This window comes from Sander lucioperca, chromosome 22 (genome assembly GCF_008315115.2).
Source record: "Sander lucioperca isolate FBNREF2018 chromosome 22, SLUC_FBN_1.2, whole genome shotgun sequence".
NCBI classification, from domain to species: Eukaryota; Metazoa; Chordata; class Actinopteri; order Perciformes; family Percidae; genus Sander; species Sander lucioperca.
This window is the reverse complement of record NC_050194.1, coordinates 28,658,197-28,768,862: the sequence shown is the minus strand read 5'-3', so window position 1 is coordinate 28,768,862 and position 110,666 is coordinate 28,658,197. Positions and strand designations below refer to the sequence as shown.

The 110,666-nt window shown below is 40.7% G+C and overlaps 4 protein-coding genes across 5 annotated transcripts in view; 1 reads left to right on the top strand and 3 right to left on the bottom strand.

Moving 5' to 3' along the window:
• Window positions 1–2,012, top strand: part of ipmkb (inositol polyphosphate multikinase b) — a 28,038-nt gene extending 26,026 nt beyond the window's left edge. For both annotated transcript variants that reach the window (XM_031323949.2, XM_031323948.2), the window contains exon 6: window positions 1–2,012. This exon is cut by the window's left edge and continues 1,646 nt beyond it. The gene's annotated coding sequence lies outside the window, so the exon portion shown is untranslated.
• A 9,658-nt stretch (window positions 2,013–11,670) lies between these two features.
• naglu (N-acetylglucosaminidase, alpha) lies at window positions 11,671–23,618 on the bottom strand. Its single transcript, XM_031323945.2, has 6 exons — window positions 23,074–23,618; window positions 19,445–19,592; window positions 18,093–18,239; window positions 17,230–17,315; window positions 14,740–14,996; window positions 11,671–14,513 (listed from the first exon to the last, which is right to left on the bottom strand). Exons 1-6 carry the CDS (start codon window positions 23,484–23,486, stop codon window positions 13,309–13,311), a joined length of 2,256 nt encoding a protein of 751 aa, XP_031179805.1. The 5' UTR covers window positions 23,487–23,618; the 3' UTR covers window positions 11,671–13,308.
• Window positions 23,619–25,781: 2,163 nt separating this feature from the next.
• LOC116067487 (signal transducer and activator of transcription 5B-like) lies at window positions 25,782–70,672 on the bottom strand. Its single transcript, XM_031323944.2, has 19 exons — window positions 70,490–70,672; window positions 69,277–69,411; window positions 64,587–64,743; window positions 63,643–63,732; window positions 63,035–63,212; window positions 62,491–62,621; window positions 57,829–57,980; window positions 57,386–57,541; window positions 54,665–54,844; window positions 54,048–54,135; window positions 53,269–53,391; window positions 51,837–51,929; window positions 47,774–47,980; window positions 47,107–47,201; window positions 43,668–43,810; window positions 43,179–43,334; window positions 43,013–43,064; window positions 41,893–41,994; window positions 25,782–28,826 (listed from the first exon to the last, which is right to left on the bottom strand). The coding sequence occupies exons 2-19, from the start codon at window positions 69,402–69,404 to the stop codon at window positions 28,697–28,699; spliced, it is 2,361 nt and encodes a 786-aa protein (XP_031179804.1). The 5' UTR covers window positions 69,405–69,411; window positions 70,490–70,672; the 3' UTR covers window positions 25,782–28,696.
• Window positions 70,673–75,236: 4,564 nt separating this feature from the next.
• Window positions 75,237–107,573, bottom strand: cavin1b (caveolae associated protein 1b). The gene is made up of 3 exons (XM_035997455.1): window positions 107,317–107,573; window positions 106,673–107,277; window positions 75,237–76,449 (listed from the first exon to the last, which is right to left on the bottom strand). Exons 2-3 carry the CDS (start codon window positions 107,201–107,203, stop codon window positions 75,610–75,612), a joined length of 1,371 nt encoding a protein of 456 aa, XP_035853348.1. The 5' UTR covers window positions 107,204–107,277; window positions 107,317–107,573; the 3' UTR covers window positions 75,237–75,609.
• Window positions 107,574–110,666: the final 3,093 nt, after the last annotated feature.

Below are 110,666 nucleotides of genomic sequence, written 5' to 3'. Positions count from 1 at the left end.
AAGATTATGATTACTTACGCTGTAATAAAAGATTTTATCACCCTTAATCCCAACTCAAGGTCCACTCACCAGCTTTTTCCAGAGATTTCGGCAGTGTCACACATTTTACATCAGTTGTGATGGTGATTGACCTGTTGACATGGAAGCTTAGTAGCTGTTATGATTTCACCCTTAGCCATCCAATGCTTCTACTAAAACAAAGGAGCGTTATGACGACTGAAATTATAAGCACAAATTCCTAATGGATCAGGCTTCATATGGCTGATACAGCCATTCACAAATTCCTGGATCAGGCCCACTCCCGATCCTGTGGATTGGATTCCATTCTCCTGCACAAATGGGGTTCATCAGCAGATGGAGTTTGCTCATTTGTCATGGAGTTGTCGATGTACAACATCAGTAGCTGTTCTGATTTCATCAGTTGCCCTGTGGATTGGGATTGGGTCCTCAGGATTCCACAGGATTTGGGCCGGTACCACTGGTTTTGAAAAATTATATATGATAAAAATTGATTTTAGGTTTTCTGTGAACTTAAAAAAATCAGCGATAAAGAGTTTGGTGTGCGTTTTGGTTAAGATGAGGTGTACTCTACTGCAGTAACCGTTGGACATGTTAGCACGATTAAACTTCATTCTGCTACTTATTCGCATCCTGGGCATCCACTGCCCTAAACTGGATTTGGACCATTTAAGTTTACAGTACACTTTTAAATTACAAACAAACCAGGGCTGGGAAACAGAAGTCTGAAGAAGAAGTTTTTTTTGTTGGTCTCCATTGAAACCAACAACTGAACATTTCAGAATGGCCTCTGGAAGTGTGTGAGCATTGGCTAAAACTAGAAGTCTGGTGAATGTTGAGGTTTAAGTCGGGTCGTCCTTTTGTTTTTGTTTAAATCCCTGTCTACAGGTATCTAACTCAGGTAAATTTACTGTAAGGAAAAAAAAAAGACTTAATATTGCTACTATTACCCTGTCAGCAAGATGATCCTCATGCTGTCTGGTTGTTTAGTTCTAAACGATTGTTTTATTGAGTCTTATGCAATGTTTAGTTTATCTCATGATTGTCCTTATCTCATTAATGTTGACCTTCGAGTCATGTTCCTTGCGTGTTGTATTATCTTTTACCATGGCTGTTGTAATCGTTGTACATGTTCGGGCCCCCGTTCTGAGAGCCTGTGCTCTCTGCTGTGTTTATTCCAGTTATTTGGTGTCCCCTCTCTTTCTGCTCTTATATTGCTGATATCATACATTGTGCTCACAATTCTATTTATGTTTTAAAACCTACTTATATCAAAAGGTAACATTGCTAATGGTTTAGATGTCAGTGCCATGGGCTAGTATTAACCATGAGCTATTCTATGATTTAGTTATTGATGATAAGTTATTATAATGTAATTCATTGAGTTATGGGCCACAATAGTGAAATCAACCATTTCCCTTCCCAAATTCTGGAAAGATGATTGTTTGGAAGTGTTTTTTTTGTGGGGTGTAACACTGTATGACACATGATGTGTTGTGATTGGTTATCATATTACCAAGCATGATAAAACCTCCCTAAGGATTTTAAGATTGTAGTAAAAAGATATTTGAAACATGCTGCTTAAATGCGAGTCGACTGACAGACTCACCAGAGAGGGACAGGATGCTAAAGAGAGGAAGACTCACCAGAGAGGGACAGGATGCTAAAGAGAGGAAGACTCACCAGAGAGGGACAGGATGCTAAAGAGAGGAAGACTCACCAGAGAGGGACAGGATGCTAAAGAGAGGAAGACTCACCAGAGAGGGACAGGATGCTAAAGAGAGGAAGACTGACCAGAGAGGGACAGGATGCTAAAGAGAGGAAGACTGACCAGAGAGGGACAGGATGCTAAAGAGAGGAAGACTGACCAGAGAGGGACAGGATGCTAAAGAGAGGAAGACTGACCAGAGAGGGACAGGATGCTAAAGAGAGGAAGACTCACCAGAGAGGGACAGGATGCTAAAGAGAGGAAGACTCACCAGAGAGGGACAGGATGCTAAAGAGAGGAAGACAGCAAGCGAATGGTTTCATGTTTTTTTTCTGTTTTGTTTCGGCTTGGCGCAAATGGGCAGAAATGTCAGAGTACTGGTTGCTAGCAAAACAGAAGTCGGCAGGTCCTTTTTACACTTATCTCAGCTTGAGACAGTACAACTGATTATTTTCAGCTTTTGGGGGTTTGTCATATTTGGTAGGGTTGACTAATGTGGGTTTTTAGGCTGATCCACAGACTGATGCTGTAGCTATTCTGAATACATTTGATGAAGGTTTAGTGAAACTGTATTAAGACCAAAGCTTTCCATTGAAACCAATGATTGATTAATCTGTGATGAACTCACAAAGGCCCATAGCAGCCTTGGTTGCTACAATATTTTTTGTATTTTCTTGAGATAACGTCATCTTTTCTTGCAATCATGACTTCATTATCTCCTTTACTCCAGGCAACACAAAAAAATGGCCTTCATTAGCAGATTTGGTTATGCATATAAAGTATGCAAGCCAGTCTCCCTGAGCAAAGCAGAAGTACCATTTAGTAGTCATTTTATGGATTTCAAGTCAGTTCACTAACTTATTTCATACCAGGCAGGGGAATTTAAAGGGGCTGTACTCGACATTCAGAACATGTAATAGTAAGCAGTAAACAAATGTTTGCTATGTAAAGATATAGTGGAGTAAAGGCGTTCTGAGCAGAGAATGAATCCACACTCCCTCTCTGTGTTGTAATCCAACTTTCTCTGCTCTTTGATTTTATAGGCGGTCCGGCGGGAAAAAAACGTTGGTTCACAAAATGTGAGATTGAATTCACAGCCCGCTGTTTTTTTTCTCCACTATTTCGAGTACAGCCCCCTTTAAAGCTTTAGTGCATAACTTTTTGATATTAATAAACGTCTGTTACATTCAAGCCATTGCCAGATGAGTTGCTACAAAGCTAATTAAGAATATCAGCTCCACACAACTCTCTCTGGATTTCTCAGTGTGACTATGTTCAGAAGATTGTGGCGTCCGGTGACTTTCCCGCGCAGAAACTCAAGTGAAGATAATGACCTCTTCTGAAGAGTCCATCATGTTTTTTTAATCCTCCGTGTCCTCCTTGGCTACTAGCAACTGTGTGGAGGAGGGGGGGGGGGGCCGTGGGGCATGTGGACGCGCCGACAGTGTTGTTGTCATTACTTAGAATTCCTCATGGGGGAGACAGAAACTACGCACTATAGCTTTAAAGAGTCCATATACAGTATATTTGGTAATATGCAGCTCTAAAACATAATAGAAACTGAAAGTTCGACTGCATCTTTTATAGCAAGTGTTACAGATGGACACCACTAAAGACGTTAAATAACTTTAGAACCTCACCTGATCTGCAGTCTGTCCTATACATTAATCTAACCCTACTTTCCAATGTGATGACAGCAAATAAACTGTTGTATCACACCCTAGGGCAAGACTTTTTATTGATTTCATTATTTACCTTCTGAGAATCAACCGTGTGTTTTTAAGATCATTTGCTGTAAATTGTTTTCACTTCATCATCCTTCAGTGCTCAGCAGTTGTTTTGTGTGTGTCTGCTCTCTACACTGACATTGGAGCTGTCCCTGCTCCAGTAAGGCACAACCCCACTTTGATTTGAACTAATAATATGCACAGGTCTCTTCTGTTTATGTAGCTTGTAATATATGAATATAATGAACAATATGAAAATCCTGATCTTTTGTAAATGAACTTGATTAAATTGTATTATTATTTTTAATCTGAAACAAAACAGACTGCTAACTACTAGATTATAATATTTTCTCTGATGTTTTTCATAAAATTGATCATTTGTTTGAAGTAATCAACGTGAAGGAGTCTTTTAAAGGATGTTTACAGGAGTTAGAGAATTGATGTTTTATCACTGCCTTATTTTCTGTTGATGTCTCCTCATCGTCTCTGTGTTTTGAATATTGATTATTGATCATTTGGGCAGCTTTGTGAATCTCCTCTGTGTTTCTAGCCTGTTGTGTCACGGCTAACTAACAAAAACCATATCATGCATTTGTGTACAGGGCATTGTTAATGGAACTGGTTTAATGACTGACTCATAGTGATGAAACCTTTGACTTTATCTCCATTAATATCAGTGTAAACATCAGAAAATCAGCCAACGTTACTGAGATATTGTATTTCAGTGTAGGTGGGCAGATATCCCATCAGCACATCCACTATGTTCCTCACATTATACTTAATATTTAGGACCACAGAAGGGTTTTTATTACATATACGGTAATTCCTTCTTTACATTACAGCTGAAGCAGAACATAGTGTGTTATATTGCTGAATATGTTTTTTCCATTGTATCTGCCTTTTACTGTATTACAGTTGTGTTTAAATGCAGACTGATTTGGAAAAAGTCTGGATCACTGAATTACCACACGACAGTCACATTACCAAAATAAAAGCAGACAAGCTGTTACTGTGGAGCCCGGAGTGTGCCATCGGTAGAATGAAAGGCTTTTACAGTGTATGTAATAATTATTGTTCTATCAGTTGGTCAAATTATCAATTAAAAATGTATTACAAACCAATTAATTTAAATGATTCTGAATTATTTGACCTTATTCTGTCTTTAAATGTAATATTTGTTGGATTTTAAAATGGAATTGCAACATTTATTTTAAAGGGCTTTTACATTTTACATGTGTTAAGCCATTTATTTATTTGTCTGCCTATCATATTCATGCTGACATCCATTGATAGTTTTCAATGAATTTTTTCGCCAATTGAAATGAAACTTACTGAGCAGCAGAAAGAGCTCTGATTGGCCCATTATGTGTTGGCAGGAATCGGACCAATCAGAGCTCCCGCTTAGTTGCTTAGTGGCTCATTTTACAATACAGTGATGAAATGAAAACTCAGTGTTACAGCAGGAAACAAATGCATTGTGGAATAAACAATTTTTTTTTTTCTTTCTCAAAACAGAAAAAAAAATCAACATTTTAAAATGTTATTTTGTAATTCCATTTTACATTCATCATTTGGAGACAGAATAAGGACATTGTATTATAAATTGGCAATGTATAGTTTTTGGAAAGGGTACATTAATTAATTAGTGATTATAATTAAACACTGCAAAGGTCTATCATTGTCTCAGTGGCACAGTCCAGGCTCACTGGACCTTCTTCACAGCAGACATGTTGACTTGTCATAGTAGGAAAAGCACAGCTGAGATTGATCACCTTAACGATGGCTCAGTTCCATCTAGTGTCCCAGCAAGATATTTCAGTGAGTCAGCATGAACATTACCAGGACCTCTCCTAAGTGGAATACAGCCATCATTACTGGTCTGAACACACCTGTGCTGTTCCTACTCTGACATGTCAACATGTCTGCTGTGAAAAAGGTCCATCCATCTAAAGGACTGTTTCAGTCTGCACTTGATTTTCATACCACAGCGAAGTGAACAGATACCAATGGCTGCCTGGAAGGTAGAAGAGGACAAAATAATGATACAAAGTATATGCAATTTGTATTAAATTGGTTAAAAAAATGCATAAATACTAATATGGTCATTTATACCCTTATTAACATCTGTACGTATTAGGGATCGACCCATACTGGTTTTTCAAGGCCGATACCGATTATTAGTCGTTAATGAAACTGATAACCGATATTTGGAACCAATATGCATTTACAGTGAAAATTAAAATCTTTAAGTCAAAATTAAGATTTTGGAATGTTACAAACTCCAACACAAAACTTTGTTTAAATGATTTAAGCAATTATTTAATAAATGAGAAACTTTCACCATAATCCCTAGTAACAGAGTCAGAAACACTCTGATATGATTGTTTATTAAGAAGTGAGGGTTTGGTATGGGTTTAACATCTATTGATTCTCCAAACAGTGTATCTAAACCTAAATAAAGAAGTTGATTTTAGAAGTTTATTTTGGGCGCCTGGGTAGCTCAGTTGGTAGAGCGCGCGCCCATATATAGAGGTTCACTCCTCGACGCAGCGGCTGAGGGTTCGACTCTGACCCGTGGCCCTTTGCTGCATGTCATTCCCCTCTCCTTTCATGTCTTCAGCTGTCCTATAAAAAAGGCCTGAAATTCCCAAAAAATGATCTTATCTCTATACAGACATATACAACATGAGTATGCAGTATCAGTGCAGATGTGTTCTGACTTTTCACCACTGATGATTAGGATGTAAAGTGTGAGACTGATTAGATGAGAGGTCAGAGTGGAGCTGTTAGGGCTGACTGCACGCTGCTCTCTCCGCTCTACTCGTCTGTTTACATGTGAACTGCTAGTTAAAGGTCTCTTACTCCTGGTTGTTGGTACTGGGCCAAACTTATTTTTCCTCTTTTGCTTTTATTTGTCTCTCATGCACTGCAGACAATGGAATAGCCAATTCATGGCATCTGTTTTACAAATGTTTTTCTCATGTAAACAAAATCTCTAACAGTAGGGTCGGGCATCGTTTGGATTTGAACAATTCTGATTCCAATTCTAATTCTTCCTTTTGATTCTGGTTCTTATCGATTCTTGATTCTGATTCTTTGAAGGGTGGAGTTGAAACGGGTCACATGCTTAATTCACAGATAAGAGGAACATTTTACCAGGCTTTTTCAACGTAAAATAAAGGCACACTTTAGAGCACCGCTTACTGTGCTCCATCGCTGCAACACCACAGGCGCCTGGAAGATCGCTGGCTGCTACGGAAACCAAAACTTACGCGTGTGAAATTTGGAACTGATGATCCGATTCAAAACGATTCCAAGAAAAGAACCGGTTCTCGATGCCCCATCCTACTAACCAGTTTCTCTCCATTAAAGGACCCTAAAGGTGGTTTGACGTGTTTTAAAACCATGAGCCACAAATCATGTGTACTGTACATTAGTGCCAGCCATTTTCAAAGCATACTGTTCACAGTACTGTAAAATCTCATAACCACTTATATTAAATAATCTCTTCTTTTGGCATGATTCCTGTTATGAGATCCATCAGCCAGTATCAGATCAGTTCAACCTAAGTACAGTAATGTAGTTTATGTAACTTGAAATGATGAGTGGACTAAATGTCCCACTGATTCACTTAATTTGTCACATTTATTATCAATTGTTTTAGAAACATTGCTAACTTACTTTTGTTATACTTCCTGAATTGTATTTGCTTTAAAAATCCCCCAGAAAGTAGTTTTTTTAATCATTTGGAGGAAGTTACATGATGGAGGCTGCTGTGCCAAATGAAATCAAGCTCAGTTAGAAGCTGCATATTCCAAACCAGATAGAGTAAATTAACTGAGGTGAATATTCAAAGCTGTGACAATAAATGATTTCAAAAACAACAAAAAAAGCTATAGATTACTCTAATTTGGAGGAACTCAACGAGAGAAACCCTGAGAGTCTTATCTTGAGTATCTTAGAACTTACAGAACTTTGTTACCTTGAAAGAAGTGACTGTCCCATCACTTTTTCATTTGTTTTAGATTGATATCTTTACTTCATTTCAGTACATTTTAAAAATCATTACAGAGACTTGCTGCAGATACTTTCGGTAAATATTTTGTCCCTTTTACGTTTCATCAGTTAACTTTTGTAGGTGCAGCAACTTTAAAGTGACTGCTGGTGAGTGTTGATAGCACACGGCCACGGCATGAAGGTCAGCCGTCAGTCTAACACCTGATGGGACGCTCTGAACAATGGACAGCAGTACTAAAACACACCATCTGAGGAAATGGGGTAAAACATGCCAAACCAGCATTATGCTTCCTTAATGGGGTCCAGGAAGAAAAACAAAGTGAAGAGGGGGGGAATGGAAGACAAGTGTCTTCTAGGCCAATCAGCCATTAGACTTTGCTTGTTTGAGCTTTGAGCTGGGTTATTAATGCTGCGTTTATGTCACATGGGAAGAACCATCTCAAAAGTTCACATAAGCAATGATCATATCTTTCACTAGATTCAGTGTTGTAATGTAACGAATACTTCGCTATTGTACTTTAATAGAATTTTCACGTATCTGAAACTTTTCCTCCACTACATTTCCCCTGAGCATCTTAGTTACTCATTATTACAAAATAAAATCAGAAGAAATTTATTACACTGGAAAAAAGCAGTTTGGCGAATCATTGCACCTAAATCGCCAAGATAATGCTCCATTCCTGTTGGTTTGTTGCCAAGCCAAAACATAGGCCAAAACTAGAGCAGAAGAAGAGGAAGCATAATGACTGATAGTGTCATGGAAGCACCTGGTGCAGGCTCTGTCGCCATGGTAACAGACGATGATCACCCCGACGACAATGGTGATGAAGATAACGTTACACACCTATGGCCATAAAGTTCATAATCAAAGTTTTTTTTTACTTTTACTTCTACAGTAATACTTAAGTACATTTAATATCTGAAAATTACTTTTACAGTAAATATCGCATACTTTAAGACTTTTACTCAAGTAATATTCTAAAAGGAGACTTTAACTTCTACCAAAGTCATTTTCTGGTAAGATACTTGTACTTTTACTGAAGTATGGCTTTCCAGTACTTTATACAAGACTGCAGTTATCAGAGTTGTTTACTAACCTAAGCTGCAGTCACCAGTTCAAAGCTGAGATGAACTGCATTTTCTAAATATATATATATATATATATATATATATATATATATATATATATATATATATATATATATATATACACTGTCTTACCCGTCTGACAGAAATGCAGCATTGGGGAAAGAAAAGAGTTTCATGCACACATTTGACTGAAAAAGCAAAAGTACACATTCAAAAATGGGAATGAACTTGAATCATCTGCTGACAGAAAGACGTCCAACACATGGAGCTTCTAGAGGAACTGAACCTGATCTGCCCTGTTGGGCCCTGTAATGTAAAGTCAGCTCTTACTTAAATCCTCATTGTGGATTTTACCCAGTGTTTGTATTTTGATAGGCTATACTGGATTTAACATGTCTTACAAATGAGCCTAAAGCAGAACAGGAAATATCAGTGTACATAAGGAGAGGAACTCAACAATTTAAGTCTCTCTAGACTCTACAACTACAAATCTGATACTCATTATTTTTTCAACAATAAAAATATGAATCAAACTGTTTGATGACCTGCCTCATTTCTGTCCTTTTGTATTTTGGATCGTTTTGGTTTGTGTTTCTGCGTTCTTTGAGTGCTTTCTATGTCAGATTTCCAACCATTGTGACACATCAGTGTCTCTGTGGTGAGTCCCTGATATCACTGCTTCAGTCCAACGGGACAAACTGCTCCTTTGGCTTCCAACCCTAATAGGTGCCAGATAGGGGAACTATGTTGGATGTTGACCTGTATGCGGATTCTTTTTACAACTTAACATTTACCTTAACCTTTAATAAGCATGTGAATGTGCCGACCGGCCAGTAGTTATCTGTCCCTGAATCTGGGGGGTGGAGCTTCTGAAGGGGGGGTTGTATTTGTTTGGCAGATGAGTTCAAATATCAACTATCAGCATCAGCATTGCTACTGCACCTTTACTGGTCATAAACCACAATTTTTATTTCAGTCTACAAAGACACTTACTAAATATGATTCTAAGCATATTACTTTTTGTATCTTGCTATATTGAATTTATTCACCTTAAATATTCTAGCATCAGCATTCTACCTGGCTGACCTCTCATCAGTTTGTGTTCCCTGTCCTCTCGTTAACTATATCCTAGTATACATGTTTGTAGATTATATTCTGTGAATCTGCTGCTGACTCCAACTGGAGTCCAACACATGGACTTTATAAAGGAACTAAACCTGTTCTGCTCTGAGGGGGGCCGGGGGGAAGAGAGATGTTTCCCCTCTGAACTTCTCTCATAGTTGGATTTAATTACTCTGTATGGCCCAAAGAGGAAAATGTATCAAATATTTCACAAAAAAAACAAAGATTACAGAAAAGTATGAAAAATGAAAACTGACATCTGTAGAACTTTTTCCCCCTCTCTTCCATTTATCATCTCACGGCCCTTCAGATTTATCTGGTGACCCTTTGGAGGGGCCTGACCCCAGTTTGGGAACTGTTTAGACTAAACTAGCTTACTGTATATAAAGTAGTTTAAACTAGCTCTACCTCGAGCAGCTACAACACTAAAATACTGCATTGATGCATCCGAATGAGCAACTTAACAAGGGGGGCATTTTTTGAGTACTTTTACTTGTGGTACTTTAAATACATTTTTCTAATAAACTACTAATAGTTCTTTCAGGTGCTCCAGTTTCCTTCCACAGTCCAAACCAGGATCAGACCTTTACCCTGACACTTTAGAAGTCTCAGTCATAACGACCAGTTTGACACAATGTTCTAACATTCAGCAATTTTAGTTGCTTCGGTTTCATTTGGGTTCTAATCTGCGCCATGAAATGACCAACTTCTTCTCTGGGGACTACTAACGTTAAACTACACAACCGCACCAACTGCTCTCCCTCAAAGCATGCTGGGATAGTCTTCAGCCCTATCCTGCACTGCACAGTCCAGAGGACAGATGGATATATAAATTACAGTCAGGTTAACGTGTGGAGTTAATATAATCACTGAGCACACAGACGGAAGAATGAAATCATTGTATTATTAGTCACATAGCCTTAAGACTTTTATGACATGCCTGAGTTGAAGAATCACAACAGCTTAATTCATCACAATACAAAAATAGCATTTATACAATAAAGAAACTAATACTGTACAATGTAATGTTTCTTGGCACATTATGAATGTAAGCTGTGTTAATGTAGTGATTGCTAAAATACTGCTAAATAATAACAATTTATCAAAAAGAAAAATCTCAAAACTAAATGTGACTCATAAAAATAGACAATTGTTTTCAGAAAGTGATTGTTGTACATGTCAAATGTCTTAGTTTAACACCTATACTTTTCATATAAAAATAAAAATATATTCTTTAAAAAGGAAAAATACTGCACCATGAGCCAATTTCTCATCACAATTACTCAGCATTAAAGTGCCCATATTATGAAAAAATCACTTTTTCTGGGATTTGGGGTGTTATGTTGTGTCTCTGGTGCTTCCACACACATACAAACTTTGAAAAAAATCCATCCATGCTGTTTAGAGTGAGATACAGTTTCTGAATGTGTCCTGCCTTCAGTCTCTGGGTGAGCTGTTCAAAATCGGCACGGCTTGTGACGTCACAAGCCGAAACGAGCAGGCTAACCGCAACCATTAGCTCGTTAGCATGCTAATGCTAATGCTAACGCTAGCATGCTACCTCGTTCTCAATAGCAAAGCACTGCTACAACACACACAAGTTCACCATAATCTACAAAAGAACTACTTACATGTGCGCCCTCATTTAGAAGTCTCCCAGCTAATCCTGCCTTGTACCTGACCAAAGTTGTAGAAACAGCCTTTCTTTTACTGTCTATGGAGCTAGCTAGCTGACATGATCTACATCTGAGCTACTGGGCATGTGCAGTGCAATCAAAGATAGTACAGAAGAAGAAGAAGAAAAGAGGTCTCACTCTGTAGCTAAAACAGAGACCAGCTGAAAAGAGGAGCTGCAGCAGTGAGAGAGAGCACTGCAGTACAACAAAAATATGGTGTTTTTTGAAAATTAAACCATGTAAATCTATTCTGGTACAACCTTAAAATACAATTATGAACCTGAAAATGAGCATAATATGGCTGCTTTAAACTAATCCCTCTGTTGATAAACCTGTACAGAAACTCACTGGTTAATGGTCCAATCTCATTGACCATATAAGCATGAAATTGTAAATTAAGTGGAAAATTGTTATGCAAGTTCAAAGTCATCCACATTGTTTGGTAACTATGCGAGACCACTTGTCCTGATGCTCATTAGTGCAATGGCTATGAAGCACACAGCCAGCAGTCACTTCGCTCAGAATAAGGCACAATATACAGATTGACTTCAAACTGATCGACATGATAGTGTCAGTGTCTGAAAATGTCATCTCATTAATTGCTAAAGGTTTCCTGCAGGTCAAACATTTCAACATCCATCTGCAGTTCTAGTGTAGTGCCTCGGATCTAAAGGACTAGTCAAACATGTTGTTTTGTGCTTTCTTAATGCGAGGGAGGTGTTCCGCTGGATATCAATCTCATGTCTGTGTATTAACTACAGAATAAAGCCCTATTCACACAGGACTAGTATTACCTGGTGACCTCTAGTCATTTGTGATAATTACAGAGGTTTTCTGTGATCTTAATCCCGATGAGGTATGCGCCTCTGGTAACCCCTATCAGGCCTGGCCCAAAAAGATCCGGAACCCCGACCTAAGTGCGGTGCAGCGGCCTCGCCCTGGCCGTCCTCCGGGTACCTCCAGGTACCCAACTCTCAGGGTACATGTCAGTAAATCAAAGTAAAAGCAGGCTTCGCTTATCCCAAGCGAATGCGACACACGAAACTCAGATGTTGGGGGGGGGGGGTGATTTCTAAATCACACAAGGTCCCCAGATGATAATAATCCCGTGCGAGTAGAGTCAGGATGTGGTTAGCCTAGCTTAGCATAAAGACCGGAAGCAGAGGGAACAGCTAGTCTGACTGTCCAAAGTATTACAAAATACATCTACCCTACCAACACCTCTCAAACTGTGTTTACCTGTACATGAACTGAACTGTAAAAAAGTATTTTAATGTTTAATGCTGGATCTATTTTTCTGTGAACAGCCTTGTTGTTATGTTTACCGTCGTGTCTGTTCACTGACTGTATCTGGAAACCCGGCTATAGTAAGAGATGCAACACAGAAGTACACTGTTGTTCGTTAAGAAATAGTTCCAACACGTAAACATACAATATACACTGTGTAAATAACACAGCTTTAGTCTTGTTTGTACCTTGGACAGAGCCAGGCTATGCCATTTCCCCCTGCTTCCAGTCTTTATGCTAAGCTAGGCTAACCACATCCTGATTCCATCTCCATACATAACGAACAGGCATGGGATTTAAATCCATCTTTTCTTTTTACTCTGGGAAAGTGAATATGTGTATTTCCAAAAATTTTGAACTAGCTCTTTAAGAGCAGTGGAATCAAAAACAGTACCCAGAGATCAGACATGAAAGACATCTCATGAAAACTCTAACTCTCTAAACTCTCTATAAGTGATGCGTGAAAATCCTTTTTCCCTGCAACATGCATAACTATCCATTACTGATTTTACTGCATGTGCAAACAGATTGTTCTGTAGATTCAGGCTGTTAGATGTTCTATATAACAAAATGTTTTGGGATAGCCATGGAAATTGGAGGTGGAGGAAGACATTCTTCTTGCTGTGACTTGAGACAAGTTTTTTCAAAATGTAGTCTCTGCTCACTATAGTCTCTTCAAGGCCTGTGGGTAGTACTTGAGGAAGATTCTGTGGGCGATCTCGTACATGTCTCCCTGAGGCTTGGTCGGGTACCTTCGGCCGTTGTAAATGAATCCCTTTTCTACCTGGAAAACTGCCTGGTTGAAGGTGTCCTGCTTGAATGGTCGACCGCTGTCCAGGCACTCCACCAGGGTGTGAACAAAAAGGCCCCATCGCTGGGCATAGTAGTCCTCCATAAGGCCTCCCCACTCTTTGCTGGCGTAGTCCAGGATCTCACCACTGGGACCCCATAGAGTGAGCTGGTTTCTGGCGTTCATGTCATAGAGCTGTGCCTCCTTCTCATCTAGGGCTAAAGACCGGGCCCGCTCCAGCCATGTCCCCAACAGGAAGTTGCGGTCACTACTGAGCAAACGATTGAGTTCAGGCAAGAGATCATAGACCAGCACCCCACCTGCAGTCAGCAGCTCCGGCAGCTTTTGGTTTTGGAAGGCATCTGCGATATCCTGGTAAAAGATAGTTGTCAGGACTTGTAGGACCTGCCGAGTCACATCCACAAGATCGTACCGGAAAGTCTCCTTGGACATGAGAGATGGAGCTGCCTCAATAATCAGTTTCCAGGCTTTGTACAAATCAGCCGGGTCATACCAAAGGTCAGTATTCATGCGAAAGGAAGGCCGGCGCACCAGTGGGCTATGGTTGTGGTTTCGGTAATGTGGCACTGTGCAGTTGTAGACGCTGGCGAACAGGAGCCTCCATGCAGTGGTCAGGTTCTCTTGTGTGCTGCCGTAGCGGCGTACTGCATATAGCGACGCCCACTTTGACAAGTTGACCGGCTCCTTGCGCCAAGCCAGCTCGCTCATCAACTCGTACGTCACAGGATTCTGCTCAATGCCCTCAGGTGTCATGCCGATGCCCACCAGGGTGGAGTTCGGGAAATGTAAGGCTTTGAAGGGCCCTGAATTGATGCTCTCCACTGTGCCAAAGAATCCACTGTTGCCCCCAAAGTTCTGCAGCATACACCAGATGAAGGGCTGTCCATAGAAAGACTCTGTGTAGGAGAAAATTGGCTCGGTCTCTGCAAACAGGTCCAGCACGATCATTCTTCCGAGGGGCACTCCGTGTAGTAGGGCCTGAATCTGGGCCGGCTTCCAGAACGCTGCGTCACTGAAGAACAGCCAGCCTTGCATCAGCCAAATTGCCTGAGGATCAACTGGGGAGAAAGAAAAAAAATAGATTTGGATAAGGGACAAGAAAGGGAAAGTTCTCTGTGCTTCAATGGGGGCTGTCTGTGTAGGAGAATTACACCAACAACAGATCATACATGGGTCATCAAACTAGGGAAATTATTGTTATCGTTACCGATAATATCAGCATTCTGACAGGCACAGATTTAAAACTCGCAATGTGGACAGGATATTAGTTACCCAGACACTCACCTGCGGTCATTGAGGCAAAGACAGAACGACTGACTGCAGACAGGTAGGTGGGGTCAGAGGAGGGGGGAGTCATCTCATTGAAGGTGTCAGTGTTGTAGATGTGATCTGTACCAAACTGCTTCACCACCTGGGACAGATAGAGGGAACCCATCTGGAGGAAAAGTGGGTCACGAGGGTCTAAGATATAGGAGCATGAGAAGCTGCAGTTGAAGTGAGCCCAAGGCCCCAACCTGGTTACATTGGCTTCTGGATACAACCTGAAATACAATTTAAATATATATATATAAAACACGTGATTCTAAATAATTGCTGGACACTGATATTATTATATTCTATACATTATTACATTCAAATTAAATGCTTTTTTTTTTTTTTTTTTAAATAGATGAAAACCAATGGAACTACCTGAGTGAAGACGGACGAAGGACAGTGGTGGAAAGTAACTAAGTACAGTACATTTACTTAAGTAGTGTACAAATTTGATGTACTTATACATTACTTGAGTATTTCCACATCATGTTACTTTATACTTCTACTCCCCTACAGTTCAGAGAGAAATATTGTGCTTTTTATACAACATAACATTTATTAACATTTTACATACATAACGTGATAAGTTTATAAAATATGATGCACTGTTGTAGATTAAACTACGCAACAGTCTAAAAAAGTTAAAACCAGCTCGACCTCAATCGACTGCAACAGTAAAATGCTACACATGAATGCATCAGTAATAAGAATCCAATAATATAATCCATAATAGTATAACACACATTTGTTTGGGTATTTTTACTTTTGATACATTATGCTATATATTTGAACTTTTATCACAGATACAGTATATCAGTATCAGCATAAATGTCAGCTGATAAATAAGATGTATCAGTCGAGAAATGACTAAAAGATGTTTGACAGAAGCAGTGACTCTAATAGAAAGTTTATTTCTACACTGTAAAATGTCGCACTCACGAAATAGCTTGGTCACAATATCTCATTAACCAAATTTATCACAAATAATTGTTTTGAAACCAATTTTTAATGTCCCAAGCTGATTCTAAGGATTGGTGTTGGGGCCTATTCGGGATATTTTAACAGATTAGTATCAGCTAAAACAGTGGTTCCCAACCTGGGGTCCGGGGACCCCTAAGGGGGGCGGCAAAGATCACAGGGGGGGCGCAAGTCTTTATCTGGTTTAAGGTTGAGGTAAAAAAAAAGAAATTTTGCACATATTAAAGAAATTATGATAATACACTAGAATATATAATGTATACAAAAGTCTGTATAAAAACTATATATTTTTGTTCTTGCTTAAACTTGTAGGCAGGCTACTTAGTAGGCCAAACCTCCGGGACCTCTTAACCTGGGACCCTTGCTGTCATCAGGTCAGCTGCTAGCTGCTATCATCCTCGTTTTTCCTGCCGCCACAGCATCACTATTTTATGAATGAAACATGGCGGAGAAACGTGAAAGTGCTGATAACTCCTCTGTATCAAAAAAGAAAGTAAGGGAAAGTTACCTCAACTTCGGTTTCGGAGGGGGGGCTCAGCTTTTCTTAGACATAAGTAGGGGGGGCGCCAAGGAAAAAAGGTTGGGAACCACTGAGCTAAAACAAAAGGCAATCAAAATATACACCTCCACTGTTGCAGCGCTGCTCTCCTTTGTGGCAGTATTCCACTGCGTATCTGAGTGAAATTAGAGGGTGAATGTTAAAACGTATTTTGTGGAATGAAGCATTCAGGTAACGTTATCTGCTTCTTATTATTACGCAACCGTCAATTTCACTGGTTAAAATGAGGAACGATGCTTGCAGCAGGATATATATCAGCTGTCAATTATTAAAGCTTTAGTGCGTAACTTTGATATTAATAAACGCCTGTTACATTCCAGCCATTGCCAGATGAGTTGCTACAAAGCTAATTAAGACTATCAGCTCCACACAACTCTCTCTGGATTTCTCAGTGTGACTATGTTCAGAAGATTGGGGCATCCGGAGACTTTCCCGCTCAGAAGATCAAGTGAAGATAATGACCTCATCTGAAGAGTCCATCATGTTTTTTACGGCGGTGTGCGATCACAGAAGGCTTGTATCATGTGGACGCGCCAATAGTTTTGTTGTCATTACTTAGAATTCCTCATGGGGGAGACAGAAACTACGCACTATAGCTTTAACATTAATTCAGTGAGTACTTTGATAATTAGACGACATTATATTTCTCTGGTGCTGCCTACAAGCCAGTGGCTGTACTCAGTCAAAGATCCTTTGTGAGGGAAGAACTGGAGATCCAACACCTTCGACAGAGTGAGACATCTTCTCTAGGTAAGCAAGCGGAATACATTATGCCAATTTCAGAAGTCGCATTCTCTTGTTGAACCTTCATTCATATCAGACATCAATTCATCATCCTTATAACCCTTTGAACCAGGACCTTCAGGACTTTCAGCTTAGAGATAAGGTGTGTCAGATTTAGATTTAGATTTAGCATGAGTCACCTGAGGATTCCCTTGGGAATGTTCCCAGAGAAGGCTGGCAGCACAGGAATCATGCCAAAGGATCTCATTCGCTCTAAGATTTTAAACTGCAAAAAAAGAGCAAATGCCATGTGAGAAGATGCATTCCAGGGCAGCTGGTAAGCTGAAATTCATCAGCGAACATTTTAAATATATACAGACAATTTCACCCACAAAAATGGATGGCTTTTAAAAAGGATAAAATGCCTTTAAAGCAACATGATGTAACTATTTGACCTTATACATAACAGCCTTATTTTGGACATTGCTTGAAAACAACCCCCCAGATCAGTCAGATACCTGGAATAAAAAAACAAAGGCAACAGTAAAACTAGGACCTAAACACTCTGCACACATCATCACAGTTGGCACCAACTTCCTGCTTCAATATTGAGCTACTGTACTTAGTGTAGTTGTGTGCAACGAGGGATTATTAGCAACATTTCTGATGTGTTCACTTTTGATTTGACCTCCAAATAAAGAGGTTCTGATAAACTGGCCGACCTGGGGGTTTGTTGTCACTATGTCTTCGAGATCTCAACTATTACTTTTGTGAGTACAATGTTTTCATAAACAATGGGAATGACCTCTAAAACCTAAATTGAAGCCACTATATGTAAAATACGATGTGATAAAATAAATCTTTCCATTTTTCTGATGGCCAAAGTTTTTGTTTATTGAATAATAGGAGAGGCCAGGTGAAAGCTGCTTTCAGCCCGTTCATTTTCAGTCTGGACGTGGCCTCAGTGTTTGATGCTACCACTCGGTGGTGCCAAAGTCAAACGTGTCATGATTCTACACATAGTGGCTTCCAACTGTGTTGACAAGCATGGAGGTGGCAGTACTTGGAGGTAGAGCTGGTTCACATGCCAGGACTGTGGCAGAGGCCCACCAAGCTTGAAAACGTTTCCCATTCGGTTCCAGGCCAGAAACGCCGGGCCAGAGAAGAACTCTTCAATCTCCGACTGGTTTAACCCAAGAGCTCGGTAGACCTATAAAAAGGTACACAGCAAGTTAATGTGATGTTCACATGGTGCTGCACATATCAGTCAAGGTATGTATCATGGATCTGCTTCTTAGAGATTATTCCTGCTCTTCCTGCTCGTCTTCTTGAATCTCCCTTCTCTCAGAATCTCCCTTCCTTTCCAGTGTTTTCTCTAGGTTTGTGGAAGACTTAGGTGCACGTATTTTGCGGAGGGTTTAGGGGTCCTACCTGAAGAAAATGTTATGTTTTTCAATTAAACCAAAAAATGCAATTTCACATCATTTTGCACCATTAATTGTTACCATATCTGTCTAAAATGTCTGAAAAAGCTAGAACAGATAATACAAAAGCTTAAAGACTTGGGGACCCTACTACAACCATTAGAGCTTAAAAAAAGTGTTTTGTTATTTTTGATGCTCACATTGATTTTACATTCATTCAGCTTAGGGGGGGGCCCAAAACGGCGTGGGTGCTGCACGTTAGCCAAAAATCCATGCATTTGATCTTATTTCGCTTGTTGCTCTGAGAATAATGCATCTATGAACTTAATACAAAACAAAAGTATGTAGCTTATCCACTTAACCCCTAATTCGATATCTAGCACTTTTCTACCAACCAAATGAGATTTTAAAAGCACAGAAGTGTTTGAGGTTACATCTGTTCCAGAAATCAGGCTTAGGAGGAGCCAATAATGGTACAGTACATTGATACTAAGAGCTGTTTTATCAGCGTCCCAGTGGTTAAATGTACCTTTTGTAAGGAATATCATCACTAAAGCATGATTTATACTCCTGCGTAAAATCTGAGGCGAGGCTAAGTATGTAGGTACGTGGAGACACAAACCTACGGCAGACCCTACGCTGTAGCCTGACGTGCACCTCTCCAAAAATGTAACTACACGTCATGGCGACACACGTGGCTCGGCCGTGGCTTGGTAATGTTGCATCCCCCCCCCCCGACTCATTTCCTGGTCAGAAAGAACAGAGGAGACACTTTGTTTCCCTCACTATGACTCTAGAGTCCCTACTCACTCTGAAGATAATCACCATCACTGTCTCTCTCTCTACCACACTCCCCCAACACACACATGCCGGCTCGACGCACACACCAACGCACAAGTATAAACTTCAGGCTGCTTAAGTAGGCTACGGAGAAAGCTCTGCGTGGAGCCTCCACACAACCATAAATCACACCTAACTGGTTTGCTCTTACCTCTTGCCACAGGGCTTCTTGTCCTGTGAAAGCCAGCGGCAGATTGATTCCATTGAGTGCCATCCAGTCGATCTCTCTCTCCCACCTTGGCCAGTCCCACCACACAGAGGAATAGCTAAAAGTGCAGACGTTCTGGTAATACCGGAACCTAGATACAAACAGACAAATACATAGTTTATCATAAAAGTGACGAGTCTTAAACATGAAATGTTCAAATGAGATAAAATGCAGAGACGCAAAGAATAAATAATAATCCTAAAATCTAAATAAAAGAAATCAAGCTATAAGTCAACAAAGAGAAACAAAATGACAAAAGTTAGCATTAGGCAAGACGATGCAGTCTGTAATTCAAGCAGCTATGAAAAGTCAAATATACCACTTAAGAGCAAAATGGTATTCTTTATATTTTGTCACTGTAGCACACGTGTGAAACTCAAGGCCCGCGGGCCAAATTTAGGTTCAAAATAAATTTTGGCCCGTCTAGTTGTGCGCCAAACCAGTAAGACGGGAAAATGTTTGCAAACCGCACTCAGCAATTCCCAGACAACCAGAGAGATTGCATATTCAGGCCTGTGAAACAGGTTGCTGTAAGACGGCTGTGTGGTAGCCTACTTTTGAAAATATAATCAGAATGCATTGTTTTGCTAAATTCTATGATGACTTTTTTAGGGCGTTATGTGGACCAAATTGTAAGTGAAATGGCTATATGAGAAGTTTTTAATTAATTTTTCTGATTAAATAAAATCATGTCAATAAACTCATTTTCCAGTGTGGCCCTTTGACACCTGTGCTGTAGCACCTAGCCCATATGTACAAGATTTGAGTCACCGAGCAAAGCATCTAAATTGCCGGTGACATTTTAAAAGACCAATCTAACAAATTAATCAACAGATTAATCAACAATCAAAATCATCCCTAGTTGCAGCCCCTAGTTTTTTTTAAGATTCATTCAAACCAATGTTAAGTATTGTTAAAAGACCTTGTGGGTTTTTGAAAGATAACGACTCGCATGTAACAATACATGAGAGGAACAAACCAGCTACATTAATAAAACAAATTGTTACTGCTTCAGCTGGATTCTTGGTCTCATTTTATCTGTATGAGCAGCAAGCTATTGCTAGATATAATACCAAACTGATATAAGATATAATACCAAACTGATATAAGATATAATACCAAACTGCAACCTTTGTGACACACCTGAGACCACCCTGCTGTGTAATGGTACTTTCCATCAGAGCACAGACATCACTGGCTTGCTCTTTCCTGCCATTATCCTCGACGGTATACAGGCCTAAGCAAATTAACAACATGCACTCCTAGAATAAAGTGCCTGAATGCTCCTGCCCCACTGTCTATGTGTTTTCACTTCACAGGATTCTCCCTGCCAGTATTTGCAATTTCTACACCTATTTACAATACTAGCATGATGACTCCACTTTGCTTGAGATTCAAGAAAAAGTACTGAAATAACAGATATTTTACTGTCATTTTCTATAAGTAGTTGTCAAATAGCATTGCTAAAATAACATATCACCAGTTAAAAATCACATAAGTTGTTTTTTTAAACCAGTGTAATTTAAGCCTTAGTTTTCTGCAGCTGGTAAATGACTCCCGCTTCCTTCCCGCTAAGAGTTGCTCTTTGCCACCAAGATATAGTCATGGGAAAACTAAAGTGTGCCATGCTTGCCATGGCTTTTTCAATCTAACTACTGTGCACATAACATAACTGGGGTGAGCTGATGCGGGTCTAATGCACAATAGATAATTGAAAGGAAGGGTCCTTAAAAGGCCGCAGTACAAGTGTCCATAGTGCTCACAGTAAACAATGAAAAATAATGTGTGACAACGCTCCATTTGTCACGCAGCCATGGGTTTTGATGTGTGTGTTGTGAGTGGTGGGGGCTGGGGTTACATTGCACCCAAATACTGCCACCGTAGCATTCAAACACAGACATATCACGGCATCCTCTTTTGTAAAGTTTGATATCAGAAGTTCTCATGTATATACTTTGTGTGCTGCGAAGCTAGATGTTCTTAGCTGCTGATCATTTTTTTTAGAGCTATCACAGCATTTCTATGACTCTCATGGCAACTGGTCATTCAGTAACTGGGATTTTGACAGGAATGGCTCCTCTATCTGATAAGGTCTTGTGGCTGCCACTGAGGGGAGTTGACACATGTGATGTACAGCAGTGTGAAGTGGATTTGGTGGGAAAACCACATTTTCAAAGGTCTTTTAGTGATGTCAGCAAGTATACACACAGGCCATTCAAACGGAGGAGTTTTTACAAATGCAATCCACACTAGGCCTGCACGATATGAGGAAAATATGCAATATGCTATATCGTCGTTGAATTTTGCTATAACGATATTATTTGCGATAAATAAAAAGATATTAGAGGGTACACAGTTCTGCATTTCTGCTGCTTTCAGTATTCTGCTAAAATACAACAAATTTCTTATTGAATTCAAAACAAAATGAAAGGAAATCATTTCCAACTTTCGTACCACAAAAAAAAAAAAAAAGAAGAATGAGTTACATTTTAACGTGCAGTTTTCTGCTGAAATTTCCTTTCAACTAACACAAACAAACAATCTCTGAGTGCCTTTCGTGATGTGTTTATTGGGCCAGTTGATATCACGATTAAAAACAACGATATATTGTGCAGCCCTAAGCCACACCACTCTTTGTCTGCCTTTGATTACATAAAACATACAGCCATACGGACCATGAGGGGGATATTTTTTAATAATGCATGTGACATAAAGTGCATTGTTCTTTCATTTGTTTTATGGCAGGTTTGAATTTAGAGGAACATATGAGTCTGCATGTTATGTTTTTAGAGCTCATAGCTGATACTTTAAAAGCTCAATACTCTCTCTCTTCCAAAAGGGAACAATATTAAAAAAAAATGATAGTGCAAAAAGTTTTGAGATCCTTTACTTTGAGAATTTCCCCCTGGGAATAAACACATTATGTATCCATCCATCTATCTACGTATTGTTATATTATTAAATCACTGTAGCATAAGCAGCATTCTAATGTTATATCTGGTCGAAATGAAGCTCCTTTTTAACTGCTTTACATACTGTTGGATAGTTTCATCTATAGCATGATCATTTGTTTTATGTGACCTGAAAAGTAACTAGTAACTAAGAGAAAAATACACGACAGCGTCTAATGGAAATACTCAAGTAACGTTAGCCTACCTCAAAATTGTAGCTACTGTAGCTTAAGAGGTTACACAATAAAATACCTTACACTACTAAAAGTAAATTACTTACTTTTCACCCCTGATAATACAATTATTGTTAAAATTGCCTTTAGGCTACTCTTGTAGAATAAGACTTAAGACATTAAAAGAGTAATTAAGCGTCTTTTGGTGAAGTCGACATGAACGCAGTAACGTCAGTAATTTAGTAACGTTAGCCTAGTAATGAGTAATGAGGCTCGACTAATAACTCGACACCCACATAGTAGTCCTTGTGGAAACAAACAATGTGACAAGTTGAAAATGTCCGCAGAATTTCAATAAAATAAGGTCTGCTTGGTGTACTTGGTGTATGCCGAATTAAAGTACTGCTAACAAAGACAATGTAAAGCGTTGAGCGTGTGGCTCACTGACCTATGCTGGGTGTTGATGCGCAGGACGCCGGTGAGCCTCGGCAGAGGACGGGGCACATCCAGCTGGTCACCAGACCAGGAAACATGGCAGTTGCAGAAATATTTCAAATAGTTGTAAATGCCAGTAGCCACTGCCACTCCGGTGCTGCCTGTAGCGACTATCTTGTTGTTTTTAGTGGACCTGAGCTCACACACATCTAGGCTGTCGTTGGAAAGGCTCCTGTTGACTGCCACTAGGAACTCCGTAGATCTGGTCCCGAGCAGGCGTCTCAGCAGCTCGACCACTGCTCTCCCCTGTGCCTTGTCGCTGGCTTTCGGTTTGATGTGCTCTAGGGTAGGAAACTTACAATAGGCAGTTACAAAAAGACAGAACACGACGGGCAGAACCAGGCTCCAGGCGCTTCTGGGCGACATGTTGTTCCCCAGTTAAATGAAGCCAGAGTTTCCCACCGTAGCACAGGTTTAAAAACAAGTTTATTTGTCCATTTGCAGATGACCAGGAAGCTGAGGGTTTACTGAAGTGCTGCTGGCCAATCAGAGAGAGAGAGCTGCTGCATCGATCATAACGCACAGCCAATCAGGATGCAGTTCCCATAAAACCACGGGATCAATCTGTCATATGATGGTTACAGAAGCGCTCGGATTTCAGATACAAGCTTGATGTCATGTGATCATGAAATAAAAAGCACAAGGTGTAAATGCTCACTGCTGAAACACAGCCAGGGCGAATGGTTAACAGGTTTGCTTGTAAAGGGTTCTAACAAGCAAACACGTTGACCTTTATCATAACTAAACATTATTTTGCATCAGTGAAGTTTTCAGCTCATTGTCCTTGTTATCTAGAAGCCACACTAACCTGACAAACAGGAGATACAGTATGTGGGCCGACATGATGTGAAAGTAACACACACTGCTCCCACTATTTGAAATCAGATCATTGTTAACTTTACCAATACACTGTGAGTGTTCAACTGAATGTGTTACCATGTGTTTAGAAAGTGTAACTGTAAATCCTCTCATATTGTGGTGTGGAAGCAGCATGTGATGCATGCAGGTCTAGGTTCATTTCCCGAGCTATTAAACACATAGTCCTGCCTGATTCTCATGTGCTGCTGTTGGTGGAACAGATATGGGACACTCCATCCACCAGGTTGAAATAGCCTAAAGTAAACAGCCAATCCGGGCCCCGAGGCTGCAACCTGTGTGGTTGAGGATAGGTTCAGAACCCTTCAAGTCTGTCCCAAAACATTTGTAAGGTGTCAATATGATCATTGAAACAGGTATTGATTGTTGTAATTGCTCATATAGGCCAATACGAGGTCCCTATCCTTCCTAGCATTGTTGCAGTGTTGGGGGATAAAATCCAGTCTGTGTAAAATGTATATTCCAAAATTAATCTGAAAGTAATATGAGAGCTCATCAGTCGGATTTAGACAAATCAAGTGGATATTTCAAGAAGTTATTTTTTGCAAAATTCTAATAAGTCAACCTTTATAAAGGTTTGTATACAAATTGTAATTAATAGCTAATGAATGGCTAAGAAATATTTACTAATGCTTGGATCCTTTAATGAGAAACACTTTTGGGTTGCCAAGTTGTAAAAAAAAATAAATAAATAAAACCTTTACTTTGTGTTAAAGAGCATCTGAACCAAAATCCATTTATAAACAATTTACTAACGTAACTGTAGACTCAGGTTGGCAGAACCTTAATAAATAATAACTACTAATATGCTACCGTGATGTTCTGTGCACTAAACATGGGGTTACTAATACCCTTACATTATCAGAAAAGATACTGAGAACATCACCAGAGTCCTCCATGGTAGCGATGGCTCTGCTCGTAAAGCAGACAGAACACACTGTAACATTACTGCATTGCAAGTAAAAGTTCTACTTTAAAATCTTAATGAACTCAAAGTACAGAAGTATTACAAGCTAACAAAAAGTTTTAAACATACTGGTTATGCAGACTACATATTATTACATATGACAGAGGCACCATAAAAATAATTTTGAAGCCGTTATTATAAAAGGTGAAAATAGTTACATAATGCAAGCAAGTTTCCCCTCAAACAACAAAAAAGAAGGGTCTCTGGAGATGTTTAACTCAAACAATGCATGCTGATGCAGATCATGTTTGTTTAGAGACTTCATTTGATGAGTTGAGTGAACTCTCAGCTCCACATTCACTCAACTCATTATTTCAATTAAACAGACTTAAGGCTCTGAACAACCACACAAGTGTTTTCAGTTAATTACACCTTCATCATTCTTATTGGTAGATGAACATTTGTGACCTAATAAATTCCCATCAAAGCTCCGGTCCACTTTAACCTGAGCAGAGGTCTAATCAGACAGAAAAACTGAAATCACCTGTGTGGGTGGTCAGAGGCTTTAAAGCCAGGTGAACGCAGGTTTATAAGTTCTGCAATAGTCCAAAACTGAAGTTATTTTAAGTTGCATTAGCTTGAAATAATATTTATAAATATTAATAAAACACGTTTATTTAATGAATGAATGTAATAAGTTCCACCACTGCAGATGACTTCTTCTCACACAGGTGTAAAATACAGTATATGTGCAAAGTAGTGGGCAGCGGTGTTATGTAGCAAAACATATGTCATTAATGTCATATTGGACTCTGAAGAGACAATAAAATGGAACAGGGGACAAATAGAAATCAATAACAATAAACCACAGTGGGGAATGATTTACAAAAACTTTTTTTTTTATTTTCAAGTCCCCAATCCCAACATCAAACCAGAAAAAAGTGGCACAATGTGGAAGTAAATACAAAGTTCCCAAACAGGCCACAGGCTGCACAGAAGCCAGCAAACACACGGCAGCAGCAAGCTAGACAAGTGAATCACACTGAAGACAAACATACATGAAGTTGCTTCAAAGACAAGCAGAAGTACTGCATTAGCATAAACATCAAATAACTGTTGGTGTGAGCAACAAAGTGCTTTTTCGCTTTTGTTGAGTTAATACGTTTGCGTTTCAGCTTTTATTTATTAAGAGGCAAAAGTAGCATGATAGTTAGAAAGGTATCTCCTATACACTCAAGTCATCAGGTATTATTTGATTGATTTTGACTCCTCTACATTTATTTCACAGTGAGTTTTCTTGAGGTTTACTGTGTTAACTTTCATTCTGGGTGAGTCTTGTTTTCTACAAGGGATTAGACATTCCTTGGTTGAGGCTAGTTATAGTGCAGAGTTAATGGCAATGGCTTTAAAATGTCCTGTATGGACAGTGCTGTCCCTTAAAAATCCACAAGGCACAGACAGATCTACAGAGCCTCTGTATCTCCACACAAAAGCTTCACAGAAACAAAACTGATATACTGAAGATTAATACTAAGACTCTTGAAAAGCTTTATATGCAGAGCCAGATTCAGGCTACAGCTACACGACTACGTTTTGGTTTAAAAACGAATATCTTTTGCGTTTACGCCTCATGTTCTCATACAACTAACAGCGTTTTCTAGACCCCAAAACTGAGACATTTGGAACTGACCAGTGTATGCAAATGGTCATGAGATATGCGTTTTCAGACATGTTGTATGGACGGAGATTAGTTCTGCTACGGAGCTAAAACACTTGTGTGGATGGAGATCATTTTTGTTTCAAAACACCGTTTAAAAATGAAAACGTAGTAGTGTAGATGTAGCCTCAGCCTGGTCATGACTTCATCCATCATGAGGGTGCAGATCTAATACAATGATTGTTCTCAGGCACTTTCAGAAGCAGTGTTGGAACACTTGGTCAAACTCTTCTGACTGAAAAAAGTATTACAAAGTATGAGGTATGAGCATTCTCCCAAAGAAATCCACTGACAGATAAGTAAGCTTAGACAGCATACACAAAGGCGTTAGGGTTCCATTTTGAAAACGTATGGTCATGTCTCTGTTTCGGAGCATCAGAGGCAAGCGCAGGCATTTAAGTGTCACCAAAATGAGGCACCTAAATCTGCGTCACTATAAATGGACCGGAGTTGTAGAGTTTGAAAGATATGTGCATGCCGGAGAGAGAGATGCCACTGAGTTGCATTATCCATTGTTTTCGGAGCTTGATCTACACAACGGACTTAAGTCGGGAAATTCTGGCAATCAATGGTAAATTGATTTTCACAACTTTAAAAAAAGATCTTCCTCTCCTGAATCTCCCAACTTTATGAAAGTGAAACACTAAATCACTGGAGTACACCTTCAACACAAATAAAATGAATCAGTACTTTCTAAGTACTTTGGGTAAACAAATGCCAGTAAAAACTGGTGACCGTCAGGGATTTTTTCAATATTTCCACGCTTAAAATTTAAATGACCAAAACATATCTCTAAAATGTTGGACAAACATTCTAGCCAGACTAATAAGCAAATGCGTATTATTCTAGAACCTCTCACTTCATTTTCGATTGTCAAGGGGCATTATCAACGAAGCAAACCAAAATGCCTCTAGATGCGACTGAATAGACCTACAACCAAATCAACATTGCTCTGAGCGAGACATGAAAGTTAGGGCAGTGCTTGGTCTGTTTTGGACGGAGAATGCTGGTTACGTTCTGTAACTGCGTTCAAGCATGACGTCTTAAACCCGCCCCATGTGAGATAAATGGTTGTGATTGGTCCGTCCAGTTGCTCTTCAAAAATCTGTTTGAATGGGTGGGGGACCCGACGAATCTGGCAGAGCAAATGACACGAGCTGGTATATTGGTCTGGTTTCCAGGCTAAGCGTTCACCAAGGCACCGAGCATTCACTAGACTACAACATCTGTATTTAGTAAATTCAGTTATCTGATCTGACATTGGTAAGTGATGAGAAAGATTTTGCCATTTTAATGTGCCAATATTTACTGCCCCTAGGACGCATTCCATGTTCTCATGGATATTAGGATATTATGTAAAGTAAAAAATAATGACAAAATATCACTTAAAATGATCATATTATACCAGAAAATGTATTTTAAACTAAATCTGACAAAAAAACTAATTTGTGGAAGTGTAAAATCAATAAGCAGTTATCGGCTTTATGACACCAAATATGGCATTTATGACATTTGAACATTTTGCTTTAAATCAGAGTAGAACAATGACATTGGCGGTTATATAAAATATTATACAAAAAGCACCACCACGAACGCAACAATAGCAAAGACAGACTTATAATTCAATTTTCAGTACATAAAACCAGACTACGTAACATTTAAAAGAATAAATCAAATAATTCTCTTACAACTTTAAAAGTAATAAACTCATCCTTGTTCAAATAATTTTTAAGATAAGCAAGTTTGTCTACTCTGTTTTTATACAAATGCAAAAGTCTCCTATTGCCAGCTAAAAGCTCATTAGGCATATATAAATTGCAAAGCTTACCTAAAACCTGAGAAACGGGGAGAGAACATCAACAGCCTGCCTCTGTCAAATGTGGGTAACATTGACTTTTGATGGTAGGTTTACTTTCTCTACAGGGACACTATGGCAAGTAGACGGCTATAAAACTGAATTGTGATGTGGATCTGACAGAGTGACTGATTAACTGATTAACACAGGAGATGTTTTGCCTTGGGTGTTTCTGTTAAATAAGATGGAGGAGACCTGAAGGTGTGCAGTAGGTTCAGGTTTCAGGTTCCTGACGGCGGACTGGTCCACTGGTTGACCATAGGCCTGCGGAGCAGCTCCTCCACGTGGCGAGCCACGTCCATCGTGTCCTCCAGGTCGAAGTCTCCATCTGCATCCAACATGGTGTCACTCCTGACAGGACAACAGCAGAGACACAGGCCACACTTTCATGAAGGAGGTTCATGGGAAAATTATTGTTTTTTTGTTGATGGATGTTCTACAACCTACTTCACTAATATCAGCTAGGACATAGTGAATGTAGTTGGTCAAAGTACATTCAAAATAACAAAAACATTCTTATAAACCCAGAAATATTACCTCAAATCAACATTAGTCAAATATAGTTGTCTTTAAAGAAATGGATAAATACAGGGGATTTTCCTTGCAGGTTTCAACTTGCTCATATATATATATATATATATATATATATATATATATATATATATATATATATATATATATATATATATATATATATACACACATATATATATATATACACACATATATATATATATACACATACACACACAACATTACATAACATGTAATATCTACAACATTTACCCTCTTCCTAAGTCTTTTAACTGACTTCCTGTTGCATATAGTATTCCAGTACAACTTCGCAATCTCACTTACAAAGCCTTGCACAATCAGGTCTGCATATGTGGCCGAGACACTTCGCCCATATTCATCAGCTTGCTGTTTTATGTTTACACTGTTACATTAACTGTCTGTAGCACAGAACCACCTTAAGACCTGTAGTGACCATCTTTTGAGTCTGTGGCATCAAGACTTTGGACTTGTTCTGCCTCCAACTTTACAGTATGCTCTATCTGTGGAGTCTTATAGACTTAATTAGGAAGGCTCTGTGGTGGACATTCCATGTTACAAACTCATGCTATATCAGGTGACGATGCTAGCTCTGGTCTTAATCCAAAACAGTGTCCAACATAACTTGTCTCAGGCAACTAACAGCTGTGATAAAACAGTACTAGAGATGCACCGATAGACCGGCTGGTGACCGGAATTGGCCGGTTTTCACGTGCTCGGCCATGACCGGCGACCGGCAGGTCAGTCTGACAAATGCCGATTTCATGCCGGTCAACGCTCCAATTAACTGACAACATAAGTTATACCAGTTACAGTTCTCAAGGACGCACGCACACACGGACGCCACAGCACAATCTCTTTTTCCTTTCTCTCAACTTTTCCGCTGTGTGTCGCACGTACCCGCTCGTGGTGGTAAGCGCGTGTCCGTGCTATTCTCGCACACATAGGAACCTGGTGAATTAACCTGCAACATGTCAGCTGTTTGGAAATTCTTCAGCGTGTGTGCAGAAAATAACAAGTTTGCAATATGCAACACCTGCAAGGACAAAGTAGGGTGTTGGATATTGGATGTGAAAAGAAGGAAATGGTTCTAACATTGCACTTTAGATGTGTGTGAATATCCCACACCAGGAGTAATTTATATAGTTCTATTTTATAGTGATCCATTATCTGTTCAAAACATGTTCTATGTTCTGTGCAAAATGTTCTATGTTCTGTGCAAAATGTTCTATTAAAGAAAAGATAGAAAATAAATATTTGTGTGTGCTGTAAAGTGGTTAGAAAAAATGAAATCGGAATCGGCTAAAATCGGTATCGGCTGGCCTAACGCAAAGAAAATCGGAATCGGCCTAGAAAGTTGTAATCGGTGCATCTCTAAACAGTACTGCCGAAATTGCTCACATCCTGCCAAATTCAAGGGAGGAAGTTAACACATACTTACATTCATACACAAACACCTGCTGTACCCTGCTGCAGTATGCGCATACTGACATTGTTTTTGTGCTGAGGTGTGGGTTAATGTTTTAGGTAAGCATATATGTTTACATTGAAAATCAGTTAAACATAACACCTCCAGCATGACTTTAAATACTCCCTCAGTAAGACAGAAACTTCAGAATTACTACATTACTGTGTAATCTTATAATCATCTCCATCAAAATTACTAAATGTAATGCTACAATGTAAGTAATCAAAGTCTCCCAACTTTTCCATACATGAAAATGACTTGTCCTGGGTTTTTCAACAACTGTTCCTGCATCCTTGCATTTCTGTGACTGCCAGACACTGCATGCAAAAGTTTTCACACCTGAAAGTCCGAACCAAGGTCCGTACCAGGACCTTGACATCATGTTTTAATATTTGATCCCGTAAGTTTTGGTTTCACACTGCAGTTATGCAAGCGCCCTAAAGACCTATACATGACAAAACTACGGCCTGTTGTCATCACATACGTGAGCTGTGTCTCCTGACAGTTGTAACTGATTGGTTTGTAGACGGGCTTCCCCGTCCTCTCCTATCCTCTCTCTGTGTCGGTTATTTTCCAGCTGACTGCTGCTCTCCCCGTGCTGCTGCAGCTCTTTTTGTTTTGTTGCGTTGTTGAGAAGCGAGACACGGGAACTTTACTTGGGGTTTGAGGAGCTGCAGCATTTATTCAGAGACAAACTGAAACCTACACTGTACATTTTCTACCACTTAACAAGTAAACTGCTGATATATTCTCTGCTCTGATAGCAGACAGCTGTCTGCTCTGAGCGCTGACACCGTTACCCTCTCTCACGTACACACTAAACACTGAGCTGTTCTAACACAAATATAGCCTGCCAGAGCTTCCAGTATTTGGTCCGGAAGTCCGAACCATACCAGAAATGCTTTCACAGTAGAAACAAACCGGACCGTGGTTCGGTTTGATCCGGACCGAGACCACCTCTTTTGGTCAGACCAAATTTCCGCCGCTTGGTCCGGACCGTGGTACGGGGGAGGTTTCACACCTTTTGGTTCGGATCAAACCGAAAAGTCCACAAGTCCAGACCAAACAAGGTAGGTGTGAAAGCCCCCTGAATTCCCTTCATAAAGTGCATAACATTTACCATGTACCACTTTCTGTGTCCACTATGTGGTCCTAGAGAACACACACTATACAGCATGTTGCTGTAGATGTATTAACCACATTAGGGAAGTTCAGATAAACCTTCATCACACTTCTATGACGCTATGACTAGAACTCATTATTGACTTACTGATGTCCTCAGGCCTGGTCTCTAACAAAGCATAACAAAGTTTTGCCCAGATTGGACAATGTACACTTGAGTTACACACAACTACATATTTTGCCGCATTACATGGTCACATTGCTTATTCACACTGTTGCACAAACAGCCAAATGCTTCACAATTTAGCTTTAGCAAGATCATGGATTGTTCGTACATAATTTGTAGTCCATCAGGTTACATCAATAGGAGAAGTAAGTTTCAGAAGCAAGCAAATGCTCAAAATCATACATCATTAGGGCCCGAGCGCCGACAGCGGTGAAGGCCCTATTGAAACTGAAGGAATTATTTTCTGCAAATGAATTGGCTTTTTGAGGGGCTTAACATATTCAAAAACTCACCAAATTTGGCGGTCGCATCAAGTCTGGTGAAAATTCACGTATTTTAAGGGTTTCGGGAATAGGCGCACAAAAATGGCTCACTAGCGCCCCCTACAAAGTTAAAAAAATTGAGCCCCTGCAGTGCGTTTAACGTAGACTCATGAGACTTGGTACACATATGTATCATGTCAAGATGTACAAAAAACGTCATTAGAACCATACCCTAAACCCAACAGGAAGTCCGCCATTTTGATTTCAAAGTTTGAAATCAGTGTAATTTTGGCAATTTCTACATGTCGTACTTTAACAAACTCCTCCTAGAGATTTCATCCGATCAACTTCAAATTCGGTCTGTGCCATCTTAAGACATTAAAGATGAAAAGCTGGTAACCCCCGATGTGCGCAGAGGAGCGAGGGCCCGTCCAACGCTGCTTGCAGCTTTAATTTACACATGAATTTTATAGCTAATTTCCTGTTGGGTATAGGATTTGTCTCCTGGAGCCTTTTTTACAAGTCTGACATGATACATATGCAGACAAAACCTTATACATATAGGTGAAACGCTCTGCAGTGGCTACTTCTTTGAAATTTTGTAGGTGGCGCTATTGAACCACTTTACATTAATCACGCTGGAAACCCATGTGATTCACTTCGAGCCTGGACTAACATGTCTGAATGAGTTGGAGTAGATCGAACATTTACGTTACAACAACTATCTATTTCAAGATGTAACGTCAAAGTTCGCTGTGCCGCCACGGCGACGCCCTACGACAAAAAATCACAATCTTCAAACAGAAGCATCATCAAGGTCTTTGAGGTGGATCTAGTAAACCCATTAAGTAGAGAACATCAAAGTGTACCGACTTTAACTTCATGTTGCCAATAGCGGGCGCCAGGGCATGAAATTGGCACCCGCCAAATGCGGGTAACTTTTGTGACTGGCGGGTGAAACTGTCAATCTACCTGCCACGTTGGCGGGTAGCCAATGAGAATTGAGTGATTCAGACACCTAACTATCGGTAAGCAGGGTACGCCGTTGCTTACGGGCCTGGTCCAATCAGGGGCCGCATCACTGGAAGACACTGTGTCCCACGTGCAGCCAATGACCAAGCGGGAGTGAGAACGGGTAAAGTTAATTTCCTAGTTTCTGATATGAAGACGAGACGTGTGTGTGACTCGAACATCTCACATTTACCAACAAAACGTACAGCGAAAGACCGTGCAAAACATTTCAGACCGTCCTGCCAACCTGTATACATTTTAACATTAATGTACGCTGTAACGTTTTTTCACTCTAAAGTCAGCGGCTGCTGTTTCAATCTGTCGGCTGTCTGCAGCGGGTGGGGCTGCTCCGTTTCCCCAGCGACTGACGCGCACACACAATCACACACAAACAATCACACACAAACACATGCACAGACACACACACAATCACACACAAACGCACACGGTGGATGCAGGAAAAAACGCAGATGAGACGTTCAGGATGACCTAAATTGAGGACAGCTACTCTCGTTATTGTAAGTGCAATGATAAGTTAAAGTCCAATAAGTACTTTATCAAACCGTATGAATGTGTGTCCCAGGCCAGGATAGGAAATTAACTAACAATGTAAAGATTAACAAGACAACGACATATGTTCATATTTGATTCATTCGATACATTATTATTTTGTGTCTTAAATCCACCAGCCATTTTCATATTTTACCAACATTTGCAGCATCCTAAGCCTTTTTGGTAAGGTTCCTAATCTCAGCCCAGAGTAATATTAATAAGTATTATTCTCCCCAAAACAAGTTTCCTTTTTATTTATTTTTTTATTTTTAAGAACTATACAAAAATAATTCTTGTGTTATGGTGTGCATTCACCAGTGTTTTGTTGTTGTTGTGGTGCACATAGGCTACTCCTGATTTTGTCAGTCATCTCATCTCTTATATGCAGTGGCGTAACGAGCCAACACCGGGCCCTGCAGGATTATCAAGGCGGGCCCCCATACTACAGCACGTATTGACGGCGCAATGTCCACGAGTAGCCTACCATCAGTAGGACAGGATAGGATCATAGAGACACAGCAATTCCTGTTTTTTACCTTTATGACGCAAAAAAAACTGGCTGGTAAAAAGTCCCTGTGGCAGGTGGATTTAAAAATCCACCTGCCACAGTGGCTGGTGGTCAAAAAAGTTAACTTCATGCCCTGGCGGGCGCTATACCATTATAACTCAACATTGATATTGATATGTACATGTCTTCAGGCCAGGACCATTATGAAGCCTAAGCAGTTTAGAGCAGATTGGACAATGTACAGTGTAGTTACAAACTAGTTCCTATTTGGCGAGTGAACATCAAAATTCGCCACCCTGCTATGCCAACACTGTATAATACAAATTAAAAACCTTCTCAATTTAGCTTTGGCAAGGCCTTTAGATTGTACTGACCAATTTAAAAGTCTATCAGTTTAAATCTCTAGGAGGAGTTTGTTAAAGTAGCCTGCAAATGGTCAAAATCATCCATAATTTGCAGATTAATACAGCTGACCTCCTGTTGGGTTTAAGGTATGGCTCCAAGAGGCTTTTTTGTAATTTTGGACATGATACATATGCATACCAAATCTCATACATCTAGGTGAAATGCACTGCAGGGGCTACTTCTTTTTTTGGCAATTGTGTAGAGGGTGCTATTGAGCCAATTTACCATGATCCAGTAAGTTTTGGTTTCACACTGCAGTTATGTAAGCGCACTAAAGACCTATATGTGACAAAACTACGTCCTGTTGTCATCACATAATCAGGCCTGACACCCGTGTGATTCATTCCAGGCCTGGACTAACATAATGTATGATAGATTTGGGGCAGATCAGACAATGTATGTTGAAGATACAACAGCTTTTTGTTTCGTGATGTAACATTGAAGTTCACCATGCAGCCACGGCGACGCCCTTCAACAAAAAATGACAGTTCTAAAAGAAGCATCATCAAGGTCTTAAGGCTTTCCTGAACACATTTGAGGTGGATCTGGTACACGCATTAGGTAGAGGACATGACAGTGTAACGACTGTAACTTCCTGTTGCCATTAGGGGGCGCTATGATAATATCTTAATATTGACATGTATATGTCTTCAGGCCAGGACCCTTATACAGTTTGGAGCAAATTGGACAATGTTAAGTCTAGTTACTAACCCCTTCCTGTTTCATGGCGAAACATGAAAAATCAACAATGCCCTGTTTGGCATGCACTAAAAACCATTGCAATTTAGCTTCGCCAAGGTCTTTAGATCATACTCACTAATTTTGATGTCAATCGGGTTAAATCTCTAGGAGGAGTTTGTTAAAGTACAACCCCTAAAAATGGTCAAACTCGTCCATATTTTGCAAATTTATTTCAATACAACAGGCCTCCTGTTGGGTTTAGGGGGTGGGACCACGAGGCTTTTTTGTATGTCTGAATAAGCTTCATATGCCTACCAAATTTCATGTTTCTACGTGAAAGTTAAAGCAGCCATATTATGCTCATTTTCAGGTTCATAATTGTATTTTAAGGTTGTACCAGAATAGGTTTACATGGTTTAATTTTCAAAAAACACCATATTTTTGTTGTACTGCACCACTCTCTCTCACTGCTGCAGATCCTCTTTTCAGCTGGTCTCTGTTTTAGCTACAGAGTGAGACCTCTTTTCTTCTTCTTCTTCTTCTGTACTATCTTTGATTGCACTCGCACATGCCCAGTAGCTCAGATGTAGATCATGTCAGCTAGCTAGCTCCATAGACAGTAAAAGAAAGGCTGTTTCTACAACTTCGGTCAGTTACAAGGCAGGATTAGCTGGGAGACTTCTAAATGAGGGCGCACATGTAAGTAGTTCTTTTGTAGATTATGGTGAACTTGTGTGTGTTGTAGCAGTGCTTTGCTATTGAGAACGAGGTAGCATGCTAGCGTTAGCCTGCTAGCGTTAGCATTAGCGTTAGCATGCTAACGCTACGAGCTAATGGTTGCGGTTAGCCTGCTCGTTTCGGTTTGTGACGTCACAAGTCGTGCCGATTTTGAACAGCTCACCCAGAGACTGAAGGCAGCACACATTCAGAAACCGTATCTCACTCTAAATAGCATGGGTGGATTTTTTTCAAAGTTTGTATGTGTGTGGAAGCACCAGAGACACAACATAACACCCCAAATCCCAGAAAAAGTGATTTCATAATATGGGCACTTTAAAGGAGGGGGCTTTAACTTTGAAAACTGATAGGGGGCGCTATAGAGCCAAATTGCCTCAGGGACAGTCACCTAGCTGGAGGTGGTTCTATACTGATCCACACCAGAATCTGTATGGCATACTAATGTGGGACGTCCTATCCAGCATCAAACCTGACACGCTCCTTGTTACACACATTTTCTGATAGATGGAGCAGGAGCTATATGCTCCACTATTTTCACCAGCTAGTCTCTAAAGCACGCTTCATACTTTACACGTATCGCCGTTCCCCGCGTTTATATAATTCGTCTTTAAAGACATGGTGCTTTTTGGATGCTTTTATATAGACCTTAGTGGTCCCCTAATACTGTATCTGAAGTCTCTTTTATATAGACCTTAGTGGTCCCCTAATACTGTATCTGAAGTCTCTTTTATATAGACCTTAGTGGTCCCCTAATACTGTATCTGAAGTCTCTTTTATATAGACCTTAGTGGTCCTCTAATACTGTATCTGAAGTCTCTTTTATATAGACCTTAGTGGTCCCCTAATACTGTATCTGAAGTCTCTTTTATATAGACCTTAGTGGTCCCCTAATACTGTATCTGAAGTCTCTTTTATATAGACCTTAGTGGTCCCATAATACTGTATCTGAAGTCTCTTTTATATAGGTCTTAGTGGTCCCCTAATACTGTATCTGAAGTCTCTTTTATATAGGCCTCAGTGGTCCCCTAATACTGTATCTGAAGTCTCTTTTATATAGACCTTAGTGGTCCCCTAATACTGTATCTGAAGTCTCTTTTATATAGACCTTAGTGGTCCCCTAATACTGTATCTGAAGTCTCTTTTATATAGGTCTTAGTGGTCCCCTAATACTGTATCTGAAGTCTCTTTTATATAGGCCTCAGTGGTCCCCTAATACTGTATCTGAAGTCTCTTTTATATAGACCTTAGTGGTCCCCTAATACTGTATCTGAAGTCTCTTTTATATAGACCTTAGTGGTCCCCTAATACTGTATCTGAAGTCTCTTTTATATAGACCTTAGTGGTCCTCTAATACTGTATCTGAAGTCTCTTTTATATAGACCTTAGTGGTCCCCTAATACTGTATCTGAAGTCTCTTTTATATAGACCTTAGTGGTCCCCTAATACTGTATCTGAAGTCTCTTTTATATAGACCTTAGTGGTCCCATAATACTGTATCTGAAGTCTCTTTTATATAGGTCTTAGTGGTCCCCTAATACTGTATCTGAAGTCTCTTTTATATAGGCCTCAGTGGTCCCCTAATACTGTATCTGAAGTCTCTTTTATATAGACCTTAGTGGTCCCCTAATACTGTATCTGAAGTCTCTTTTATATAGACCTTAGTGGTCCCCTAATACTGTATCTGAAGTCTCTTTTATATAGGTCTTAGTGGTCCCCTAATACTGTATCTGAAGTCTCTTTTATATAGGCCTCAGTGGTCCCCTAATACTGTATCTGAAGTCTCTTTTATATAGACCTTAGTGGTCCCCTAATACTGTATCTGAAGTCTCTTTTATATAGACCTTAGTGGTCCCCTAATACTGTATCTGAAGTCTCTTTTATATAGGTCTTAGTGGTCCCCTAATACTGTATCTGAAGTCTCTTTTATATAGACCTTAGTGGTCCCCTAATACTGTATCTGAAGTCTCTTTTATATAGACCTTAGTGGTCCCCTAATACTGTATCTGAAGTCTCTTTCCCTAAATTCAGCCTTGGTGCAGAATTACAGCCACTAGAGCCAGTCCCACAATGAGCTTTCCTTAGGATGTGCCATTTCTGTGTCTGTAGCTATTGAGGAGGAGAGAGGGGGGGGTCAAGGTGGAGGGTGGGGGTGTGGCCTTGACCAACTTCCACTTTCCTCGTTTGAAAGCCATGATCTCTCTCTCTCATGGGTGGGCCAAATTCTCTGGGCAGGCAAAGCAGAGAAAGGGGAGGTAACCTTTCCCCTTATGACATCATAAAGGGAAGATTCCAGATCGGCCCATCTGAGCTTTCATTTTCTCAAAGGCAGAGCAGGATACCCAGGGCTCGGTTTACATCTATTCCCATTTCTAGCCACTGGGGGACCATAGGCAGGCTGGGGAACTCATATTAATGTTAAAAAACCTCATAAAAGTGAAATTTTCATGCCATGGGACCTTTAAAGAAATACAAAGACAGCAAAATAGGGTAGAACTCCTGGTGCCACCAACTGAAATGGAGTGTGGATCAGGAAATGTGCACGCCTGGAATGTCAGAACGACGCAGACCCTCAATTGTAGTATGAATGAAACAGCAGATCCACACGATACAAGTCCGTAGCTGACACGGAATGCTGATGGTATGTCCGAGCCTTAACCCTCTGGGGTCGACTATTATGTTGTATACGACACACTAGTCTGGATCAACAACAGTATATTTCCAGGATAATTGCCTGATACAAAAACATTATTGTCCCTCACCTTCCGCTCTGTGTGTTGCCGTTCTCAAAATCCCTTTGCTTCGGGAAACAACAACAAACTTTGAGCTAGCAAGCTACATGCAAGTTTTTTGGCATTTTCTTTTGCGGGGTACAAATGTTCCACCAAAACAAGTTCCTTAGGTCTGGCAATGTGAGACTTATGACACACATGCACGCACAAACTGCATACACTGAGAGGTTGACAGCTGTGTGTCTGCCTGGCATGCTCTGTGTGTGCGATGGCCGATTTAACCCGCCAGTCCTCATCGATTTAGTAGCATGTGTCACGTAGCTCTCCACTGTGTGTCCAGCAGAGAGCCACAAAACGTAGAAGAAAAAAAGAGCGGCTTAAAACGCTACTAAGATAACTAGCCGTTAAGAAATAGATCGTACAGCCTATTTTTCTTTTACAATGAAAAACATTGTTTTTAATAACTTTTATTTTTGTTTTAATAACTATTTGATCATACTAATCGGTCAAAATTCTTATTGTCAGTTAACGGTTAATCATTGACATCCCTACTCCAGATCAATACAGTGTAGAGACTTACTTAGGTACTTACGTAGCGGCTTCCTTTTTGTGTGCCTTGAAGCATTTGTCGGCATGAAAACGTCTCAATTTGTTGTTTGTCACCATTTTGACTCCCAGAATTCAGTGGAGTGTGTCGCCCAATCAAGGCCGTCTTCCTGACTATAGATCTCCAAATGCACTAGCAGTGATAGTCTATGGATGTGACCCAGCGCCATTGCTGACATCACCATTTCCTGTCAGATTTATGCCTACTATTATATAAGGTACCACCCGAAATGTGTTTCTTTCGCTACTACATACTAAATGTGGAACGAACAAGCCAAAATAACGATATATAAGCGTAAATGTAATAAATAATCGGTAGTATCTCATTCAAACATTTGGATAGTATTAAAAAGGCGTTCACCCAGGGCTTATTGAGCATGGATGTATCGTTTGTTTTGGGTTTTTACTAGGGCTGTCAACGCTAACGCGTTAATGCATGTGATCTAAAAAAAAACAAAAACATTACACGTTATTATTTCATTAAACTAAAAAAATTAACGCGTTATTTTTTTTAGCGCAAAGTAACCTTCTTTTTCAAGTTTGACCCCAACCTCTTCCTGTTATCGCAGTGGTCACGCTTCTGTCGTATCAGTGGCAGTTAGCAGATGTGTTTAGCCGCTACAGAGTTCTGCGACACCGACTATGGTGCTCCGCATGGTGCTCCGCATGGTGCTCCTCTGTATCAGCAGTAGTTGGTGGTTCCGTTACCTGAGAATAGGTGACACAGCACCGCGAGCTGCCAATCGTTTCCGCAGACATTATGGTTAAGTTTAGGCGACTAAAAGTGGCCGTTATGCGGCAACGAAAGTTAGGTTTAGGCACCGAAACGACTAGTTAAGTTTAGGAAAAAGATGGTGGTTTGGATTAAAACATTCCCTAGGTTCACGCATTTCCCCGTGAAGCGAACTCCGCTCCCTGGCTTAAAAGAAAAAGATGGCCCTGATGATGAGGTACTGTCCATGTAGCTCAGAGGGTCGCCGGTTTAAGTCCCCGTGTGGACCAAAGTAAAAAGTGTGGACGGGTCATGCTGTAGAGACTGTTCCCTCTGTCTCTTCACATACATTATGGCATTCTATTTCTAAAACAGGCCTACTTATTGTTGCATTCATTTGAGTTTATGGTACTATGCACAAAAATTACAGGTAAGTGTTTTTGTGACTTTATAGCAGACGTTACTTTGTAACAGTTGTTGGTTACTGCTAAATATGTCTGCACTTCATATGGATGCCTCAACAAATTAAGATTGTTACTGAACACTTGTTTATTAAATGTTAAATGATTGAGATAATAAAACTGAAGAATTTGTTTCTTTAAACCAGTTTGTCATGCATTTATTTATTTCAACACTGCACATTTACAAGTAAATCCTAGTATTTTAAATTTGTGATTAATCACAGCTCATTACTGTGATTAACTTAATTAAATTTTATAATCGATTGACAGCAGTTTTTACATATTTTATGTGACTTATTGACAGGGAAGTGAACAGGAAGTGATGTCAGCAGAAAGGCAGGTCACTCAGCCAATAGATAACAAACCTGATACAAGCAGGTGGGCCTTGTATGTACTCTAGTGTGTGTGTGTGTGTGTGTGTGTGTGTGTGTGTGTGTGTGTGTGTGTGTGTGTGTGTGTGTGTGTGTGTGTGTGTTGCCGGTCATTCAGGCAGCCCTGGATGTGTAGATGAGAGCACAACTAACTTTTTGGATAAGATAAGTGTATGTTTTTTTTGTTTGTCAGTCACAGTGTTTATTTTTGTTTCCCCAATTGCCAAGACGTGGGAGAACAATTTTCAAAAGCCAAAAATCTTGTTCATTATTGTTCTCTGTGTGATGACAATACATTTCTGAGATTCAATTTCCATTTTGTTTTGTCTTTATGGTCACATAACAATTTATACATTTCATGTGACATCCCTGCAGCATACATATCCTAATTACAGGGTTGAGGTTATACAAGCAATATTACACAAGGAAACCAGGCGAGCCAAAGACCCCAGAGGGTTAACTGTGTCTGTCTGCTGTTTGCTGCTGAGCAGGTAGTATACAGTAGGGTTTTAGAGTTAGCTTTTTCTGTCAAAACAGCTGCCCGCTGTAGCTGAAAGCAACGCTAAAAAAGCGGTAAGAGTGAACCAAAACAGTGAAGTTAAAGGCAGCGCAGCTAAACAATGAGCTGAAAGTCACAATAAAGCTCTGTAAAGTCGAGAGCTGCAGATTTGGGTGTTACTTTTCTGTAGGTTCATCACTACGAGACACCTTTCACATTGTCTTCCCAGTGTCATTTAATACATCATCATAAAAATATAGATTATAGCCATTGTAAGTAGCAGCAGCAATACCACAACAAAACAAATATACTCCCTACAAGTAAAAGCCTTGCATTTAGAACTTAACTTCAGCAAAAGTACTAAGTATTGTCATCAAAATGTACTTTAAGTATCAAAAGTACTCTTTTTGAAGGAATAATGTCCCCTTTCAGTATAGTGTTTACAGGGTCTTATCTTTGGTAAATATATGATATATATATTAATATATATAATATAAAAACGAGTGGGCTTACATAGAAGGGTAGACACCAAAGTTGTTGGGGTGGCTCACAGAGGGAGAAGCTGTTTGGTCCATGAACGTAGGAGTTCCTCCACTGGGTTCAGGGTTCGTGAATCTACCAGAGACATATGCCACACATTATTTCAGCAATTGATATGTCCATGATCTCATGTCTAGCCCTGCTGACTGACCACATCTTATAATAATGACATATTATACTAAGAAAAACTAATTTCTGATTGGCTTGCAGGTGTCGGTCAAAAATGTATATTGGGACACCTTTAATACATACATTAAATTACATTTAACCATAACAACAATACTTGTAGTATTATTCACACCATCCTACGAGTTGACTCTTACAGGTTCTACAGACCTAATTATGGGTTCAACTGACTACAAACAACCATCTAAAAATAATTACTCAAAGCTACAGGACAGTCAAAATCACAAATTAGTAACTAGTGTTAACCGTGCTGTTGGTCTTTTCTTCAGCTCATAGCAACACAATCAATTCCTGTTAATTGGCCCCATGTTTTTTTATATTCTTTATAAATATAATTCATCAAAACTTTTGGAAACAATGTGCAGTTACCCAAACCCAAATTAAAATGACATGTATACAGTGCATGCAGCAAAGGAGCACGGGTCGGACTCAAACCGGCGGCCGCTGCCAAGGACTCAGCCTACATGGGGCGCACACTCTACTGGGTGAGCTAGAGGTCGCCCTAGCATGAATGTTTTTGTAGCCTTCCCCAGATCTATGTCTCCGCACACTGTCTCTGAGCTCTGCAGGGAGTTCCTTCCACCTCATGGCTTGGTTTTGGCTCTGATATACATTGTCATCTGTGAGAATGTATATACAGTAGACAGGTGTGTGTCCAAATCACATCCAATCAATTGAATTCATAACAGTTGGACTCCAATCAGGGTGTAGAAACATCTCAAAGATGATCAAGAGAAGTTAGTAGTTTCTGAATGCACTGTTTATCGGCCCTCAGTGATTGAGATGGATGTGTGCTGCATCGTCTTTTTGGGATTCAAATGCCGAATCCACATTAGACTTCAGAAACGTCAGTTTGAAGTGATTTAGGTTTCCTGTGGCAGTTTTAGAAAATAGAAAAATTACTTACTCTGGCACAACTTGTTTGATCTGTGGTTTGACATATCCATCCACTGCTTTTGCTGCAAGAGAGAAACACTGCATTTAAAAAAAAAAAAAAAAAAAACACATTGCGGAATCATTTCAACTTCAATTTAGTGTTGATCTGAATACAAACAAATGTTTCAGATACATACAGAGTGGAGGGGTGTAGTACTTGGCGAAGACCTCGCCTTTGGGCCGGTCAGGGTAGAGAAACAGAAGGTGGTTCAGGTCACTGATGCGGTCAGCCAGGGAACGAATGGAGAAGTCCTTGGTTGTATAAGGCAACAGATTCCAGACCAGCCTCTCACCTAGCCAAAGACAGAAACAACCAAAAATTACAGTCACTGTATTTACCAAGGCGTAACATAATACTGTAGCAGAGATTAAGATGACTTATATACAACCTTTGTCACATATAAGCACACAAGTGGAATTAAGGGCCAATATTTACAGTATAAAATTGAACTTGGAGCTAAAAAAATGAATGCTGCATTTCAGCAGAACAAAACATTTTCGAAGCGTTTCATTCAGTTAGATGTTGAAGGAAGGATGAAGGAATAATTACTTAGAAGGAATTACCCTCAGAGTCACACTAACCCTAACCCGTGTAAGAGAGCCTTAAAAGTACAGAAGTTTGGTACCTGCTTTGTTGGGGTTCTCAGCCACCCAGGCGATGGTGATGCCTCCGATCTCAGAGTCGCTGAATCGCAGCAGGAAGGTGCCGTTGGGTTTGGACAGCAGCATGTCCTGTGCCTGCTGCTTGTTTACAAAGCCCAGGATGGCCCTAGAAACACACATATTCACACACAAACATAAAGTTGAACTTTTTTGTGTTAAGAACCAATTCCTTAAAGTTGATAAAAACATGAGACTTCCTCCATCCATCTTCGTCCGCTTATCCGGTATCGGGTCGCGGGGGTAGCAGCTCCAGCAGGGGACCCCAAACTTCCCTTTCCCGAGCCACATTAACCTGCTCCGACTGGGGGATCCCGAGGCGTTCCCAGGCCAGGTTGGAGATATAATCCCTCCACCTAGTCCTGGGTCTTCCCCGAGGCCTCCTCCCCGCAGGACGTGCCTTGAACACCTCCCTAGGGAGGCTCCCAGGGGGCATCCTTACCAGATGCCCGAACCACCTCAATTGGCTCCTTTCGACGCAAAGGAGCAGCGGCTCTACTCCGAGCTCCTCATGGATGACTGAGCTTCTCACCCTATCTCTAAGGGAGACACCAGCCACCCTCCTGAGGAAACCCATTTCGGCCGCTTGTACCCTGGATCTCGTTCTTTCGGTCATGACCCAGTTTTCATGACCATAGGTGAGGGTAGGAACGAAAGCTCACTGGTAGATTGAGAGCTTTGCCTTCTGGCTCAGCTCTCTTTTCGTCACAACGGTGCGATAAATTGAATGTAATACCGCACCCGCTGCGCCGATTCTCCGACCAATCTCCTGCTCCATTGTCCCCTCACTCGCGAACAAGACCCCAAGGTACGTGAACTCCTTCACTTGGGGTAAGGACTCATTCCCTACCTGGAGAAGGCACTCCATCGGTTTCCTGCTGAGAACCATGGCCTCAGATTTAGAAGTGCTGATCCTCATCCCAGCCGCTTCACACTCGGCTGCGAACCGATCCAGTGAGTGCTGAAGGTCACAGGCCGATGATGCCATCAGGACCACATCATCCGCAAAAAGCAGCGATGAGATCCCCAGCCAACCGAACTGCAACCCCTCCCCACCCCGACTACGCCTCGATATCCTGTCCATAAATACTACAAACAGGATTGGTGACAAAGCGCAGCCCTGGCAGAGGCCAACTCTCACCTGAAACGAGTCCGACTTACCAGCACCTTGGAGTAGACTTTACCGGGGAGGCTGAGAAGTGTGATACCCCTGTAATTGGCACACACCCTCTGCTCCCCCTTTTTGGACAGGTGAACCACCACCCCGGTCTGCCACTCCTTAGGCAACGTCCCAGACTTGCACGCAATGTTGAAGAGGCGTGTCAACCAAGACAACCCCTGCACACCCAGAGCTTTAAGCATTTCTGGACGGATCTCATCAATCCCTGGGGCTTTGCCACTGTAGAGTTGTTTAACTACCTCAGCGACTTCCACCAGGGAAATTGACGACAATCCCCCATCATCCTCCAGCTCTGCCTCTACCATAGAGGGCGTATTAGTTGGATTTAGGAGTTCCTCCAAGTGCTCCTTCCACCGCCCTATTACCTCCTCAGTTGAGGTCAACAGCGTCCCATCTTTACTGTACACAGCTTGGATGGTTCCCCGCTTCCCCCTCCTGAGGTGGCGAACGGTTTTCTAGAAGCACCTTGGTGCCGACCGAAAGTCCTTCTCCATGTCTTCTCCGAACTTCTCCCACACCCGCTGCTTTGCCTCTTTCACGGCAAAGGCTGCAGCACTTCGGGTCCTTCGGTACCTTGCAACTGCCTCCAGAGTCCTCTGGGATAACATATCCCGGAAAGACTCCTTCTTCAGTCAGATGGCTTCCCTGACCACCGGTGTTCACCACGGTGTTCGAGGGTTACCGCCCCTTGAGGCACCTAAGACCCTAAGACCACAGCTCCCCGCCGCAGCTTCAGCAATGGAAACTTTGAACATTGTCCACTCGGGTTCAATGCCCCCAGCCTCCACAGGGATGCACGAAAAGCTCTGCTCCAGCAGAGCTGAGACTTCCTGTTTAATAAATTCAAATAGTTTTACTAATAAGCCTCCTTTTTCTAACCAGAGAAACATCAAATATATAGTCTTCTGTTGAAAGAGGCGGTAACATTTAAGAATAATTCCAACTATTGCTTTATAGTAAAATTTGTTTTTATTTCAGCATTTGTTTATTTGATTTGATTTATTTGAATTAAAGGGGAACTGCACCAATTTCACACATCAAAGTGTGTTTACAGTTCTTTGGGAGTACTACTGCATCTAACTATAAATCTAACTATAAATTGGGGGATCTCTGTATGTGCATGTGTGTGTCCGTTGCCTGTCAAATATCTCATGAACCATTCATCTGATCTACTTCACACTTGGTTTCCTGGGTATCCTATTAACCTGGCATTTGGAATTCGGAGCAGTTTGGACAACGTTGGATATTGAATATTAATAAACTGTAAATAAAAGTTAATGACTGCACTTCAATAAAGGTAGAGGATAAAAAGGGCTGCAATAACGCTAGATATCAAACAAAAGAGGCACTACTTCATATTAACTGTGAGCTGTAAATTCACCACATTTAAGCACACCGCAGAAGACGTCATCTCGGAGCGTGATTGGGCGTAAGCGTCGTGTATAGCCGCGTAGCGAAGCTATTTTTAATTCAGCGCCCATGTTATTCAATCTGTCCGTTCATACCGGGCGCGTAGCGTCCGCCCGTGCGCTGCAGCTATCATTTCGGCGTCTCCTCCATTTCTTGCGCGAGACACCAGCAAATGTGTCAAGCCAGGCAGGTAATCACATACAGGAAGACCACAGAGCAGCCGGAAACTTTACAAAAAATAAAACATTTCAAATCAGGCACACGGAGGGAGAGACCGAAAGACGGACGGACAGACGGATGCACGCACCCACGACCATTTGCCTCATGCAGTGTGACACATCTCCTTTGCATAGATTGATCAGGTGTTGATTGTGGCCTGTGGAATGTTGGCCCACTCCTCTTGAATGGCTGTGTGAAGTTACTCCATATTGGCAGGAATTGGAACACGCTGTCGTATACGCAGATCAAGAGCATCCCAAACATGCTCAATGGGTGACATGTATTGTGAGTATGCATGCAATGCAGGAATTGGGATTTGTTTTAGCTTCCAGGAATAGAGTACAGATCCTTGCAAAATGGAACTTTGGTTTGGTGGCAGGTGAATGGCATGACAATGGATCTCAGGATCTTGTCACGGTGTCTCTGTGCATTCAAATTGCCATCAATAAAATGCATCTGTGTTCAATGTCCAGCCCATACCATAACCCCACCGCCACTGTGAGGCACATTAACCGATCTTATCTGGATCAGACATTGCTGTCTTAGCTATCAACATTAAACAGTTCCACGCAAAAAAATTCAGCTTAAGTCATTACCCATCATTCCAGTGAGGCTTGAGATGTTTCTTCATGAGCTCTACGACTCCATCAAACCACTGCCAGAAGGTAAAGTTGCGTCCAGGTAAGCTCTCCTACAAATTAAACATATTCCATCAGTATGTTAACATGCACACAAGACGCTACGGTTACTCTAGTTGATAACTAACGCCTTTTCTGTGTTTATGTGTGTAATAACCTGATTCACACCACTCATTGTGTATTTCCAGTTATGGTGTATTTTTCTCTTATCTTAAATATGTGGGTTATTGATAAGATGCATAACTTTTATTTGGTTTATGTCAATGTGCATTAGACTTATTGGAATGACTTGTGCATCTATAATAAGATGTATCATTCAACTAATCTGTTCAGACAATTATTTACAGTTAATATTATATATACTTTTGTATTTATATTATACAATGAGATGTCTCTTTCACCACTTTACCAAGTATTGGAGTTTAAAGGGGTGTAACACTTTAATTACTGCACTGCAAGTGTTTTTTCATATTACGTTATGGTGAGAGGGTTACATGTGTGTGTGTATCAGAGCATGTGGAATGAGAAGGACATGCTCTGTAAGAGCACATCTTTTTCTTATAGTGCAAATGTGTCCGAATTTTACATTCAGCTGTTGAGCTGTGAAAAAACGAGCTGGCCTCACCCGGTTGAACTGGGCCCAGGATATAGTCATGTTGCGAAAGTCCTCAGGGTTGTTGCTGCTGCTTGTGAAAGCTTTCTGTGCCAGGAAGACCATGTTATCCTCTGAGAGGCCACGCCCACTGTGCATCTCTGCCTTGTACTTCATGTCAAGGGCCTCACACAGCTGGGGCCACTGCACCTTGTCTGGCACGATGAACGGCACCCTGCCCTAAGGAGACAAGGAAGAGTGGAAAACATAGGGGGTGGGGGGGGTCCTCTCACCAGAATTACATTGTTGTTTTGACAAAATATGGGGAAATTACACTGACCAGCTCATTGAGAGTAATGGAATATGTTCAATATAGTAAAGGAAAACGAAGTCAAAATGCAGACATGTGGCACTACACTTATAACAGAGTGTATCTTTAAAGAATAAGTGTGATGTTAGGGGTGTTGAAATTAAAGGTGCTCTAAGCGATGTTGGGTGACGTTATTCCTTGTTGACGTTCAAAGTATTTTCAAACAAAACGAAGACTAGCTCGCTCCTCCCTCCTCCTCATCCCGTCCCCTCCCTTCTGTGCTTCAGCGCACTACCCCCCCCCCCCAAAATCCTTCTTCTCCGTTATTGGCTGAACACTGGAACACGGTTTGTGTATGTTTGCATGGTCCAGGTTGGACCACTTTGTTTTTGTTGGTGTGTGTGTGGACCCTGGGCTGTCTACAGAGACCGCGTTTTTTTACAGTGTGTTCAGGGCACTGGCAGCTCGCGGATAGTGAGGAGATGTTTGCTGTATGTGACAAAAAATGTTGTAGCCTAAAAAATTCTTGACATCGTTTAGAGTACCTTTAATCATTTCATCGATGCATCGCGATGTGGACGTGGACGATTCTGCATCGATGGAGTGACAGACCATAATCGATTATTGCCTATTGATGTTACTTGTTGACTTTTTTAGTTTTTGCCTTTGTCGGTTGTCTGGTGTGTTTAGACACCGCTACATTCAGGAAATGTCTTTTTTTAAGAGCAGATCCAAAAAAGGGGGAGTTCATATATATCTGACTGCTTGAAAACCATGTGTAGCAATAAATAATAATATTGAGGAGGTGACGCATCGTGATATTGAATTGGACCGAATCGTTGACAGGATAATTGTAATCAAATCAAAAGACCAGTGAAGATTCACACCCCTACATTATGTTACTCTATGTTTCTTATTGTCAACAAATCCCATGAAAAGACCAAAACCAACAATATGTTACTCACACTCGCTATGATTAACACTAGAACTGCCAAACCCAACGCCTCAGAGAGAGAGATCAATACACAGCCCACACAAACCATACACAGCCAGGTAGCTTATCCACCATTAGAAAGGGAATCCGGCTACAATCGTCATGATTGGTGTGTTGATAGCCAATGGTCGTTCTACTTCAGCTGTGAAGAGACATTGCGCATTGGCCTTCCACACTGGGAGACCTTGCTGTACTTCATAGGCTGTCCCAGGACTTAAAACTAAACAGAAAAAGGCCGTTTACCGTTTGATGAACAAAGTCACAGTCAGCAATGGACTCAACAGGACAATATTTGCAACTTAGTTGACTTTTTATGAAAAACTGAATGGACCCATGTTCGCCGTTTTCGGACAGCTCAAAAGGTAGGGAATTGCGAGCTCTCGTCTCTTTTGATTATTATTCCGGGAATTTGAATAAATCATGCTTTAGTGCAAAGGACTTCCGTAAAATGCACTGAACGATTAAATCGTGGAGAATCTAAACAATCTAACGATGTGTAGCATGTCCATATTGACTAAAGTTTTAAACATTTGTATTTTAATGCACAATGCAAAGCCGATACAAACCTGCTTATCCGGGTCGCCAGGGACCTGATTTTTAACAGTATTTATAGGTGATTATAAGTGCATGTGAATTAATATTGGCATGAAAATTTGTTCATGTGTCCCATTCAGCGCCGCTGAGGGGGGGGGGCAGCTGTTGCAGCAGCTCTTGCTCACCTGTAAGCTTTTCGTTCTGTTTTCTTTTTAACTTTTTGTAACTGTATTTAGTACTGATAAACCGTGCAATAATATATATATATATTAGGGCTGCAACAACGAATTGATAAAATCGATAAAATTAGATTATTAAAAAAGTTGGCAATGAATTTCATTATCGATTCGTTGTGTCGCGTGACACGCCACTCAGTCACGGAGATAAAAGCAATTGAGTTGAGTGCTGTGCGGAGCGAAAGAAAAAAAAAAAAAAAAAAGAGCAGAGCGGGGGTAGAGGAAATACGGAGAGAGACCGGAGAGACCCGTAACGTTGTTCTGAAACACATGGCGGAGACAGAGAAATCAGTACGACCTAAGTCATCCAAGGTGTGGGAGCATTTCACACTAAATAAATCGAAACCGTGTTCATTGCAAGATAAGCAAAAGCGACACGGCATGGCACGGGCGCACCACGGTGATGATTCAGCACCTAAAACATAAACATGTTGGAGTCCTTGATGAGGAGGAAGGGAGTTCAACAGCAGGGTAAAGTCACTACACAATCCTACTTTTGTTCCGTTTTGAAGTGAGGAACGTAACGTCCCTCCAGTAGCTCTTCTGGTGCTGGTGTGGTGTTTACTCGTTATCCAGCTGACTAGCATGACAAGCTAGCGTTAGCTCGTTAATAACAGGAGTAAAGCAGGACTAAAGACACGATTTTATTCACTCGCCTTTTTTGGCCCATTCATTTTTCAATCTGCTATCATGTATATATTCTGTGCTTTGTCCCGTATCAGTTATTGTTGACCCTATATATTTGTGTGTGTTGTACTTCTTAGCACTTGGTCATCTTAAGCTGTGTTTAAATGTGGTGAACAAATTAACTTAACTTGCACTTACTACAATGATGGTAATAATTTAATGAATAAGCTTCAAGTGTGTGTGTGTGTGTGTGTGTGTGTGTGTGTGTGTGTGTGTGTGTGTGTGTGTGTGTGTGTGTGTGTTGTCTGTATCTGCTCTTTGGGTTACTTACCTTTAACACAACTATTAACTAAAGCAACAAATATGTATGTAAGTATGTATTGAGTTGATGTAAATTAATGCTTTTTTGTTTTTTTATCCGATTCATTGAAAAAATAATCGACAGATTAATCAATTATTAAAATAATCGTTAGTTGCAGCCCTTATATTATATATATATATATATATATATATATATATATATATATATATATATATATATACATACACACACATACATACATATATATATATACATACACACACACTGTATATATATATATATATATACTGTATATGTGACTGTGCAATACTGTAAATAAACTTTTCTATTTTACTATTTATTCTTTTTATTTACATGAAATTATTGTTTGTTTCAGTGTTTTGTGTCCGTGCCATTGTGGGATTAATAAAGGATTTTGAATCTTGAATTCATTGTCTCAATGGACCATCATGCAAATGCATCAATTATGCTGCTAAAATGAGGCGGAGGAAAGTAGCAACGTTAATCGGCTTTTCTCCTGGTAACAAAAGGGTTTTTTGTGTGAAAAATAACACCAAAACCCATCTGTAGCCATTATTATGACAATATAGGCATTTGCAGAACAGGTACAGTATTAAGTCAGGAGGGAAACATATTTTACACAAAGAGGGAATAATTCAAATTTCTTAACCACAATGTTAAATGGTGTGGGCTATGGCAGCTCTACTGTTAATCAGTCGACAGAAAATTAATCAACAACTATTTTGATAATCAAATAATCATTTTAGTAATTTTTTTTTTTTTTTAAGAGAAAAAGTTTCCAAACCTTTGCAGAGATCAGTGGCAGATTAATTGACATATGTTCTAGTGAGTATTTGGGGAAGCAGGACGGTTTGTGTGGGATTGAATCAAAATAAACTATATATAGAATACGACAAGATTGCCCTTCAAATGTATATTATGCTAACTAAAACCTGACAGGCTGACACTGTGTATGATGTTATGGGGAACTGCTACTTGGTACAGTCACCTGACATGGTAAAGTATAAAAAGGCCATTTTGGAAAACAGGCCGTCCATGAGCAGCCAACTCACCGGCTCAGCAAAGGCGTTGTCCCACAGGACAGTGGCTGTGGCGTTGTTGTCCTGACTGCCGTGGACGATCACTACCACAGGCAGTGATAAGGTCTGCAGGTTACAGACACGACAAGAGGTTAAAGTCTTCTGGATTTATTCAAACTAATCAATACACGCTTAATGTTTAATATCAGGCTTGGAGAAGTCTTAGACAAAGCCACTAAAACTCTAGTTGGCATTCAATCAAAAGGAGACCCAAGACAGTGGAAATGAATTCAGTAGCAGATGGCCGAGGAGTAACAATAATAATAATACTTTTTATCTAACACACTAAAAATATATAACATAAAATTGATCAAACATTAACAGCAGTTCTAAAAAGGTGAGGAGAGAAAGTTGAGCTGCCACGGAGCACCTAGCTGCTGATATGGGGGTTGTACATAGAAAATTATAAGGGGGTTGGCTGTTTGTGTGGCTTTTTTGCCTTTAAATGGTCGCTATGCAGTTTTGGCAATTTCTTCGCTGTTTTCTCGCTTTTTGCTCGCTTTTTGCTCGCAGGTTTCTCTATAGAGCTCCCCCTACAGCTTCAGAATAGATATCTGGCAACACTGTGTAAAAACTCGCTCGGTCAGTCTGCCGTTTCCCCTTTTCTGTTCCTCCGACAATGCTTTCCTAGCTTTCTGCTTATTTTTTGCCGGTTCAGCCATGACGATAGTGTGAAAAACTCCATCACTACCTTGTTCTTATAGCTAGCCGGTTCCTGTATGTGTGCAGTGCCGTGAAGCAATTTGTTACATCGCAAGACCTGATATCACGCCATACTTCCTGACGCTGAGGCCGGCGGCTCACCGGCCGAAATGTGCAAGGGTGGTTTTTCCGCTCACAGGCGCTAGGGGGGAGCAAGACGACCACCATTCAACACCAAAAAAAGTCATATAACCATTCCAATGACTCCGAAGCTGTTCAGTTAAGGTAAATTAAGCTAAAAAAAACAAAAAACTGCATAGTTCCCCTTTAATTGATGGGACTAGAGCTGTAGACAGGAAAGGGGGTAGAGAGGGGGGGGGGATGACTTGCAGCAAAGGGCCACGGGTTGGGGCGCCAGGGTAGCTCACCTGGTAGAGCGTGCACCCTATGTACAGACGCTCAGTTGTCGCCACAGCGACTGCAGGTTCAATTCTGACCAGTGGCCGTTTGCTGCATGTCATTCCACCTCTCTTTCCCCTTTCACGTCTAAGTTGTCCTATCAAATAAAGGCCTAAAATTATAAAAAAAATATATATCTTTAAAATAAATAAAAAAGGGCCATGGTGGTAAAGACTAAGCCTTGGTACATGGGGCGCACACTCAACCAGGTGAGCTACCAGGGCCTTTAAGCTTTGACCATTTGAGAACCAGTGCTTTTTAGGTGCTATTTACACATAAAAAGGTCAAATGTTCTATCTCTTACTTTGACATGGAAGACCAGCTCGTTGCCCCCGACGCTGAACTGTGATTCAAACAGAACTGTGAACTTTTCCTCCGTCACTGACTCTGCACCTCGACGGTCCGAACGCTTGATCCGCTTCAGTGACTGTATGAAGACATGGGAAGAGATTAGAGGCATATTCCCTCATGTTTTACCTTTACATCTTATAATCAGGGTTGCCAAATATTCGGGCCAATACTGTAGATTTCATCTCTGTGCGATAACTCAATCTGGAACAGAGTATATTACATGACTACTCGATCTATGAAAAACATGAGAATCAATATCCCTAGGCTAAAGCCTGCCAAAGGCTGTTTGATTGAGGCAGGGAAATATAAAATTGGAGTAATCAAACTGAGCAAAAGTCTAATCTTTCCAATATTATTAATTTGATAAGATTAAGCAAGATTAAACTACCTTAGTCATGGGGTGATTAAAATCAAAGTTGGGATAGAACATTTCTTCCACAAGATAGAAATCTTTGATTTGGCAATACCTGTTCAGTAATATGTTGAGGGCCAACAATAAAATTTTGACTGAAGAAAATAATTTGCCATCCAGTTTTTAGCATCAACTGAGGATAGTCTGGTTATTGGACCAATAGCTCAAGTTTTACCTCAAAAAACTACATGGGGTTTCCAACCAAATAATGTAAAAATATTGTTGCATGTAAAACAATTATACAATTACTATACACAAAATGTTATTTTTTTTTCTTAAACAGCAATGTATAAGTCTTACACTTAAACAGTAGAGCTTACCATGTTTCTGAAGTGTGCACTGAGGGTGCCAGTGGCCTGGTGATACTCCATTACACAGTTGTTGTTCAGGATTTCTCCACTGCTTTCACTACCAAGGCAGAAGAAAAGCAGTTAAAAAGGATTAACACATTCTTAGTGGGCGGCTGTGGCTCAGGTGGTAGAGCGGTGGCCTACCAATCGGAAGGTTGGTGGTTCGATACCTGACCCTGCAGTGTCAGGTGAAGTGTCCTTTGGCAAGACACTGAACCCCGAATTGCCCCCAATGCTGTGCCATTGGAGTGTAAATGTGTGTGTGAATGTTTATCTTGAACGGCAGCCTCGGCCACCAGTGTGTGAATGGTTCCTGTACTATGTAAAAGACGTTAAGACTAGAAAAGCTTTATGTAAATACAGTCCATTACATTACATAGTGACTGTAGCTGTCAACTGTTAATCTCACATTATTACTTAACCACCATGAAACTATTTCTATTTGTTTGGTAACTGAAATGTAATGAATGAACATGTTCCTGCTTTATCAACCTGCTTTAACCATTATTTTAGCTTTGTATCAGCCAAGAGTCCATAATGTGCATTCATCATTATTACAAGTATGCATGCTAGCATGTGCCCCTCACCTGTGTGTGCTCTTATTCTTCAGCAGAGCTTTGGCCTGCTGCTCGCTTACAATGACAGCCTTGACCTGAGGTGGATTCATGTGGACGTTGAGCTTCCCGCCCACCAGAAGGCGCACTGTGGCTGCAAACTTGGTCTGGGTCTTTAACACCTGGGGCGGCTGCTTTTCAATTATGAAGGTACTGAAGAGAAGAGGGGACAATGACATGATGGGTTGGTCAACATTTTGTTGATTCGTGTTATCCAAAGTAGGGATACACTGATCCAACTTTATCAGTCCTGATACCAATACCTGGGCTTTGGGTATCCAATATCAGCGTTAATTGATAAGCTGTATGCCTCACTGTGTGGAAGTAACTGAGATCATTCTTTTATGTGTAAGGCTGTGGTGGAATTTCCAGCTTACGAACTCATGCTATGTAAGTTGAGACATGGTACCCAAGTCTCATTCAGGCCAGTGGCCAACATAACCTCATAACCTTTCCAGGCAGAGAAGTACTTCAACTCTGTGTAGGCCTGCAGCGACGCGTCGATGACGTCGACGCATCGACGTCAAAATTACGTCGACGTCGTATTTTTGCGTCGACGCTTCGCCACACACACATGTGGGAGACCAAAACATTGCAGGAAACAGCAACCTCCTCAGAATTCCCAACAAAGCCCTGCAAAAAGCCCCATGAAAAGAAAAAGTCCTAAAAAAACAGCTCGCCCTTAATCATCGAAGGTATGGGAATACTTAAAATATAGTCCCAAGTACTAACGTTAGCTAAATTAATTTCATGTTTGTGTAGTGTGTTGTGTAGCCTGTGCACTTAGGTGGTGCTAGCTAACTATCTTAGCTCTCCGTGCAGTTTGTTCGTGCTAGGTTAGTAGCTAACGTTAACGTTAGCTAGCTACTGGCGCCTAGACAGCTGTGTTTAGCTAACGTTAGTTATCATCTAATGTTGGCTTGAATGGTAGCTAGCTTACGGCTGCAGAACACAGCTATCTATAGTAGCTAACGTTAGCTAACGTGAACGTTAGCTACTAACCTAGCACGAACAAACTGCACAGAGAGCTAAGATGCGTTGGTTAGCCTAGCACCACCAAAGTGCACAGCTGCATTAGCATGTAAACCTACAGAAAAGCAGTTAAGAGAGTGAGTTTGATTATGCATCAGGTTTTATGTTGGGACTGTTATGTTGTGTTAAACAATCCAAGGAATGTCTGTACTGTTCACTGCACAGTGTTTTTCTTTTTTGCACTACAACTTGATTTTTTTGAACAAGAGAGTTATGTTGGTACTGTAAAAGAGTAAACAGGCTGGCCTTTCATTTTGTATAACAGTAAAATAATTATTTTATTTTGTGTAAAGCAGAAGATTTTTTGCTGTGCAAAATTGTTTAATAAAATATATTAAGAATTTTTTGGTATTTATTTGAGATACATTATGGTTTTTATTAATCGAGCAACAGAAAAATAATCGTTATATTAATCGTCCAATTAGTCGTTAGATTAGTCGACTAATCGATAAAATAATCGCCCGATTAATCGTTTAATAAATAATCGTTTACCCCCAGCTCTAACTCTGTGTCTCTACAGATTCAGGAAATCAATGCGGCTGCATGATGAGGGGATGTTTTGTTTCAGACTGTCTCCTTTTGGAAGTCAGTGGCCTGCCACACTTTGCATACTTATCAAAAAGAGAAGTAGGCTGAACTAGGTATCTATGTTGACGGCACCTGCAATAACTTTGTTTACCTTAAAGGTTCAGCTAAACTTAACACCTCCAGCATGAGTTTGAATACACCTTCAGGAGGACAGGAACTTTAGAAGTTTGGATGACACTTAGACTGTACTGTGTAATCCTAAACTCTCCTCAATTAAGTGTTCATTTAATGCTTCTGTGTAATTCATCAATGTCTCCCGAACTTTCTTCACATATGTGAAATGAGATGTGCTGCTCCGGAGTTTTTCCTTAACAAAGGCAACATCCTTACAAGGTGCACCTGGTGCATTACCTGGTCCACAAGTGTAACCGTTCTGTGTTTGTTTACATTCTGTAACTCCCAGGGAAGGCAAAATGTTGCAACGCTGGTGACTTCAGGGAAGCAAGAGGATTTTCCAGTTCTGTTCTGCAGACTACAACGGACAGTTAGGATTTGCACACGTCAGACCTGGCAAAAACTACAACGATTCCAAAAATTACACATATCATATAGCGCTATAGCAGAAAAAACGTGTTTGACCCTATAACTCCCAAACCGTACATCGCACATTCAAAACCCATATATCCTCGTATTCCCTGGATTCAACTGAATCTCCTGATATTACAAATTACGCACAAACAAATTTGTGTAGCTAACTATAAAAACACCAACTTTGCCATATCTGGACCAAAATTAAGACTATCAACGCGAAACTTTAGATTCTTGTTTGCTGTGATCCTCTGGAGGTCCCCCACACATTTTACGAACATTGGCCACTAGGGGGCGCTACAAGTACAAAACGTTTATCTCTCATGAACGGCTCATCAGATTTTTACAAAATTTGGATCCCCTCCCATAACCACCAAGAGTAAAGACCTAGTCACTGTTCCACAATCAGGACAGATTCTGCATCGCGTCTCCTGAATCAATTGGATGGAGTCTCCTTTTCAGAACCGTTTCTTTTGTGGGCGTGGGAACCAGCAAACTTATCTGCCAGCCCACAGGCACTGTTGACAACATCCACACATTTCTCACCTGGTAACTAGGGCGGAGATGATATCAGTGATGTCAGCGTTAAGTTTGCTCAGCAGCTCTTCCATTGGACCCGGCAGAGGAAGCTGCTGGGTTAGATGTTCACAGCGTCGGATCTGCTGCCGGTTCTGCCAGATCAGGTCAGCCAGCTTCTCACACCTGGCAGACAGGGACAGGAGGTGGAGATACCACCACAGTGTGGAAATAAAAGGGAAGAGAAGTTCCTCTATGTGAGTGCATACACATCCTGTTTATATATTTATGATTTTTATAGATGTATGTGAATTATAATGTTTTATAGTCCTCAAGTGAAAGAAAACAATTCAAACTTTCCTCTACATGACAAAACATTCTATATTTGCTTAGTAGGTGAAAACCATTTAATAAAATCTCCACCCTATAATATAATATGCCAATTAAAATAATTGTATTAGTCCAGTATATACCAAGACTGGAGGACATCCAGCCCCCCCTCATGAGGACCCCCGTTGCCAGCCAGCTGCTGCCTTCTCTTCCATTGGATGAGTTCCTCATCCAGGATCAGAGTCTGCTGCTTCCTCAGTAGGGACAGGGTCTTCTGGTGTTGCTCTGACAGGTCCTGCAAACACACCACCAGCCTTATGCTGAGAAATATTTGCATATGTGACAGTATATTAACATACAAAAAAGAAACACAGGGAGAAATGAGCTTAGCAAGATATTGGACATCATGTTTACATACACTGTAGTAACTCAATTACTGTAAAATCCACATTTACATGCTACTGTGTTTACTGTTGAGCTGTGGAAACTGATTTATTAAAGCTCAAAAAGGGGATATCTACTTACTATGCCTGCTCCAAAATTGTGCAGGCTTTTTTGACACATGTTGCACATGTCTGGAAAGTAATGAAGCGCAAATGAAAGTGTGTTCTTCTGCTGGAATTGGAATATTGGTTAAAGACACTTTTTGAACTCCAAGAGTGCACTCATCTAGCAAGGGGAAGGCTGATATGTGAGATAGGATTAGTCAAACAGCCAAATGTCACCAGCTCAACAAAAGACCAGTGACCAGTGAATAGGTTACGAAAATTCAATGCTGGTAGACTTTTAAACACCTTTGAGAAGATTAGTTCTGTAAAAAAAAAAAAGATTTAGGCCACAGCCACGATTAGTGTTGTTTTCATCAACAAAAATTATGACTAAATATCGTCTTCAACGAACCTTTATCACGTGACGAAAACGAGACAAGACGCAACGTAAATGCTGGTCATGCGACGAGGACTATAATTAAATGTATAATGCAATATTACATAACATAACATAAAAGTTGTTATATTATTGCTTCAGTATTAGTGTTTAGTAGCCTATTCAGTTTCTGAACAGTGCACAAGCCAACAGTTTGGTGACGCCGTCTGAGCCTTACGTCAGGGTTTCCCGCAGCACTTTGCAGCTTGGGCGGCCGCCTAAGCTGGGGAACCCTACCGCCTTAACTAGGTCGTCAAGTCCGCTGCACAAAAGGCCGTCAAGTGCATCTCGGACAATAGCGCGGACGCGCTTCACATCGCTAGCGGGCACGCGCGCCACGGCCGAAATGAGAGAAAGAAAAAGAGACGTCCGTCGCTGTCTGGAGGATAACTAGCCAGTTGATATCGCGTGTGTGTCCATGAGAACAATCGCCATTTCACCGTCGCGTGTGCGTCGGAGTTTGTCAACAAATGTGGTCAGCTGGGGCATGCCCGGGCAGAGACTGGGTGAGTGGACTTACCGGAGCGTTGGCATACGGTGGGCAGAGAACATATATGTATCTCTGTCCTGTTCTTCACATCAGTGAGGCTTTCTTCTCTTGTTTCAACGAAGTGAATACATGACGAAGTGACTGGAACTATCCATCACCTCTACGTGCTGGCTGTTGCCAGGTCTTTGAGACACAGCTGTTTGTTTTTTTTTAATCACTACACGCGGTTCACAATACACGGTTAGCGTAGTTACACACAGTGAAATGACGTGTCCTGTTTTTATTTCAGGCATACTATCTGCTGGAGTGAGTGAAGCTGTGGGCTGAGCTCTGTTATCTCAGCGCAGTTTTGGAGAAGAGTTGTCGGGCAAAGTGGAAGAGAGCGTGTCATGGAGGATAATGGGAGCAATGCCAGTGAAACTGTTACAGCACTTTTTTTGAAAATAGTTTAATGAGCTTAAAGTTGCACATTGCAACTGTTATTTTGAAAAGCTGTTATTTATTAATTATTTAAATGTAATATTTAGTGTAGTGTGTAGTACAGAGTCTGCACTACAGAGATGTATTAATTATATATTTACATTTGATATTTAGTGTAGTGTGTACTACACTAATACATAAAAACAGGTCCGTATATTTGTTTGTTTGTGTGAGAGTGTGTGTGGGTTCTTAGTTACTAAGCATCCCTTGTTGGCCAACATTTTGGTTTTGTCTATACTACTAGGTACTATATTGACTGGATTAAATAGAATTGCATTACTAAAAAGAGACTAAAATACAATTTTCGTTGACTAACACTTTACTAAATGTCATCAGTTTTCGTCGACTAAAACTAGACTAAAATAGTCATGGATACTTCTGACTAAAATAAGACTAAAATGCTCAGACTTTCAGTCGACTGAAACTTGACTAGACTAAAAAGAGTATGAACTAGGGCTGAACGATTAATTGCATTTGCGATAATATCGCAATATGTTAAAACGCGATTTCCTAATCGCAAAGGCTGCGATTTGGTCACATGACTCGCGAGAGCAAATCAGTCTACACTCCGCAGAGAAAGCATCAACTAGCACGCTAACGCTACATCGTACCTTGAGCAGATTTCTGTCATTCAAACAACTCTGAGTTGTAGTTTAAAACTTTTACAGCCATTTTAATAAAATAAAGGGTTTTATTCGGGCTTGAGTCTATACATGCAGTTAATGGATACAGGCACACAGAACTCAAGGCTCGGTTGGCAACAATTAGCTCTGATTAGTGGTTAGCTCCGGTTAGCTCCGTTATAAAGATATGGAGTGGAGGAGCTGCCACTGAGAGGGGTAACAACCAGACTCTGATAAATGATGTTCGGGGAGCTTTCACAGCAGCGTGGCCGCGGGGTTTCAACAGTTTTATTAGTACAATTAATCCCACGGCAAGAACACCAGCAGCTAGCTAACGCAACGATAGCCTCTCTGAACAAGTGCACACAGCAGCACGCAACTTCACGAGGGGGAGGGGCTGGAGGCAGCTCCTCTCTGTGCACTGTAAAAAATGAGTTTTTGTGTGTGTGTGTGGATATATACTATATTTTTACTTATTTAACTGTCTATTGTGTAATTGTGTGTTCATACTATAAATTATTATATTATTATTCTTGAATAATACAGAAGACAAAGAGCTTAAAAAAATAATCGAATCGCAATCGCAATATTTGGGAAAAAAATCGCAATTAGATTATTTTCAAAAATCGTTCAGCCCTAGTATGAACGTGACTAAAACTAATAAAAACTAAAATGACAGCTTGACACAAAGACTAGACTAAAATTAAAATTAAAACAGGCCGCCAAAAACAACACTAGCCACAATACTTGGTTGTGTAATATCTTTTGCTACGCTTACACCTCGCGCACACACTTCTGGTGTTTCTGGTCCACTAAAAGGGAGACATTTGCTAACCCCTTTTCTTTCTTTTTTAAATCTCTGGGGTTGCGTTGTAGTTTGGAGAAGCATAAACCGAGACCTTTGGAAACGCCGATGCCAACATTCGGCTCCTGATTGGGTCTGGTCAGTCATGACGTGTCTTTTCCGGATTCGTCACACCCGTCACGTGATCCCGCTCGGAAAAAACAAGCTACAGCCTGGACTGGCTATTTCAACATGGATAACGAATTACAGGTGCTTCTGACCTTGTTGTCAATGCTAGCAGCTGTTGTGCAGTTAAATTCTGCATTTAATAATGCTACTACTGCCTACATGCGCAGAGGCAAGCTATTATTCAAATGATTTTCGAATATTATCGTGTCCGACGGCCTTATGTGTGGAGAGCCGGTTTTGGGTGAGGTCAGGGAGATCCAGTGCCTGCTGGGATTATTTTATCAATGAAGTTGTGGTTCCTGAGGAATGGCGAGAACTTTCAAATGTCCAGATCGGCCCTGATCAACCTCAGCGAAAGACTACATACGTCCGCGTGTGGGAGGAGACAACACAAATGAGGGCGCCTGTGAATATACTAATAAAAATAGCATCCATGTTATATTATCTCAGTGAAGACGGAAAATAGGGAAGATATTTGGACTATCCCGACAAGTGGTTTCCGTCATCATTGACAAGTCTGCAAGGCCATCACCATCTTCCTGGCTCCAGACTATATTATTACATGTTATTTAAATGTCAGTAGTTGTTCCAAATGTACAGTTTTTGCACATCATCTTTTTTTTGTTACGGTGCTGTCACAGTGAAATAACCATTTTATAAGTTCTAAAAAACATCCGTTCATAATGCGATCCTTCACTCAACTAGTTCAACTGAGCAACAATTTAACACTTGCCTTGCTTTTATTTAGTCAGTATTCAGGTATCTTTATTACCAAGGTGTTGATACTGCATAATCATCCCTGTCTTCAATGATTTAACTTTATTAAGCTTTGGTCCAGCCGGCCGGTCTAAATTTGCCTGTTTGAGTGAGAGTATGTGTGGAGAAAAGATAGAGGTAGATCATTGGTTACATATCAAACAACACCTTTTATTACAGCGAGTACAATAGGCAGTAAAAATAGGCAAATCCTTTCCTATTGCCATGGTTTTCTCTGGCGATGAATAATTCTCCTGGTACCACTTTATTTTTGCCGCTTTTTTGCCTTGTAGTCATGTGTTAGTTTCAGTAACAGTTTCAACTCAAATTAGTCCAAGCAAATAAATCTCTAAGTCTCTGGCTGCAACACATGACTATTTTGGTACAAACATTTACCAGCCAGTGACAAAAAAATGTCCACCCATAACAACACTGTACCCCTGTGTGTGTGTGTGTGTGTGTGTGTGTGTGTGTGTGTGTGTGTGTGTGTGTGTGTGTGTGTGTGTGTGTGTGTGTGTGTGTGTGTGTGTGTGTGTGTGTGTGTGTGTTTTCCTCATACAAGCCTGTATTTCTGGAGGGTGCTGGCCTCTCTGGTGAGCCAGGCCTCCACAGTGGCCCTCTTGGTCTGTAGGGTGGTCTCCCGCTGGGTGCGCTCAGCTGGAGGCAGGGAAGACAGGCTGCTCAACTGGGCTAGAAAAAGCAGGAAGAGAGGCAGGACATTACAAACCCCAGCTACCACAAAAACACTATTCACTTCTGGGTAAAGAAGGAAACATTTGACCTGCCCAACTGCAGGTTGTTTTCTACAAACATATGAGTCGAACAGCCGATGGTAAGGGTTAAATCAGTCATCAAGTCAGATTCTAATCCGGGACGCTGCCAAGGACTCAGCCTACATGGGACGCATGCTCTACCAGGTGAGCCAGAGGTCCCCCTTTGGCACCACTTATTTAAGTCATCAGGTGCACTAAATAAAATCCAAAACATTAATATAGGGAGTGTAACTGTGTGCCTTTGTCTGTATCATTTAGATCTGTTTGTGACTTTGTAAGTCTCAGCATGTCTCATGTCTTTGTGTCTGTCAATGCGTCCTTCATCCTCACCCTGGATGCGCAGGTTCTCCTGGTACTGGATGATGAAGTACTCCTGGCTATGCTGCAGCTTTCTCAGTTCATTCTCAGTCTCCTGGGTGGCCAGACGGAGCTCCTCAAAGGCCTGGTTGATCTGCTGGTGTCGCTGTGACAGGCTGTCCATGGCCTGCACCCCACTACTAGTGCTGGCCTACACACAAAACATTTTTTTTTTTTAAGTTACAGATGTTGCTTGCTTGTTACCGTTTTTTTGTTTTCGTACCTTCAGTTTGGTTCTGTCATTATCATTCATAGGGTTGGGTCGCTGTTCAAACCGGTTTGATATTAAGCCAGACATCATACCAGACTACAAAAAAAAAAAAAGTAAAGTAGCAGCTGCTCCTGAATTAGCCGGTTAGCATAAATTCCAACCGGTTTAAGCTTGCAGACTGGACCCGTAAAACTGGAAGTCACCCAACTTTACTAATACGTGTAATTTATTGTTTGTGGATAGTGGCCAACATCATTTTTCCATCCTCTTTCAGACACGTAAATCTTAACCCAGCCACACCTGGGGCAATGTTCACTGGTTTCAAAGGATTCCTGTAAATGATGACAGACATCAACCCTTTAACACTTACATTTGTAGCTTCTTGAACCAGCCTCTGCTCCGAGTGCAGGATGTGTTTAATGCAGCGCACCAGCTCCAAAGGACAGCGGTCATAAGTGCTCTGCAAAACACACACACACACACACACACACACACTAAAATTAGCTAAATGTAAAGTTTACTTAAGGTTATTAAACTATACCAGAGAGTGTATGTCCAAATATGAATATACTGTGTTTAAAAAAAATTAATTGTAATTGAACCAGTGCTTCAGATTTCTTATTGTATTAAATTGAATTTAGATCTGTTATTTTTTGTCATGTTTGAGTAGCCCTACATGTTGGTTTTTAATTTTCAGGCTCCCACTAGCACAGGGGTAGGCTACAAATGACAGCTGGTCTGAAGAAATGATTTTACTGGACATTCCAACATGACTTTAATTAGGCCGTGAGTTATTCATAATGTTGGTTTTCGGTCAAAATGTTCATCTTTTCATTCTCCTACAAACAACCTCAAAACATCACACAGTGGATGCTTTGGGATACTGTGTTCCAAGACGATTTTTTAGGCCTCCATCTCAGGGCCCATAAAGCACATGCATCATACATACAGTCTTCTGGCTCGCCACACACATGCCATTAAATCATTTACTGATACAGCTCTTTGTGACTTTTTAAATTGTTTGCACAGTATGGCTCATATTAATACTACTACTACTACTACTAATAATAATAATAATAATACACAGACTCATTTTAGAATGTTTGTGTTGCCCTGATTGCCAAAATACATGAGTGAATGCCACAGGATAAAACCCCAGGAAAGGTTGGTTTGAGGTGGCAGAGTATTACTACAGCTAAGAAAGGAGACCTGCTTCATGTTAGCACCAAATTGTTTCATTATGTTCGACTGGCTGGTAAAAGAAGGATTCAGGCTAGACTTGTTTTCCCTCGTCTTACAGTAGCTGACTGATACCTTGAGCTGGTTGGCGTAGTGGCCCAGCTTGATCTTCAGCAGAAAGCCGTCCTCTCCTCCCTGTAGCTGGGCTTTCTTCTGCAGCTCGGCCACCAGGTTGTCCAGCAGACGCTTAGCTTTGGCTTCCTCTGCTTGGTTGTCCAACTCCACTGAATCCCTGGGAAAGGCATGATCACATGTTGAACCAATCCAAAGCCAATGGGAAGCTTAGTGCTGCTTCATTAAGACTAGCTGTTGATGGCCACTTTGGCTGTCACAGGGGTAAATCATTTACATAAATCTCCATCACAAATCTCATCAACTTTGACTATTAAACATGAAATAAAACAAATGAATAATGGATAACAATAAACTTTACTTATATTGCACTTTTGTTAACAAGGTTACAAAGTGCTTTACAAAAACATGGTGAAAATAGTCAGGTGAAAGAACTAATTACATTACAAACACAAAAGAATGAAACATAAGAGTATCACCAGGTTTAGTAAGATAGTTCAGCTAGTAAAAAGACAGAAGCACATAAAAGCATTAGTTTCTCGTGAGTGTTAGTAATGTAAGTGCTGTTGGTGTGCTTTTATGCCTGCAGTTTAATGTGCTGTATTTTGAGCACTGATTTAGAACAGTGGTTAAACTGTTCACCCAGAGTTGTAACAATTCATCATTTTTAAATCAAAATCACAGTTTGCAAGAGTGCAATTTTCAAATCACAAGAAACACGATTTTAGAATAATAATAATGAAAGAATAACCTGTTCCTTGCCCTTTCAGACTTCTTTTAACTAATGTTGCCATGAAATGCAGCTACTAGTTTGTGAGTACATTATTATAACTGATCGAAATGATGGCCAAAACCATGAAAATAAGATTTAAGTTGTGAAAGGATAGACAGACAAGGTCACCTAGAACAATTTAATATATATACAATTGGTTGCCATTTTATTAGCTACACCCTAGCTTAAACTAATGGGGTTTAATACAACAGTCCACCACCTCATTTATATCAATGAGGGTAGGCTAAATAACAGAAACACATCTCTGTATAATGCAATAAGGTTCAACAGCACCCCAAACTACATCCTCCAAAGTGCTCATACAGTCAAATCAACACCTCTCTAAAATAGTTTCATATACTGTACATAGACTGTTAAACTGCATAGTAGTGAATATCGCTTTACGGTTTGTAAAAACAGTGTTCAAAGTTGGCCCCGCCCCTCCTTCCCTGGCTCAGAGCCAGGAAGAGAATGCAGTGCTGGTCAAGCGACTGAGAGAGTTCATGAAGAGAGGGAGCGCTGTACAAAGCAGATGAATCAGAGAAATTAAAACGGCATGGTGTGTTCCAAAGCACAAATAAACACAGCCACACCTCTGCTTGAAGGTGCCACATTATGAGCTTTATGCTGTAGGTTTCTCATCCTGTATGTTTGTGTGTGTCTGTGTCAGTTAAACATATGAGATGCCCAAGTGTACCGCACTAACCAAAATGAAAAGAATACAGGCAGAGGGAAGGCTCTCTGCTGATACAGACACCACCATAGAATCTAGTGGGTCAAGAGTGACAACTGAGATGGATTAATTTTTGTTTTAGTCTATAAATTGTTTTTAGTGAAATACTGCATGGTACATACTTTAATGTTAGCTAACTGAGTGTAGTTTAGTCAACTGAAATTTCTAGTCAATTTGAATTGATCTAGTGCAGTGCCCGTTTGGAGTGTGTGCCGTAAACGAGCAGACTGCTTGGTTCCCGGTAACTTTATTGTGTAAATTCTCACAATCGTGACACAAAATGCAGTTATAAAAGGATTGTCAGTATTGCTGCTTGCAGCCTTGTCGGGTGGTGTATTTTTTAATCACTACACGCGGTTCACAACTCACGGTTAGTTAGCGTAGTTAACACTACACACAGTGAAATGACGTGTCCTGTTTTTATTTCACGCACATTACCTGCTTTGAGTGAGTGAAGCTATGGGCTGAGCTCTGTTATCTCAGAGCTGTGTTTTTTTTTTTTTTTTAATAGTTTAATGAGCTTAAAATTGCACATTTTTGAAAAGCTGGTTATTTATTAATTATAAATTATTATTGAATGTATGTTGAATTATTGATGTAATACTTATTACCCCCCGGTCAGATTCCAACCCTACCACCTTAACTAACAAATTTTCTGTGGGAAACACTGAACATGGTTAAAATGCTCAAGTGTGACTGTATTTCACTGTAGAGGATTCCAACACCAGGACATACAACAGTCTGCAGCTGCCTTTTCCAGTAAAACTTTGTTTTTTGTTTACGTGCGATTAACACACGCACATTCTGTGATTTCGCTCCGTAGTTTGGGAAATCAGGAAGCTGCAGCAGAAACGTTGTGGCAACTTTCCAGACCCTCTTAGCGACTTATAAATATATTCAAATATATTTATATTGTAATTCATTCCCATGCATAGAGTTCACATATCCTCGGTTATTAAACACTTGGGTCCTATCCTGCACCCGGCGCAGCACAAAGCCCAACGCAATTATCTTAGTTTAAGACCGACACAGTTGTCAGTATTGCTATCTTGAGGCAGCGGGAAGTGATCGCACAATTGACCAAGAAAAACCTGGTCTAAAGTCAATAACGCAGCATTTCATTGTTATTTTAACAGCAAATTAGTAAAATGCTCCTAGGCTCGTGCACAGCGCGCGCACACTATGCTTGTTACATACACAGGGACGCACAGCAGCACACACACACATGCAAAGGATTAAAAATAAAAATATTACAATGTGAAATAGTATTATGATATGTAGGGCTAAAACGATTCCTCGAGTAACTCGAATAATTTGATTACTAAAAATCCTCGATGCAAAATGATTGGCCTCGAAGCTTTGTTTAATTAATGTTACCAACGTTGTATCGCTCACGGTGTTTCCGCACGGAGGATTATTACTGTCGCACACCAGGCTGACGCTGCTGGCGACACATGCCATGATGATGATTACAAAATGAAGAAAGAGCGTAAGGAGCTAAGAGAAGAGACAGGCTGGAGAAAACGACAGAAAGTGTCCAAAGTTTGGAATCAGTTCAAACATAATTAAAACGAAAACTCTGTACAGTGTGTCTACTGCAAAATGGAACTAGTTTACCACAACGATGGCACGACGTCAATGCTTCAGCATCTCAACAGAAAACATACAGTCTGACTTAATCATCCATTCCACAAAGAGGAGCCGACAAAAGTAAATCACAGAGTCGTATGGACGATGAAACTACACCAAACACAACAACTACCAAAATCAAAGACAAGAAAATACGTAGTGGTGACCACAATCTGATCTAAAGAGCCGGAAAAACAGCTGACTGTTGCGCACCATTTTCTCTCCCTCTCTCTCTTCACGGAGAAACAGCTGATCAACGATCTACTAGCAGAAGTGTGACAGAGCTGTGTAGCACTGTAATCAAATATATAAATGAAAATAGGTTGAGTATAACTAATACTTACATATAGGCCTATATACAGATCAGTCTCAGGTTGAAACTTAAGGTAATGTTTATGTATTATTGCATGTTTAATGTATGCCTTAGTTTGAGGTTGTTATTGAATTTCAGAAAATGTTTTCTTTAAAAACAATGTAATATGGCACTTCAATGCACTTAATGTGTTTAGTTTTTGGAGAGATGATATTGTAAACAATGTAGGCAATAAAAATGTTGCTTTTTCGGAAAATTAAACCAAACTATTGTATATTATTGCTCTTCAATAAAACAAAAGTATTTCTTATCCGATTACTCGATTAATCGATGGAATAATCGGTTGAATACTCGATTACTAAAATAATCGATAGCTGCAGCCCTAATGATATGATCTGCTAGCGCGCTTTCACTTCACGCAGGAGCAGATCAGTTTCTTCTCCTGAACATCTCTCCTTCCTGTTCAGCAAATCCTCCATCATAATAGCAATGGTCTAAACATGCCTGGCTTTTAAAGGGAATGGGAGATGATCTCTGATTGGCTTTTTGCAAGTTCGCCCAAAACACACCTCTGATTAATGAAGACACTAAGTACAACCCTTTTGAACCATGCGCCTGGCGCACGGACCCTTTTTTCTGCCGTTAAACTAGCAAATTGGATTCGTACATGCCCTAAACGCACCTGAGCCAAGCACTTCACGCCGTGCGGTTAGATCGCTAAAATAGGGCCCTAAACAACGCTGCTCTCTCCCCCTGTGTCCTACTGCGCAGCAGCACTGACAGTAGGGTTGGGGGAGGGAGGTGACGGGGCTGTCTGCAGACAGAACGGAAGCAGGTTACTGTAATACGTCCATGAACAGGAGTGGATGGCTAGCAGAAACAAAGCTCCTTGATCAGAAATGGATAAGATGGTTCTCTCCACAAGGCGAAAGTCATTTGGATGTACTGTTGATGAACTGAGTTACCACCGGAGTATGTTGAGTCTCAAATACTACTTGAGCATTAAAAACCTGAAAAATATCCCTTTTAAAGTACATTTAGATCAGATTAAAAAATGTGATTAATTTGCGATTAATAAGGCTCTCATGTGATTAATTGCAATTAAACATGTTAATTGATTGACAGCCCTAAAATGTATATTACCAAGAAAATCCAGCCAAATGTAGCTTCCATCTCAATCAATCAGATTGTTATTGCCATTAAAAAGAAATCAGAATAGAAATAAAGATAAAAGTCTACTGCATACCAGAGCTGGCATTCAATCCACTGGGCCAGGTAGTGTCGCACCTCGATTGGGAAGTGCTGGCCATACAGCGCCTGCATCTGGTGCAAGGCCTCACCCTGCAGCTGCTGGGCCTGGATCCACATTGCCATGGTGCTTCTATGGAACAGGAGGATAGCAGGAGAAGAAGCCAGGGAAAGGATGAAAGAGAGGGGAAGGAACAGCGAAGAGTAGTAATAGGAAAGATGACCAGAGGGAGATTTAGCACAGCAGAGTAAGGGAGAGTAAAGAGAAGATGATGGGGAAGGAGATGGAGAGCAGGACAAAGTTATCACAATGTTTTAAAGGAATTTCTTCCAGAAAGAGGAATTCAGTAAATATAAATAAATAACCAAAAAAAAATCTCTTTAGGTTACTTTAGATAAAGTGCAACGGATAAAATACAGAAAATTATGACAAAATGCTTCAAAAACTGCACCTGCATCACAAATAGTGTGCACTTTCTACAATTGATTTGTTAGAAACCTCTTCTTCCAATTTGCATACTGATACAATAACAAAAACAAACTTGCCCAGACATGTAACATAAACCTATTAGTACTACTGTTATCAAAATATGTTCATGAACTCAACTGCAGTAATTAACTGTGCAAGGAGCACCACCATGGTCCACCTCAGTACAAGCAATGTGTTGGCTAGTGTCAGACCTAAAAGAAGAAGTAGTTTCTAAGATGCAGTAAGAGTCTTACTGTAAGACTAATACATTGCTAAATGTATATTAAAAGGAGAATCGCAAGGCGAGTAGTTAATTTGTTACACAGTCCTGTGTGAAGTTTTGGGATTGACGTTACATTCTCAGCTACACAAGAGGGCAGAACCCATCGGTCTGTAGCAGGAAGATTGCTCTCCCAAAAGTTTAGGAGATAGCTTAGCTTGCTAACATTACTGTGCATTAAAAGTGGCTCGTTGGCAACCATTATATGCAGCAAACTTGCAAATGGCGATCTCTGAGTATTGCTGAAAAGATATTAACATGCTTAGTGGGAAGGTAGTGAATTTACGTTACGTTACTTTGGTTGGACCAGACAGCGTAATGTTAGCTAGCTAGCGAAGGTAAGCTAGTCTACTAACTAGCATAGTAGGAAAGCTCACTGATGAAGTAACTCTTGCAGCGCTCGACCAACACTTCACTTTCATTCGCCATGAGTAGTTAACATTAGTTAGGTCTTTCACTCACCTATTCAGAGACGACAGCACACTGCTGGACGAGCAGCGGACAGCACCGCACACACACACACAACTTTCCAAACGTCATACAGGTAGGTTGACGTGCACGTCACATCGCCAACTACTTCAGCCTGGTTTCTTGCAGTGCAGCTGTTGTTGACCAGCGTCAAGTTAAGGATGACAGCTTCCGATGTAAGAAACAAAATAAAAGTCTTATTAAACCACTATATGTCTAATATCAGATACCACACATAAATAAAACGTGTTAAGGTAAGCTTGTTGGTGTTTTCTCACAATAATTATTTTTACGTTTTTGATTTAGTTACAAACACCCTACATTTCCGGTCGTATTTATGCTAACTTCAGTTAGCTTTGTACAGTCCTGCTAACAGCTCTGATCAAATCAGAACGAGGCAACAGGTTAGGGGAGTTATAAATAATAATAATAATAATAATAATAATAATAACATAAATGAAATGAAGAACGACATTATTATTGTTCTTATTTTATATTTTAAATCTGTAAATCATTTTAATTTTTTATTTTTATTAATGTGGGGTTTGTCTGACTATAATGTATGATATGATATGTTGTATTGCTCTGCTTTCCAATTGACCTGTGGCTGATGATAATTTCATTGTCGATGAATACACAGTTGCCTTGGGTTGTAGACAATTACTTGTAAGACTGGGCACCTGTTACTTATTGATATTATTTTAATAAGATATGTATATGATGTGGTCCTTGTGGAAATAAAGATCTATGATTTCACAGTGACAATACATAAACATTATTGTGAGGCAATAAAACGGTGAGCAGACCCTACAATTTTTTGCCTTTTCATGTTCTACACAGTCTATGGGTCTACCTCTGCATTGTAACAATGTTTCTATGTGCATCTGACATTAAGCTTACTTGTTAGACTTTAACATGATCTATAACTATAGTTTCCCATGATTGACAAATATGTTTGAATAGAAAAACACTAAATAAAACAACAATAACCAAACTAAAAGTCACATAGCATATTACATTAGATCATACAGGTCTAATGTAAATACATTTTGTAATCAAAAGGTTTTTTTGTGTCCAGTCCTTCACTTTTTCTGCTAACATTCAATAAAAACAGAAACTGTGAACCAAATAGCTTTTATTAATGAAATCATTAGTGGTTAAGCAATGAAACATTAAACAGGAATCAGTAATCAACAACAAAAAAGCAAGGAAACAGTGAAGTGTGAACTAGATTTTATGTTCCATTGATTGCAGCACATCTGTGTGTTGTTACTGCTCTAACAGACATGGCGTTGTTAATCCACTTTGAAGGGCTGAGCATTCAACCACTGAAAGAATTATCTATCACAATTATCAAACAGCTAGAATATGTTTTCTTTGCTCACTGTGAAACCTGTGCAAATATTGAAATGATTTGGCCCGAGAAGCTGTTCTAAATGCAGAAGAAGTGCAGGCAGCAGAAGGCAAGAGGCTCTCTGTATAAAGTCAAAATGATGATGAATGATTCACATTATATACACACAAAACACAAATAAAGCTGTGATGTTTCTAAGCTAGAAACTAAACTGTGTCAGTACAAATACTGTGGCAATGTGGGAAACTCTGGCAACAGTTACGGTATGTAAAAAAAAAAATTTGAATTCACAAATGCATCGTGTGTCTGCCTCTGCATTAGCCCTTTGATAGACTGCTGAACTGTCCAGGGTGTACGCCCCATTCTGCGCAAAGTTTGCTGGGATAGGTTCTAGCCGCTACCCTGACCGGGATTAGTGCATAGGTGGATGGAAATGTATCTCGGAAATGCTAAAAAAAATCAATTAATTAATTCTTTCTTGAATGAATTCTCACTCATACAATACCAGCAGTAGTGATGAATATATAAAACATATTTATAAATGTTATTACAAATACATAAATGTGGACAATAGAGGAAACCTGTGGGGAAATATCTAAACAAAATGGTCATTTGTCACTTGGAGATCTGGTGAAATACACATTTGATCTGGAGCAGAGGAAATTACTGTATAGTGAGATGATTGGACACTAGGGGTCAGTGTCAGACTGCAGCAATAACACACACACACACACACACACACACACACACACACACACACAGTCTTGTTTTGAAACTTAGCCCTGTGAATAGACAGGTCCCGAGAGTACACAGTGTTGATAAGAATCTAAACTGGTTCTACCAGAGGTTTGTGAGACTTGCTGCAAGTATTGGTCCTTATCTCAGTTCATTTATGAAACACATATTAGAAAAGCACATAGCACGTTTTAAGAAGAACATTTTTATGAGAAGATAATAAAAGTGGATACCATCAGTGAGGGAAATGCATTGGACCTATGGATGAGCTGTTTCTGCCTTCTTCTTTTTTTTGCAGATTTTGCAGACCTTCATTTTCATGGTTATTCTTTGGCAGTAAAATGTTGCATAAGAGTATTACATGCAACAAGGTGTGCTAAAACTACAACTATTAAGCTACATTCTGTCAGTAATGAAAAGAAGATGACATCAGCCAAGCGTAAATTGTGGTCACATACAAAATCATACACAAATACCTAAATGTGAGTTCATCAAAACCTAGAAATCACAAAGCAAATCACTGTGCTTCTAAAAAATGAGTACATTTAGCAGAGTAACATAACACTTCAGTATTTAAACAGCTGAACAACAAAAAGGGGTGGAAGGAATACTTATGCGTGCGGTTTGTAATACAGAAGGAATTTATGCATTTTAAGCACCAATATGTACTGTGTTTTTGAAAAATTTGGCCTTTGGGAATCTGCTATTTGACAGTCCATGAGATAATTTTCTTTATGTTATACTAATACTACTGAAAATTCAGTGACAGGAGATGATTTATTTTTATAAGATCATCCCACTAGTTGTCAGTGGTTGTGATTTTAATAAAAAAAAAAACATGAAACAGGAAAGGAAATGCTGACAAATTACACTTTCTTACACTGGGAATGATGGTATCCTCTCCTAATGATTTCTTGATCATGTCAGTTTTTGGCCCGCCACCCTTCCCCAACCAACAACAAAGTTATTTTCAGTTTCCTCTTCCCATTTTCTTCTTCTTTCAAATTTCTTGATCATCTACACTATCCAATCACAAATAGACTCTACACAACCCTTGAAGTGTGATTGCAAAGATGGGAAGATTTTCATTAAGCCATTTAAATTAAGCCTTTTCAGATTTTTTAAGCACACAACCTGTAGTTGAATAAAGTAAAACCTAAGTTGTTAAAAAAATTCACAACTTGGGTCTTTTTTTTGTAGTTTTGTCCATCATTCCTATTGGTAAGAGTAACATTGTCCTGACCAAGTTTACGGCTGAAGATCTGGGAATGCTAACCTGCTAAGGGTCCCACTCTCTGTGCAATGTGTACAGTTTTTCTACGCTAGAATATTACTGTACCTGGCCCTAGCTTTGCTCTTTGGTAATGTTTTGGCCATTAAACAATGAACTGAAAGATGCAAAATCTTTGCATAGATCCACAGGGAACTGCAGGGACAGGTGATAATTCCTCACTACAAGCGACAGCGTTCAAACTGCATGTGAGTCATTTGTATATAGGGACCCTCTTCAAGACAGGGCCTCATGATTCGCCAATAAAGCAGGACCCACCATAAAGCATGATTTATGCTTCTGCGTTAAATCTACGCTGTAGCTAAGTACGTAGGTACGTGGAGATACGGACCTACGCTGGACCCTATGCTGTAGCCTGACGTGCACCTCTCCAAAAATTTAACTACATGTTGCGGCGACGCACGTCGCTTGGTCGTGGCTTGGTAGCGTTGCATTTCCTTGTTCTCCTTCTCCATAAACAACATGAAATCAAGGAGAGGGTTAACTTCTCCTGCTCCAGATTTCCCACCGTGGTCAGAAAGAACAGGGGAGACACTTTGTTTCTCTCACTATGACTCTAGAGTCACTACTCGCTCCGAAGCTAATCGCCATTACTGTCTCACTTTACCGCACACTCCCCACACACACACACACACACACACACACACACACACATGTCTAAGATATCAACAAACATACCAACGCACAAGTATAAACTTCAAGCCACTTCCGTAGGCTACGGCTACTGTCTCCCCCATGAGGAATTCTAAGTAATGACAACACCACTGTTGTTGCATCCACATGACACAAGCCTTTCGTAACCGCCCACCACCCCCAGCCCTCCTCCACCCAGTTGCTAGTAGCCAAGGAGGACACGGAGGATTAAAAAACATGATGGACTCTTCAGAAGAGGTCATTATCTTCACTCGATTTTCTGCGCACGAAAGTCGCCGGACAACACCATTTTCTGAACATAGTCACACTGAGAAATCCAGAGAGAGCTGTGTGGAGCTGATAGTCTGAATTAGCTTTGTAGCAACTCATTTGGCAATGGCTTGAATGTAACAGACGCTCATTATTATAAAAAAAGTTATGCACTAAAGCTTTGTTAATAGTGTATATTCCTAAACAAAGTTTAAAGCAAACTTGCACAAATCAGTTGACACACCTCGGTGTAGTTCTGGGGCTGTTGCCTGCTCTGCCCAGTTGCTAATCCAGCCATAGGCGACCTTGCTGTTAAGTAGTCTGATGAGTTAAGAGTCACGAGCAGTCCGGCTATCAGACAGGATGGAAACAAACTTATTTGGAGGAGAAAACAAAGGTGAACATTGCCAACATCCTGGTTCAACTTTGACCTACAATACTCAACCTAGTTGTGCTTGTACACTATTTCCCTGTATGATGAAATACTATCACTGACAGTTTGGGTGGTCCCTTTTAAATTTTACCTCCAAATAAAGTGGATTAGATAATCTAGACTAAATGATGGCTTGCTAACCACCTGTCTGATCGTATGAGTGACCCGTCAAACTTGTAGCGATGACGCAATGTTCCCAGATCTCAGCAATGACTTGTGAGTACAAAGTTATCATAATGGATAGGAATAATGGTCAAAATGATAACAAAAAATAAGACCCAAGTTGTAATCAACCATAATTGCTCTGTAGCAATCTTCCCAATCCCCACAATTATTCAATTTTTACAAAAGAACCTCAGGGATTATGTTAGGAATTTGGCAAATTCCTTATTCTTTATCTAGTCACTGTCTCTATCTCTGTCTTCATTCTCCTGCAGAGCATCATGGCTGTCGTCCTCTTCATCCTCCTCAGCCTCTTCCTCATCTCCACCTCCATTCATCATCTCCATCTCGACCTCCACTGCGCCCTCCTCAACCTCATCATCCACTCCACTGAAGGGATCAGCATCCTGGGACACCTCCACCATCTCTGTGCCTTGGACCACCTCAATGGCGCCCTCGCGGACTTTCCTGACTTTGAAGGTGAAGGGAGGCACCTTGTACACAGCCGTCTTGGACCGGGCGTAAACAACATGGTCTGGCGTGAAGGCCTTCTTTACCTTGTCCCGGGATGTCTGGATCTTCTGCTTGTGCTCAGGGTTGACACTCATCCGTGTTCCAAGCTTCCCCATCTTCTTCTCAATGTTGTGACGCGTCTTCTCCAGGTTCTGTCTGGTCTTCTGCTTGGTCTTCTCTAAATTATCCTTGGTTTTCTGCCTTGTCCTCTCCAGGTTCTCCTTGGTTTTCTGCTTTGTCTTCTCCAGGTTCTCTTTGGTCTTTGCTCTGGTCTTATCCATCTTCTCCTTTGAGAAGACCGTCTTCAGGGTTTGTACGCGCTGCAGACTGCTGCGCTTGATGCGCTCGGCGCGGGACTCCTCAATGGTCTCCTCGATCTCCACCCCCTCTTCATCTGATGAGAGGTCTACATGGGGTTTGTCTGCCTTCTCTCCGTCTCCTCTCTCCTCCTCTTCCACAGCTTCCTTGAGCTCCAGCAGGCTGCCTCCTCTGCTTCCTGACACAGACTCAGAAACCTTCATGGATTTAGAGATGCTTAGTTTTGAGGGAACCTTCACTTCATCCTGTGGAGAAGAGAACATAAAGAATTCATGTTAATGTGATTTAGTGAAGCCAGCAAGAAGTGAACCTTGATGAAATTCAAGTTTTACACATAGTCAATGAACGTATAGACAGAGAAATACAATTCATATTTATTCAATATAATACTATTTTTTTAGCCACAAAATGTAAAAATTATATTATAAAAGGTTGAAGTGGAAAGTCACAGAGAAATGGAGAAACTGCTAGCACATGCTATAATTAATGCACGTATGTGTTAAGTTGATGAACTTGTAAAGTTAATAATTTTGCATGTATATGCATATTTAATTGTGCATTTTTTCATTCTCTTTCTATGTGCACAGGTACACACAAGCTAACTGTGATGAGAAACATGAATCCCATAGGTTTGCTAAACAATAGAGGCATTAGAGATGTGGCTGATTACGTTTGGCAGGGGCCAAGACCAAGTGGAATCTGTAACAAGACTCCAGTTTTCACACAAGACTCCAGGGAGACATGACAGAGAAAAATGTAACTGTCTCAGAGACAAAGGAATGGAAACATTAAAATGGAAATAGGTTGGGGGGGTGGTTGTGGGAGCTATGAGCAAAGTGTTGAAGAGTTACGCAACAAAGTCACAGTTTGAGTGCAAAGCTGCACATACCCTTCTACTCACACACACACACACACACACACACACACACACACACACACACACACACACACACACACACACAGGTCCACCATGTTCACTTCAGGATCAGGTAGGATTAAAGTTTTGTGGTTTAATCGTGTTTTTCTCTGCAGACTGACACATTCTCTGATTCTCCCATATCTTGTATTCATCCAGAATATTACCTCATTACAGAGACACTAAATAACTGCTACCAGCAACACTTACTCCTACTCCAGTTTCGACTGAAAATTGAAGAAATCAGCTAACATGATATCAGGCTAATAGAATAAACTGAAACAAAATCAGTCTGATTATCAGGCCAGTAATCAAATTTCAATTTCAATTCCAATTTATTTTATAGTGTCAAATCATAACTGAAGTGATCTCGGGACACTTTACAGATAGACTTGGTCTAGACCACACTATAATTCACAGAAAAACTTCCTTTTAACTGGCCGAAACCTTGGACAGAACCTGGTGCTTGGTGGATGGCAATCTGACGTGACCGGTTGGGGGAAAGAAAGAGAAAGAGATAGAGAAAGATACATACATACATACAAATATGACCATAGTATGTAGACTAAAGAAATGAGACAGAAAGGACATTGTGGTATGAGGGGTAATTTAGTTAAGTAATATTGTAAATGGGACAGTTTTTATACTTTTATGATAAAATGATTTGTGACTCCTTGATGTTTCCCTATAGGGCCACCTTTAAAAATGTCTACTTCTTCTCAAAATGTAATTGGCAGAATGGCGTGAAACAGGTTCCCACTGCCCAAAAGATGGACCCATTCCATTTTGGCTAACTACTAGCAACCACAGGGCGCCACTTTTCACACAAGATTTCCATGCAAATTTTGATTTCAATGACCCCATGACCTTTCCTCTAGCACCCTCATCAGGACAAAGTAGCCTCACTACATGCAAGGCTCTAAGAATAGCAGTTCCATCATTCTGGGTGTAATGAATCCTGCAGCCTTCAGGGCCCACTAGTTTGGCTTTGGTTGATGTTTAGTCTTGTTACATAAAAGCTTTGCTTAGCACAGTTTTTACACCTCCTGCACAGAGCCCTGTATACAAAGCACAAGTAAGTATGAAGGCCTGATAATGCATTGCTGCACAGGACCACTTTATGCTCTTCTCCTTCTAACATCGTCTATCGCTCCATTCCTCTTGCTTTTCCATCTCCCATAAACCTTTTTCCTTGCCTTTCCCTGTTTGCGTTGCAGATGAGGAAACCTTTCTTTCCCTTTCTCTCATGTGCCTCATTCACCTCGTAAATACAATGCTCCAGCTTGTTAATGAAGGAATGGAAGGAGGGGTGATGGGAGGGGGTCTTCCTCTTTCCATCACAGCAAATCCTCCAATCCAATTGGGCTCCTGAATGTCTGCATGAGGGCCAATACTTGTTGTACGTAGTGTCTTTTCCTCTCCCTCTACACTGCTTCTATGTTCAAAACAGGAAAATCAGCAGAGCCAGAACAAAGGACCACAGGGAAGGGGGGGGGGGGGGGTAAGGGAAGATTCTTCTCTTCTGTCGTATGAATCGAGTAATAGCACAAGTGGGATGATGCTTCAGAGTCTTGGAAAACCATCTGCTCTGCAGGAAGATGATAGCACCAAAGTGTTGGCTGGAAGGTGGAGGTATGAGAGCTGGGGGGGGGGTCCTGTCTATTGTGTTGTGTTACAGTGTAATGGTGGTTTTATGAAGGTATTGTACTGCAGTATCTTGGGTAAACTTGACCTTGGATGAGGGAGCTTGGCTTTCCTGAACAGCTGTGTTGACAGGCGTGGGTGCTGGAAAATACCTGCCTCGCTAAAGTTCATTACATCTTGTTTCAATCTCAAAGACAATGCAGTGAGTGTTGTAAATCGCTTACAGTAAGCAACGTGTGGTCCAAGTTTCTGACATGGCTTCACAGTTTGTCACAAGAGCCCTTATTGAATGTGGACATTAGGGTTGAATATTTGCATGCAGCTTTTTCTTGCGGGAATATATCACTTCTTTCCATGGAGAATGTATTTTACTACCATATCTTAAAGGAATAGTTCAACAATATGAAATGGAAACAGGAAAATTGCAAATTTAATTAACATCAGCCCATCAGAGTATGAGATATTTTACATGCAAAGTCCTGGGAGTAGTGCTAGGAAAAAGTACTTGTCCAAAATGAAAGTGAAACCATTAAGGTAAAAGTCATTCATGTCATGGCAAACTACTAATTAAACTTTGATATATATTGTGCACAAATAGACATTTTCAGGGGATCACCAGAAACATTGGGGACCATCTTTTCGCAATCACACCAGCAGACATCTTTCTCTAAAGTCAACACGACAAACCACCCAATTGATCAACCAACTGAACTAAAGACCATCTTGCAATGGAATCACACCAGCCGCAACGCTAGATCGCTATACTTTCGGCATACTTGCTCAGACCACACCCATTTTCGAACACAGCCTTCATTTTCATTTCAACTACACACCTGTAAAGTCATGTGACTGCATCTTGCACGGTTGCGATGCTTATCTGTCCGCAGACATAAACACCGGGCAATGAACTCAAAACCAACTATGTCGTAGTTCCTGCTACAGTATTTGTCTCCTGGACCACATTTTGCCATGATGACACACACACACACACACACACACACACACACACACACACACACACACACACACACACAGATTACAGTAGTTAATCCAGCCTTGTCTCACATGGATCTTATTGGGATCATTCTCAATACTGTAAGATCCAATAAGATTCTTAGGGACGGATGTTGGAATGGACACCTTGGAATGGACACCTTGGAGCCAGAAAATAAAACCAGAAATAAATAAGTATCATTTTAGGTCTCATGGAATATTTACTAGTTACAGTAATAAACTGTGTAAGCCAGAAAAAGAATAATATAGCTGAATCCCATAAGCTTTTACAGTAAAATTAGCTGTAGCTGTGCAGTGCAGTGTGTGCTCGGGAAAGCCCAGTCTGTCAGTTCAGAGTGTAGGAAGTCACAGGCTAATGTGTTTGCAGAGGGAATCAACATGGAATTCTGTGCTGCGTGCATGTGTGTGTGTGTGTGTGTGTGTGTGTGTGTGTGTGCTTGTGTGTGTGTGTGTCCAAGTACATGGAAAGAGTGTATGGGGAAGTTCAGGCATTCACCTTAGTGTGTTGACTTCCTGACCCTCCTAATTTAATGGGACATTGTTCTCCATGAGGCTGCCGCACAAAAGACAGGAAGGTACAGTACACTCGGAGCCATGGAAAATAGACGAATGAGGTATGTAATGGTTCTGTGAGATAGAGTGTGTGTGTGTGTGTGTGTGTGTGTGTGTGTGTGTGTGTGTGTGGCAGTGACTACATGTTGCCTTTAGCTTTTGCAAAACATGCACATGGAGAAAAGTTCCATATCTGGTTTGCACTTGAATTACAAAATGACAGTCAGAAGAGAAGAAAGTTGCAAAACACATTGAACCACAATGTGTGTGTGTGTGTGTGTGTGTGTGTGTGTGTGTGTGTTTGGTGCATGCATGCGTGTGTGTGGAAGAGAGGGAGTGAAAGCAAGAGTGAGGGAGAGAGGGTTGGAGCTTTCTTTCTTTCTGTCCTCAGTCAGTCAGGGGTGGACAGATTGCTGCATGCAGTGACTCATGGCTAGTGGAAAAGTTATTCATTTGAAAGGTGTTTGCTTTTACTGTTGCTCTCTCGCTCAACAACTTTTAGCTCTCTGGCATAATACATTTTACTGTAAGAACACTATATTGCAATATATTGCGGATAGATAGATAGATAGATTTATTGATTTCCACATTTTTCTGACAAAGCAAGTTCAAACTGAAGTGAAGAGGCTAGAGAGAATAATAACATCTTAAATCTAGGTAGCACAGATCACTAACCAGGCACTGCTTTAGTATAGGCCTATAAATAGGTCAAAGGTCAGACTACCAGATCAGATTTGTTGAGAGCAAGGGGAGTAGGAGGGAGAAGCAGGAGATGACAAGTTCAAGGAGGAAGAGTTGGAAGAAGGGGAGGAGGAGGAGGAAGACGAGGATGAGTTGGAAGAGGACGAGGGCAAAGCAGAGAAGGAAGGAGAGCTATCTCTGATGAGATCAGGGCCACACTGATCCCCCCCTTACATATTAACAATATTAATATATATACATGTTTTCTGCTTCAACATTGCATTGGTGTTTACAGTGAACCTCTCAACCCCTCTCAGCAAATTACTTTCACTGTACAGTGGAACATTGTATGGATATGTAGATATAAGCGTATGAAAGACAGAAGAGCTTTAGATTTAGAACAACAGTGTGTACATGGTATATCCAAAAATTAACTATTATGAAAAAAGTGTTTGCCATTTGATGCAAATGCTTCATTGTGAGATGTGTTTCTGGTATTTTGAATGCAGTGTTTCATGTTGAAGGAGATGTGAGGCATTTTGCATTTTGTGTGTGCAGTTTTAGGAATTGTGTGTAGAGTTTTGAAAAAAGGAGACATAGTTTTGAAAATGTGTGTAAGCAGTTGGAAAAAACTGTAATATGATAGGCTTTTTGTAAGAACTATTTTGTGTGTGTGTGTGTGTGTGTGTGTGTGTGTGTGTGTGTGTGTGTGTGTGTGTGTGTGTGAGTTGCTGAGATCAGCTGGCTGATGCTCTGTATTGTCAGCACAACACAGTGTTTCTCTTTCATGGTGACTGTCCCATCGATATAAAACAAGTGTCCACTCTGCTGCCCAACACAAGCGTTAGGCCAGAGCCCCTTCACTTATTCACACTCACAAAGTTGGTTTTACTTTTAGTTGTAATAGATTTCATTTTTTTCAGGCGGCCATTGAAATAAAAGAAAAAGCACGGCCTCTGTTTGCCACTGTCTTTTTTACATTACCACTGGGTCAGATATGTTCAAATTCTACTCAAAGGGGATTTAAAAGGTAAATATGAAAGGTTTGCATGTTTCAATTATGTATAATTTAAAGCTGATCATTCTGCAAACCATGCTGCATTGATTTAAAAAAAAGAAGTATTCTTTCTGCTTGGTTGTGTTTTTTTTCCAAGAATCTATTAGTTTTGTTTCATTTCTGTACCATATGAAAGTTGCTTCAGTTGTGTAGTCCATCAAAGTGAAGTCAAGTCTGCATTTCTTTTTGTTCTTCGAGTTTAAGGTGTTCTTCATCCTGCCAGTCTCCTTTCAAAGATGTTGGGGATATTTCATGTAGGCATATTTTGATTTTCTGGGCGTAGCCAGTGGTGAGCCACAGTGACTATTAACCAGCACAGAGAAACCATGGCAGCAGCAACAATGCCCGAGCAGTCACCTCAGCCGAGTGTGTGCCAAGTGTGTGCATACACTTCTAGTGGCAGGGTGAAGTAATAACTCATGTTTTTCAGCTAAATCTGTGCTCGTGTAATTCATGTCATTGGTTTTACAGTGTAGTGTCTGATAACAGTTTTTGTATAAAGTCTACAAATAAAAATCATACCAGAACTAACCATTTTCAATTGTATTGCCTCCACTAGCTGTCAAAAACATTCAGTTGTACTTGTGTCTCCATGGTAACAGTGGTGAGCCTAACAGGAACTGTAAAGTTTCCAGATAAAAGGAAAGAGATTTTTTATGTCATAGTCATAGACTGCTGGAGGTGTGTATGTGTGTGTGTGTGTGTGTGTGTGTGTGTGAGTGTTTGTGCGTAGTATAAGTTAGGACAAGGAGCACACCATGGAAGCTTTCCACTCTCAGCCCACACTGCAACCACTCATCAGCCTTATGTAGAGCGAGAGAGAGGAATCCCGCTGCAACACACCCCTCTCTGTTTCAGTTTTCCTGTTTAAACTCAAAATCCACCAAGAAGTCCCCTACTGCTGTGGAAAGGACAGCTGCATATATGTGTGTGTGTGTGTGTGTGTGTGTGTGTGTGTGTGTCACACACACACACACACACACACACACACACACACACACACTCAGACACACAAAATGGGGAAGCCTCATGATATAACTGCTGATGTAAAAAGGGACTAGGGAAGTCTAAGAAGCAAATGAGGACATTGTTTTTTATGGAATTACAAATCCCAATTTAATTAAGTTGAGAAAACAATCCCAACACAATGTCCATTTAGTAGCTGTTCTGGAGCTCTCTCCTCCCCCCCACCCCCATTTCATTTCATGTTTATTTGAATAGGGACAGATGCTATGACATAGACATTTGTGCAACAAATCTCCAAAGTACAGCATCACAGCATTTATAGCTATTGCTAATTCCCAATGCCTTTCCCTAGAAGGGCTTTTAAACCGTCATAAAAACAAGCATTAAACATTGCCACAATTAAAATACATAAAGCACATAAACATAAAAGGCACATACATGTCACAAGACACATACATCTCAAAAAGGAACTAAAACCAGACATGTGACCCTGATCTGTGAGAGTGGTTTCTCAATTGCTGTTTTCTTCAATGAACTTTGACCCTCAACTCACTTAACTCATACCCTTTATGAATTATATACACAAGCAAGGAAAAAGGGCAGTTCAAACCTCCAAAGGCTCTGGTACTCTTCCTAGTTTTGGATAAAAGAGCTTTTCTACACACAGCACACTGTAAATCCATTTAAAAACACATAACACAAGCTAAGCCAAGTCCAGGCGAGTGCCATGGAAATAATAATGGAATATTTTGGACCAGGGACAGACAGAAGATGGGCATTTTATGTAGCGGAATCATGCTTAAATGGAGTGTAATGTTTGAGACACATAAGGTCAAAACTCTATCAGCTGATGACCAAACAGCAACATGCAGTGTGGCGGATGCTGTGTCAATCATTTTTGTTGAGGAAGAGATCTGCCACAATTATTATTGGAGTGGATCGCATAAATATCAGAGAGACATATCTTAAAAACCTGCAAACCAACCAGCGCAGACTAGCACTACACTGGCCAGGTTTAGGAGCCAACCCAGACAGAAAACTCTGAAATAACATCCAAGTTACAGGAACCAACAGGGTTTATGGGGAATGTGGTTTTAATTTGCGCAAAAAATGTCTCCTATTATGTGTTTGTTCACTTTTGTAATTAAACCATTGAAATATTTATCTGTGACATACTTAAACAGTGTGTAAAAAATAGCACAGGAATCATAAAGTCAGCAAACTGTGTATCAGTGCCACTAATAAAGGCCTTGCTGAGATAAGCCAGTTCTCACGACGGTGACCATGGACATTGACCTAGCTAGACATGGTCTGTCCTGCCAACATATCCTCAAAGCTCCGAAAATGCTAGAGTAAACTTGTCTTTTGATAAATCAACCACATACAGTACAAGTCAAAAGTTTAGACACACTTTCCCATTCAAGTGAATGAGTAAGCATGTCCAAACTTTTGACTGGTACTGTATTTAAAATCTAAACAGATAATTTCATGCTAGAAACGTCTTAAACCTTGTGGGTGTGACTGGTGTGTGCTGTTGCAAGTCCACTCCCAAAACATCATGGGATACCCATAAAATGGGCAGAGCTAGAACACTCATGCACACTGAGACCTATGTGTGGACTTTAAATTGGGACAGTACTTGGGTCATGATCACAAGTCCATTATACACAAGTACAAACAAAAATGCAGATTGAATTAAGCCTAATATCATTACATTACTGTTCATACCAGACCAAGTAAGGCTGGAGCAACAAACCCCTGAGTGTTAGAATTGAGATAGGGTGTGCCTATCAATTCCAAGTTTTATTTGTAAGACAAAAGTTGGGAAATTATTATTTAAAAGTTGTGTGGCTTCAAGTTAAATATCCTAACCTCTGTCATTACAGTATGAGAGATGGTTTACATTGCCTACTGTTTTCTTACTAAAGCCAATATCAACTTGCTGATATATCAGTCTAATCCTAATGCTCACCATGTCAGACTGGCTCCTTTAGTTGATGGATGGGAAGGCATACATTGCTGTAACCAGTCAAGGGACTGTGTGTTTTTCAGTACATTTCTCATGTGAGTGCCATGGGAAAGAGTGTGATGGTCGCACACAGCATACAACTCTGGGTAGAGAACTCCCTACTCTCCTGCTGTTTTCCACTGGTCCCCTTTAATCAGAGACATGGGACCAGAGAGAGCGAGAGAGAGAGACAGAGAGAGAGAGAGATTGCTATATAAAGTGATGGCATGCCACAGGTCCCTGAGGGGGGAGAGAGAGGGATGAGTCACCAGGCTTGTTGTTGCAATGGAGCACAGCGGCAACCTCTCTTCTTTCCTTTTGCTTCTTTTTCACTTCCCTCCATTCTCAATTAATTCCTTCCAGCCTTCATTCCCTCACCCCTTTTCTTTCATTTCTCTCTACCTTCCTTGTTTTCTACTTGACGTGGTTTCCTTACAGTGAGTGGTAGGAGAGTAAACTTAGATTCTCAGATCCCTGAGGAATGAGACAGATCAGCGTCACAGCTCCATGGCAACCAAACAAAGAGAAACCAAAATATGCCTGTGCCAGTTGTGTGTCAGATAATCTTGCTTGTTTTCTATTCAGTTCAGTTTGCATTGGAATTAGTAAAATTATCCTAATTCATAGACTGCTATCCCATCTGCACGTCACAGTTTTGCTTTAAAGTTATGGGGTTTCTTTTTTTTTAGTAATATATTTATCAGAAATGGGGAGAAAAATAATAAGCAGTGAGAAAAAAACACATAGCCCTGTTGCAATTGGTCTTTGAACATACTGTATAGGTTGTTAACATGCAAGAACCAATATCCAGTTTAGCCACCATTTTATTTGCAGAGTTTATTTTGCTACATTATGCTGGGTACAGCTCACTCTCCATTGCTTGCTACAGTACATTCAAAAACAGAAAAAGAAAGAAATACCGGAGATGTTATATTGTAACAAACTCAAACATGTCAGGGCATCAGCAATGTAACTTTTGGAATTTTTCCTGGAAATAGCCTGGTCCTAAATAGCTAGCTGTTAGCAAATTACACGTATACTCTAGGGGACGCAATTATGTGGCACACATGGAGAAGTTAGCCTTCAGGGCTTTCTGCAAGAAAGGGTTAAACCCAAACCACTATCTTTTCCTAAACTTATCTAAGTAGTTTGATAAATTATTTACAGTTTCTTATCAGCTTAGTGAAGTTGCCAGGTTTGGTGGGCCTACCATCCTTACGGAAACCAAAATCAAAACCTGTACATAAACTGTTGTTCGCCAAGAAGTAGCATCTCAGGGTGGCTTAGGGGTTAAGATGCCAACCATAAACTGCAACATCCATGATTTGAGTCCAGGTGGTGGACCTTTGTTGCATCTCTCTCCCTCATCATTATCCACACAATTCTGTTTGTGGACAAATTAAATAAATTAGATATAACGTGCTAATTAGTGAGCTTTAGAGGTGTTGGTAGTTTCCCCTTTGTTATAAACTTTGTGCTAAGCTAGGCTAACCACAGCCTGACTCCAGCTCTGTACTTAACACACACAGAGATGAGATTAATATCTGAACATCTCACTTTCAAAAAGAAAGCAAAGAGGCGTATTTTATGAAATGTTGAACTATTCCTTTATATCAGTTCCATCACATCCTTTTATTAATATTTTCCTCACCTCCATCCTCTCCTCTCCTGGCCAGATGTGTCTCCTTGTGTTATTTTGTGGCCAACATCTGATGACATTTCCCACAGTGCTTAAAAGCATCACAGCATGTTTCTTTGTGTGGAGCTACAACAGTTTGCATAACCTTCTTTTCTGGTTAAACAGAGGAGCTTTGTAAGGATACATACATGAATCTAGCACAAATGATGATTTCTTGAAGTGTTTCCAAGGCTGCAGACACGTGTGTGTGAGGCAGCCCATTCCCACTCCCTCTCACCGCAAGACACAGCTTGCCATTGTCGACTATCAGTGGCAGTTGCTTTTACGACATACTTTGGTTTTCGGGTATTCTGATCATGTACTTTCATGTACTGTAGAAGCACACACACACACACACACACACCCACACACACACACACACACACACACACACACACACACACACACACACACACACACACACACACACACACACACAAGCAAATGCAGTCTCATAGACACACACAATCCTTTGTAGTGAGTAAACACAGAACCCCATCATTATTAATTCCACCTGTGAGTGATACCATCCCGATGGAAAATAACATTCCAGTGCCATATCCAAATACACAAGATGAGCTTACTATTCAGAAATTTAGAATTTTACTTGCACACTTTGAACATTCAGCTGAGTCCTACTAGTAAAAGGGTCTCTAATTATTATGGGATGAGCAGCTGAAGCATGGCAGCCCTGTCTTCCTCCACTCTGGCCCACTCTGGGTCTATGTACAGTTCCCCATGCTTGACTAACAGGAACTTAGACAGCGAGGGATGACAGTGGTCGTTCCCATGGCCACCCTGTGTTACTCTTTCCAATAACAATGGAGGAGGTTGGTGTTTATAGAGAGATTTATGGAGCTGCAGAAAAAGTGTTTTCTTCCTCTGCTGTTTGCTCCTGTCCTCTGTAAAATGTGTCCTCTGCTTTAAGATAAGAGGAATGTTAGGCTACTGATGGGCACAGTCTTTTACAGTGTATGGAAGCCACTCATTTTTAAAGAGGTACAGTGATTTTGTATTGCACTTCCCAAACGTTGTGGGACATGTGACTAAAACATGAAACATTAAAGACTGACATTACTGTCTAGTATAGAACCAGCTCAAAAAAAGTCTTGTCATGAAACCTATTCGCACGGGATTAGTATCATCTGGGGACCTCTAACGGATTTATCTGTACCACGAGAGTTGGACACCCGGAGGCACGTGGAGGACGACCATGGAGGATGGCCAGGACGAGGTCGCCGCACCACACTTGAGTCGGGGTTCCGTATCTTTTTGGGCCAGTCCTGGTAGAGGTTACCAGAGGCGCATACCTTATCCCCGCTGTGGCGCCACCCACACAGCATCACCGTCTGCCCTCAGACGAAGCTGCTGGGAGCGCATTGACTCAGGGACGGAGGTCTCCGGTCGGGCAGTGGTCCAGACTAGGTTGGCCATGAAAGGCGGCGTCCACAGCCCCTTATCTATACCTTATCCCATATCTGTCTTCGCGACAGGGATAAAAATGCACTCAGGAAACAAAAACCTTGAAAAAATTATATACGACGATGCCAAATCACAGACATGTCGATTCACACGGGACTAATATTATCACAGGACCTCGGTGTTCGGCGAAATATGGTAGGTCATTTGCTGGGGAATTTTTACTTGACAAACAGTGTTGGGCAAGTTACTTCTAAAATGTAATACATTATAGATTACTAGTTACTGTTATTTGAGAGTAATTAGTTATATTACAATATTACTGTCTCTGAATTGTAATGCGTTACACTACTTTTGCATTACTTTTGAGTTACTTTCACCAAAATAACAGGGGAAGTTTGATTTGGCAGCTAGCTTGTGAATTTCACCACCGGATCAAAAAAGTCTCCTCTTTATCCACTTTAATACATCATAGATTATTCATATTTTGTATAATTAATATAAATATGCAAAGTAACTAAAGCTATACAAAATAGATAAGTAAAACGTATAATAGGCAAGTAGGAGAAAATGAAAATACTCAATTAAAAGTACGGCATTGTTGTAAAATGTTTGTTTATAGCACTTCAATAAGAAATTCATGTTGTTTAGTTTAAAACACTCTAAAGGAAATGTTCAATTATAGTGTGATTAAAACTCACTATTAACATTATTTACAGTACATGATTTACAGCTGATTTGTGAAAAAGTAGCCTACACAACCTTATTTAACAGTAATTTAGTTTTACTGTGAACCGTCACAGGAAGTGCTTTTATTTTGAAGTATGCTACACGGAAGTTGTCTGTTGCGTAGCCTACTCTTGCTAGCTTACTGAGATGCAACCATAGACTATATTAATATTATACAGTCTATGGATGCAACATGTCCGTCAGGCTCCAGTTGTTCACTTTCTTGTTTGTAAAACTGCAACATATTGAACAGTAAATGGTCACAGTAAAAGACAAGCGCTTTTGGTCGTCATTCGAAGCCATTCCACTACAGGCAGAGTTACTCTCCACGGCTGATAAAATGCAATGATATTTACGTGTAGCAAGCCTCAACATTAATTCCCGACATGTTTATATCTGTCAGCTGCTGACGTACCGTCACCTGTTGGGACATACATGCTGTCCGTACCGTCTCTGGTTCTGGTTCTGACCACGGGAACAGAAACAGGACAGCTCACTTCAATGCAGCGTAATAACTCCTGAAAATAATATCCATCTCGCAAATGTATTTGTCTCTGCAGTCATCTCAACCATCGAATACAGCGACAGGAAAATAATACGGCTTTTTTTATTTTTTTCCTGTGAAGAAAACGCGGTGTCGGTGAATTCTTAAAAAAACCAATGCACCACTAAATGTTGCGTTAAAATGCGTTGTAACTCGCGTTACTGAGATTGTGACGAGTATAATATTACCGAAATTTAATTAGTAATGCATTATATTACTGTGTTACAGCAAAAAGGAATACATTACTGTAATTGCGTTACTTTTGTAACGCGTTACTCCCAACACTGTTGACAAATTACAGACATGGCCGAGTCGCACAGGATTAAGATCACAGACGACCTCCGTAATTATTACAAATGACTAGAGGTCACCAGGTTATGCTAATCCCGTGCGAGTAGGGCTTTAGGCCACATCCACACGCATTACTTTTGCTACGTTTTACGCTTAGCGTCCACACTACTTGGGTTGAAAACACAGAGATTGCGTTTTATTCTGGATGGTCAGAAATGGAGAGTTTTAAAAACAACACCCATCTTATCAGTTACAATGTGTCCTTTCTTGATTCGTCACGCCCCTATCACATGACCCTTTTGCGGAAGAAAACATACAACATCTGCCTTGGCTACCAGTGGTTATTCAACATGGATAACAAATTACAGGCCCTGCTGACTTAGCTACTACTGCCTAGATGCGCCAGAAGCATGCTATTGTTCGAGTGATTTGTTGATTTGTGACAATTCCCATGTCTGTCGCAGTGTCCACTGTTTACACTGGCATGCGTATACCCAGTGTACGTGAATGGTGTGTGATAGCGTTTTTAGGCGTATTTGTATGTCAGAGGTCAGGTGTAGTGTTGAACAATGAAATGATCCCTGCCTCGTTGCGGGTCCATCCATCCATCCATCCATCCATCCATCCATTCATTCATTCATCCATCCATCCATCATCCATCTGCTTATCCGGGGTCGGGTTGCGGGGGCAGCAGCTCCAGCAGGGGCCCCATTGCGGGTACGTTCCCTTTAGTTTTGAGCGTCCCTTGCGGCCAGTTACTCTTTAACCCGGTTCCTCCAATGCTTTATTATATACACTCCCCTTGCTTTTTTTTTAACGAGTTTCGGAATAAAAGGACAGTAAATATACATAAACCAGCACCCGTACTTTTTATTTGACTATAATTTGCTCTGTGCATAGCTGTTGTCCATTAAGTTCCTTGCTTTTGTGTCATAGTTTTTTCTATTTATTTCTATCTTATGGTGTTTTATGTCTGTATGTATGTTAGATTTCTTTTGTGAAGCACTTTGTGCATCTCTGCTCTTGAAAGGTGCTACATTAATAAAGTTACTAACTTATTTACAGGAAAACCATTCTTGTTAAAGGGATAAGGTTGTTGTTTAACTACTATTAGCTTGTTTTTTAGTATTACGATGTTGACCCCATATGAGCCTTATATCCTCGGGTGGGGCCCTTCTGGCCATTCCAAAGTCGAGGCTTAAATCTAACGGTGACCGTGCTTTTGCCATCAAGGACCCTCAACTTTGGACCGACCTGCCCGAGGAGATAAAACTCACAGACAGTGAACTCTTTTAAATCACATCCCAAAACTTATTTTTACAGACTTGCTTTCATGTGACGTCGTCTCTTTTTATTGTCTCTTTTTATTGTCTCTTTTGATCTTTTTTATTGCTCTTGATTTTTGATTTTATATTTATTTTATTGCTTATAGTTATATTTATATGCTTATTTTGTCTTCTCACTACTATTATTGTCTCTTTTGTCTTCTTGTTTTATTTACCCAATTTTGTCATGGCAATGTTCGGCCCCAATTTTTAGCTCTCTGTTCTTTTATTGGCCTTTGGACATCCTGCCTTTGCCATGCTTTGTCTTTCAAAGCACTTTGTAAACACTGTTTTTAAGGTGCTATATAAATAAAGTGATTATTATTATTACTAGTGCAGTGCCCATTTGGAGTGCGAGCCTTTTCAGAACGGGCCGATTGATTGGTTCCCAGTATTTTTTCCCCACAACTTTATTGTGTATATATGACATAATATGACACAAAATGCAGTTATGAAATACTTAGTTCCAACTATTGCTAGTGTTACGACCTCGTCCTCTGAGTAGCCGTTTGTTGATATATCAGTTTAATGTCTTTTGAGTAGTGAGCTTATAGGGAAATACTAACATGTGACATGAGGGGGCGTGTGTGTGCAAGGCTTGATAAGCCAGATGCGCAACTGTGTCATGGAGATTCATGAAGTACTGAGATGTTGATGGAGATTCAGTGAGAAGAAGTGTGAGGAAACAGAGGCGCATGGCCTCGAGCGGAAAAGACTTCCCACAACAAGTCTTTTGTAAATGCACCTTTTTAAAACAACCTGAACGAACTCAATGAGGAAACGTTGGGGCTGGCCATGCTCAGAGAGAGACCACGCTGGAGCAGCTCAAAGTCAAAGTCAAAGGCAAGTTCATTTCATCCATAAAAACAGAAATTACAGTTCACAAGGAGGCTGTTCGCTGTCTTGAAGAATTAGGGAAGACCTACACTCGCTCAGGCAAGTTAGTCTCATCCTCACATTAAACATGACACGTAGGGACAAGGAGACAGGGGATTAGTGTTACCAGTTGAGTTAACCTTTAGCAGCCGTTTGTTGGTTAATGAGCTTAACCAAGCTGAGGTTAGCTTAGCCGCCGGTAACACTTGTTAAACCTTTCCTTTTTTCAGGCTCCCAGCACAGGGACGGGGCCTATACTCTTTTGGGGGTAACACCCTTCACTTTACCGGCAGTATTGACAAAAGATGAAGCCATCGTGTCTTGAGAAGCTTCTTGTTTTATGTCACTATAATCTCACTTTACATCGTCTTTTTCCTCTCGCTTTCCTCACAGCCACACGCGTGTTACGCCACTCTCACTACGGCACTGCTCGCTCTCCTTGTTAGACCACACACGCACTGATGTCACTCACTCAACACACCTGCCATTCTTGTAACATGCTGCTTGCAGCATTGTCGGGTGGTGTGCCCATTCGAAGCACTGTCAAGAACAACACATCCAATGGTGAATGTACTGCCTTTCAATAGGGCCTTTACAATGTGCCTCTCATTCACACATTCACGCACACGCACAAAGACACACACACACACACACATACAGTTTTGTTTTCAGGAATCATGACTTAAGTGTGTCTCTGTGTGTGTATTATTGCAGGATAACAGGCTTCTGTACTTTGTAGTCTATCTTAGAGATGAGTTTCATCATGAAGTAATTTTACAAAGAGGAATCCCAGAAGAGAATTAAGCAACAAAAAAACCCCACAAATTATAACATAATTTGTAATGCTTGAAGGTTCATCCTCACCCTTGAAGGTATTACTTTTTCCAAAGATTCTCAACTCAAGGTCCACTTACAAGTTTTCTTCCTGAGCTTTGACCTGACTTAAAGGACAATTCCGGCACAAAACGAACCTAGGGGTTAATAACGGATGTGTACTCACTCTGTCTCTCTCAAATGTTTTCATGCTAATCAAATGAGTTTGGAGCTTGAAAGACGCTAGCACGGACCGCTGATTAGCTTACAACGCTAGTATTCGGGGCACAGGGAACGTAAAAACAAATCGCTATTTATACCACTAAAAAGGCTCCAAATATCACTAAACTTCAACGGTAGCATAATGAGGGTCCCAACATGTTAACCAAAGCATTGAGAACTTTGAAAGTGTACAGACAGTTTATTGAACCAAGAGCTGCGGGAGCTCCGTGAAAGGGCTACGAGAGAGAGAGAGAGCTCCCGGTAATCAATGCCGCAACACAGCCTCGTACTTGGGGAAACTGGTGGTGTACCTGCGGACATTGTGAAGATATGGCCACCTGACAGGCGTGTCTGTATTGCAAGGAGTGGGACCTGTGGCGTCGCGATGCCCAAGAGACGCTGTGTTTTGTACAGTCTGAAGATTTCCCCTCTGATAAACAGGGTTGGACTTGAAACTTTTTCGGCGACCCAGACCAGAGGGACCAGATGGACAGTTATCCACTGAGTAAGTACACTAGACAAGTTATGCAGAGTGCGATTATTTCAGATATATTGAGCAAATTGCTTTTGATTTTAGTTTGCATCGCCAGCTGTAAGTCATGACTGGTTTCCAAGACAGCGGCGGCATGTAAACATGAACGTGAATGTCTTTATAATCTATCTTTTCAATAAACTGTCTGTACACTTACAAAGTTCTCAATGCTTCTGTTAACATGCAGGGACCCTTATTATGCTACCGTTGAAGTGTGGTGATATTTTGAGCCTTTTTAGTGGTATAAATAGCGATTTGTTTTTACGTTCCCTGTGCCCTGAATACTAGCGTTCTAAGCTAATCAGCGGTCCGTGCTAGCTTCTTCCAGCTCCAAACACATTGGATTAGCATGAAAACATGTCCCAGAGAGCGACAGAGTGGGTACACATCTGTTATTAACCCCTAGGTCCGTTTTGCGCCGGAATTGTCCTTTAATAATTGTGGTGGCAGTAGCTCAGTCCGTAGGGAGTTGGGTTGGAAGGTTGGTTCAAGTCCCCGTATGGACAGAAGTACGGAGTGTGGACTGGTAGCTAGAGAGATGCCAGTTCACCTCCTGGGCACTGCCAAGATGCCCTTGAGCAAGGCACCGAACCCCACTAACCGCTCAGGGCGCCGGTCCAGCAGTTGCAGCCCACTCACTCTGACATCTCTCCATTTGTGCATGTAAAAGGACCTGAGCATGTGTGTGTATTTCAGGCCTATGTGTAGTGTGTAATAACAACAGAGTGTAAATTGTAAAAGGAGACACTGGGGATTAATTAAAAAATATAAATTTAAAAAAATAAAATAAATAATAATTTGCATCACATGACCAAGGTATCAGAATGAAGTCACTTAATGACATTTTAACCCAGATTTTCCACCGGGTGTAACTCTCCATGACAACCACTGTAAGCAAACTCCATCTGCTGATGAAGACCAAGAGATGTAAGCTCTAGGAAAAAGAATCTGGTAAGTGGATGTTGAGTTAGGATTATTTGTCATGTAAATGGTTTGATAGTTATACATGAAATATATAAAATCTTTCTGTGTAAAGTAAAATCCATTGTTTTAAACAAAAGTAGGCGTACATTAAATGAAATTAGCATGATGAGAGTAATGATTCAGATTTTACTGTCTGATCTTGTCATAAACTTTAAAAATGTTGTAGACACTAAAGTTTAAGGAAGTTCTCCAAGATTTAAATCATTATAGAACTAGATGATTTGGTGACTTATCACAAACGTACCTCTGTTCAGGGCCAATAATATAACAATGAAAGGATTCAAAGCTGGAATCATATGACGGAGTGAATCATTTGAGAAAACAAACTAATGTTTTTTTTTTTATTATGAGTCATTGACGTCTGACTCATGTGGAAAAGCTTCTACTTAGAAATAAAAAATGAAAAGGGTAAGAAAAGGATCGGAAAGATATAAGGAGATAATTGCTCTATTAATGTCAAGTGAGCAGCATTAAAACAGATTTGTCATGCATTTCACCACAGCTGAAAAATGATCATGGTATTTTTGAACAGCAAGTTTTAAACAAGCTATGTAAAGTTGAAGGCAGTGCAGTGGGAACCTTTAAGTGTCTGGTAGCAGTATATGGCCTTTTTCCACTACATGGTACCTGCTCGACTCACCTCGACTCTACTCGTCTTTTTTGGTTTTCCATTATGAAAAATAGTACCTGGTACCTACTAACAGGTACTTTATTTAGTATCACCTCCGTCGAGGTTCCAAGCGAGCTGAGGTGATGTGAAAACTTGCAGATTACTGATTGGTCAGAGAGAATCGTCACTAATCACTGCGTCATCGTTGCTATAGCGACAGACGGGGGTGTCCTGAACAAACCCGGCATTTTTAAATAGTTTAGCCAGCGGTGTTTTTTTCGCTGCCTCCAGCTTCTTTTGAAACTAAATGTGTCTTCTGGCAAACAGCCACATGCTGAGAATCAAAAACACACACCTTCCACGTTCTGTGTGTGTGTCGCGTTAAGTCACGGCAGTTTCCTGCGGTATCGCTATGACGACCAGCCACGCTCGCTTCACGCATGAGGCGGTACTAATGGGGCATCGCGGTCGAGCCGAGCGAGTAGAGCTGGAACTAGCAGTGGGTAAGCGCCAATAGACTGCTCCCTTTTTAAAGGGACCTTTTTTTATTATTCTGTGCATAGAAAATTTTAATTGTAAACAAGCTCAAGAGATGGGCACACATAGTTGACACAAAGGATTTAAACAGTGTAATGCTATCCATGTACTAGATCCAAACAGGATTTAAAGGACAAAGGTGTCTTTTGAATGGCCTGCTCCATTCTTCTCCATTGCGCACTATTGTTGCTACAAATGGATTCTAATACTCCGGTCCAAACACTGCGCCTTTCAGACCATCGGGTCTGGAGGGACCATTTTGACTGGGGTTGACTACTGCTTGCCAACGAGAAGTATACATTCTAGACCAAAGCACATTTTTTTTAAGAGTAGAGAGCTGCAGACAAAGCTGAGGTAAGCTAACAGTTAATGTGTTGACCTGGCATCAAGTGTTCAAAAGTTGTTTTAGTCGTGCGAAAGAAAACTCAGATTGATCAGATAGTCTAGCTAGCTGTCTGGATTTACCCTGCAGAGATCTGAGGAGCAGTTAACCGTAGTCCTCATAAATAAAAAGTATCAAAATAATAATAAGTATTTGGATATAATTGGAGTGGGTGAGTGGGGTGGGTGTCAGGGCCCTGAGCTACGATAGCTAGCAGCATAAACGTGTGCCCACTGGCTACCTGAAAATGTTGGGTAGGCTATGATGAATCAGCAGCAGTTCAATTTCCAAACCAGGGGAAGGCACTCCAGTTTTAACCCCCTGAAGCAAAACTAAACTACTCCAATTACAGTTTTGCGTGTGTGTGTTTGATTCCTCTCTCATATCAGGTGGCATAAAATAACTGCCCTGAAATCACAGACTGAAAGAGCATAGTGTGTGTAACATTACCAAGTTACTGCTGCCTTTCAAGAATTCAAGTTTGGTCACAGAGCAAGCAGCAACCACCACAGCTAAACGTGTTAGGCCAAGACACCTGTCTGTCAAGCAAACATGCCCTATATTCCTTGGAGCCAGCATCTTGTGGTTTTTAGAGGAACTGCAGCTTGGGACACATGCACTTAAAGAGGAACTTCACAGATTGTAAACAGCAAAGTGTGTTTACAGATGCTGGCGAGTACTACTTTATATGTAAAACAAAAAAAGTAGTATAAAGCCTTTAGTGTCTCCAGTGGGAGCTGTTTGATGATGTCAACAGAGTCAGCATCGGTTGGGGCTGAAGACTACAAGTTTGAAACTATAAATAATCTGAAGGTGTGGAGTTAGAAAGAAGTGAGTTTACCAGACCTTTGGAGCCCCCTCCTCATCTCTGCTCAAGGCTAGAGGCTCCATTAGCTCCATTAGCCTCTACTAGCATAACACACCCACGTCTCCATGACCGGATGACAATTGTCTGAACGTCATGAATTAACAAACAAGCTGATGTTGTGGCCTGAATGTCAGCACTTGTCCTGGCCCGACCTCTGATTTTCAAAACCAAACAGGAACACAATCTCCTAAAGGCCCTTTCCTTCTCACAATCAAACAAGTATGTGATAGTTGCTATTTTTAGATGGCTCTCCTCTTCTCTTTCTCCGTCTCCATAAGCCCTCTGTTACCTTGCTCTCTGTCTCCTTTATCCTCTCTCCTCCTCTCCCGTTTTATTTCCCTTCCTCCCCATTTATCAACAAGCTATCATCAATGCCCTGACCATCTTGCCTGACATTCACACCACCCCTACAGGCTGAACCAAAGCCAAAAACACACGGCTCCCAGCTGAAACAATGTTACACACAATCTGGCCTGTACACTGAGCTGGGAACATTTCTGGCTCACATGTCCATATATGGACCTGGATGGACCTGTGTGAGAAGAATGGGTTCACTCTTGATTCATTTACATACAATTCATTACTTAGAGTCTTATTGTTCTCAGGCTGTTGGTGAAATGTGTACTTTATAGTGTTGCAGATCTGGATCTTTTGAGGGCAAAACATTCACATTACCTAATTTGTAAATCATTTGGATGAAGCTGTGATCACAGTTAAAAAAGAGTGCAGTTTGACAGGGTATTATTGATTTAAATGAAGGGAGGCGTTTTGGGTGGTGTTGGTGGAAAGTATATAATATGACATTTTGATTGTCATATTATATATATATATTTTTGAAATATGATTGTTTGTTGCATGTTAATTTCCACAGTCCAAGATCCTAATTCTTTCAAAGGAGACATAGACAAAAGAATGAAGTTGTGGTACAAAGGAGGAAAAAAATATTTATATTTGTATTTTAAGCATTTTGGCTTTGAGCTCCAGTGAGACCAGAAAGCAGCACTGCTTGCTAAATAGGTGGTAGTGGCTAGTGACTAAATGAAGGCCTGGTTGGCTGGTGAGCTAATTGGTAACTTGCCCCATTTATGAATTATTATGCAATGGTTTCAATGTAACGGACATTTATTAATATCACAAAGTTACGCACTAAAGCTTTAAATCCAATATTTTCACAGACTGCATAACGCTATGACAGGCATTAGTTTGTGGAAGATATAAACATTGCTTTCGCCAAACATTTTATCCTTTCAGGCAGACAATGGTCCTGGAAAACCTGGTAAAAATAGCCATGTTAGCTAAGGCTGGCTCTAATATTAACTTTGGTTACATCAGCAAGGATATATAAAATTACTTTACTGTTTGTCACTGACAGTGGCCTACTACTTCCACCTGCCATTAGGAAATGGTACGTGTTGGTGGAACACAAGAGGCATACCACTCCGACAATCGGCACATACCGCTGTGGTAAGTGACATAAACCGCCACTGCAGAGGTATACCCTTCATGGATCCGCTTATGTCGCTGTACCTCTAGTGGCATACCATCAGCAACTTTTCTATTCTTGACGCTACTGGTCAACTTGTGTATCTTGGAGAATGGCATGGCGTAGCTAACTATCACACGATGACTCTAAACACAGTACGATCTAAAAACTGTCTGCATCCTCTGCCCCTTGCGCTGCTTGGACATGGTAGTCCCCTGCTGAATGTTGCTTCAGGTCGGACAGAAAATAGCCCTTTTAGGCCTACTGGTCATTGTACTAATTTCCTCTAATGGGCTGACTCACTTGTCTGCCATTAAATACCTGTATTTGGGCAGCGTTTTTATTTTTATTTTTTATGGACAGGTATTCGCCATCAGCGCATCTTAGTCTCCATAACCAGGGCAACGATGACGTTGAGTGACAGACGCACAGACCTGTCATTCTGATTATAGAGGCCTACTTCTCCGTTATGTCTTGTGAAACTCTTTTGGTCTTATTATTTCTCATTTCCAACCATGTGAAAACATAGTGTATGCATTAGAGTAGGGTGTGCGCGAAAATTTGGGACAAATCGTGTCCAGTATTGATTCAGTAAAGGACAGTGCATTTTGTTTTTCAAAACAGGACAATCCTGTGGTATAAGGGATGGGTGGCAACCCTAGTCACAATAGCCCACTAGCAAAGCTTGCAATCTGCCTGATAGCAAGCTAGCTAGCTCCTTTGCTAACCAGACAAGAAGTTAACACAATTCATTCAAGAGCTGTAGGTCTATTTGTGGGCCTATCCCACAACTGCAAACTGCAGCATTCCTGTTGTAGAGTTACTCTCCAGCAGAGCAGGTTTATATCAAATTGGATGGCGTGACAACACAATATGATAGCTCTCTCTGGGTATTCCTTTCTTAACAGGTCAGCACTACCAAGACGGCTTAAATTTTGGTCAGCAGTGCAAATTCACATGTCAAAGTTAAGATTCAGAGGTAGCCAGTGACCACAAAATGTTGTGCTCATTGTTATGCCCCCAGCTAGAGGACCAGTGCTACTGGGCTATCCTAGCTCAGAGCCATACCCCTTGACAAAGTTTACCAAAGCTGTACTCTACACTTGGCCTTTGCGAGTGGAACTGTTGATTTCGGTAATTTAATTGAAATGGGTTAATTTTGCTGTTTTAAATGCTGATATGATTTTAAAGAGTTGCACAACAAGTGCAACCCTGGAATAAGAGCTATTTGGCTATACCAATAACAGATTAAGAAACAACTCGCTCAAACCAGGGAAATATCAAAATGACTTAAACATTCCTTGAAAGCACACAATGATACTTCCTTGCTATGGTTTTGTTGACTGGACCCTTTATATTTTAGATGTTAAATAATCAACTCTTTCCGTTATTTTCTAAACATACATGTATACTGTACATCTCATGAACATGCCGATCTTTTAATATATTTTGTTGCAAATCTATTTTTAATTATATATTTTGATCTCAGTTAGAAGATCAGATTTATCAAAGGGGACGGATCTTATCAACTCATACTAAAAGAAAAAGGAAAGGAAAAGTGGTAGGAGTGTAGGGATGGTGTGTAGGGTGGGGCAGGGAGAGGAGGACACGAAGTGGAGTGAATTCTCCTGGTGGGTGGATGAGCAAGGGAGAGGGAGGAACAGGGCTGTGACTGAGGAGGAGGCAGGAGGAGGTTAGCATGGAGAGCCGGGGATGCCTGTGCTATGAATCAGCTGTCTAAATATGGTCCCTGCTCTTCATCTCAACACACCCATACGCTCCCTGTACAAAGTGGATGAACGTCTCTCTCATATTTTGCTCTTACCCTCATGTATTATTCCACCCTCCTCACAGTGATGGAGGATGCTCCTCGGGTCAGTTAGTCACTATTCTCACTACACAGTATGTATTCCTCTCAGCCAACAGTCTTTACTAAAGGTGGCAGTAGCGTTACATACATTCAGGTTCCACCAAAACAAGTTCCTTCCCGAGGCTATTTTGCAGCAGCTCTGTGGCTCTGCTCAGTGCTTAGCATCGCCCAAGACTATTGTGATTGATTTAAAGAAATGCAAATAAACTGGAGCACGTTTTTCTCTGATCCCGGAATGATATGCGGACCAGCCAGACCAGTTCTGAGGTCTTTACACTGGCTTCCTGTCTCTCGAAGACAAAATTCAAAATATTGTTGGTTTATAAACACTTAATGGATAGGGCCAAAATACATTTCTGATCTGCTGCTACATTATAAACCATCCAGACCTCTCAGGTCATCTGGGACAAGTCTGCTTTCTGTTCCTGAGAAAAAACGTAGGCTAATCTTTATTGTTTGAATATTTGTTCTTATATTCTATCCTATTTATTCTTTTTTTGTACATTCTGATGTATGTGTGCTGTGTGTCTGATATTTTGCTGCTGTAACTCTGACATGTCCCAGTCTATCTAATCTAATCTAATCTAATCTTTAATGTTTTATGTAAAGCACTTTAAATCGGATGGCACTTTGATCTATTGTGAATATAAAGAAACTGGATAGTGCAGCTTTAATCATCTAAAATGTTCATCCCTCTGCTTTGCTCCCTCTGTTTCTCTCTCTCTCCCACACTGTGAGGTAGAGTTGTCACATTCCAGGTTGGATCCTCAGTAAGTGTTGTAAGCTCTGTTATCTGGCAACACATGGCCTCAGCTGTCAAGGAACTGAACACAGATGTAAGGGAGTAGATCTCAGGCTTACTGGATATTCAGCCTTAAATGAGCCAAACACACACACACACACACACACCCGTGTAAACACACACACACACACACACACACACACACACACACACACACACACACACACACACACACACACACACACAATCCCCAGAGGAGGACAGCTGCTCATGCTAACATTGAGACTGTCACTTCCAACAGAAGTGCTGACAGATCTGCCGCTGTGTTACACATCATACAGTAGCCTGAGTTAGTCCAGCATACCAGTGGCATTATGTGATATTGTTTGCTTCGATGGCATCAATCACAGGTGGTTTTGATTTGTATTAGACTGATATTAGTTTTTGACTTATCGCAATGATTTGTGCCACAATGTAAGCCGATTTATAACAATGCCAAAAAAAAAATCCTATAATGAAAAAAACTCAATTGAAACCAGGGAGAAACAATGCTTGTGTAGAATCAGGTCATTACGTCTTCCTGTAGACTACCAGAAAACTTTTAGAACTATGTATTAAAATGCATATATACATATGTACAGTTGTTTTTCACAAGAAAACAAGATGAACTAAGTCATATGTCCCATCAGTCTAAGCCTTGTTAGGACCACACTTGTGAAGGGGGCCCAGGAGGGAGTGGAGGGAAGACTGGTGGGCCAACAGCCGCTAATAAAGCAGAGCTTAAACACCCTATGCTAGACTACAAAGCCCTCGTGCTGTGTCCTCCCTGTGTGAGCTGACCCTATGTGACGATAAACACAACTCAGTAACAGTGTGTTTTTATTATCTGCAGAGCACCAGGGCGGGGCTTTTCCACGGGGCACAAAAAGTACAAGTATAAATCAGGGGTGTCTGAATCTAAACTTATTTCCCGCCTGACACAAACTGAAGCGTGAGAAGCATTTAGGGAAAATGTCTGGAAAAAAAATCAGAAAATATTATGTGTTGCTATGTTACATCTGTCACAAAGATATAAAAATAGACTGATATTAGCTCATGAACCCCCAGTGGATAAGATTATTACCAAGGGACCCCTATATGGGGATGTTGATGCTGTTTTTTTTGTTTGTTTTTTTTATTGAAAAGGCAACACTGTATATGGGAGATCCTGGCAGTAGGAGTAAAATATATTCAGTAGTTATTCTTGTGTATTCCACTTTTGCTGGTGCCCCTGAAGCAACATCAAGGCCTCAGAAGATCCCCAGACCATTTTGAGAACTAACGCTGTGGCAAAAATGCTGCTGGTGTAAGGACATACATACAGCTATTTATTGTTCTACATTGTTCAGAAAGCAGCATCTGCTAATTGCCCAAAATGTAATATAATGCTTCCAGTGTCCCTGAAAGGACATTGGTTGAAGCCCCAAAGAGCTATGGAAAAGATACACTTTGCTCTGCTACTGCCAGGGGCGGACTGGGACAAAAATTCGGCCCTGGCAAATTCCGTCCCTTACCGGCCCAATTTCAGACGAGGACATTATTCGCTTCATAATAGCAAAAACCAGGCTCACATAAGATTATGGCACCAGCAGCATGAGGCGCACTTACTGGCTTTAATAATAAAATAATACACACAATTCACAAAACCTTCAAATAAACTACCATGGCACCATCTTAGAATAGAATGGAAATGCTTGCATATTTAAAACATATTATGACATGCTTTTATTTTGAAAAGTAGAAGCCCGATGGCAACAGACAGTTGGCTCCAGGCTGCAGCCGTACTGTCCATATTTTTGTCAAACTAGTGTGATACGTCAGTGTTTTTTCCAGCGGTCCAAATCGACCCAAGAGTTCATCGGCCCTTCTGCCGTTTGGCAGAAAGGCCAGATTGCCAGTCCGCCTATGGCTACTGCTATTCTACTACTCTGCTAATAAGAAAACTTTAGCTCAGGTAGGACACAGCCAGTGTGAACAAAAGAAAAAACTTGCTGCTCATTCACTTGCTTTGAAACTGAAGGGTGAATTAAAAAAAACTAAATTCAGATTGCTGATTGGTTTCAAATGTTGTGTGTGTGAGCTACAGATTTGCTCTTAACATATTTTTTTGGACATGATGGCCTCTGTAATGAAAATCCGACATGAATGAGTTGTAAACCATAGCAATGTGAACGGCAATAACAATGATAATACATCATGTCATATATCAAATCCCAAAGTGATACTGGTGGTTCTAAGTCCATTTGTTGCCATAATGCTAGTGGAACCCAAAGAAAACATGATTAGCATATATTTTAGACAAAGTCAGACATCAGCAGCCCTGTAGGCATTTTACACATTGGTCTGTAGTGACATGCTGATTAATGCTCAGTGTCTTGCTCAAGGAACATATGACATGGTACTGTACTTAAGTACACTTTCTATGTGCTTGTACTTTACTTGAGTATTTGTTCCGTTGTGTTTTATCTTTTTTCATTGCCGTCTTGTCATGTTTTATCATGTTTTTATCTAATGTAAGGGGACCTTGGCTATTCTGAAAGGCGCTTCTAAATAAAATGTATTATTATTATTATTTCCATTTATTCTACTTCAACTTCTCTATATATACCTTGGTTATTGTCATGTTGGCCGTTTTTCTGACGAAGACCGATAGGATTAAAATGTTGTCTTTTTCGGTCTAATAAAACTTTTTTGTAACTATAATCCATTTTTTTCCCGACTCTTCTACAATTCATAGGGACATTTTGTACAGTTAACAAAGCAGCGTAACTAACATAAGCTCAACATATCTGTTGGCCTAGTTTATTTTGTTTGTCTTTCCATGATGTTCTTACTACTACTACCACTACTACTACTACTACTACTGCTATCCTGCTGACTCTGCTAGCCTGGCCGGTCAAAGTTTTCAAATGTAAACATCAGAGTGAACACAGAGGAAAAGATGAAGATCACTATCAGCTATGACCTATGGCTACGATCCTGACTACATGGACAGGCAAGACCATCTCTGTGTCCATCTCCATCTCTCCATCAGAGGGGGCTACCGAGGCAAGCGTGGAGGAATTGAACACCGATTTTGACTTCTCTGCCGGGCATCCTGCTAGCCAGTGTGCAGGCGTCGGACGGTGGGCTGGATGGCCTCTGTGTCTGTTTCCAGCTGGATGTTGGGAGCTGTGGCGTCCTTTCCCTGAGACTTGGCTGGATCCTGGAGTGCCGGTGCCATTCAACCGGGTAACTCTTCTTCTGTGTGCCGACCTGACGGCCACATTCTGCTTCATGATGAATGACGCACAAGTTGAAGGAGCTGATTGGAATACATTTCACTGGAATTGTACCTCATACGATTTCATGATTCCTGATTTTCGTTACAAATAAAATTGATTGATTGACTACCACTATTACTACTGCTACAGATGTCTTTGTACGTCCACAGTGTTCACAGGGTTGTTGTGGGTGGCATTGATGTGATTGTTCATGATATAAGTACAACAGTACTAATAAATCCTAATAAAAAACAAAAAGATAATGTTTTGAGGGGTGTTGGCGTCTTTCACTGTCTACTGCTGCTTTTGAAAGAATCTGCCCTTGACGGGCAATAGAGGAGCACAGAAAATTGAAAACAGAACAACACATTGTGGTTTGCTTTTTTAATGAAGATGAATCTGACATTATGTCATAGTTGGCAACCATAAACTAAGCCAGTGTTTTGAGTTAGTGAGGGAGCCAGAGATAGGCATTTCAGGGGGAGTTTCTCTTGCCACAGGGCCCAAGCAGTTGGCTAACACTATCAAAATCCCAACCCGTTTTGTTTTTCGCTCTGTGGTGTTCCAAGTAGATTGTACGGAAACTTGCAACACTCAGCTTCAAGATACTAATTAAAATGTTGATTTATGATCCTTTCAGGTTGAGAGTCATCAGATTCTTTCAGATGTGATGATGGAGATTAGCATTTTCTTGCTAAAAGCTGTGACCTGGTCATCTGCAGATCATTATGTATAAAAACCTTTGCTAATATGCCAGGACAAGGAAGCCAAATATATTGTGTAAACATGTTAGAATAGCATTTACTCATAAGCATTCACAGTTTGGGTTGCTTAAGATGGAGCTCTCATTTGACTTCTGCCCAACTGGAAAAGAGACCGAGAAAAAAAGAGAGAGTGAGGTCGGTCTAAGCCATGATGTCTGAGTCAAGAGTGGAAACTCTGAATGTCTCGCGCCACTGTGCAAAAAGCTGCAAGCTATTACACATCACACAGCAGCCTCAGAGGCTAAAAAAAGAAACAGGGCTCTCTTCAACTCCCCTCAAATAAAAATCTTTCTCTGTGTCTTTTCAAATGAAACATCTGCCATTCAGAGCTTTCTCTCCTGTCCCTTCCTCTCTGCTACCACCCCTCAGCCTTAAACAGGACCTTGAGCGTCCTTGTGGTATTTTCCATCTATGTTTTAAAAAATAAAGAGAAAGAGTGAAATTACTTTCCGAATGGATTCCATATGATTTAGGCAGCCAGCGAGCTTGGCTTGTATTCTTTAGTCCTATATATAGTGTGCTTTGTAAGGAAAATATCTGGAAGCCACCTTTAGTGTATACTGAGTATTGAACCAATGTACAGTAGATTTGGGGTGGGGCAGGGTTGGTACAGAGCAACATCTGGAAGGTTTACAGTCACAGAAATACACCCATGATCAATGCTTCTGTATTTTGTTTAAGAACATAATGAATTGCGTCTGTATAGGCTAAAAGTAGAATGAACAACAATAAGAAATGGCTAAAACAAATGTGAAAACAGATGTTATTTGTATTTAGATACTATTTTCTAAAAGGTATGGTAAAGGTATTACATACCAAACTGCAACTGCAAATCCAGTAATTGTTACCATAGGTGTGGATGTGTATCAACGTATATACATGTTATATACTACTAATTTGTTTTGCCACATACATTTTGAAGGCAATGTAATTTCTGCCTGGATTATGATCACAGACAACGTTATTCCAGTCAATGAAGTTTTCCTACCGTACAGAAATGATAGGGAGGTGGTTAGGGTGGATGGTTGGCATGCAAGAGTTCAGGTCAGGTTTATACTAAAAAAACACTTCCGTTATGGGTAAGAGTATATTTTTCACATAAAGTGTACAAGCATCAAAGCTTAACTTAAATATATTGAATATTCTTGTTTACCTTGGGTGCTTATGTGAGTAAGTGATAAATGATAAAGTCGTAGGCAAAATAGTGAGAGGTAAAAATGACCTTCCTATTTGTTAAATATTATCCGGCCTGGGATTGCATTACTTTCTGAGTGGTATGTTTTTGGTATTGTGGGTTCAGTGATGAGATATAGTACAGCCTACTGACTCACTTGAGCACTTGCTAGCAATACTTTGAGGTGACTCGAGCCACTCCCTGAAATCCTCTGCACCTCAGAAAATTGAGAAACATCTTTGGCAAACACTTTCATGTTCACTATTTGATAATAAACCACCATCACCACCACCATTTTCAGCAGTTTTTTTTAAAAGGGATGTGGCATTGAGATGACTTTCATTCCCATTCAAAAGCCCGAGGGCCACACCCATCACTGAACCTATAAGGTGCCATATCATTTACATACTCAGCCTTACACCTCAAACAGACAAACCATAACCACACATTGATACGTGTATTTATACACACATTCACTCTCTCACCTGGTAGATCATGACTTTAAAGTTGCGTCTCTTGAGCAGCTCAGCCTCGTTGCTCTCCAGCTTCTTGATCTGGCCTCCTTGCTTCTCCAGGGTGGCCCGCACAGTCTTGACGTTGACGCTCACCTTGCGCACTTTCTCCATCATCTTATTGACGCTGTTGGACGTGGTGCTGTGGCTCTTGGACAGTTTGGTCAGATCGCCCTGAATGCTGGTCACCGAGCGCTCCATCTCCTGCTGCCTGGCTTCCAGCCCGCTTTGGGTCTGCTGGATCTGGTCCACCGCCCCAATGATCTTATCAAGCAAAGACAGCACCATGACCCCGTTCACCTGGGTGTCCAGCTTCACCGCGTTGTCCTTGTCTTCCGCCGCGTCCCCCTCTGTACCCATGATGGACAGCTCTTTCTTGGCTGCGGCAAGGGCATCGTCTTCGTCATCTGAGGGTGGAAGGTTGACTTCATCGTCTGAGATCTCGGTGAGGGTTTGAGGCTCTAGCAGGGCACTTGTGGACTGCAGTGCTTCCATGGCTGCCATGTTAGTGGATTTGTAGTGTTCAGTCAGCTAATAAACCACTGGTTCTTCTTGATGCCTTTTCGACAGTTTTCTTTCTCACCTGCTTTCTTCTCTTCTCTGGATCTCTGTTCTTTACCCCTCCTACTTCTAAACTGACTTATCTCTCTCCAGCATATATGCACTCTCTGTCTCTGTATGTATCTCCTGTCTACTTCAAATCCCTGGAATCAGGCCAGCGTGCAGGGGAAGCCAAGCGATGCTGGATGTTACCACATGAGCGTTAGGATGTGAATGCCACACCAGGCAGAGAAACCCTCCAGTCAAGCTACAGCTGGCAGGGTATTTTCTCTCCACCCCCCTCTTTTTCCATTGGACTCTCCCCCTCTCTTTAAACTCCTCCCTATCTCCTCCCTTAATACACACACGCACATATCAGTAAGACTCCAACTCCAGCTGGTAGGTCCAGCCCCTCGATGATTCAATAACACACCCCTTTGGTCTAGCCTTTTCCCATCGGCATGGTTGGAATAGTTAGAGCAGAGCCGCACTGATCTGCTTGTATACAAGCTCAGGCACAGCAAAAGGAGGAATGTCAGACAGGATCTGTTCCTGTTTCCACTCCTTTCCCCCTTCTATGCAGAGAATGTTCAGTTCATGGAAGGCGTGTCAGATTTATAATGGATAAAAGACACCAGGAAGGAAAAGGACATAAAGAAGCTTCAATTGGCAACAAAATGATCTTTTGATGAATTCTACTGTGTTGCTGTAAAGTTAACATTTGGTATGTCACTTTTGCAAACACAGAGAAATATCTGGGTACTTTGCTGCTAGAAGTGAACTAGTACCTTTAGTTTGACAAAAAATAAGAACTCAAGGTCCTTACTAGCCTTTTCCGGAGTTTTTGACTGTATCTTCATTAGCGAATGGTGTTGTGCCAGTAGTCATGGAGTTGGCATCATGACAAGCCATTCACTGATGAAGGCCGTGAGATGTGGTTATAAGTTCAGGAAAAAAGTTAGTAAGTAGACCTTGAGTTAAAATTATTTTGTCAAACTACTATTTCCAATGTCAACCAAGAACTTACATGCTTAAGTACCTACTACTTTTAGCTCTGGCTTTGTCATCAAGGAAAAAGTAAATCTTGACTTTGGGAGATTATATAACATCATCACATCCATATATTACATTATTATATATTATATAACATCATCACATCCATGACAGCAGTTCCAGGCCTCACAGGTCTCTGCCTCACGGTGATCGGTACCCGGCTCACAGTAACCTTTCCTCAGCTACACTTTCCTGAAAATTTAAGTTACCCCCAAACACAAGCTAAAATCCATTCCATATATTGATAAAACACTGGGCTTTCAAACGGGGAGTGTTCATGTCCTGGGAGTACTACTTAAAGGGGGCCGGCGTTTTAATCCAAACCGCAATCTTTTTTTTTTTTAATCTAAACTACGTGTTTTGGTGCCTAAATTGAACTGTCGTCACCTTTTGACAGCTAAACTCAACTGCCACGGCCCCTGAAAGGACCGTCACTTCAAGGTGCTTTGTACCTAGATCACAGTCACCTTTTCTTGGCTAAACTCAACTGCAACAGCCTCTGAAATGCAATGACCTCACAGTGCACTGTTCCTGGCTCAAAGTCACCTTTTGTCGGCTAAACTTAACTGCAACGGCCTCTGAAATGACAGGCAGCTCACGGCAGTGTTGTGACCAAGTCATCTTTGCTCAAGTCCCAAATAATCCTCAAGTAATTTGGTCCAAGTCGCAAGCAAGTCTCAAGTTACTTTTTTGGGGGCAAGTCAAGTCAAGTCAAGTCAAGTCAGGTCCTTAGTTAAGGCAAGTCAAGGCCCAAACCAAGACACCCAAGACCTGTAGTATCCGGTCTTTATAAAGAGAAAATATTAGGTATTAGTAGCCCATCAAATAAAATGATTGGCTAGTTTGTATAACTCGTACAACAAGTATGACAATGAATTTAATCTGTGGCACAGACGCAGCCGTTGTGGTGGTCTGGTCCGATTAATGAGGCTCATTTTGGGGTCTTTGATGTTACGTGTTGCCATAGCAAGGATTTTGACTGACAGCCAGTCAACCAATCATGACAATCACATACCGGGAGCTTTTTGAGTCGTCCAATCATGATTCACAGTTTGCGCTGCTGCCGCTGCATAGCATATTTAATAGTTAGACAGAAACGTGACAACGTTAAATTATTAGGGGTGTGCATTGGCATTGCCCTCACAATTCGATTCGATTACAATTCACCAGGTAACGATTCGATTCAATTTGATTCTACGATGCATTGGGATGCATCAAAATTCTACTGCACACAACAAGGCAAATTTTTCATCAGTCATGAGGCAATACAAGCAGTCAGATATTGAACAACAGATTTTATTGGCTGCTATGTGTGTATTATCACTCTCCTGTATCTCTGACAGAAATGCCATTAAATAAAATAAAAGTGAATGGTACAGGGTATTGGATATGGCATTTTCAAACCTGAAAAAGAAAACACAAATCACTGCTTTCAGTGCTTTGAATGAGTGATGATTTGTTGTTGTTGTTGAAGCCAACTCAGGATGCCAACGATCAACATGGTTCATGAAGTTAGTTGTATTTTCAACGTGCTTGATTTTAGTGTGGCAGGTTTTAGTGACATAATCGATTATGGCACTTTGCCGCATCGATGCTGAATCGTGCATGCCCCGCATTGCGATGCATTGCCGAATCGATTATTGTTGACACTACTATAAATTATATTATTTTTGTTTAACAGCTAACATTCAAACTTGTCATCCGAGTCATCGTGCCTCAAGTCAAGTCAAGTCTTGAGTCATTAACTTAAGTCCAAGTCGCAAGTCATCAAAACGGTGACTTGAGTCGACTTGAGTTCAAGTCACCCAGTCTCAAGTCCACATCTCTGCCTCACGGTGACCGGTACCCGGCTCACAGTAACCTTTCCTCAGCTACATGTAAATGATCTTATCTGTCATGTGACCACTGAACTTAACTATCATTTGACCGGTCGCCACGTGACCAGCCAGTTATCGTGTAATTTCATAGGATATCATATGAATTGTTGTGCATACGCTTTCGTACGATATTATACGAACCTGTTCATGATAATGCGTTGCCACATTAAATTTGCAATTATATTTGTTTGGTTATATCCTTTGGCTGATGGGCCACACCCTGGTTTGATCTCAAGTTTTTCTTCAAAAGGTAGACTTTTAAATTTGTTCTGTAGAACATAATCCACATTGTTTATGGTGACCAGTTACTATCTTAAAACATATATTATAACTTCTGGCAACCTTGAGCAAATGACAAGTACTTGGCAAGTAGCCAATCAAATTGCAGCGGGCCAACAGGCAATCTGTCCCACTTGGCTTTAATTATTGAAGGCTTTGGACATGCGTAATTGTGCTAAGCACAATTAAAACGCCATTTTAGAATTATTCTATCCATC

Coding starts and splice junctions, on each gene's coding strand:
- naglu (XM_031323945.2), bottom strand. CDS start 23,486: ATGTCGCCCAGAAGCGCCTGGAGCCTGGTTCTGCCCGTCGTGTTCTGT. Junction 18,240..19,444: donor AAGAAGCCCTGTGGCAAGAG/GTAAGAGCAAAC, acceptor ACCTTTTTATAG/GTCTACCGAGCTCTTGGGTT. Junction 14,514..14,739: donor CTTTGCCTCAATGACCGCAG/GTGAGTGTCTGG, acceptor CTTTCTCCCCAG/TTGATCCTCAGGCAATTTGG.
- LOC116067487 (XM_031323944.2), bottom strand. CDS start 69,404: ATGGCAATGTGGATCCAGGCCCAGCAGCTGCAGGGTGAGGCCTTGCAC. Junction 51,930..53,268: donor AGCTGGTCTTCCATGTCAAA/GTAAGAGATAGA, acceptor TGTAACCTGCAG/ACCTTATCACTGCCTGTGGT. Junction 47,202..47,773: donor CCTGGGCCCAGTTCAACCGG/GTGAGGCCAGCT, acceptor TTTAATTTGTAG/GAGAGCTTACCTGGACGCAA.
- cavin1b (XM_035997455.1), bottom strand. CDS start 107,203: ATGGCAGCCATGGAAGCACTGCAGTCCACAAGTGCCCTGCTAGAGCCT. Junction 76,450..106,672: donor TTAAAGTCATGATCTACCAG/GTGAGAGAGTGA, acceptor TCTTCTCCACAG/GATGAAGTGAAGGTTCCCTC.